Consider the following 136,776-nt stretch of genomic DNA (forward strand, 5'->3'; position numbering starts at 1 on the left):
CTTCATAAGTATAGGTATATATCAGTATAGGTATATTGTCCGCTGTACATTATACACACGACACATACCTACCTATGACACATATTTTAATAGGTAGTATGCGGTATAATCTATACTGTATCTATTATATATATGTTTGATTTCTAGTACTGTTATAAATTATAATGATACAATAAATAACAAAATAGATTAAAAAAAAAAAAATTGGGAACTCATTTTGCTATAAAGTTTTAGTATAAAGTAGATTTTGACTATTTTGAGTGTGCTCCGTAAGCCACTGTAATGGGCGTGTTAAATTTGATTCAATGTTGAATCATTGTAGGAAGGAAACTGCAGGTGGATCTACAACTAATATTTAAACTAATTCTTAGGATGGTTTATGTTATATTATTAAATAAATGCGTTTTATTAATTCGGTATGAATAAGCGTTTAAAGTTTTTTTTGTTAAAAAACATTATTGCTTATAACTTATTCACTAATACAATATAATAGTAAAATAAAATTGTAATCGCAATTTAGACAAGTTTAGAACAAATTTTATCAAAATGCACATTATTACATATATACGATACCTATACAAAGTTTTTTTTTGTCACAAACCACTCATTATTTCAAAAAGTATTAGTGTTTTTGAAAATATTTTTTTACATGATTTCAAGTTCTTATACAAATAACGTGTTTTTTAAAAAAATATATTTTTAAATATTTTTTATTCTTTTAACTTTTTAAGTGTTTTACTTTTTTGAATGACAAAATATAGGTACAGTTTACATTTTATCTTCGAAAGCAGAGTATTTTTCTGAGTATTTCGATACATAATATTGAATTTAGGGCGAGTAGCTCATGATTTATAACTTATAAGTACCTACCTACCTATTTTAAGTTTAGATAAGCTGGTCGGAGTTGTACATGCGGTCGTGCTTCGCAAAATGTTGGCCCAAAACTACGATCATCTATAGTTTATAAACTGTAAAATTTAAAAACATATAACTCATATGTCATATTATGTCATAATTAAGCTACAATCGACATAAATTCGATTTTTATGTATCGAAATACATACTTAGAAAAATGTTCTGCTTATGAATATGAAATTAAAACTGTATGTTGTCGTTCAAAAAAGTAAAAACCTAAAAAAGGACAAAGATAAAAAATATAGGCACATTAGGTATGTATCATCATTGAAGGACTATCATATATATATTATAGGCACATCGCACAAATGCGTATCATCATTGAAGGACTATCATTAATATTATATTCATTTATGCGCTCGTTGGTTTTTACAATCATTTAAACCTATACCTTTAATATCGTGTATACCTAATATATAAAATAGGTACACGGCAAATAAAAAGTCGTAGAGTACAATCTAATTTTTTCTACACGTAGGTACCTACCTATAAAAATTACAAAAAGTATGTAGGTACCGTGTTGTGTGTAAACAATAATTATAAAAAGTTACTGACAAGAGAGGCTATATATATTATATAATTTGTACAATAAATATACCTATATATAGTTATTTAAAACTGAGGAACAATTACTTTGTTTTTTCTCTCTCTTCTCTATACATTATCTGACTCACCTTTTAGCGTTATAAGCATTAAGCGGTATAATTTTAAGTTTAATAACCGTAGTATACTATATGTATATCAGGGCAACGATTATTGTATAATGTATTCACATACAGGATGGTTACCAACCATGTTCACCCCCATTTTTCATTTAATAATGTATTTATTCAGATTCTGATTTTTTGAATTTTTAAATACTATACCCAAACATACTTCTAACCTAACCATAATATACTAAAAATGTTGATATTTTTCGTACTTTAGGTCCTTATTAGGAGTGTCCTGTGGGCGGTGGTGACACAAACTTTAGTTTTTCAAATACGAACCCTTTTTTTACTGTAAATTATTTAGTATAAATAATTTTTTTTTAATTTTGACGTAGGTGCCAAATTCAAAATTTGAACGGTAAATAATCTTTAAATATAGTTTAACAAAAATATAAATTAGATGTAACATTGGATCTATATTCTATATATTCTTCCTATTCTATTTAAGTAGGTACCTACTTGGCGCATTTTTACAAATTATAAGTATTGATAGATCAATATTATAATAATTATAATTTTCAAATCGCCATGCTCCCTAAATTATCTTCCATTACCATGGACCTATATTATCCTTAGTGCACAAAGTTAAATAACCAAAAAAATACTCGTTCAAATTTTGATTTTGATACATATTTTAAGAAAAACTACCTGCTAAATAATTTACTGTAGAAAAGAGGGATTGTTATTTGAAAAACAGGAGTTTACATCTCCACAGGACATTCCTTAAGTTGTCACAATATGTCACAAGAATTGCGGTATTTATAAAAGTATATTTAAAAATTCCAAAAAAAACAGATTTTGATTAATTGCATTATATTTAAGAATAAAAGGGGAATGAGCATATGCTTGGTGAATCACCCTGTATAATATATACATATATAATATTATGCATAATTATGTAACAACTGTGAACTGTGTGAAAATTCAAACGACACGACAACTTAATGGTGCGAAGTATAGATATTAGGTAGGCGTACCTCCTACGCCGTGGAACAAGTGTTCGTGTTTACAAAATTATTGTGATTATAATAACGACATTAACGCCTATATATTATTTATAATATTTCGTAGGAAATGGCGTAGACAACCACCTCGTGCCTTACCGAGTTACCTAGATAAACGCATAATCGTAAATCGTCTGCAGGATAGGATCTGGTATTATCTTATGGGGATTGCTATATAATTATTATTATTTCACACATTTACCAGACACAAGAATGGGCCAAGGAAGGTTTCATAGAACTCTATCACCCCTCACCCCGTGTTGATTTGATTTAATCGTATAATGCGACAATAATGTGCAGGATAAATACGCCTGAGTATTTTTTAAGGTGGGAGTCAAAGTCAAATAAGTTAAAAAGAAGGGCCTTGCAAAAATCTCCCGTCTGTTTCATAACTAAAATTTATATATTAACATTGTTTACGATATTATGCCGATATGATATACAATTCTTTTTTAAATTATTATTATTATTAAATTATTTGATATAATATTTCAATGATATTAAAATTAAAAAGCATAATATGGATACCCTAAATTCAGGCGGTCGGTAGTTGGGTCACATTTTATTTATCTGCTCCGTATACAATATTTGTTTACATTTGATTAACCGGGTATTGAGCCTCGAATTTTTAAAATTTTTTTCTTTTGAATAAATATAAAATATAAAACTACATGTACCTAAACCTTAGACTTAAGTACATACAATTAGTCAAATAATTATAAATTTTTTTACACACAAAAATATACTTATACTTATAGAACATTTATTAATTACAATATCTTATATCAGTATAGTTTTGTAAAATTTTGTTCCCTTTTTCATATTTTTTAATTTCATTAAGATTTTTTTCGAACTAAAGTTCAACTTCTGGCTTTCAAGTTTCAATGTTCCTACGACAATTCTAATTTTAATATAAACTTCTGCTTGAAGTTCTCCTGCACATCGGATTTAATAATAAACAAATTGCTTAAAATAGTATAATCCCAATCACCAGGTCGGTCTACCTGTTTAAGATGTAAAATTTTGGAGGCCCAATTACCGTATTTCGGGAAAAGGTTTATTGTGGCCCAATTCCCGGTAACCCATAAACTTTTTTTTTTTTGATGCTATAATTGGCTATCTAAATATTATTCATAGAACATCAGAACATAGAAATCCCTATTTTTGGCAGGTGGGTCCTTAATGTATTTATCGTCTAAAGTTTAAAAATTTTTCAGCACGCCACTCTACACTTGTACAATATACACATCAATGTATTCGTGACATTTCGTGTAATCGTGTCATCATAATATAATACACTGCTGTGCGACAACAATACACAACAAGTAGAGTGAAGTACCTATTAAATATTATAATTTAAAAACACGGAACGACACTATGACGTTGACAATGTCGTTCGTATTAAAGTATACAACAATAATTATTATAATATATCATATTATTATTAAATCGGAACAATAACAATAATATTACTATAATGTTTTAGCGAGAGCATATTATAATATTATACATTAATTATTATACGTAGCATTTCGTACACGACGACACTCGAACGACGTCATCGCGGGCGGCGTTCGCGTAAACGGTAAAAGGCGGTGCTCGCGAGTTATAACTCATAATATTACAGTCATCGCCGTTATAATGAATCACTACAATTATTATTAATATTATTTCCCGCGTCCGGATTTTCGAGTTGTCCCGTCGCGACGAAATGTGATTCCCGTGCGTAGTAGCCGGCCGGTCCCGACGTCATTCGTCGCGACGCGGCAGAATGCGTCGGTCGTTTGAGCACAGTGATCTCGGTTTGGTGCGGTGGGAAGTGGGTAGAAGCGGAGCGTGTCGTGAGTGGGGGTGGGGAGGCCGCCGGCGCTAAAGTTCGCTTTTTATTCCGCTGGTCCGCCTCACGACGATACGATCACTGCTTTGCGCATGGTTCTTCTGGCGCGGTGCATGTTGCAATCGTTCCGTATTCCGTCGAGAGCGCTCGTCCGCACTTCACGCACAAGCGACACACGCCGCACAATCAGTATCCGCGTAGTGGGCGCGTCGATCGCACGGTAGAATCGTTCTTCGATAATAATAATTAATAATATAATACAAAATATTATCATATCTACGGACGTAGCTGCACTATCGCGTGGTCGACGACATCACCGCCGTCGTCTGGGCGTGTCGAAAAAGAGTCGGACGACGACGACGACTGTAACGCACACCAACGACCCTTACGGTGGCGACATTCCGTCATCGGAAGTACGACCAGAAGAAGTGGCGACAGTTGTTGTAGTAGTAACAGTCGTCCACCGGTGCTCGGGCTGCAGCTGCAGTCTTCCACAGACCAATTGCAGTCCGACGTTCGTCATCTGCACCACCACCGTCACCGCCGACATCAGTTGCAGCGACCGTCGCCGCTGGTGTGCCGCCGCCGTTTGATGCCCAGGCCCGTGTTTCCCATCGTCCGGCTGCCGTACGACCAACCGGACCGGGTGGCGCGCGTCTTGGACGCGGTCAGGCGCGAGCTCAGAGCTTCCCCTCGGCGGCAATCGGCCGCGGCCACCACCGTCGCCAGAAACGAGGAACCGGACCACGACCGACCGGTGCTGCGGCCGGACACCGTCACGATGACCGCGCGGGTGCAGAAACAGCACGCCGCCAGGGAACCCGAAAAGATAACCGATGCGGGCACGGACGCCGGAACCTCGGCCGTCGAACAGGTGACAGTGGGCGTGCGGGACTGCACGTTGACCCCGAAAGCGAAGCCCGAAATCATGGTGACCACCAACCTGCAGGACAACGATGAAAGACAGCGGACGGCCCAGTCGGGTGCCGGTGTCGGACCCTACTTGCTCGTGCCACCCGTTAATATCACCGCCGAGATAAGCAGACCGCCGCTGACGCCGTTCCAACATCAGTATCATCATGCCGCCACATCGTAAACATTGCACGGTCTTTCTCTCGAAGGCGTATTTGAGTATTTGACCTTAATGGGGTGGGTAGGACTGTTTTTTTATTTTATATTATAATTCATTAGGCGTATTTCGATTGATATTGGTGGTATTACCTGCAGCTATTCTGTATTACATTATAATAACACAAGTCACAATTTGTGACTCACAAATCATATTTTTCTTCTATGAAAAAGTAAATTTTTTTACAATTTGATTACCTATATGTTCGCGCGGATTACCTTATACGTAAGTCCGTCATTTATATTGATTGATAATGACCTTTATTGTGTTTTCTATTTATAAAAAAATATAGGTAAGAATAAACCGGGGGCGTCATTTCAACTTTTTTTTGTTGGTGCCAAAATGTTTACAGACCATTTAGATCATTGCCACATAGGAAACTTTTTTTTGAGAGGGGAGGGTCAAGTGGATACAACAACTGTAGAATATTTGTATAAATTATTTAATTTGTCACTTATATTAATATGAAAACATCACAATATTGTTAGGTACTTTTTTTTACAAACTATGTGTAGGTACTTTTAATGTATTTATTTTATATTGTGGATACCAGTGTACAGTGGTATTTACACTTAGTAAGTAAATGTATGGGTATAAATCACCTTTGTAATAAAATACCTAACCGAACCTAATCTACACATTGTTTCTCCCTGCATACTCATAATATATAATATAGCTTAATAAAACCAGAGATTTATTTTATGGGTATCCTTCTTCACAACGTTTGTGTTATAATTTTATCAATTACCTATAATATTGTGGGACGACAAAACCACATCAATCATTCTTGGAAATTAAACATTAGTACAATACGTTTTTATTTTAATACTGAAAAAATATAAAATATATATTATATATAATATAAAACACTTAGGTACCTAGGTATATCGGCGCTTATATTTATTGTTGGCAGGCCAAAGAAGGTGTTTAAAAAACAAATTTGGTGCAAATGTATACCCCCCCCCCCCCCAAATGACGCCCCTGGAATAAACGCCACACTCATAACGATATCATTTTCAAATAAAGTTTGTGGAAAATAATAATAATATTATTATGTACCTTCGCTCTGGTTCATTCATCGCGCATGTTTAGTAAATATGATTTTTCACTTGCTACTCAATTTCAACTTTCAAACAAAAAGTACCCTAAACATGTTTATGTCATACAATTTATGTAAGGTTATACACATTTACTATGAATTGTGAAGGAAGGCGAATGTGCCCCATCGACACCCCTTGCTCAAATACGCCCACGCTCTATCATCTTCGTCTATAAAATATATAAGTATCATAACAAATCATGCTGATATGGTACTATTATTTCTCGTATTCCATTTTTATTGTTATTGTTATTATTATTATTATAACTACTATACTATCGTTGTCTTAAATTTTTTTTTTTATTTGTTTGTACAATATAACATAATATATTGTTTGTTAAATTTACTATATTATATATTATATACCTAATATGTGTGTGTACACTGTACATAATATAATGCATATTATTATATTTTAAAACAAGAGAACTATACATTTTAAAATTGTATTATTATTAAAATCGTACATATAGGTACGAGGTACCTAATATATTATGGTAATATATAATATAATATGTATATAACAGGTATACCTGAATTTCTAGGCCACTATCACTATGTTACTGTTGCATTATAATAAGTAAAATGTTAAGAATATTTGCTTTGAATTTTGATGGCCCCCGAAAATTTTCAAAATTCCCAATGTGGCACTCCAAAAATATTAATTGGTGACCCCTGGTCTATAGTATAATCATTAGTCGCCCGATGTATCTACAGAAGATAACTATTCTCTACATCGTATGATAATATAACAAGAATAATATAGGGTGAGGTTTTCTGAAAATTTTGAATCGTTCAAATAATTATCTATGGGCTAGCGGTATTTTTGGTATACCGGTAATTACCAGTATTTAAAAAATACCTATATCCGGTATTTCCGGTGTTTTAGAATACCGGTAAGGCGGTATACTTTGAATCGATAATTAGTAATTACCGTTGTTACTGAAAATACCATGCCATGGCAATACCGAAATTACCGTACATCTACTTTTATTATTTATTATTTTTATATAATCGTAATGACATAATGTAATAGCCCTATCCTAGGATTGAAACTTGGAAACACTAACAAATTTGCCGAGGTACGATATTTTCGGTAATTACCAAGGTACGATATTTATCATATTTTCGATAATTACCGAAAATACCGTATAACCGATAATATTGTAGATACCGGTAATAAACAAATACCGGATACCGGTATCAAAAATTGAAGTACCGCCAGGCCTAGTTTCAGTGACTGGCCCAGTTTTGGAGCTGAGTGGTAACACCCCCCACCCGAAATGTCGGAAAGTTTTAAATTATATATTTGAACTTAATAACAATTTTATAGTCATGTTAGGTAGGTCGCGGGTCGTAGGTATTATCCCTATTATGTAACTGCGACCAAACAAATTTCTGGACACGCCACTGTATTTGTTTGATATGCGGTTGCATCATGTAAATGCACGATAACAATTTTATTTGGCTATTTTTTTCAATTAACATAAAAGGTGAAAATTTTACAAATTTTAAATTAAATTAAAAACACAAGGGAATAGTCACTCTGCTGTACAGACGAATAGGTACAGTACCTACTACTTACCTATATATATGCGTCGAGTGTACATCGTCATTTAATAAAGTAGATTACTATATAATATATAGTCTGTACTCTGTAATATGTAATGTGTTAGGTTTGAATTCAATGATAACTAGGGTCTGGATTTATATGCATTTCAGCATTTGCATGTTTTTTTGTAACAGTCCAAAAAGTAGGTAGATAAGCTACAAGTTTGGATTATAGTCAATAGATCTGGAATACAAAGTTTTATTTTGCATATTTTGTAATTTTTTTATGTGTGCCTCCTACTAAGTGGCCACTCACACACTTTTTTACCCATTTGCTTTATTATTGTTCGTTCGTTTTTCCGGACTATTCCGGACGGGATCAACATTAATTAATGTTTTAAGGAAAAACTATTACTTCAATGTATACGAACATACCGTTGCAAAAATCCGTGATTTTGTTTCATATCAAAAAATATGGATAAAATACAATCTGTATAGATAACATATTATGTAATATAAATTATAATACAACTATTACAACTAGGTACACGTCACGTATTTCTGCTGCTCTTAATTTAATTATTAATTAAAATGCATTTTTGTTTGCATATTTTTGCATATTTTATGTGCAAAAATAATAATTGAATGATAATAAATAAAGAATCTAATATCTAAGTTAATAATACGTACAGCGTAAAGTTTCAAGTTCCAGTAAACAATATTATTTAAATGACAAATGAGTAAATAACAACAAAATAATAACAAAAATCATTATTTTTCATTTAAATACCAAATTTCGTATTAATATGAACTTCTTCAAATGTCTATAAAAAAAATTTGCATAATTATGTACTTTCGATAGTTTGATGGTAAGAAGAAATTTTTGATTTAAAACGGTTAATATATTATATATTTATCAGTGGCGTGTCTAGGAATTTAAAACGGTGGGTCAGAGACATTTTGTAGAGGCCATCCTTTTTTAGAGGTCACGCAACTTTTTTAAAAGTAAGTTATATTTATTTAAACAAAAATGTCCTCATACCTCTTTAACTCGAATCATGACTTAGTGCTTTAAATAAAAAATATGTTATACCTACTCATACGTGTTTTTTTGTGAAAAACAATATAAATAAATGATACAAAAGGTTATCAATTTTAAAATGTAAATAATTCTACGTCTTCTATAATTCTAACTACCTTAAAATGGTAATTATTTAAAGACCTTCATAATAAATTATGAAATTTTTAAAACCATTAATAATATATTAAAGCATTAACTACTGATAACACTTTTTTTTTAAAGAAATAACAGTTGAACAAATAAATCGGTACCTTTATTTTCTTCTATAGAATACGTTTTTTACAAATTTTAATTCAGAGCATCTAAAAAGTTTTTCTTCTTTTCTTCATTTTGGCAAATGTTTCAATAACATTGTTGTAATCCATATCTTCAGCAACATTTCTTTCTATGCTTAAAACCGCCAAGTTAGACAACCTATCCTCAGCAATTGTAGAACGGAGGTATGTTTTTATAAGCTTCAACCTACTAAATGACCTTTCTGCAGTTGCACTACTTATAGGCAGAGTATAATATATTTTATACAATGTTGATAAATTTGGATATGAAGAAATCATATCATTTTCTATCATGAATTTTAACATATTGTTGTCAAATACTTTTTATTTTTTATTTCTGCAATTAATTGGTTATAAATAGAACAAAACGACTTGTACTCCAAAATAAGATTTTCTTGTTCAACATCTACTTGATAAAATGTAGAAAGTTCTATAAGGGGTTCAACTAAAATTTCATTACTGGGTCTACCTTCAAAAGATTTTTTTGGATCAAGGATTTCAAATTTTCTTACAATACTAGAAAAATCTTCAAAGCGATATTTTAAAACATTGGTAAATGCATCTAAAATGACAAAATAAGTATTGATCCTAAATCGCTCATCAACTGAACTTATTGACTGAACTTCTGTACTTTCACCAAAATTGGTTTTTATTTTTTTACATCTAGGTTCATCAAACTGCTTTCTACCGTCAAATCCATTGTACCACAGTCCACAATATTACTTAAAATAATATTATAATTTATATTTATACTATTATTATGCACTACATAATATTATTTACGAGTCGTAAAGCATAATATTATGACATTAATCCAGGAAGAATTAGATTACCTACTAGGTTTGGGATTTTTAATTTTGAGAGGCCAGTCGATTACTAATTCAAATGAGCGGAGGGTCAATTGACCTCCCAAACCTCCTACTAAACACGCCACTGATATTTATATTACGTTTTGTCGATTAGATGGCAGGTGGCATCAATAGATGTTAGCGGAGATAGAGTCGAGGTCCCGATTTTCACTTTCTTGATCTCTGGGTTCCTATAAGTGCGTTCGGTGAAAATATAATATTTAATGTCGATATTAACGCCGCAGGAAGTGCATATTGGAGCGCCTTCTTTTGCCAGTAAGAAGCTGTGCGTGATATTTTTATGCTGCCAATTATGAGTCAGCTGCTTATGATAACTACTTTAAACTTCCTTGACAACTCGAGGGAAAAAGACCAATAATTTCATGAAGTTTAGTGGAATGAGAGTATGAGAAACGAGACAATGATTATAATTGTGTTACCATTTAACTGTGCATATATGATTTGTATTAGGCTAGTGTATCTCCAAATGTCATTATTTGACAAAGAGGCTGATCGTCGCGTTCGTATTAATTTATGTTAGTGACGTCGGAGAATCCAGAGTATTTTACTTTTGAAGTTATTATTTTGAAAAAATAAGTTATGAGGAATTTTTTTTAAACATTTGTGACTGCTCGGACATATTGCTCATGTTACCGAGAGTCATGTGGCCGCCTTGAACATTTTTACGGTCACCAACCACGGACCGAGACCCGAAAGCCGGAGTGCCGTGGATTTTTTAATAATAATAATGATGAGAACAGGATACATTTGGACCAGTAATATGAAGGGTGATCATCAATGAAATAAGAAAAACCTCAATTTGCGGAAAAATTATTTATATATATGTTTATTTCATTAATCATTTAAGTTGGTGCCGAGAAAGCCGACTGGCATAAAACTCGGACAGAAGGTAATAATAATAAAGGTATGAATTTATCAATAGTAATAATAATAATAATAATAATAATAATATACAAATACCTTTTAACAATAAGTATAAAATAATGCTCATCGCACGGTTCCGACTGAGCGGTTCACCGGCAGGAGAAATAGGCAAAAGAAACCATATATTCAATAATAATAATAAGAAACAATAATCAACTAAAGTACCGGCCACGGTGAGAATAATAATAATATACAAAACATTTACCAGTGAATAATGTGGTACTGTGCAAAAACGGCTGCTACTCGCTCATGCTTTTGTTTTCGCCGAGACGGGAAAAAATGTAGTGCCGATACCCGGCGATCTTAGGTGGCACGAACAGACGACATGTGACATGTGACAGGGGTGGGGGGGGGCACATGTGCGCAGACAGCGAATGAGTGGCCGATACTCAAGGTATTTGGTTAAAGGTATGGCGATCATTGGCGATTATAAGAACTTTATAATTATATCCAAGCCATGAGTACTAAGAGTGGAGCGTGTGTGCGACTGCCGTACAGGTGGTGCGGTCATCGATCGGCGAAGACCTGAGGTCCGCGGGATAGCATGTGTGTTATCTCGTCGCATATCGCGCTCATAATGTGTACCTGCTGTATTATGTCGATCCTAGAATAATAATAATAATACACTGATTTGCGTTGGACGTCACACATTTAAACTTAAATAAGCCTGACCTTGTGATTTTGATGAATAGGTATTGTCAAAATTCAAAATTCAAACGATTATAAAAAATAATTGTGCTCATCATGTGTTTTCGACTGACAGTCGAAAGTTTCAATTTTCTACGATTAATATTTTGTATTTGTTTTTAATTTTTATATCACAACAATACAACAGATAGAGAATTTTTATGTAAATATGTAATCGATGAATATTTAAACTATGTACGGTTAGGTATTCGTTTTTGAACTACAATAAAATAACAAAATCGATTTTGTCGAAAATTGGTATTGAGTAAATAGGTTACTAATAACTAATAAGTAACCAAATATACCAATAGGTAACTAATAGATTACTATTATTACCATTTTTCAATTTTCCATGGTTGTTTTTATAACTTTTTTCGTTTATTAAAACTATAAAGTAAAATGTATCAGTAATTCTATAAGGTAAAAATCCTCTAAATACCAACTAGATCCAATTTGCTAAAAAAAATAGAAGGTCAATACAATTTTTCCAGTGGCGAAGCTCAGGTTCGGGATTAGGGTAGACAAATTTAAAATAATATTTTTTAGAAAGAAACTTTTAAAATTTCACTAATTATATCTGAACACTCCATATTAATAAATCCGATGTCGCGGCGACGTCGATAATAACTAATAAGTAGGTATAGACTATAGACTATTGAGGTAATTACGAACGGTGAGACGCGTCTCATAGCGTACATAGTAAACACTAAACCCCACTCTGATTAACATTCCCCCTGTACCCGCGCCAATATTTGCGAGACGTTGCGTCGCAACTTCTATTAGATAATATAATACCATATTTGGAATGACCCGTATCGCCAGCTCGTACGCACGGCCGTATCTCGCGCTTCTAATCTATTTCAAGAATTCTATAATTATACAACACTAGGTACAACGAAAAACCGATTCTAACAAATACAGTGAAATACTGAAACATACATAATATATATTTTATAATATAAAAAAAAATTCACATTTTTAAATATTATCTTATAAAACAAAATAATAATTATTTATTTGTCCCGTGTTCTAATTTCTAAGTGGGGAGACGTTGTCTCTTTGTCTCCTATGACGCTTCGCCACTGAATTTTTCTACTTAAAAAGTCAATAGATACAAACAATTTTTTTTAAATTTAAAAACATATATCATTGTAAAATAAATGTCCTATAACAGCGTTTCTCAAACTGTGGGTCGTCAGTCAATTTTTGGTGCATCTGCCAGTGGTTGATTCTCCCGTAAACAGTGACTCATTATTTCATTAACTATTACTACAATACTACGGAGTGAAATACGATGTACCTATTAAATACAGTTTTATTTTAATTTAATCCTACAAAAAATATGATAATAAAAATATAAATAAAAATCCTATCTTTTCAAAATCCCAAAAGGTCCACGAAATATGTTAATTATTTTTAATAACCCCTTACGAATCTTAATTCTTAACCACCGGAAGCTCTGCAGTTACCCGTTAATTTTCATGAAAGCGATTATACGTTATGTTTATGTCATAGAATCACTGTTGCGGAAAGACTCATCTTGTCGAAAATCGTTACCCTATTACCTATTGGTTATTTAAAATGTGATTTCGACGGATTTGAACTTAAAATAACTATAAAAACTGTGTTTATTTATATTTTTAGGTTTTTTGGTTCCAGTACTTATTTTCTTTGGTTACGTTGAACCTTATTTAATATTTTCAATCCTTATTCTTTAGCTATATAAGTTGAATATCTTATACATTTTAAACTACAAAATCGTTTTTTTAATTTTATATTTGATACATTTTGTCAAAATCCGAACTTTTAATACTTATACAAAAAATTATAATAAATAATAAAATACCACTGTCATCATTTCAACTACCATTGTTACAATATATCAGGAGCCTTGTATTAAATTTTCAATCTTTTTGACCAAACGAATAAAATCGTAATGGCTTCTATAAAAAAAAAACCTAAAAAAATTGAAAACTGAAATTCCCGTAAACAGCTCAAATTAAGTCAAAATATTTTAAATATTATATAGTGTAAGTATAGCAAATTCTAATACGGCCTAGTCGCGATAACTCGAAGTTGGGGGACACAAATTCACTTCGAGATATCTAACTAATTTATAGATGAAAAATGTCCAAGGGGAATAAAACGCAATTTGAGTTGTCAAGTTTTTTGAGTTATCCGCGAGGTTCGAGTGATCGCTACTCGACTGTATAAATGTTCACTGAAAATTCATGTATCTACCATCTACGATCATTTCTTTTAGGGTTACGCCATAAACAAAATCGATTTTGTCGAAAACCAATGTTGCGTAAAAATTCCAGTTTTTTCCTTAATTTTTTTTTTCCCGGTGCATTTGATAACTACTGGTAATTTTAAATTTTGACCTACCCAATGCATTAATTATATAGATTCACTTTCCCATTGAACGAGATACTAAAGTTGAAAATCGAAGGATTATTTCTACTACGTATCATGTTGGTACACACCATAGGCGCAACTAGGATTAAAATTCTGGGGGGGCTAACAAAACTATTTATTTAAAATAACCCATAGGGGTCTTATATCTAAATTCAATAAGGGGTATTTGTGGGGGGCTAAATCTTAGTCAGGGGGCTAAGCCCCCGCCTAGTTGCGCCAATGGACTACCCACTACACAGACACAAATAAAAAAAATAAAAAAAGGGGAAAAAGTCCAAAATTGGCTAAACACAGTGAAAAACAAAGGAAAACTACGGCGATTGGTGGGGGAAAATGCTCCTTTTTCCTTCCCCTGGATCAGTCACTGTTTGCGGGGTATTTGTTTTTTGTACGAAACGGTTTTTACAAATAATGAATGGGTGTTTTGCTTGGTTGCGTCCTCCTCTGCAAACAAAATATTATTCGATGTAATTATTATTAATTATTTTACAAATTAAGCTGATAAGCCTGGAACATAACAATTTTTATGCGGACTACTGCTTACAACTTAGAACGGCCATATTATTACGTATATTATGGATAGAGTTATAGGGTTGACGGGTTTTTCGATATCTATTGGCTACTATCTAGTATCTACACCAGTAATTTATGATTAGGTCTAGGATTTATATGCAATAACAAATTGTAAAATATGCATTTGATTTACCAAAATATGCAAAAACAAATTTTTATTATTTCTAGATATATATTTTTATCATAATTCATAATTTATTATTATTACATTAAATATAAGTTTATATAATTACATTAAATATTAGTTTATATTATTACACGCTACTATGATATTATGTTGTTAGATATATATTTTTATCATAATTCATAATTTATTATTATTATTTATTACATTACATATAAGTTTATATAATTACATTAAATATTAGTTTATATTATTACACGCTACTATGATAATATTATGTTGTTTCAAATTTTCAAATATGAACGACCGGCGATTTGAACGTAGAATAGATTTATACTGACTAAAACTCCTTTCCACATCACACGAGGTTATTGGTGCATATTTGAATGACGCGATTTTCCCTGGAGTTAGATTAATATTAATATCTTCTTCTTAATTTTCATATTCACCGTTTATAATTCTATGAATTTTTAATAGTGTTTTAAATCCCTTATTTTTTTTTAGTATAAAATTCATTTTAGTTTTTACCAATTCTGCTGCTCTCCCGTTACATTTATTCAGTTTATCTTTCACATTTAAAATAATGTTTAAACCTTCGTCAAGGGATAGTGTACTTTTTTTTAGGTTAGTAATAGCTTGGATGAGAAAACAAAAATTACTTTTTAAATAAGCTAAATCATTTTGTAAATGTTTGTCTTCAAACAATTCTTTTGATTTTTTAATTGATTCTGCTTCGTCGTCTAAATGTGATATTACAAATTTTTTTGAATCAAAATTATTTGAATAGTATTCTACTGCATTTAACCATGTACCCCATCTAGTGATAATTGGTTGAGGTGGTAAAGGTAAATTTGGGAATAGTTCACGTAGTTTGATAATTCGGCTGGGAGCTTTCAAAAATACTTTTTTAATTGTCGCTATTAATTTATCAACAGTAGAATATTCATTTCGTAAACATTCGCTAATTCTATGAATCCCATGTGCCAAACATGTTAAATGAATTAAATTAGGGTATAACATAGTCAAGGAATGAGCTGATTTAACCATATATGGCGCGGCGTCAGAAACAAAAAGTAAAACTTCTTCGTACTTCACTCCTGATGGCCATAATAAGTGCATTGCATCATTAAATATTTTGCCAATAGTTTGGAAATTACATTTTTCTAGTTCTTCACACATTAATAGATACGGCTTTGAATAATTGTCTTCGTGGAGGAGACCAACTATGACGTTACAAATATATCGACCGTCAACGTCCGTGGTCTCATCTATTGAAACCCAAATTGGCCCATCACCAATTTCCGAACGAATACGAGAAATAGTATTTTCATAAATTGCAGAAACATAGTTTTTGCGAATTGTAGACTGGTCATGAGCACATTTACCAGTATATTTTTCTAAAAAATGTTTAAATGATGGATGATTTAACTTCCATAAAGGTATATCCGATTCTAACATTGCTTGACATAAATCAAGAGGAAAATTCGCTTGTTTATTTTGGTTATCTAATGTATTTTTAATGAACAACTGTTTAGATTTGGCTTTTAAATTTATATTTTTGTTATGCTTGCCTGTATTTAAATGCTGTACCACCTGAAAACGTTTTGTTACGGGCACAGCTTGATCACAAATAATACAATATAATATTTTACCATCTGTTTTAAAAACGTCACTTGAAAATTCTTCTACAAATTGACGTAACTTGGCACTTTTACTTTGGACTTTCGGCATTATATAATATTGTTAACTGATACTGTTATTAAAACCACTCAAATTTTAAGTATAAGTGTCCGCACATTTACGCAACACACGTCGTACTAATGAAATTAAATACGTCGTTAAATAATGTGTAGGTAATGCTATCGGTCGTAGATAAGATAAGATAAGATGGGTAATATTTATACTATAAACCTAACCTACTATAAAAAAAAATACTACTTGTAGTAGTAGTGTAGTAGTCCGTGCTATATATTTACAATTCGACGGGTAAACCAAAAACTATCGGTATTATGAAATAAACGCCATTTAAAATTAACAATAATTTATAAAAATTTTAAAATTTAAGTTAAAAAAAATAAAAAACCTTAAAATCTATAAATATGCAATTATATGCATTGTGTTCAAAATATGCAAAAATATGCAAAAAAAAAATTGATTTTATTTAAACGAGAGTAAGCAAAATCGTGGACAAATCTGACAAACAATCGATTTGGACTTGAGGAAAAAAACATGCAAATGCATATAAATCCTAGCCCTATTTATAATATACCGCTTGAATGGATATATCGAAGTCCGAAATGCCATGATATGGGTAATATTATCGTCATACGACATACTACGTCATCGTTGAATGCGTCAAGAAGCCATTTATACTAATTATACTTAACATTATAATATTATTTACTCGGCCAATGGACTGCTTGAACCTTGAAATATTCGTTTTGAAATGTAAATTATATTTTCCACAAAATTGTCATTACGTGTGAAATGTGAAATGTAACGTAGGTAGTGTTCACAATTATTTACATTTAGTTGTTCCGTAAAAGCTATGAAACATTACGGTGACTGGTGAGTTACATTATTCCATTATGTACCTTCCTACATAATGCCTATACTAATTTATAATATATTATACACGCATCGCCACTGATGCGTTACACGCCTTACACATACCGCAATCTGTCTAAGTTGTATGTTGGCGAACACCTGTAGATTATGCTGTTATAAACATGTTTTCACCATATTTGTACTATTGTACTTATTTTTAATAAATACGGATAATGATATGATTATGGGAGTCAGAATTTCGATCTATGATTGTCTATAATCCAGTTGATGTTTCAACCTTATTAACAAAGTCACTATACGCTTTTTTAGATTCATATTTGAATCTGGCACGGAGTAGGGAACATCTTTATAAGAGTGCGCATTTGGTCTTAATTTAAACTTTTTATGCGCTAGTTTCTTGAGTGATAAAGTTTATTTTTATATTAGATTCTTTGAATACCACTGTGGGAATGAGGTTTTAATGTGGCAGTAAGGTACAAATTCAATGACTGATTTATGCAATGCATCATAGTAAGCGTGTACCATGGAGTCAAGATCGAGTGGCATAAATGTAGAGGTCCAATCAAATAATGCAATAGGGGATTTGATATTTGCGAAGTTAGCTTTACGAAAATTGAAAAATTAGTCTCCACGTTCACAGCAGGTTACACTGTTACAGGCGTGTTAAAATGGACAGAGACATAGCGCTGGGTGGTATAAATCAATGGGTACAATTGGTACATCAGACTTTTCAACTACTAAAGATCTGTTACGAAAGACCAGATCTAAGAGAGAACCGACGCTGTTAAAAATATTATTTCTTTGGAAAAAGAGTGAGATGCAAAAGTTTCAGGAACACAGTGAGCACTTAGCTTACAGGCGTTTAAAAAGAGTAAACTAACCCGTTTACATCATTATCCCAAGTGATCCCCGGCAAATTGTAGTCTCCACAAAAAACATAAGTGTGATTCGAGAATTGATGGATAACTATACTGATTCTACGGACTGTATATATGACTTTTAGATGAGTGAAGGAGCAGAAGGAGGAATATAAACTCCACTAATTATAAACTTTAATAGATACACCCATAAAAAGTGGTTCGACATTTAATTCTAAAATAGAAATTAGATGTGTGGTTAAATCTTTACGTACGCCAATGAGAATGTTGTTCTGAATATTGTTAGTGACATTCGATGTACCTATCAAATAAGATATTGTAAGCCACGCCGTTGCCGTGTGGCGTGCTTAATATAAATTATATAAATTATATAATACATATTATAATAATATGTCCTTTGCTATAGGCTAACATATTAAGAGGACGTCGCACCCCCATATTATATTGTCTCCGTCTTACACACGTACGGCATAGAAAAAACCGAAAACGCTAGTCATAACTAAGAAACGAATTTTCACCACATAAAGGAGGACTTCGGCTGTGCAATATCGTTTTTATTTTTTTGATACTTATACGAAAAAAGTTTTTATTGTTTCAAAATCCATTATTTTTGTGTTTTTCAAACTATAATAACTTCTTTTGAAATATTGATAACGAAAATTTAAGAACAATATTGCACAGCCAAAGTTCTTTTTATCTGGTGAAAATTTCGTTTCTTAGTTATATGACTGTAACGTTCTGGGTTCTTTCCTGCGCAAAACAGTTTTTGCTATGTTGTACATTTGTAAGACAGAAAGACACATGCGGGTTAACCGTTTTCGATAATTATAATAATTATACCTCGTATAGTATTTTTTGGGGCCATAGCCACTGCAGGATTGGACAGGACAACTGTGCTATTTTGCAATTGCAGAGTGGACTGGTGTCATATATTCATATTATGTCCCCCGGGCTGGTACCAAATAATTTACATGGTGGCTGGCATACTATTATAATTGTTGATGATTTTTTTAGGACATCTTCTATTTATAACATTTATACACCTATCGGGCCAACATGATCCACTACGCTTAACTAAACTTTAAATAGGTACCTTACTTATAACGCAAAAAGTACACATCCAAAATTAGGAATCTTAGGAAAAAATGTTTGGTCAAATAGATTTTGAAACACATTTATTATAAAATATTATAATATTAAACTTTGCTTTAGAAAGTAAGAAATAAAATGGTAATTTTCTATTCAAATCCTAAAAAGATAAATTATAATGAAAGGAAAACATGTTGTATCATGTTTAAAGAGGAAAACAACAAATATTTTATATAATATACATATATAGATATATAAACACATAACTTTTTTTTTGTACACAGATATAATTATAATATATGTGTAATGTGTATATGTTTAACTAGCCTATAGTTTAATATTACATTATGTATCCCAAAAATATTTTTTGAATACAATGATAAATATAAATGTAATATTTTTTATAGGATCTTTAAAATAATATATTATTAAAATATAAATACGAACAATTAAAAACACATAATTCGATAGTATATAAATAATTATATTTTTTCATCCGTACATTTCATATGAATGCAATATTTATAATAATATAACAATTTCTTTAACAGAATAGATATTAAAGAAACCCTAAGCCGTAGTAGTAAAAGTGTAATAACATATCGCTAAAAAATTTTTTTTAAAAAAAGACGAAGTACTTGTATTATATATTTTGAATGTAAAAAATAACGTGAAAAAAGACATTTTTGTTCCAATAATGAAACCATACAAAATAATGCATTATAATTTTGTTATTTTTAATAATTGTTTGCATTCTTTTTTTTTTTTAACTTTAAGACCAGAAACCATATTCAGATTTTAAATTAGAGAAACAAAAAATATATGTCTGCGTTTCAGCTATTTAGGCAGTATATTTTGGATCCTGTAAACAAAAAAAAATAAAAAAAAATTATTAAAAACAAAGAACATTTTAATCAGCTGATATAACTTAATATCTTAAGGATAAATGTATTTCATAGATTGAATATTTGTTGGTACTTTAACAATTTACATTCATTATTAACAGTAAAAAAGTAACCAATATTTTTTAGAATTTTAGAGCTATTATTTTCATATGGAATTCCATATCTTTATCATGTTTCCATTGGTGTGGGTTACCAACAATGTTATAAACAACCTAGGTTTTTCATACCTTCAATTTTCAACGATTAACAAAATATGATGTAGTATGCACCTGTATTTTACCAATGTATTTCCAAACTTCAAAAAGTCCAGATTCAGTAGTTCTTAACTTTTGCTTATTTTGATCAAAAATTAATTTACTACATTTCTATCACACTTATGACAAATAATAATTTTCATTTACGCCTTTGTATAAGATTAATTTAATTCTTAACAATAACTTCTCCACCTCTCATTTAACAAGATTTTAACTTGTGAACTTAGTGGTGGGCATATCCCGATTTCGAAAATCCCAATTATTCGTATTTATCAAATACAAATTTTATGGATTATTTGAATAATCCGGATTTTTGAAATTCAAATATGCTGATCAATAACTCATTTTTACATTCTAATAAATTTAATTCTATAACATATTTTCATTACAATAAAATAAAAAAATTTATATTACGATATATTAAAAGTAATTATAAGTCATATAAAATTAAATCCATAAATCCGGATAAGAATTTGATTCAAATCCAGATATTCGGATTTCATGCCAATTCCTTTGTGAACATCATTATTAATTATTAATACTGTATTTATATTTGTATGCAATTTTGTATATATAAATATTTTTAAATTAAACTAAACAACAGTATGTAAAGGTAAAACAACATTTATATTAAAAAATATAATTAATGGGATGTATGTTTTGTTTATTTATATTAATCGGTAGACTAACAAAATATATTAAAATCAATGTATCAAAACCAAAGAACTAATATACCACAATATCATACGATAATAATTTAGACATTATGAGATTATTTATGATTTTATGTTGACTCAATGAACTATACAAGTCTATTAAAAAGTTTTTTTTAAATTACTCACAGTATTTATTGTAATAAACCAATGCATAAAAGCTTAAACACCTTAAGACCATACACCTTAATTGTTATTAAAATAGTAGGACAGATATAAAACAATTTTCCCTTGAATACATAAAAGTAACAATTACTTACGCCGTGCAATTAAAAAATGAACGGAAATGGTGTGTTCATAGGAGCTTGCTGCTGAGACTGTTGTTGGGCTTGCTGTTGTTGACTTCTAGATTGGTCCCATTCTAATTTTGGGTCAAATGCCATTTGACCAGGACCGTGATGATTTGATGCTAAAAGGTGATGGGATTGTTGTTCTAAGTGACCATTTGCCGCAAACAATGGCATTGTTTGCATCATATGGTGATTCATATTAGCACTCGTTAGATGTTCAGTGGACTGAGGAAAAATATATAATTATAGCATAGTTCATATTAACTATGTACTCATGTATTAAAGCTGTTACCACAAAAAGCAAGAGGTGACCTCATTGGTAATGACGTGATCCAAGTGGTAAAAATAATTGTATTAATTTTAAAAAACAAATGTTAATATAATTGTATTATGTAATTATTATATGTACATATAAGTTTACAAACATAAAACATGTTTATTTTTTTTAAATTATTACCATTAATTCTACAGTCATTGCTCACTTTTTAAGGCCCCAACTTATGTTCAAATATACAAGGAACCATGATTTTATTTTAAACAAATTTGTATTTACCTGGTAGGTATCAAATAAATTATGTTCGTCCATCATAGGTCTAGGTCCAAGTGGAAAATTAACAGGTGGTGGAGGAGGGGTACGGAAAAGGTCGTGATGAGCCCAATGCATTTTCATGTCTGACCAATTTGCGTGTTGTTGCTGATGAGGATTTTCTCCTATTAGATTTTGCTTCCATGCTCTTTCTGTACCAATTGGTTTAGGAGGAGCTTTTCGTTCATCAAGATTAGGTGACATATTTGGTGGGCTAGCAGTTGCTTCCATTCCTGCAAACATTTCTGCATTGCCATTAACTGGATGTAAGGCAGGTCGTCCAAACGGAGGAGGAGGTTGATTAATAAAATGAGTCCAACGATTAGGATTGTTGGGTGCAACTCTTAAATTTGGTAATTGTTGATGAAACTTTTGTTGAAATGGCATAACATTGGGTACCATAGGAGGTTGAAGGAAATTTTGTGGTACTTGATTATTGTAGACTTGTTGAGGTTGAACCATATTTTGGTTAGATTTAATAGTAGCAAAGTCTGGTGCTCGTGGGTTTAATCTTGAACGCTCAACATTTATTTGTGCTGACTGATGAGTTTGATCAGAGATGTATGGATGTTGAGATTGTGTATGGTAAGGTTCTGGTTGAGGTTGTTGAACGGTAGGTTGGATGCCTGTATTATTGTTGTATTGTGTGACAGGTGAACTACTCATAGGAGGTGTTGTGGTACGACTACCATTTGTACTTCCAGTATTTCCACCTCCAGTTTTGGAAGAAATTGGAGATGATAGGCCAGCTCCTCGATAACCTGGTGCTTTTGATGCGTCAGCCATTGGTGTGTCTGTTTCCAAATATTTTTTAGGTTGACCAATTGTTCCAATTGATGGGGTAACAGCTGGAATATGATTACCCCCGGTAAATGTAACACTTGGTTTTTGTCCTCCACATTCCCCATCTCTACCCCACATTGTTTGAACAGATATCTAAAACATGTAATAATGCAAATTAATACTTATATACATTACATAAAAATGTATTATTTATTATATATACTTTAGAAAATGAATCAAATAATGAATACTCTGAAGCATCCACAACTTGAGGCTTGATTTGTGGTTGAGGTGGTAATGGAGCACTGCTCACCATCGGTGACACAATAGCAACTGGATGATGAGTAGTAACAGATGATGATTCTTGTTGTGGTTTAGGTTGAGCAAGAGGTAACGCATTGGTAGATTTGGTCACAACAGTTAATGCAGAAGCGGACACACTTCCTGTTGTAATAGGTGTTACAGATACAGTAACAGTAGCAGTAGTTGATGGAGTTACAGAAACAGATTGAACAACTTTAGAAGGAGCAGGTGGTTGAGGTTGTTGTGAAGGTTTAGATATTGAATCTGAAGAGGATATTATGGCATTTGTATAGGACATTGTTGGTTTGACAGTACTTGTTGTAATCTTCTTTTCGCCTATAAGAAAATAATACTATACATTAGAAATCACATAATTTATTGATATATATTGTGACATTTTTTTTTTAGAAAAATTATAATCATGGCTATCTAGTTCAAAATATATAACAAATTCAAATGTATAAATAATACAATTAGATTACATTTTGTCAATTTGACTAACAACCGGTACAATACTATTATTAATTCACATTGTCACTGATTTTAACTTTCATGCTATTTTAACGACTGAAAAAATATTTTATTTACTTTTCATATATGTAAAAACTAATAAGTATAACTGACATTGCAAATTAAATTGTTTCTAGATTTTAAGATTGAAAAGAAATTGAGTTATTACATTTTGTGAAAAATATTTTTTGATGAATCATAAAGCTGTAATAATAGGTATAAATACATGCTGGAAATATGGAAATAGCCATACCAAAAAATTGGATAAAAAAATTAGGGAGCAGGGACTAAGGAAAATTTGATGAATATGAAATAGTGAGTATTATTTTCAATTGAGTAATATTCAAGTAAAAAGTGAATATTATTTTTATTTTTTAAGCATAATCAGCCTATTATTAAAATTTAAAATTCTGACTTTTGTAATTTTTGAATACTACACTTAAAAACAGGGCATGAAACCGCTTATAAAAAATTTGGTTACCGGGTCCAATTGGACCCAAAATTTTTTTCCTAAGTGGTTACCGGTTCTAGGGTTTTTAGAATTGGTGGAAATTGATTACCGGTTACCAAAATTATCTCTAAAAATGTGGTTACCAGTTAACGGTTTGGATGTGGTTTTAATTCTTCAAGATTACACTTTGGAAACGGTTTTTTCCATTTATGTTTTTTTTCGGAAAATTTTAGTTTTACTTTAATTTACACGAAACAAATATCCACTTCCACTTTATAAAATGGTTCAGGTACTGGTGGTACCTATATGGCTATGTTTTATCATTTGAAGATATGGATAAATATGAATTTAAATTAAATTAGTAAATTACCCATAACCATCGATTGAAAAATAGTTCACGGCAAAGTGTTAATCAATGGCTACAATATTACGCAATAAAATAAAATTAATAATAATCATCTAATATGTTCTATAATATGTGAATATGTCTATGAACTAATGAATCGTACTTAGTATCTAAAGTTGATGCTTATTACTTATTATCACAGCTATAGATAGTATACCATCTTTAATTGTACTTATTATTACATTACATTATTTATTATTACATTTATTATCTTGTTAATAAAATTATTAATCAAAAAAATTGAATACAATTTCCAAAAAAAAAAATTATAAAATATAAAAATTAAATACAACATTAATTTTGTTGAATTGACCGGTTTTTTAAAAAAAAGGTTACCGTTACACGTTACCCCTTAATTGAACTTGGTAGTTACCGGTAATTGTTAATCGCTTCTCAAAATTCAATCTTAAAACCCGGGAAGCGGTGACCAGACCCAAAATTGGTCATGGTAACCGGTTTCCATTAAAAACCAGTAACCGGTTTCAAGCCCTGCTTAAAAACCATATTTTCGAATACTTGAGTTTTTTTGTACCACTTAAAGATGATCCTGTGACAATATAAACTTCTGTTTTTCAAATAAGAACACTCCTTTTACTTTTAATAATTTTTCAACAGATATTTTTTTTGAGAATTTTGATGTATTTAAATCAAAATTTGAAAGAGCAATTTTGAGTTAACTTTGTGTAGCTACCAAGGATATAAATATCAATATTATGGTAATAGAGTAATTAGAATTTGGGGCTTAGATGTTAGCAATTACTAATTACTATTGATATATCAGTATAAATAATTTGTAAAAATGATCTAAGTATAATCTAAATACATGTTTAAATACATTTTTGATTTTCTGATATCAGCTTACTTTAAATGTGTTACTGTGATACAAATATAAATGCACAAACCTAATGCTAAATTCAGGTCGAATCATAGTATAATATAACAGAAAAGTACCCAAAATTGTACAAAAATATATTATAGATTACTACAAAGGGGAGACAGATCCATTAATTCAAATTTAATAAATCTAATCAGGAATTAAGGTTATCACTATTCTCCGTAACGATTAAAGATACATTTAGTAAAGCCTCCTTATAATGAAATCACTCGGTACCAACTGATTTTTCAGTTATAAAAGATATAGGGACCTAACCTTATAGGGAGGGTTTACTGTACTAGATTTAATTTGTTAATACATAAATAATAAATAAGTATATTACCTGCAGCTACAGCGGCAACAGTAGGTCGAGGTCCATTGACAGTGATTGTAGGCTTTATGGTCATAGAAGCAACAATCGCTAAAAAGAAATAAACATTAGATTCTAAAAATGTGTTACTATTTTTAACTAGACTTACATGGTGTAAACGTTAATTTAGAAGTAGCTACAACTGTAATTGGTTGAGTAACAACAGGTTTTTGTGGTAATGCGGCAGCTGCTGCAGTTTTGGCTTTAGCATTATTCTTAGTAAAAAAATGAAATACAATTATTATAAATAACTATTTAAATGCAATTTTAAGCTTAATTACCACAGATTTATCCCAAGCACTAGTAACTTTAGGATTTTTTGCAATAACGCTCATAATATTCACTTCTGGATCTTTAATTAGCATAGCAATTAAATCATGAGCTTGTTTAGTGACATCTGTTGATCCTCTATACAAAAAATTTTAATTATTATTACATTTACAATTTATTAACATTTAGTATTTTGATTATTTTACTAACTTTATAGTAATTATTCTTTCTCCTTGTCCTTTACTTTGATTATCCACCTCAATTAATGCTCCAGTTGAAGCTCTTATGGCATTTATGTTACTCCCACCACGTCCAATTACACGGCTGATTGCATTTAATGGCACAGATACTTTTTTACTTCTGTAAGGAGAGGCAAGGTACCGAGTTCGAACAACTTCTTTCCATCCTTCTTCACGCCCACGAGTTTGCTTCACAGGACTAACATTAGAAGTTTTAGCACCAACATGAATATATTCTTCAGTTCTAGAAAATAATAGAATAAATGATAAAATATATAACCAAAGAATACATAGAATTAAATTTGATGAATATCATACGGATGTTGTTTTTTATGCTTAACAAGAAAGTTTTCACTTCCTGTAGCTTCAAAATCTTCACGAGCAGCTGGATTCTGTGTTGATTCAAAAACCATATTATTGACAACCTTGTTGTTTCCTTTATAATTATTCACTTTAACAGATTCTTTACGGGTGGTATTTGTAACATTGTTATTTGGCTGTTGAACTTTAGTTTTTAGTTGTGCGTTTTTAGTTACTATTGGAGGAATAATCTCAGTTTTGGTGAGAGGTACTGCACTAGTAACAATTTTACTCTGAGTTGAATTGACTTGATTTTTCTTCTCCTAAAAATAAGATCCAACATTAAATTGTTATAATTTTGTTTAATATACTTAAAATATTTTATTAAGACCTACCTTATTTGATTTAGTTTGAGAAGAATTTACTTTGGCTGCATTTGTTTGAGTAGCAGCTGAATTAGTAGTTAATTTAGAATTTGTAGTAGATGAAGTGGGTTTGACTTCTACTGCAACTTCCTTCCCTTTTTTCTTTTTATCTTTTTTATTGGAAGATGCAATTTGGGTTTGGGCTACTACTCGAGCAGCAGCAGCAGCAGCAGCAGCAGCATTTTTAGCATCTGTACTACTACAACTTCCTTGGCTGTTGGCATCAATTCCACTATCACCCTCTTCAACATCTGCTGACATCACATTACTCAGTACAGTAACTTTGCCCTTCTTTTTTAAATCAACTTTTTTCTTCATTTCAACCAATACTAAATAAATATACATTTGAAAATTAAATTTCTAATACCAAATCAATAAATTTATATATATATTATTATTTATTGTACCTATAACGGGGATTTCTTCTTCGTCTTCTTCTTCTTCTTCATCATCAATTTCTTGTTCATCATTCTTTTCTTCTGTTTCTTCCTCCAATTTTTTACCACTTTTGGCTTGTTTTTTCTTTTTCTTTTTCATTTTTCGACGAGCAGCAGAAGCCTTTTTTAATTCTTCTTTAGTCTTTTCCATATCAAGTTCTTCAAGCAATATAGAAGCATTTTTATTGGCTCTAGCTGCTTGCTGGTCTTTTGATATCCGAATAGCAATCATACAATCATGGCATTTATCAATAGACTCCTTGAATATAATAACAAGATTATTTAAATTTCAAGTATTTTATAAGAATAATAAATAACTACATACTTTATCACTCAATGTAGTAAGGAATCGTGTCATTTCTTGATCACTTGGAAACTGTGATACATGGTTTACCATCCACCTCACTACTTTGACATGGCCTTTACGAAATGCAGCCATTAAACAGGTAACTTTTCTATTATCTTGGGAATCTATATTGGCACCAACTTTGTAGAGTAATTCAATTACACCTAAATGACCACCATTGGCAGCTAACCATAAAGGAGAATTTCCTTTTTTATTTTTTACTTCCACATATGCATTTCTACAACAATCATGTTCAAATTAAGAATTAATATTTATTAGTTTAGTTTAATGTTAATACTGTACATACTTTTCTAGTAGTAGTTCTACAAATCGTACATGACCCTTGTCTGCTGCTATTGTGAGAGCAGTATCACGAGAAGATGGCACTGGATTAGCATTTACATCAGCTCCTTTATCAATTAATACTCTACCAACTTCAACATAGCCACCACTAGCTGCTTCCATTAAAGGTGTTAATCCAGTCTGAACAAAATATATTTGTGTTAATTAAATAAGCAAAAATAAATTAAATAAGTAGACATATTTACTTTAGCTCTATGTTCTACATTAGCTTTTCGGTCTAATAATAATGAGACTACTTCATGTCTGCCTTGGAAACAAGCTAATGTGAGCGCAGTATTACGGTTCGTTTCAATTTGAGCATTTATATCACTGCCCATATCTAATAGTAACTTGACAGCAGCTAAAAAAAGTTTAACATTTAATATTTAAGCCATAATTTCAAGGAATACTAAATTTACTAACCTGTATGTCCATTCATAGCAGCTAACATTAAAGGAGAAATTCCCAACTTGGAACCAGTTCGAGAATTTATTTCTGCTCCGTTACTCAATAATAATTTTATAATGTTCACATAACCACCAGAAGCTGCTAAACTCAATGGGGTATAATCCGAAACATTTCTATGCTCTTTGTTTGCTCCTCTTTGAAGCAATAGATCACAAACCTAAATCAAGTTGAGTTAGTTTCACAAAACTTAAAATAACATTTAATTAAGTCTTTCCTTACCTCATAACGGCCACCAGAACATGCTAAAGATAAAGGTGTATCTTTTGTCCGTTCAGACTGTGCTTCCATATTAGCTACATTACTCAGGAGAATTTCAACAATTTTATCAAAACCTCCTGTAGCTGCTAATATTAATGGAGTAAATCCTTTTTTATCTCTGTGTTCAATATTTGCACCTCGGACTAATAAAAGTTTAACTAACTCTTCATGACCACCAGCACATGCAACTGTTAAAGCTGTATCATGGTTGCTCTCTGTTTGTGAATCTACATTGATGCCATATGATATGTCAGCATCACTGCCATATGACTCTCCAGTAGTAGTGGAGAATCCTGGAAATACAAAAATTTAATAATTAGTTTAATCTATAAATTAAGTAATAATATATTTGCAACAATATTCTCAGATATTCTCTTACTGGAGCTAGCGACATCCGATTGGGCAACAGAATTTGATGCTGGGGTGTTATTTGATCCAGATTGGGGGGCTGAACTTGGTGGCTGGGGCCGAACTTGATAGCGCGCCTTTTTACCTTTATTTGTAGTAGTTGTCATAGCAGTAGTTGTTGATGTAGTTGTCGCTGAACGCTTATTTGATGACACTGACTCTGATGGTGTTTGAGTAGCGGCAGCCACTTGCGTAGGAACACAGTTGATCAATGTAGGTATTGTTGCAGTAGTAGGTTGTTGTGCTGTCGTTTCATCTACAATTGTTTTAAATTTTAATAATTGAGTTTATATTACATTTGAATACCACACTAATATATTATATATTTTGTAATTCATTAAGAGAAGTATATACAAAAATTAAAATCTTGAGTAATATTTTAATCAATACTTTAAAATCTATTTTATTTTATCAAATATAAGAAACAAATTGTTTTAAAAATATCTAATATAATGATATACATTAACTAAATTCACATAAGAGTAGCCTCAAAGTAGTAAAAAGACTAGAAGTATTTTTATAACTAAAATTTAAAGAAGAATAGATTTTTATAATCTCAAATAGCTAAGCTTTATACCACAAAATAGGTATAGCAATCACAAACTGTTGTGCCTTAGCGCGGTGGTTACAATCAGTCACATAGCGTGATTGAGTACGCACCGCCTACAGCCACTAGTTCCCAGATGGGTGACCACCCGGAATCTTGGTGGCAAAACCCTTGCCACACATACAAGTGTTGCAAACCAACCATACCAACCTTACCCCCTACAACAGCTAATGGCTAGTGATGGGCACTACCGAATAGTTTGTACAATCGATTGTCATTTGATAGTTTAAAAAACAAACAAATGATTTTTCGATTGAATAGATATTATTAACCATCACATTTTTAGAAAAATTATCGAGTAACACACTTGATAGTTATTTTTCGGTAGTAAATAGTAATACACTACCAACTAGTTTTGACTATCGAGTTTAAAAAAAAACAATCGAGCGATTTTTCAATATTATTGACAGAATTCAATAGTTTATAAAATAATTGAATAATTAGATAGTTTAAAACTATCGGATAGTTCAATAGTGCCCATCACTACTAATGGCCATAGTTCCCGCGCTCAGGACCAATAAAAAAATAAAAAATCAAATGGCGCAAGTTTCTGTCATACTATTTTAGTTTATTTTTAAAATTAATTATCAAAGATGTGAAAACTAATAAAAAGAACTGTAGGTTAATTACATATTATTTTATGTAACAAAAATGAATAACTCACCCAAACTAAGCTGGGACACTGCACCCGCAAAATTAGCTATATCCATTGATGATAAATTTTTAATTCTAAAATCAATAGATGTTTGATTTTGAACATAATTCTGGAACAAAAATACATATATTGGGATAAACTCAAATATATTAAATTAAAAATAATTTACTTTGAATGATTGAGAAGAAAAAGTACTGCTTAATCCAGAATCAGAAGAATTGATATTGCAACGGTGGTTTTGAATTTCTTTTTGAAGTCGTTCATCTATATTTGGTACTTTAAAGTTTAAATTATGAATGACAAAATGTATAATATAAGGTATTTTTTAATACTTACAGTTTGATATATCTTCAAGTGTGAGCGGGGATTCCCTAACTAAATTTTCTAGAAGTTCTGCATCAATACAATTTAAAGCTTTAAAGTCAATTCGTGTATTAAGATCACCGGGTAATGGCAACAAACCAGTTGTACCATGAGGTAAACTGTCATGTAAGGCTCCAGACAGTGGCAATAAATTCTTCACCATATTATCTGGAATTTGTAGGTCCTTACGAACTTTTAATAGGTGTTCACTCATTAGAGAACTAATCATTAATTCTTTAAGGTTGGCATGTCCACCATCATTTGCTTCTCGTTTAGCAGTTTGCTCTTCACAAAATTTGATCATACGAGCTGCTAATTCTTTATCACAGCCATCACCTGAGTGTCTTTCAATAAACTAAAATTTAAAATTAAATATATGGTTAATATAAAACTAAGTAGTTTCTATATTTTACATTTAGAAAAGGTTGCAAGACCAAGATTTAACCAAATAATCAAAAATACATATTTTACATACTTCAGCTTTAAATTGTGGTTTCATTGCTGCAACTCCTGCCATTACGCCTCTAGCATAATTGGCATCTAATGTTGCTTGAGTTGCTTCATTAAGACTCGTCATTCCTGCTAGTGGCTGGGCTGGTTTCTTTTTAAATTTGGCTTTGATTTTAGGTCTATCACTAATCGCAGTTGTTTGAACTACATCAGAACTAGCAGTCACAGGTTGGCTAAGATTATTTTTTGATGCTTCTCCTACTTTATTTGAACCCACAGATGTGTTACTTGCTGACGATTCTGTTGAAGTATTTTTAAAATATAATAAAGAAAATTATTGAATATTCTTAAGCAGTTCTGGAAAAATTTATGTTATCATAACATATCAAATAGTTTAAAATTTGTAATTACCTGCAATTGAACCATTAGATGAAGTGCTGGAATCTAAAACACCGGGTGATGACGCTGATAACGGAGGAGGTGTTGTCATCAACGTAACCATTGAAAGACTTCCATTTTCTTTTAACTCTTGTTCGACTCTCTGTAAAATAAGAATAAGAATAATAAAGAATAAGTATATTATTTTCTTCAAAATATAAGCCATCTATACTCCGCGCCACGAGAAGGAACCCGTGTCCCGACCGAAACACGTTCGATTCCATGCATCGACGTGTATTTGACATACTCTAAATGGCACACAGCAGGGGAATGCCTAGTCTGTATGCGCAAAACAGTTCCTTTTCTCGTGCCCCGGATAAAGTTCTATATTTCTCAGATCATTTTTATGATTTTGAAAGAAAATTTTTTAAATAGTTAATGTTCTTATCTTATTATATTTAATTTTCTTTAGGTTTCTATTAATTATTAATTTCTGAAGCTGAATAATTTTCAGAAAATTATTGTGTCTAAATAGGTAGTATTTTTTTTTTATACTTCTAATGAAACAAAAATGGTACTTTTGTATGTACTATATAACTTACTTTAAGATCTTCAGCAATTTGTTGCCTTTTAAATAATTGTTGCTCGATTGCAGCTGTATTAATAAGTGGTTTGGAAGTAGGAGTATTAGCTTTGACATTGTTTTCTTTGGGTAATTGAATTTTAAACTAAAGATGTAACAAAAATATTTATAGTTTTTAGTTAAAATTATATTTAGAAATAAATACTATTAATAAGATAGTAAAATTTACCTGAACATCACTAAACGAACTATTGGGTGCGTTAAGTTGTGCTTTCCTTATCATAGCTTTTTGTATGCAAGAATTTGCATTATGTTTGGCATTAGGCCCATAACTTTCTACTATTCTACCAGCAATTGCATGAGCCTTGGACATAACCTGCACTTCAGATAAGGCAGATTCATCAACAACTGGCACATCTTCAGCAGGAGTAGTAGGTACAGGTGATACAGGAGGTGTTAACATAACTGAATGTGGATAATCTAATAACAATTTAACGACATTCGTATGACCACCTTTGGCTGCTTCTATAACCATGGTTGAGTTGTCTTTTAGTTTATGAAAAGGATCAGCTGAATGAGCGAGCAGTAGTTCAACAACTGAAAGGTGACCTCCAGCACAGGAAAGTGACAAAGGTGTATGGTCATTATTGGCAGTGACTCTATTTATATCAGCGGCTTTAGATATTAGAAATTGAACAGTACATAAGTGGCCAGCCCTACATGCTTTCATTAAAGGTGTACGACCACCTTCAGATTCGTGTTCCTAAATAAAATAATAATAATATTAATATAATTAAAATTATGTTTAAATATTAAAAAGTACTCACAAGATTAGCACCAAACTGAAGTAACAAATCAGCAACATCTGTATGGCCATTTTCACAAGCATAGGTCAGTGCTGTATCAGCTGATGTAGTTTGAGCATGAACATCTGCACCACATTCTAAAAGGTATCGAACCAGGTCTATATGTCCTTCTTGAGCTGCTTCCATAAGGGGTGTTGATGCACCAAGCTCCAAAATTGCACCATTTTTTATTAGGAAATCAGCCACATCCAAAAATCCTCCACAACATGCTAAGGTCAGAGCAGTCTCTTGAGTCTCTTCAGTCTGTGCATTAATATTTGCTCCTGTATAACAAACTCTCAATTAATATTTCTAAAAACAAGAATAATAGTATTCTTAATTAGTCCTTAATAATACATATTAATTACAAACTAATTTAAAACTCAATAAAATCATCATTCTATAAAATGTGCTTGAATTAAGCTAAGGTACTCCCTCATTGACATGAACTTCACAGGTCTACGTAATAACTTGTTCAAATGAAAAAATAATTGAGTTAACCGATACACGCTTAACACAAATTTGTTTATGTTAACAGAGGAAGTTAAATGCACTACCAAATACCAATACATAATTCAAAATATAATAATTTCATTATGCATATAAGAAAAATATTATGTAGGTACATTGATACCAAATAAATTAACTTTAAAAAAATTTAAAAAACTGCGTTTATATATTTTTTACATTTGCTTCCTTTTCAAACTCATTTTGGTTGAGACTTTAACTGTACACAACAAATCACTAACAAAATGAACTGTAAACTAAATATCAAAAGATAAAATCATATAATAAATCGAAAATCGAAAATATTATAGAACATAATTGCTTAGCTGTAATACTGAAAGTTTAGGGTATAGCTTGAGCTCTAAACAGTTTCTATTATCCAATAATTTGTGCCAACGAGAGGAATACTACCGTATGAAGAGCATTGGTTTAAGGGACAAATAGTAAGTGATAAAAAAAAAAAATAGCCAAAAATTTTTAATCGGAGGAATGCAAATGTACTTTCAGCCCATTAAATCTTATATTAAGAGGGGGCTTGGCTTCTTTAGTTGATAAAAAAAAGTGACTATTAGACCATAAACCAGACAAAACTGGAGGAATTTGGTTTGATGGATTTTAATTTTGAAAACGGATTATGATTGATTAACAAGTTTACTAGGTTTGACCAGTGGCAATTTTTAATATTCCAATTATTGTTAGTGTCATAATGAATAGTATAAATACAAAAATATCATAGTATTCATGGATATAACAGCTGAAAAAATAGATATTCAAAATCGCCTCGACCGAAACCTTGTAATCGATGAAAATCTATCGATGAAAATCAGTCAAACCAAATTCCTTCAGTTTTATCTGGTTTTTTGGTCTAAAAACCACTTTTCTTAGAAAAAGTTAGGTTAGGATAGAAAGGTAAGTTTATCTAATTTGAGGCCCCTGCAAACCCTATTAATTTTTCATCAAAACAACCTAATAAGCTACTGACAAAAATTTAAGAACTACTAGTGGTTTGATTTAAAATATGTTAAGATGTTTTAATTGGTCGATAAGTCTGCTTTGCATCGGTCGGAGCATATTTTTTATATTTTAGATATTTTTTAATATATTCAATATCAAAAATTTATAAATTTATAAAATGTAAAATATTTATTCTTATCAAGAATTTGCTAAAATTGAAAAAGTGCTCCAACCGATGCAAAGTAAACTTGTTTACCAACACAAACATCTTTACATTTTTTAAATCAAACCACTAGAAGTACCTTAATTTTTGTCAGTGCGACGGCTATTTTACGTCCATAAATTGGTTTTCTAATGACTTTAAATGACTTGTGCATGAACCAGATAAGAAATGACAAGGAAGTGTAAATTGATGCGGGTTGCGAGTGATGGTAGGGGAGTATACACATACTAATGATCATTTACTACACACACAAAGATGATCAGTAATCACAGGAACGAAATAATTGCCTAAACATAACTCCTTAAAAATGACACATTTGCAGGGGCCTTAATATCATTGCTATTGCATACGTAAGGTAATTAAAGACGAAAATAAATAACAACCGACCTACTTGGCCGTATAATACGGGACTACTGTATAAATTCAGGAAACTTCTAGGAAATATTGACCGAAAACGATTACAGATTAAACTCACACATACTAATGTTTGTTTACTTTGCAATCACTTACAAATGCCATCATGTTAAATTGTCTATATCAATTTCCTTAAAACACGGCCGACTAGAAATTACCCCTTAAATTAAAAATAAATGCCGATATCCATCTTACTCTGTAGAATATCATGACTAAGATATATAATAAAAGTTTATTTAATCAAAAGGATATAAATTATATATTACATTAGATGGAATTTCTTTTATATAGTGAAAATTTGTTGTTATTTATTGTTTTTGATATTGATACTGTATAACCATCAATTCATTAATGAACTTATGAAGAAAATATTGGAGGTTAATAATTTAAATTAATATATCAACTATAAGGTAAAAAATATTTAGTTACCTTTACTCAACAAAACGGACACCATATCTTCATGACCTTCTCGAGCAGCTTCCATGAGAGGAGTATAGCCTTCATCATTAACTTCTTCAATATTGGCCCCACGGTCAATCAACAATAATGCAAGCTCAACGTGGCCACCGCATGCAGCTAATGTGAGAGGCGACTCAAAACTGTCAGTTGGCATATTAACTTGAGCACCAGAATCTAATAAAAGTCTCGCAACCTCGACATGACCATCCATCGATGCCTCCATTAAAGCAGTATGCATTTCATCTGTTTTATGTTCCTTCAACAGAAAAATAACTGAATAAATATACAGAGTACTTCAAAAAAATTATTTACTTTAAAATTAAATTAAAATATATCATTAAAAATGATTTGAAATTACTTGATCAGCTCCAGCAGCTAACAAAAAACGAACCATTTCTAGATGGCCTTTATAACATGCTAATGTTAAAGCACTTTCCTTAAATTCATTGGAATGAGTATTAATACCAGCTCCATGTTCGAGTAGAATCTATTTGATGAAATATTAATAAATAATTATAATAAAATGTATAGTCTTCAAATAAAAAGGTATTATTTTAGTAACTCATACTTTTGCCACTGGAACATGCCCAGCACTTGCAGCTTCCATGAGGGGTGTATGTCCATTTTCATTATGATCTTCAACATTAGCTCCATAATTTAAAAGTTCTTTAACAGTATCAACATGGCCTCCAGCACATGCATACATTAATGGTGTATTTCCTGTAAAATAAACATATTTAAATTTATTATAATTACAGTTTATATAATAAAATAACATTATATAAATATTTAAATACAAATACTTAATTAGATTATATATTTTATTATACCAACCTGTGGATGATAAAGCGTTTACAACAGCTCCATGAGCAAGTAAGAGCCTAACAATCTCCACAAATCCAGAAGACGCAGCTTCCATAAGTGGTGTACAATCTCCTTTAATACCCCTATCTTCGACATTGGCTTGCATTGCTAATAAGACCTAAAATATTTTTATTCATATTTTGAAATATGTCAAATAATTGAATGTTATTAAAATTGTTATCTTCACAATTGTTCACTGAGTTAAGCGAGAGCATTTAAAATATATGAAAGTATATAATATTTATAAGTTTTTTAAAATAATAACTAACCTGAGCTAATTCGTAATAACCTGCTGAACAGGCAAGGGACAACAAACTTTCTCCCTCTTCAGATGTCTCATGAACTGATCGACCTTCTGTTAGCAGTTTACGAACAGCTCCAACGTCACCATCATGACATGCTTCGACTAGGGTCCTGAAATTTGATTTGATAATTTTTCGGCTTGTACTAACTGTGGCCATAATATCCAACATACTTATTATCATTTTTGGTTTCTGCTCTCATCCGTGTCAAAGCTGCTGCCGCCTCGTCTAAAGCACAAGAAACACTATTCGTTAATTTTCGCAGCACTTCAGGGTCTGTGGTCGTCTCAATTGGAACGCCCAGTTTAGTCAGACCTAAACCGCATACGTTTGCACCTGTTAGTTCATTCAAAATAAATCAGTTTTTTTTTAAGGAGGAACCTAAAATTACCTTATTTTTTTTAAAAATTACTTACTTGGCCTAAGCATAGATCCTGCTGCTTGAAGAAGTGCTTCTAATTGGCGATGGGTGTCAGGATCTCCTTCTATACTTTGTTCAGTATCTGTATCGTCTGCTGCTATTAGAAAGGTTGAATTTAAATGGTTATTAGGATCTCGACATAATTTCTCTCGATTTATACCAAACCTACCAACCTATAACACAAATTAAAAGTTGATATAAATGCATTGTTTAAATATATAAATATTTAGAAATTAGAATAAATTCAAGTTTTAAAAGTAACTTTAATACAAAAATTAAAAATATATTATATTTATTATTCATTGTAACGCCTAATTTAAAATATATATTAAAACATTAGTCAGTCATTTATTATTAATAATATTATTTACTTATTGTAAAGATTGGTTGTAGACTAATTTTGTCAAGAGTAGGTACTTGTATCTATGTTGATTATTAAAAACCTTGCAAGATCATTTAACTTAGATTTTTTAATAATAATAATAATAATAATAATAAATTTAACTGATAAGAAAATAATAATTCACATCAATTTAATATGGAAAACATAATTTATTTACCTACTAATGTATGATTATTGAATGGTAACAAATTATTTAATTCCACGTCTACTTTAAACAAAATCTTAAATAGAAAATGTCGGTATAGTATGATCTATATATATAAAAATAAATAAATAATAGCTACCTACATTACCTAAATACCTTAATCATTTATACTACAACAATATTTAAAAATGCATGTTAGAAAATTCTATTTCTTTAAAAGTTAAAGGTACTAAAAACAGACATTTTTTAGTTTAATCCAAAATAAAATAAAGTAGGTAATTATTTTCAATAAAAATATTTGACAAAGGTCTGTGTGCTTGATAGTTAATTAAGTTGTACTAAACAATTCACTTATTTATGTAGTTAAATTAATATATATATCAAATAATTACTAATATTTAGTTAAGGATTTATTATCTTTATTTTAAAAAGTTGTATACCTATCACATTACTTACTTATTTGGACAAAAATATATCATTGATAAATTTAAAACTAATGACAAAATTTACAAGCATGACACCTAACTTTATGAAGTCATGCAAAATAATTTAATAAATATCAGCATTATTTCAAACTTGTTCCACAATATTTATGTAAATAGGGAGTACTTAAGTTTTCTATATTTGTTTATACGTTATTAATATAACTATACTTAGGGCTGTTCTTACAATGTCCATTCAAGTGTCCGTTAACATTAAGCCCTAATTCTACTGACTCGAGTATAAAAAATTAAAGGTAGTTTAAAAATAATTTTTTTGAATAAAACTAAATAATATAAATTCTTATGGCATAAACAAAAATAAAATATATTAAATCAGACAACTAGAACATAAAAATACAGAACTGGAGAATTCAAAAATATATGTTATTAAAGACCAGAAGTGAAAGATAAGTACGTCAGATAAATTAAATGCGCCAAAAGTGGGGAGGGGACATTACTAAATACAATTTTGAGTCAAATGTTGGGCGAGAATAAAATTGAACGCCCATCAAATCTTTGATATACAGACCACAGCAGTAATCGTACTGGACGCATGTATCACAACAATATCGTGATAATTATCAATTACCGTACGATTAATTGCAAAATGTTTTTATATTATCAAAGTCTGTAGTGGAAAACGTTTGGAAAACCTATCTTCGTTTCAAAAACACGTACACACACACACAAACTGACGGTCGCGAAGGATAACGTCGGTTTTGGTACACACGTCGATTGTGCAGAAAATCACCGACAGACAAACATGTCAATCGCGCAATAATTCTTTGACAGGGACACACAAACACGACTGCATTAGAACGTGGTGACGTACGTAAGCGGAGTCGCCGAGAACAATACGCCATACGGCGAGGGAGTGGAAGCGGTAGTGGCGGTGCTGGCGGCGGCGGTATGCGCCGCGTACATTAGAAAATCTCGATGCGATTGACCCCGGGCTGGAGGAAAACAAAATAATGAAAATACCAATAGTGGGCAAGAAATAAAATCACAAACACTCGACAGACTTCCCCATACTCATAATAATAATAATAATTAATATCATCACAATCGTAGTTACTACATATAGTTATTATCATTATTGTTGTCACTTGTCGTACGTACACAGTCAATAGCAAAATACGTACAACGCCATTGTTATCGGTCGGAGAGACCGGAGAAGTGTGTATAGAAAATTAGAAACAAAATGAAAACAGACTGGGCTAAACTACGATAATAACAGCGGACGGAATACGCGTTACTATTATTATTATTATTATAATAGGTATAGACGTCGTATAGTAATGTTTTAATTGACGAGAGAAAATAATTTTGAAATAAGGTACTCTCGACACTCGTACGATATATATATTTTTTTTTTTTAGGTTAGGTTGTCATGCACACACACTCCTCCCCCCTCACCAGGTCCGACTGGGCGGAAACCAGTTGTGACAAAGGGTGCCCCACGGCTGCGGAATGTTGGGGGGGATCGGATTTTCATGAAAACTCCCGAAAGGTCACGGTGACGTCACGTCGCACTAAAAACCGAAAATATAGTTGTGTTACTCACGGAACTGTAGACGAGGAGAGCGGCGGGGATCATGAAAGCGATCGAGAGAAAAATTATAACTTAAAAAAATATTAAATGCCTATCGCGATACGAATAATATACGTTTTATTCGTTCCCGTACGTCGGCGGCCTATGTACTAATAATAATTTATCATTATCACTACTACAGTATGAGATATTACATTATATTATACTAATATTAATGTGTATACGATGCGTGCGTACATAACAATATGCGATATATATTATTATGATATATGCGTACTTCTGATAATTCTCCTTCGGAACCGGACGACCCGGACAAGTACATTTGGTGATCAGGTTCGTCGTACTCGTCGTCTTGGTATTCCGACTCGGAGACAGACTGCAATCTTTTGTCGATGCAATTGTTGTCCGAGGGCTGGACGGGTGTCGGGGGCGTGAACGAGGGGCCGGCTGACGACGGTGCAGCCGTGGCGTTTCCGCCGCTCGATGTCGTGGGTATTTGTTCCATGACGACGACGTTTATCCGGCTCCCTTTGGTGGAAGGCCGACGGTCGCCTTTTTTCTTTAATTTACCGATTTTTGCGCGGGCGGTCTCAGACACGGCACACGATACCGCAGACGGCGCACACTAACTACTATAGTTACTACTCCAGCAATTACAACTACACGACTGCGACGCGGCTCCCCAGCGCACCACTCGCGCGGCGATGACCCGTGCGCGACCGCGATATCAATGATCCATCACGCGCAACACAGTCGCGGTGGTATCACGGGATGCCCGATAGCGAACAATAATGTGATATTATTTATACGGCCACTGGGCCGCGGCTGAATATTGTAACGTCTACAGCACGAGACACTCGCGGAATGAACGGTGGGCCGGGCGTGCGTGCGTACGGTCGTTTTGTCGAGGGGTTTACTGGCGATTATTCCGTGTCGGCGTTTTTTTTACGACGAATTATCAAAAACGAGTGCGGGATTGCGGAAAATCAGTTCGCCATGTCTACGACGGTGCCCCCTCCTCGACCAGAAATTTACTACTACTGCTGCTGCAGGCTGTTACTACTACTATAATACTACTACTACTACTACTACTACTACTACTACTACTACTACTACTACTACTACTACTACTACTACTACTACTACTACTACTACTACTACTACTACTACTACTACTACTACTACTACTACTACTACTACTACTACTTCTACTATTACTACTAGTTACTACTTCCACTGTACAGAGATACGTCATTTTGTATACACGGCGGTAGCTCCATCTATCTAACAATAATTAAACTATCATCGTCGTTATGGAAGGAACGTGTTATTGGGGAAACTGATTAACAAAACGCGCTCTGGTGGAAACAATTTGTACCTTCCAATTCGGGATGAATAGATATATTATTTATATTGGTGGTTATTTTACTTTTTATAATAAATTAATTTTGGTATCGAAACCTTATACGCTTTTATAGCTAACTGTATACGTTGGTAAGTACATTTTCTACTTAAATTATCAAGTACATTCAAATACACTTCACTAAAAGGAAAATATATGCGAAATGTCGGGAAAATACATACAATCTCCCGACTCTACGTAGGGGGGAACCCGCCTAACCATCAGTACGATAGTCGTCGACAGCTTTCCCAGTGTTAATCTGTCTTCCCGATAGCTATACTATATAGACGTAGGTAATCACTAATCATTAATCATGATTCCGTCCCTGTGACCCATAGAGTATTACTCTATGCTGTGACCCTGCTCTTATCCTTCATTCGGCATCCCACTCTTTTTTCCTCCAAGAGTCAATGCATAATGCATATTGCTTCGCAGAATTCGCTAATCTTAATTGATTCATTATTTCATATTTTCATTGTTCATTCATCATCTGCGTTTTACGTAGTTACTAATAAATTCGACTATTCAACATTCCTGAATCATTGAATCCTTAATTAACTCGCATAATAATATTATTAATTATTATATTAATATATTACCATTTACTACCATGATTTAAAACATATTTTCTATTAATAATCATTCATTACTCATTACCAAATACCACTCACCATTTTTAAACAGATCTCATTATCAAATATCAGTAATCATTCAAACCATGAAAAAATTGAAAATACATCTAATTTATGATGATTTAAACATTTCAAAAATTTGAACCGCTGTAGTTGTACGACAGACGTTAAGCTCAGTTAACGCTTAAGCGGCCCTCACACGATCGTTGTAATTGAATATTCTGTATATTTCTTAAATAGTTAGTACCTACAGACTCATGATCAATTTCTTGTGTTTGTACTATACAACTGCTTAAGCCAAGGGTTCGGAGTCAATACTGGAGTAATGTCATTATCCACCTCAATCCAACAATTTAATCATCGGTAAGCAAATACTGGAGACTCAATATCCGGTTTTTCCATCAGTCATCTGTATGACAGTATCATTTTTCAATACTGTCTACTGATAGAATGTCAATAATTATTAATCACACTACAGAATCTTTAATACATTTAAGAGGTCTTGTCCACTTACATTCTCTCTTTCTTACCAACGTAAAAAACATATCAAATTGTAAGCTCAGCAGGTATGAGTTTGTTAGGCAGAGAGAACACAAGCAGATGTAGCTCCCTATTAACCATGGTTTAACGCTATATGGTCAGGAATCAGGATCTGAAATACTATCAATAATATTCATTATGTGAAGCCTGCTTTATGTATATTAATACATTATATTTTGTTTCATTACATAATTTGCATTCAAAGTACAAACATTGAAACATTTATATTCTGTAAGCAAATTACAAATTATTTACAAGACACTTCTGCTACCACTCGGAAATAGAAAAAATTCAAATAAATTTAGAAGAATTTCATCAGTTACCTTGTTGATTAATTAATCAAAATGTGATATCTTATTAGTACATAAATAGTAAACAGAACACCTCAATAAATCAATGATGGAAATGAAACTGAACACTTAGCCGCTATAATCAATAAAAAGAAAAAGAAATTTTTTCAGTTACATTTGAGATTTCAAATTTACAAACAATATGTTTATTGACCATAATTTGATATTTCATAGGTGATCAGTGAATCACTGAACAGAAATTAGTTATCCTTATCAATAAACATCAAAATTAACTCCAAACACAACACTGTATATTTATAAAAATCTTATTTTAAATAATAAAAAACCTGGCTTGTTAAAAAGCAAGTATACAAAAATAAATATTTAAAAACAAAATTACTCCCCGTAAAAAAACTATAACAACATTAACATATACTTTAAAAATGTATCATATTATATTATGCACACCATTAACCATACATAATCTTCCGTCCTCAACTAAATAACAAAAGTTTAAAATTTAAAAACTTGCAATGGAACTGGCTTATATTTTTTTAATACTCTTTCAAGTGATTCACTTGATTTGAGACCAAACGTTTCTAAACAATGTCGATCAATTAATCCTATAGATCCTCCAGATACTGACTGTAGAAATTTCCAATATGATGGTCTTAAGTTATGTGGTTCAAGTATAGCTGCATGAAATAAAATAGCTGTAGAAAAACAATGAAAGAATACATTTGCTTGTGGTAAATCAGGAAATAGTCCATTGCTAGAACCTTTAATATACATTATCTGAAAATAAAATATAGTTGAGCAATTAAATTAATCAATACAGTGTTTAATTATATTAATTTGATAAAATAGTACCTGCAATGTTTTCAACATAACATATAAAGCAATTGTGTTATTACGATACAAACAAAAAGTGAGACTAGCCAATGATCCTGCAGGAATGCATATGTATTTTGAATCTTTACCTAGTAATCTTCTCATTACACATGATACAATCTAAAATATAACAAAAACAATTTAAAGAAAACATATCTAATAACATCAATATTTAAAAAAAAAAAAAATAGGTACTCTATAAATGGAAGAAAATCCTCCAAGAAACGCTCCTAAACTAAATGTATCTGGCGATATCATTAGTTTAAAAATATAACTTGGTTTACGTAAAATTCGATTGGCTTGTAACAATGACTTCAGACTTAATTGTAGTGTATAACCAACTAAAAATAATCTTGTTCCTGACTAAAATTTAAAAAACAATATGTATAGAGAAACAATATACATTTTAAGAACTAATTTTTTACTCACACTAAGAATATAATGTAAACAACCATAAGCGTGTGGACAAACCTCACTGGTCCAAATTATTTTTAATTCACTGTCTATAGTACAGTAAGCTTGACGTATATCAGTAATTGCTTGTCGAATAGTATCTTGATTTGATTTCTCCAACTGAGGAGTTTGAGGAGATAACAATGGTTTTGCATAATCATTTTCTTCAGAAGGACCAACAACAAACCTTCAAAATATATGCAATTAATTTAAGTACCTACAACAACGATTCCCAAAGTGTACACCACAGTGTCTTTATAGGGACACGATGCTGCTGTAGAATTTTATATGGCCCAAAAATAAATTTGAAAACAATTATGTAAATAAAAGTGTATAAATTATGTATAATTTTAATTAAATACATATTTTAAATACCGGAGAGCGGATTTCGTTGTTTGGGGTCTTGTTAGATTCACATTGGTTAGGAGAAATGCAGAGAAGATTTTCAGAACTTTATCTTTAATAGTTAATTCATTACAGAACATTAAAAAATATTAAAACAAATTTTAATGGGCGTTTTTTTATGTTTTTCAGGTTTACAGCTTTGTAGTGAATTAACAATTGGGGATAAAGTTATGAAAATCTTCACTGCACTTCTCCTAGCCAATGTGAATCTAACAAGACCCCAAACAACAAAATCCGTTCTACAGTTTCAGAAATCTACCTCGCTAAATGAAAATCTAACGAAAAATAACTTTTTTTTATCTGTGAAAAATTAAATAATTTTTTTTTAAAAATTTTAATTCCACATTTAGTATCTACTTGATAATCCTTTTTTAGTAAGTTATCAACCAACTTTCTAGAAATCTTAAAAATCAAGAAAGTAAAATGAAAACTTGATAATTTATTGAATTACAATAACACAATAGAAATTTTATAATACAACATATTTTATTATGTTGTATTAAATGTGTTGGTTTAATTTAGAAATAAGAAAGCACCGCTTAACACAAGTTATTTTAAATTTTCAAGAGAGATACTGTTGATGAAAATCTTGAGTTTTAACCTAGATTAATATTTCAATGTACAGTCATATGGATTTAATATTATAGTAAAAAATTTGAATACAGTTTAATATTAATTAATACATGATAATTAAATGGGTATTGTTAATAATTATATTAGGTAATTTATACTGAAAATACCCACACTTATTTTTAGGTATAATTTATTTATTTAAAATTCATTAATGAACATTAATGCTAAAATTGTTTACTAACTATTAAAAGGATGTCATCATACTATTTGTTTCATCCCTCTTACCCATACATAACATGGCAAATTTGAGTTCTGCAGAACCAATCTTGTGTTGTTAGCTTTAGTATTATAGTGAATTGACTTTAATCATTATCTGTACTTCAACGTTAACTGTTTACAATATTTCAATTTTAAAGCGAGTTATGATCATTTTTAAATTATAATATTTCAAATACTCATAACTTGCGTTAAAATATTGTAAAAAAGCCAATTTACAAACAAAGATAATGTTCTGAACCTTAAGTTTGATAATGGATCAATCAATTTGCTCTAGTACTAAATCTAACAACTAATAGAAGGCTGGTTCTGCTGAACATAAATTTGCTATGTTGGGTGAAAAAACAAATAGTATGCTGACATTCTCTTAATTATGCACATTATATATAATTGATAAATTTTAAAACGTTTAAAAGCATTACACAAATGGTGTTAACCATCGGTTCAATCAACTCGCTACTTTTAAATAGTTAAGTTTTGAAGAACACTATAAACTAGTATATTAAATAGTTTTAAGTTTCATAGATTAAAAAAATTGTATTTACCTTAAAAGAGAATATATTGAATCTGTTTTATTATGCTGTCCTCTAAAAAAATAAAGCAGTAGTGTAATCGATGACCCAAAAATAAACAAATCTCCATAAGGAATCGGTTTTATAATGCCTCTATTAACCATCATATTATAGAATGTTTCCGAGGCCTTAAAATAGAATATTACTTTTATATACATTTGGCTTCAACTAAATTATTATAATTTAAATAAACACTATTGTGTGATTAACTTGGGTATTAAACATAAGTTATTAAAATTACTTACAACATTTGTTACATAGAGACTTAATAATCCTCGTCTGGATGGCCTTTCAATTAATATAGCAACTAGACTGGATAGAAAACATGGAAGAAATGCTACACTTAGCACATTGAATTTCCCAAATAACCTTCTGAAATTATATAATAATACTATTAACAGACAATATACATTAAATACTACTTCTTTTACATTTTATTTGAGACAACCAATAATTATTTTGATATAAAAAATTAAATAACTATAGATTTCAGTGGATTAAAATACAGCTAGGCTGACAGGAATGTCGGGTAATCATTAAATTCACCTGATAGCTGTAAAATCTCCAAGGCTCCAAACATGTAATTACTTATACAAAATATCAAGTACAATATTATACAATGTATTTTATATATTATAATTATCATTCATCATATTACTCATGCAAATGAGATGTCACACAATTATATAGTTTCTGAGAGTACCTTAATAAGCACACAGCAGATGAAAAACCGAATGCATGGCACGACAGGAAAGCAGTTGACTGTAAAATACTCAAAAGGGTTCGTTTGAGTTCCTTCTTGGTCGGCTTTCGACCTTTCATCAGTAAAGTCAACTGCCAATTAAAATAAATAAATTACACATGAGTAGTTTAAAAATTAATACAATAGACATAAGAATTCAATATAATACCATGTAAGTGGTAACATAAATTCGAAACGAAGCTTGGATCGAATGAATGAGTACACCGGCACTTGCATCGCAACATGAAGACACCCATGGGTGCATGAATTCATGACAAGATGTATCTATTGTTTTTAATATTTTACTAGCCACCACCATGTTATATAAAGGTACGAAATACCAATTATAATAATATGATTGTGTATGTTTGAAAAACACAGCGTCGACAGAGATTCAAACTGTCTTACAAGAACTTGCGACAATACCTACATCATTTTTAATTATATATTTAAATGAAAAATATTTGTAAAAATTTAGTTAAAAACAACCTATAATATACTTATCAGTTGTCAGTTACTCACTAGTAATCACAATATCAATATTAGTTGAAATGTATAATAACGATTTCATTACTATTAAATGTCGAATACACAGAATAGTGAATACTGAATACTGATCGACTAATCTTTGACCTGGACGTCTTCTATAATTCTAATAGTTCTATATCCCGTTGTGATTTGCGATTCTGAAATATGAATTTTATAGTTATTAGTTTCTAACTTTCACGAATTCTTATCTCCGTACCTTTTATCTATGTCGTGCATGATAATATTTTGATAACAGTTATAACCACGATTAAAGCATAGATAATATAAGAATGGATAGAACCACGATTTAAGATATTATATTATTATGTTTTACTATTTGGCAGGACGTAGAAGTATACTTAAATAAATACAATTAAGTAACCACTACAGTATTTACAGTAATTAATAATGTATCAACAATATGTTGACTAAGTATTTAACATTACAATTGATCTTATTTGTCATCATAGGTATTTGTAATATTATAAAATGGCATTTTACTTAATTTTCATATTATATCACGTATTTTAAAGATTTAATCATTACTAATTTTTTTTTTTTTTTAACTTAACCATAGACATAATATATAGACAAGTTGTTTATATATGTCTATGAACTTAACTTTTTTTTACACGGAGTTATAACGAAGTGTTTTTGGTGTGATATCAACTATTTTTAATGTTGATGTGTTAATTATCTGGTATTCTATAATAATAATAATAATAATAATAATCTTTAATAACCGCTGGCCTCCTAATAGTATTATAGAAGGAAATAATAATAAAAGTATAAACACGTCGCAAACAATCGAGTGCAAGTCACGAAAATGGTTTGTTTTTGCAATAGTCAGTTGTCACTTGTCAGTTGTCAGTTGTCACCATAGAGTAATAATATCGTCCGTGCGTCGTCGTAGTACATCGTCGCTGCCACCGCCGCGAAGAGAGTAGTGTGAATCGATAAGCGGCGGGTCGGGGGATATATACGATATTTTCGTTCCCCGACCCACCGCTTATCAATCCCCACTGTTCCGTACGCAAAATCGGTCTTAAAAGTACTTGAACATTTTTGCTTATAACTTACAAACTACCAAACCAATCTGCTAGCGAATTCCTCTATTCCCACCTGCACAATATTTCTGATCGATTGATACCTCATACTACTTTATATGTTCAGCCGTTTGCCCTGTAGAGCTTGGCAAAGAATTGACATAAATTAGGACGATTTTTCAATGTTAAAACTCGGTGTCCTCTTATTATACGTTAGTGGCTACTCCGCTATTTTTTTTTACTTAGCTTCGCGCCACTACCGTCGCGCTGGATATTAGTGGATACTGACAAAAAATAATAATAAAAATCAACAAACATGCCCGATTAACCAATAGCAACCAATAATATATTACACAATATTATTATTTTAATCTGTGACAGTAAACTAAATTTTTATTTTATTATTTAGTTCTGTATTTTTTTCTGGACAGATGGCGCCACTATTGTATTTTTGACATCCCAATTTCCTACTTTTCCTAAAATGTTCCTAAAACTTTCTTTCATCTAAACTTTCTCCGTAAAATACTCTTTCGTTAAAAAAAATATCAAGAACATCTGATAAGTAGTTCTAGAGTTTAGCCTGTTGAAAGATTTTAATTTCACATTTAATATAGTTAGATAACAACTTTATTAAGTGGACTGTCCACCTTGTAGGTTGCCAAAAGACAGAGCATATACATATTCAATATTGATATATATAGCCATATAGGAGTATAGGACTGTTACAAAAATTATAAAATGATCGTAAAAAGTTATATAAATATAAAATATAAATACAATTATTATAAAAAGATAAAATATCTACTAGGTAGAATTAATAGATTTAAAAAAAAATACAGATTTTATATAAAATGGAAAAATTTTTAAAGTATTATGTAATCTTTTTGGAAATTTTTTACAAATAAAATACAATTTTGTTACCCCCTCCCACCACCCCACCAAATCCAATGGTCCAATCGTAGTTACAAATTATAGAGGAATATCATTATTAGACACAGAATATAAAGTATTTACAACACTGTTAATGGAACGAATCAACCCATATGCAATAGAGATTGTGGCGGAATACCAATGTGTATTTAAAAAGGAAAATTAACTGTCGATCATATCCATACCATCAGACAACTAGCGGAGAAACATTATGAATATAATAATAAGGATCTTCGTCTGGTATTCATAGATTTCAAACACGCCTATGATTTTGTCATAGACAAGAGTTATGGAAAATTTTGAGTTATTTTGGAATTCCTCAAAAGTAGGTATATTGGTATATAGACTTAATAAATATGTGTGTTGTGCGGCTGTCATATAGTATGCGGTCTATTGGCAAACGCGTTCTACCGGCCGCTGTAGGATGAGGTCTACCGGTGACCGGCCGGTTTCTACATAGGCCTAAGTTAATCTTACACTTTTTTTCGGTCAACACTTTATCTTTATTGCCTTGCACACAGATAACAATACTTCGACATTTTGTAAAAGTATGGGCTCAATAGCTCAGTACGTCATTTATTGCGCGACACCCAGGGCTTGCAAACGTTATAATAACGTTATGATTATAACGTTATGTTTGATAAAAAACGATTGAAATTTGTAAACGTAATTATAACGAAAAACGATAAACATAAATAAATAAATAACACAAAACAAAACGTAACGTTTAACAAAATATATGATATATCATTAAACAAAACATAACGCAAAACGGTATATATTGTATTCCATTAAACAAAATAATTAATTTCCAATTATTTAATAATACTTAGTATTATTCAATTATTTATTCGATCCAAGAATTAATTTTATCCCGTATCCGGCCTATCCGGGAGATCCCGTATTAGATTTATTTTAAAATTTAATAAGAAGGTATTAATAGAATAATTTAATTACCAATAGCTAATAATAGTGATACTCTGATAATATTGTACTGTACTATCTGTACTACGGTCGGAATTTATACCATTCAAGTTATTGAACTATTGTGTTCGGTGATCATTGGTATTTATTTTGTTATTTGTGAATGTTCTATTTAATAATGGTAATATGGTAATAAGTATAATTTAGATAGTATAAATTATACTATGTTGTCTACACTCTATAGTATATTAGCTATGTACACACTTTTATATTGCCAATACATATTATTTAACTTTTAACAACATAAATTATAGATTCTGATTATTTTGTCAATTGTAGGAAGGTATAAAATAAATGTTGACAAAGTATGTCAAAACAATCAGAGTAAAATATGTTTGAAACATAGATTCCTGCTTAAATGATATTCTCAAGCACAATATTGTAAAACTTACTAAATAATTTTAACATTTAAAAACCTAATAATACGTTCAAAATTTCAAAATAATGATCATGATTTTTTTTTTTTATATTTATTATTTTATAATAAAGTCCTTAGAGCCTAGGCAATTTATTAAATTCAATAATACATTATCACTTATAACTTAAGATTAATTATCATCATACTGTTTTATCATTTATTTTGTTTCCATTTCTTTACGAACTATGTATATTGTAATTTAATCTGTATCACTGTACTCTATATTTTGTAAATAATATGTAATTGGGTTATCTAACCCATTTAATTAAATAAATAAAATTACACAATACCTACTTAAAACTCAGAATAGGGAAATTATGTCCCCAAAAAAGGTCATAGTCATATACTTTTAAATTGCGGCCTGTGTACTTTTAAAACAGGTATCTAAATACTTTTAAATATTAAATAACGATAAACGCAAAAATTGTATAACGTTTTAATTATGAATAACGTTAAACGCAAAAATTGTATAACGTTTTAATTCTGAATAACGATAAACACAAAAGTTGAATAACGTTTAAATTTTGGGCGATTGTAAGCTCGGCCCGGGGAAAAAAAATAACGTTTTGATTGTAAATAACGTAAAACAATATTTTTTTTTCAAATGCAAGCCCTGGCGACACCACAATTTATAGTTCATATACACTCAAAATGTTGGCAAAAGATTTTTATTTAATTATTAGTATTGACAAATCAACCACAATTTTTTTAATTGGCCAAAATGTTTTGGTAAATAATGAAAATTCCCAATGTCTTAAGGGGTGGCCAGCGTATAATGGGATCGCCCAATATGGTTATACGCAGGGGCGGATTGGCCTATCGGGAAATCAGGAATCTTCTGGATGGGCCGTTATAATTATTATAATATAATCACCCAAAAAAATTATATTTTTATAAATTAAGTATACAGCTTTTTGAAAAATCAAATACCTACGAAGGTATTATTTTTAATATCTTAAACTATTGAAATTCATATCGTAGGAATTTTGGTATTTACACTATTTTTCCACCGATTCATGCTAATGTTTTATTTAGAAATCTGTGGTATTGGTATTTTAGTATTAATATTATATACTCAATTGTAGAATTTAGTTGGTTGCGTGATAACATTGATAACCTTATCTTATCGTTTTTTGTTTAGTGTAAAAATTCAATTGAACTGTGCAATTTAGATTATGCGTGATGGTGCTGGTGAAAATCGAAGGAAACGTGGAACCTTGTTTTAAATTTTCAATCCTTAGCTATAAAAGTTGAACATTTTATAAATTTTAAAATACAAAATAATTATTAAATTTTAAATTTTATTAATTATATCAAAATTCGACTTTAAATGTTAATAAAAAAAATGTGTGCCTTTGTATTTTTAATATTTTTCAATCGCTGATATAAAAATATATCAGGAGCCTTATATTAAATTTTCACGCTTTTTTACCAACAAATAAAATTTTATTGATATTTATAGAAAAAAAAACTAAAAAAATTGAAAACTGGCAATGCCCGTAAACAGCTCAAAAAGAGTCAAATTATTTTTAAAATTGTAGGTATGGTGTATAAACATTCAGTGAAATTTTCAAGTATCTACAGTCATTCGTTTTTTAATTACAACAAGATAAGAAAATCATTACATGAGAAATAATGGAGTGAATATCAAATGTTGTAAAAATATGAATTTAAAACACTCGTAAAAATTTAATTTGACTTTCTTGTAGACATTTTTTTTTTGATAAAGGTAGGAAAACTTATGAGGAATCTTGTTTTACATTTTAAAGTCTTAGATTTAAAAAGAACATTTTTATGAATTGCTAACTCAAAATAATTTGCAAATTTTCGTAATTTTTACTTATTTTGTCAATATTTGAACTTAAAATGATTATAAAAAAAAATGTGACTGTGGATTTTAAATTGTTTTCATTTGGCTTTAAAAACAATATACTAAGAGCCTTCTATAAAACTTTCAAGCTTATAGAAAAAAAAACTAAAAAAAAAGGAAACTGAAAATGTTTGTTAACAGCTCAAAATAAATTTAAATATGTGGACAATGTTACGGTTGTATAAAAAATGCTAATATTAATTTTCAGTCAAATTTTCATGTAACTACGGTCATTTGTTTTAGAGTTGCACCAAAAACCAAAATCGATTTTCTCGCAAACAGATTTTGCGTGAAAATTCCCGTTATTCCTTAATTTTTCTTATGTTTTTCACAGCGCTTTTGAAAACTACTTGGAAATTACTTTTGACCCAATGTACCAACTAGATTTACTTTCCTATCAGAAAAGATACTGTTCATAAAACCCTAAGTATTTTTACTGTCCTAAAAGGTGATGAAAGACACAAAAAAAAACAATTTGAATAAAAATTAAAAAGAAGAATTAAAAATTAAAAAAAAAAAACACTTATCATTGTAAGGGCCAGTTGTACCGTTCTGTGTTTAAACATTGATTAGCTAATCGGCGATCAAATGTTAATCCTTGATTAAATCTCCGAGTGTTGTACCATTGATTAAATATATTTAAAAACCGACCGCCGCCGCCGCTGCGAAGGTACGCGATTGGTCGCGCTATAGGGAATAGACTGGATCGGTCTGGTTGACTGGGGAAACGGAGCGGTGTTTAGTTTTTTCCACCATGAGATCCTCCATGAATTCCCTATAGATCAGCTGTTTTTCTTGCGATTTTATAGTATTAGACGGTCGGTTTTTAAACGTTTTCGAAAAATGTTACGCTTTTTACGCTGTTTTTCGACTCTTAGACATTTTCACATATAGTTCGTTTGTTTTAAAAGCCGCGTGGTTTGTACGCGATATCGGTCCGTAGCCATCGCAATCGACGCCAGCGTAGGTCGTTATTATCGCTTTTCGTTTCGTCTTTTCAATTGCCGTTTGTGCTCTATTTGTTAAGTTTATTTCTTTTGAACCCCGTGAATATGCTTAAAAATTCGCGTTCACGAAATGTCAGTCGGTCTTCGTTCCAACGCACAAGTGCACAATTAATGTATACTGTTTTTTTTGTTTTGTTTTTGATAAAATAAATATTGCATTATGTGATTGTACACGTATTGTTTGGTCCTTAATAACGTAGCTGGTATATTGCTTAACGTAAACACAATTAAATGTATTATTAAACACAAATAAATGTATTATTCAAGCATACATAATAACGGTCAGATAAGTGAATAAAATACAATTAAAGTTTAAACAGTGTGTAGAATTATGATACATAGAATTATATACGATTACATCGATGTATATCGAATATATTGGTTTACGTCGCTCCGTAGACACACAGCTTAATTGTTGAAGTTTTGACCGTGATTTGCATCACAAACTGTGGCTCGATAGGTTAGGCGTATGTTTCCTAAACGTAGGATGATGATAGGTCGGTCCGGGTTCGAAACCGACGCGACGTAGCTCTGTTCGGGCGGCAACCGACTGTACCGTGTATTTAAAGGCACGGCCGCCCGTAAATCGACTTTTTTGCATTTTTTTTCACGTCATATTTCATAAATAATATAATAATATACATGTTAATTTTATATTATATGACTGTTTATTATATATTATGTACCTATATGTTATTTAAATTATTAGGAATTTAACACATATTATTTTCTTTAAATTGTCATTGTTATTATATCATACTAATTTGTTTTATTTTTCGTAAGTCATTTCGAATGTTGAGTGATTGGGTTTTTGGAAAATACTATTTTTTCTCTTCACTTATAGCAGCTATACATACTAGACTTATTTTCTGCAGCACATTGTGCATACCTAGCTGACGAACTTTAAAGTTAATAGATTTTGACTTGATATGACTGACTTTCTAGACACTCCAACACGGTTTTCGATTTTACACTTTTTACATAAGAAAAAGTACCGGACATTTGACGGCACATACCTACCATTCAATTTGGTTTCGTCTTAGACGGTGATGACTGACTTCCTTAACACTTAAACATGCAGTTTTTTGCATTTTTTTTTTTTTTGATATAATTATATATACATTACAGGTACATGTTTATATGTATTGTATTGGTTAATATAATATTATGTATCTATATGTTATTTTTTTATGAATTATAATAAATAGGTACAATATATTATAGTTATAGTTTGTATTTTTCGCAAATTATTTCGTAAGTTGTGTGATAGAGTTTTCACTTATAGACGCCCTTCGTCGGGTCTGCAATCCACCGCAGGTGGATTGCCTACTTGATATGCTGTAGCACATTGTCCGCGATCCGACGAATTCTGATTGCCTACCTAGGTGGCTAATTGGATGTTAATCGATTTTGACTTGAGATTTATTTATTTATTTTATTTTACAATACGGGACGAACCCTTTAATACATGAATATAAAAGTATAATAATAATAGTTTTAGTAGTTTATGGAAACGTGGCTCAATATCAGAGAGAGAATGAAGGGTCAGTGTTGGCAATGCGCATAAGACGGATGATTGGTGAGTTAAGATAGTAGTTTGAGGAAGAGAAAGGTATATGAAATGGAACAGATGATCGTGTACGGCGAGAGGGGACATTAAATGAGACATGAGATAGTAATTCAGGACTGTCAATTTTAGATGAAAGGAGATTGGATAGAAATGTCAGGTTAGCTGAATGACGACGATCGGTGAGGCTTTCTAAGGAAAAGAGGTGTTGGATTGGTGTGTAATCGTGGGGTGGACAGACTATCTTTAGTTTGTAAGCAGCTTGACGGAGGAATTTTCTTTGAACCCTTTCTATCATGCTACGTGCGGAAGCGGTGGACGGGTCCCAGAGGACGGAACCATACTCAAGGATGGGACGAACTAAGGAGCAGAAAAGAGTTTTTAAAGGGGAGAGCAAGTGGAAATCAGAAGAGACACGGTTTATGAAACCAAGCAGTTTAAGAGCCTTACAACATATTATCTGAATATGCATATTAGGGCACAAGTTCCGTGTGAGAGTAAATCCTAAATCCTTTACATAATTATTACAGGTTTTTAAGGCGGTATTGTTTACGGTGTAAATATGCTCGATTACAGCATTAATACGACTAAAAGTCATAACTGAACATTTAGCTATATTGAGAGCTAGCCCCAAAGATTCACCCCACGCAACTAATCGTTGAACGTCGTTTTGAAGAAGGTGACAGTCAGAGATGGATTTTATAAGGAAAAAGATTTTCATATCATCAGCAAAGATAAGGAGTTTGGCATGCTGGAGGACGGAGACCGCTGAGTTTACGAATAGGGCAAACAGGAGAGGAGAAAGAACAGCACCTTGTGGTACACCTGAGGAGGGGGTAAAGCGGTCCGAAGAGGTGGAATCAACAGTTACCCATTGGATCCTATTTGAAATGTATGAGCGAAACCAGGAAAGTAATGGTTCGCCGATTCCTATGGAGTCTAGAGTCAACATAAGATGATTGTGATCAACACGGAGATGACTGACTTGCTAGACAATCCAACTCGGGTTTTGACTTTACACTTTTTACATAAGAAAGAGCACCGGACATGCGACGGCACATACCACTCTATATCCGCCGCAGGTGGATTGCTTATTTTTGTTTTGTCTTAGATGGGTAATGACTGATTTGCTGGACACTCTAACATGCAGATTTTCGAATTAACATTTTCTTACACGTACAAAAAAAGCACCATACATACTCTGGGGGATAGTATTATCATTGAATTGCCGGTTTTCATGGGCCATGAGAGATTTCTAGACACTGAATCTTGACTGTCAAACGTTCCCACCTTCGAAACGAGACCGCCGAAGAGCCAGGCCATATCAGAAATTCTTATCACCTTCTAATGTATAAGTGCGACATTTATAATTCGAATGTGTCTCCAAAATCGGTACTCACTTACAAATAACACGGTCAAGGGGTCCAACTATTTTTTCGATTATTCACCTATCTACGCAACTAACGGGATCCGCAATCCACCGCAGGTGGATTGCATACCTGGTGATATACGCTTCGCATATAGTCCGCGATCCGACGCAGTCGGATCGCCTACCTATGTGATTTTATGACTGATAGCTAGACAATCAAATAAACCTATTGACTCTACACTTTTTAACAATTTTAACAACCAAAAGCAGCGGAGAAACGGGAGATGATCCTGGAGATCGTATCCAGCCTATCCATTTACAACGTTCGTGACTGATTGCTAGACGCTCAAACTTTTAAACATTCCCGCCAAAGCGCCAAGCCTTATCTCCAATCCATATCACTAATCCTTATCACAAATCCTAAACCTTCGTCCTACAGCCTTTGTGACTTTTATAATTCCAACGACATTGTCTCCAAAATTGGTACCCACTCTCAGCGAGTCCAACTCTCCCAGAGTTTCACTTAGAGCTAGTAGTATTAGATTATTTAAAATTTATATTCATATTATAACGTACATTACGAATATAAAATGGACACTTCAAGTAAACTGAAACGTTCAGCTAACTTTTCGGCATCTGAAACTGATTTTTTAGTATCGCTTGTGAAGAAGCACAAATCAGTAATAGAATGTATGAAAACCGATACCGTAAATGCAAAGTAAGAGGATACAATTATTTATTAAAATACTACTTTGTTAATTTATCTTTCAATATTCTAATCTAATTATTGCATAATATTCAAACTGCTATTACCTTATTTTATTTTAATTTTGAAAAGAATGAAAAAAGAAGCATGGATCATTATTCAAGATGAGTATAATAGCCAGTCCATTGAAAATCCCCGTACGGCACTAATCTTGAAAAATAAATATAACAACGTCAAGCAAGTAGTAAAAAAGCATTATGCCGATGAAAGGGTATTCCGTCGGGGCACTGGAGGTGGACCAACTAGATTGTTTCCTGAATCACATGTAACGTCACAGCATTTTTTGCATTAATAATATTATATCACAAACATACCTGTACCCATATTGCCACTAATGAGCGTACCTTAGTTATATATTATTATGATTATCGCGCGCTAATGCAGAAGTGACCGCAGTATTATGTAATAATTGTCCCCTGGCCCCCACAAACCCGCAGTGTACGGTGTCCACATGTCGCCACACACGGCCGCCGTTGCTGTCGGCGCTTTCGTCGCGTCCGGCGGCACCGCACCGGCGGAACAATACTGTACACCCCGAAAATCTGATGTATTCCCGCAATATGACGACACTGACCTGCCCCACTCAACACAAAAAAGCTCCGCCGCCGGCATAAGACCACCGTCGTCGCCGGGTCTCCGTTTCAAAACACTTTTTCACCTACGCTCTACCTGGCTGGTTCTCACGGCTCCACACCTGCCCGGTCGAGACCATCCACCCGTCTGTTCGACGACCATCACACAACCACCCAGGAACCACGCGGCACACAGGCCTTTTCGACTCACCAACAGACTTCGTTGAATACACACCAACTGCCGTCAACATTTGTCGACGCCTGTAGTCAACCACGATGATGGGCTAAGTCCACCATGAGGGCCCGGGCGGCGGCCGACAGCTCCTATCAACATCGACCATGCATGCTGCATGCTCATCACGTCAAAGTCGTAATATACCTAATTTCCCCTGTCCCCCCTTTACCAGCACGTTTTCCCGGTAACCCTGCGAGGACACACCATGAGTGATATGGTGTGTCGCCTCCCGTGGGCCGGAAAAGCATGCGACAAATTATATGATTTTGTATTTGCCATGTGTCAATATATCTTGTTCATAACCTTAATGTCATTCTTATTATTATTTTAATGTTATTTCCCCTAACTAAATAAATCCTCGGAATTCAATTGTCGTTGCGTGTACAAAGCCTGTGAGCTCCACCGACTTGGCCCTCGGGTCATCACGCGGTGCGGCTCACAGGTCGCGACAAAAGTGTTCCCCTTTTGTCGTGGGTGGTTTACGGAGCCCTAAAAAGCTCCGGATTCTCTCACACAGAATATATGAAATCAGAATGGACACTTCTGCTGCCTGAAAAACAGTCCGCCATATTGAATGCAAGCACCAGATTGACCACAAACTCAATATTAATGTTTTTTCAATTTTATGTTGCTTACGGTGACACTGTTGTAACGATGTTTACAATATACTTTCCAATCTCCTAACCAAACATTTTACATTTTACCGCCGTTGTTGTTGTTTGTATGTCGCGGTTTTTTGTACCTTATTATATGGTTTTGAAAATTTTTGACTAATTTTCAAGTTTACTGAATTGTTCACTTGCATTGCTGTGTAACTTTTTTAATTTATTCACAATGGAGTTTATTGTTAATAAACGGGCCAAACAGTATTCAAAATGTTGTTTGATCAATTGTAAAAGCCATATTTTGAATAAGGAAACCATAAGTTTTTTACTTTCCCAAAAGTAAACGATTCCAAATTGCACGATTTTAATAACAGTATTCATAATTACAAATATGAATAAATAAAAATAAAACTTATAGCTGAACTATTGTATAGCAAGAGGTAAATTTAAGATTTTTTTTTGGGCAACACTGACGTATGCATTCAATATGGCGGACCTTCTTATCAGCTTCCCATAAGAATAATGTAATTTTTTGAGATTTGACCATTCTGATTTCATATATTCTGTGCCTGAATCATCAACTGCTACGACAGTAGGAGAAATGTTGCAAACTAAGATGACAGGTGAACCTGCAGTTTTTGATTCAGACTATGTTAATGATACGTGGGAAACTAATCTGATGGAAAATGAAAACAATGACTGTTTTAATGATGAACAAATTATAACTGTCAATTTTGAAGGTATGTTAAATAACACTAGTGTTATTAAAACATTTACCTTTGGTTAATAACTCATAAGATTAACAAAATATATTTATTTGAATAATATTATGTGTATACAATTATTGTGGTATTCATTATATTGTAATATTATTATTTATAAATAGACCCAGAGGAAAGTGAATCAGTATGCACACCGCATATATCAGCATATATAAAATCTACACCACCTTTAATAGCCACTAGTACTTCTGCAGCTTCAGGAGGTATGCATTTTTTTAATAAATTATACATTAAAACATGTTAGGTAACACTAGAACTGTTAAAAAATTAACAATTGGTATATAATTCATAAGAATACCAAATATAGATCATAATAAATTTGTCTGCATTATTTTGAAATATTGTTCTTTTGTAATAGAACCATATAACAGTGAAGAAGTAAACAATAAATCCATATCTACGAAAAAAGATTGGAAAACCTACACACCAGCAGACTTAAAATCTAAGTCATCTTTAACAGCCAGTAGTGCTTCAGCAGCTGGTATGAACTTTTTTATTATATAATGATATCGTCTAGCAAAAGGTTAGGTTTATTATTTTAGATTATTTTTATTATTTTAGATTCTGAGTGGAGCAATTAATATATTGATTTTACAATGATGTGTTTTTATTTTATTTTAATTTGTGTCTATGTACACAACAAGTATTCAAAATAATAATTTGATTTTTAACTTCAGTGACTTTTTCTGGTGGGAATCCAAATTTAGGTGATTTGAGAATTCAAAATTGAATAACAAATAGTTTGAACATTAATTGAGAAAAAATGTTTTCTGTTTCTATAGGCTTCTGCATTATCTCCTCCAGGTGATCGAATCTTAACATGTGTACAATCCATTGCACCAATAACCATAGGGAATTTGGCGATATTATAAAAATCTTGTTTTGTCTTTTTAATATCATTTTCATTGCGAGGAAAGTGAATAAATTGTGGACGCAATGTAGTAATAACACAAGATACAAGCTTCACTGTACAACTTGCAGTAGATTTGTGTATTCCGATGAAGTCTCCACACACCACCAACATAGATCCAGTAGCATAGTATCTTAATGTGAGTAATACTTTATGTTCTGGACTTACGGCATGATTCCTAAATAAATTTAAAACTATAATAGTAGGCTAACAGTTAATTAATAATATAAGATAACTTACCAATCAGTACGAGAACAGATACGATCTTCTATTAAATGCACTATGAAACGAACTGTATCTTTAGATAAACGAAACCTATCGAAAAACTCGTCATGCCTCCGCCAAGTGAAATGATCTGTACGTTGCCTGAATATTTTTTGCCGTCTAGGATATGCTATCAACAATGCCAAGTTTTCAAACTCCTCGTCCTCAAAATCAGAGTCATCTTCATATTCAAAATTCATTTTGGTTTTGACGATAGTTTGAAATCAAATGTAGAAAGTAGAAACTGAAAATCAAAATCAAACAGAAACACAATTTCTCATAGTTCATATTTTCAGAAGTTTGAATTTGGATATGATAACAATGATAAATGATAACGAACTTTATGCCCCACCCCAAAAATTAACTAATCATAGTTTAATCGAGCACAATCGGCTAATTAACTTATTGGATAAATAATCAATGATTAGAAGGTTAACTGGCACTGTACAACGACCCAACAAGGTTAATCGTAGATTAAGTCTTAATCACTGTTTAATCATAGACGGTACAACTGGCCCTAGTGAATACATTCATTGCTCCGCTCAGAACCTAAAATATAATAAGATTAAACTTCAAGTTCAAGTTAGGACAGTCTGAATAGGTTAACCTTATCTAACTAACCCAAAACTGTTATAGCTTTAATTATAGGTACCTATTATATATTTTACTAATTTAGGGGTGTAACTAAACAAATATTGAAATTTGAGTAACATTATGACTTTTTTTTTGGGGGGGGGGGGTTACATTTTTGGTGCAGGACCGGTTTGATCCATATTTCCCCCCGGACCGAAAAAATTCGCCAATCCGCCCCTGGTTATACGCATAATATAGTTAACCACAGTGAACATTTTGTTGATCCACTTACATAAGCGCACACTCAACGGATCGAAAGTTTATGGAGACCATTACGCTTAAAAGTAGTTAAAAATATGTGGGTATATCCTCTTTAAAGAGGATGATTCGTTCGTAAATTTTGGATAGGGAGGAGAGTAAAGCGATTGGTCGGTAACTTTCAGGTAGTTTGTGGTCTTTGCCTGGCTTGGGAATGGAAATTATTATTGCTTTTTTCCAAGCACGTGGAAAGTAACAAATTCTGAGGGAGCAGTTGATAATTTGTGTTAGGGATAGTAGAATGTTATTGGGTAGAAATTTGACCAGGGGCTTTCTTTTGTGGAGGTTGTTGATGATATTTTGGATTGTGCCAGGAGTGGTAAATAGTTTGGATTTAGTGATTTTAATGTTTTGTAGTGAGTTGAAGTGTGCAGTTACTTCAGGGAGGTCGGGGCCAGGGTTTGGTTGGAATTGAAGTTCGAGAGAGTCGCCTATTAACTCGGCTCGATCGGTGGCCGAGAAAACTAGACCATTTGGACCAGACAGAGGGTGGGATGCTGGGCGTTTGTGAAGGAGACATTTGTTTAGTTCGTATATGGAACCGTCTTGGTGGTCAAGTGAGTTAAGAAAAATGTCCCACTGGTCAGTTTTGTAAGTTTCGAGTAAGATTCTGATTAGCGAGATTTTGGCGTTAAGTTGACGTTTGGTAGTCGGGTCACGGTTTCTCTGCCATTGACGACGTAGTTGATTTTTTTCCGTTATTACTAGTTTTATGTAGTCGGGTAATTGGAAGGATGAGTTTTTATGTCTAGGGGTAAATACGCTAGCTGCGATCGCGTGTTGTAGGTTTTTAGTTAGACTGTCGATTGACTGACTGTTTTTGGTCGGACGTTCGGTTAGGTTAGGCAAGTTTGAGAGGATTGTTTTGTATTTTGTCCAGTTTATGAAGCGGTTAGTAATTGGAGGGGACGATGATACCGGAGTACACATGGTCTCCAGAAGAATAGGGTTGTGGTCAGAAGATAGTTCGTTGAGGTTGTCGATTTGGGTAGGGTATGGTAAACGAACGAGAGCAATGTCGATTATGTCGGGTCTGTATCGAGAGTTTGTCGGGAAGTGTGTGGGGGATGAGGGAGCTGTAATGGTATAGTCCGATTGTTGAACGTGGTCAAAGAGGACGCGGCCGGCAGCGTTTGTTGAGTGGCTAAACCACAGAGGGCGTTTGGCGTTGAAATCACCTGCCGAAATTTGCCATTCAGCACTTTTGGTTAGCAAGTCTAAGTCGCGAGTCGTGAGTGTGGCGCCGGGTGGTTTGTATACCGCTGATATAAGTACTTCGAGGCCATTTATTTGGATAAGGACGGAAGAGGTTTGAATGAGTGTGTTAAAGGTGGTAGGTTGGTGAACGATGCGTCGGTGAATTAGAACTGCCGTGCCACCGTGGGCAGGCGAGCCGCGGATGGGTGGCAGATCGTTCCTGTAAGTGAAATAGTTAGGAATATGAAGTTTGGTAGAAGGGGATAGACGGGTTTCGTTAAGTAAGATTATATCGGATTTAAGTAGAAGTGCGAGGGAACGTAGTTCGTTGAGTTTGTGTTTAATACCGTTGGAGTTCCAAAATAGTATTTTTAAGTTATTCATTTTGGGGTGAGAGTATGGACAGGAATGTTTTAATTGTAGTTTCTATGAGTGTTTTCGGATCTTGATTGTTAGATAGTGCAGTCAGTAGGTTGGTGAGCAGGTTGAGAATCATTGGTAAGTTAAATTGTGGGACTGGAGAAACTAGAGAAGTGTGCGCTGATTTAGATGTTGCTGCGGAGTAATTGATTGCAGAGTTTTGTTGATGGGGAGGTAGGGGTCGGGATTGGTTGTGAGGCTTGTTGTTGGACGGAGTTTTGGTTCGGTGATGGAGATACCTGCTGTTTTTGGGCCAAGAATTGTGGGCAGCCTCGAAAGTTTGTCGTGTGTGGACCGCCACAGTTGCAGCAAGTCGGAGCTTGTTCAGGGGTTTTGGGGCAGACGTTGGCAGTGTGGTTTCCAGCGCATTTTAATTTTCATATATTCATTTCCGCTCTGGGTGCTGTTCTCATTGGCGGAGGGCTTTGTTTTGACGAGTGAATATGACATCAATCCTATAACCTATTATGAGTCGTTGATGTCATTTTCACTTGTCATACTCGTCGACAATACTTCTTGAAAAACTTATTGTTTTTACCTTATTGTACGTTTGTTCGTGTTATGTTACATTGTAATACGTATCGGATTAGTGGCCGTGAGAACGGCCGTTCAAGTGTGGTTGTTTGTGCCGTATCAAACGATTATGTGATAAAGCAACTGTCATGATAGTGTGATACTGAAAACTCCTTCTACAAAAACTCCTTCTCTGTTCATGCCCACATCCGACTCTTAGGTAAAACTCACCCCCTCCAACCACTAAAAACAGGATCAAAACTTACCCACTATCATGGGTAGGCCAACAATTTTAAAATAATCACCCCCACCAATTTTCATCCACTAGTAGAGGCAAAAGCCTGGTATAGTTAACGGCATAGCCGCCCCTTCAAAGCAAAGCAAGCAAGTGTGATACTGATAATAATAGTAATGCGGCCCTCGCCTGTGGCCCAGGGTGTCACACTTTCCACCTTGGCCTCACAATATACTATATTGTAGTTAAAAATTTATAAAATGTTCAACTTTTAAAGCTAAGGATTGAAAATTTAAAATAATAGGTTCTACGTAAATGGGGTGTTTTTAAAAACACCCTGTATATAAATTACTTTATTCAGAATAAGTCTTGCTGTTGTACACAAATATGACAATTACATATTAATCGAAAAATTAATAAAGTAAAAACAAATTTATAAAAATAAGCTCATTTCGTTGCGGGATTAACCCGCATAGTTTTCAATCTCTAACTGATAGACTCGTTGAATTTGATGTTATCTTTATTTACAAATACTGCATAGTACCAAGCCACCGGACCTGGTAGGAGAAGGGATCTATTTGCGGAAATTAAAAATTTTTTCAATTTTTTTTTTCTATAACTGTCAATAAAATACGCGTGCACCGAAAATTTAGTTTTCAATGACTGTTGAAGCTTTGGAAAACGACGTTTTTCTGTCCAGCGGGCGGTAAAGTGGAAATCCCCAAGAGTACTGAGCTCAGATATCACGCGTATTCTCTGAACAAACAGACACTAAAATCTATACTACGGTCTTCATAAAACATTAACTTTTGGTTACATCTTATATTCATATTATAACCTCCATGCATGACACTTAAAATAAATAAAATCGTATCGTTTCTTTCATGAAATATTGTTTTCGTAGAATAGTCTGGTAGTTGCATAGATCCTAGCTGTGAACATAATATACAAGGCTCCTAATATATTGTTACTATAGCAGTTGAAATAGTATATTGTGTGGCAAGGGCGGGATGTGTGCTAATTCAGTCGCGGGCGACGTATGCGTCACGAGTTGCAGGTGAGCGACGCATTTCGCCCAAGACTGAAATTGCCTTTCTGCCCGAGCCACACATACTATTTTTTGTCACGCCTCTGCATTCATCGATCACGGCAAAGATAATACAGGGATCTATGCAACAACTAGACTATAATTCTTCGACACCAATATTTCATGTAAAAAAATCATTTGGTTTTATTTATTTTCAGCGTGACGCATGGAGGTTATTATAGCACAATTTTTTTTAAAAATTTCTAAATTTTAAATTTTACAAAATGCGTAAAAATTATTTTGAGTAAGAAATTCATAAAAATGTTTCATTTTAAATCTAAGGTTTGGATAACATATATGTTTTATATATAAATATGTGTAGATAATTTAATGTGGTCACACTGATGTAAAAAAGGAAGCTAGATAATAAGAATTTAATAGTAATGTAATTAAGTTTTTGTTTTTGTCGTTGTTAGTTTGTTTTTCTTACATATTATAAAATATACGTTTTCATATACTATAACACACAGTTATTCCTAATTCTATTAAGTAAGGACACAAAACCTTACATATTATGTACCGTGATAATTATAAACAATCTATAGATGATAGATAACACAACATGATATTAATTAGTCAAAAGAATCAACAGGTATATTTCAAACAAAATAAAATATAAAATATGAAAACATAAAAAATGTACTAACTACTAAGTGTCTAAGTAGATAATGGTATTGGTAATAATAACAATGGGTGGTATTAAAAGTGACGTATGATTTGTGTTTTTTAAATGTCATCGCTCAAAAATTCTGGCATTTTTATAGCCTTGGTTTTTTGCGACTTGTAAGTTTGTTATGTAACATTTGTTGCAATTTAGCAGGTGTAACATTGTCTGGGCTTCTCACCATACACAGTATCTGTCTTCCTTCCAAAAGCTTATTCCCCATTTTTTCAGGTTCTTCCTCAAACTGTGCGTAATTAATTTAGTGTCCTCCAAAACATCCACGGGGTACTTGTACGATGACATTAAACGGTAGTAATTTGTATCAAAAGGACGCCACACGGGTAAACGAAACTGTGAAATGGCCAAGAGAATGCGCTGTTAGGTGTTTTTGCGATCCGCAAGCACGCGACGTTTAAGCCGCGCCCACTACTCATAGCTGTGTACCGAGTACCGATCACGATTTAAGATATAGGAGCCTAATATTAAATTCTTACGTTTTTTTACCCAACAAATAAAATTTTATTGATATTTATAGAAAAAAAACTAAAAAATTTAAAACTGACAATATCCGTAAACAGCTCAAAAAGAGTCAAAATATTTTCAAAATTTTATCGTGTATAGAAAATGCTAATATAAACATACAGTGAAATTTTCAAGTATCTACAGTCATTCGTTTTTTAATTACAATAAAATAAGAAAATTGTTACATGAGAAATCGAGTGAATATCAAATGTTGTAAAAATATCTATTTCAAACGCTCATAAAAATTTAATTTGTCTTTCTTGTAGACATTTTTTTTTTTGATAAAAGTAGACAAACTTATGGACAATCTTGTATCACATTTTCAAATCTTAGATTTTAAAAGAAAAATTTTTATGAATTCTCAACTCAAAATATTTTGCTAATTTTCGCGATTTTTCCGTATTTTGTCAAAATTTGAACTTTAAATGCTTATAAATAAAAACTGTGACTAAGGATTTTTAATTTTTTTCATCTGCCTTTGAAACAATAACCTAGGAGCCTTCTATTAAATTTTCAAGCTTTTTTACTCAACAAATAAAATTGTATAGATATTTATAGAAAAAAAAAATTTAAAAAAATGGAAATTGACAATGTCTGTAAACAGTTCAAAATAAGTCAAAATATTTTGAAAATGTTATGGTGTATAGGAAATGCAATTATAAACATTCAGTCAAAATTTCATGTTCCTACGATCTTTTGTTTTAGAGTTACCCCAAAAACCAAAATCGATTTTCTCAAAAACAGATTTTGCGTAAAGGTTCCCTTAATTTTTCTTTTGTTTTTCAAATCGCTTTTGAAAACTACTGGGACATTTTTACTTTTGACACCTCAAAGTATTAACCAAGATTCAGTTTCCTATCATAAAAGTTACTATTGAAGAAAATGCAAGCACTTTTACTGTCCTAAGAGGTGATGAGTGATGACATACACAAAAATAAAATACCCATAAAGAGCTTTGTCCTACAAATATTAAATAAATATTAAAATATATTTTTCAGTTTAACACTTTTATGATTGATTACAATTATTTACTGTACGAAAATAAATAAATACGTTGCACCAAAAACATCTAAAACAACATAATATTCGCTATAAATTTCATGGTATAAAACAAATGTTTAATGTTATACAATTTATTATTTAGTTTCTTGCTCGAATGAACAATTGTAGACAAGTAAAAATTTAAAATTTGTTTATTTTTTCATTGTAAATGTCAAAACAATAGTAAATCATCATAAAAATAAAAAAATTGGAAATCTTTGTGTACCTACTTACTCGCTTTAATTGCACGGTATACAACTGAGCAGTGAGCACGCAGTAGCCAGTAATTAAATTTATTACTATTAACATTACTTTTTTATTACTATCATCTAGGTACTAAATTAATTATCTACTAATTTTTACTTTAAATAAACAGTTTAAGTATCTATTACTCAAAACAAATAGGTGAAATGTATCTCATAAATAATCCCGAATTAATTTTTTTAATTTTATTTACATTGGCGTATGTGAACTGATACTCCCGGACCGTATAATTAATTAATTTGTCACCGACCACCCGTGACAATCACACGCACACAAAAACATATATATATTTTATCACCTATTTTATATTTTTTAAATTTTTTGTTTTATTATTATTGCATTTTAGTGTTTATTAATTATACATTATACAATTTACAAGAGCAAAATTTTTAGGTATTGTACCTTATTAATAATTTCATATAATTTATATAATAACCTAACTATAGTGCTCCGAGGCGTAATATAAAGCAACGACTAATCGTCCTACAGGCTACTACATAGAACGAATATGCTATAGAAATATAAAATGCCTATTCAGCGTCTGCTGTACTACAGTATGAATAATTTGCTTATAATCTACATAATACAGGGTGTGTTGTTAACATTCAACAAATGATTTCATATATATACTTTAATATAGGTTTATATTATCTGGTTAGACCCACCCAGCCATCGGCCATCGACACACTAGCACTCACAGAACTTGCTCAGCGAACCTGCCTATACTTTCTACTGAGTGATATTTACAATAGGACAATGACATAGGCACATGAAATGACGAAACACATTGGTCGGTCGGTATGTCATTGGTGAGCTTAAAGCTCAAAACTTCGGCGTCAGTTAAACTCTTAATCAACCATGACTGATGCATCAAATTAAACAAGTTCTGAATGTGTGTACACTTGTTTCAGCATAACTTATAAATCAAAATGTGTTATCGGTCATTTAGAAACCGTTTCTACATTGTGCAATACTAATTTCTAATGATCAGTATCGCGTCATGAAAGGCAACTGAATCTTGTGAAACAGATTATTTTAGTATATTTATTACATTTTCTAAACCTGAGTTATAATATGTTTATAATTTTAACTTGAACTGTAACTTTACTATAATATAACGTCCATAAATGTATTGTTAAAAAGGTTTATAAATGACGCAGTGATTATATTGAACCATTTTTGGATCAATATTTAGAGTGTAGACAACACTAGTGTTTATGAAACATAATAAAAAGTAGCGACAGTTATAAAAACCAAAAAAACGCGAGACAAAGCGTATGAAAACATGTATTCTGCTTTGAATTTACCTTTTCATTTATCCTTTTTCTTCCCCGTGGCATCATTACACGGGGGCCGAACTGTTTTTACACGTGGCTCAACCCCCCGCAGCATCGTTTATTAAAATCAATAATTTGTCGAACTTTGATATGCCCTATAGACCAGAAAGTCATGAGAGCTTGCATGCATTAACAATGGCATTGGTCCACAATAAGGAGATGGGCGGGACTTGTTCCGCCCTATCTCTCCTCGGCTGGTGCCGAGTTGATTCCCGTTTAAAAAAGGTATTTTATTAAGTTGAGCCGAATTGGTTCCCGTTTAATTACGCACATTTTCCTTCTCGATTTTATACAGGCTTAGGAGTTAGGACTGTCAACTTTAAAGTATAGGCTTGGTTAAAAATGTGCGTTAATGTAGGTATGTTAAAAAAAGATAAAATATATAAAATTTAAAATCTTGAGCATATTCTGTGCCAATATGAATTAACGATAATTGATAAATTAATTGTTATTTAATATTTAACCATTTATACGAAAAAAAAAAGACTGCAATTAAATAAGAGAGCGACGAGCATGCTGCTAACGAAATAACGTGCACACATCGCGGTATATGGATTTTGGAACCAAACTGATGTAAAATGTTATGTACCTATTTTATTTTATTTTATTCATATAGAAAACGGGTTTTAATACCTAAAATAATAACAAAAATACAAGTAAATATATTGTTGTTAAAATTTGAACTTCAAACGCTCATAAAAATTGAATTAACAGAATAACAGAAAAACACTATACCCGCCACACTATTTTGGAACAATGATAAGGTTGATACTCCTCTTGGTTCGGCTAACCTATTCTCTAAGTACTTTTATTCTATGTATAACAACTCTATTTCTCCACCCGTCAATATTTCTAATATTAATACTATTCCATATGAACTTCCTTCTAATTGTCACTTCTCCCTCAACGATGTACAACTTGCACTCAACTCTTTAAAAAACACCAATTCTAATGGCCCTGACGGGATTTCAGCACGTTTACTTTTTAATTGTCAAGATTCTATTGTTATCCTTTATTCCTACTCTTTAGGCTATCTCTTGATGAGGGTATCTTTCCAGCTGCTTGGAAAACATGTTCTGTCACCCCTGTTTTTAAATCTGGAGATCCCTCGCTCGTTTCTAATTACAGACCTATTTCCATCCTACCACACATTTCTAAACTATTTGAGTCCATCGTCTACTCCTCAATCAAAAGAAGTCTTAACCATATTCTAATGGATGAGCTGCATGGTTTCCGTAGTGGGAAATCTACTGTTACTTGCAGCCTATCTTTCACATCATATATTTTAAAAAGCTTTGAATCTGATTGTCAAGTTGATGCTGTGTTCACGGACTTTAATAAAGCCTTCGACACTGTCATTCATAGCCGCCTTATCTCTGAATTGGATTCACTTGGTGTCGGTAATCCTTTACTCTCATGGCTCCAATCTTATTTAAGTCAAAGAAAGCAATTCGTAAGAGTTCACGGCGTTGACTCTGACTTATTTATTACTCCCTCTGGGGTCCCCCAAGGAGGGCATCTCAGTCCTCTTCTGTTCATCCTTTTCGTTAACTCAATTAACAGGTACATTTCATCCTCTAAAGTTCTTCTGTTTGCCGACGATATTAAATTTTTCTCAAAAATTACATCTCCGTCTGACAGTCTTCAACTTCAATCAGATCTCAATACTTTCTCTCTCTGGGCCCAGCGTATTGGCCTAACGCCCAACCTCAACAAGTGTCATGTTATGTCTTTTCATAGAAAACGTACTTGCATAATACATCCTTATTCCCTTAATGGCTCTACTCTCAAACGTGTATCCACTGTCAAAGATCTTGGGTTCTATCTCACTCCTTCTCTTTCCTTTTGAACACCATATTGATGTTACGGTTGGTAGAGCGTTAAAGACTCTGGGGTTCTTAAAGCGCAACACTAGCCTTTTCACGTCCGCTACTTGTCTTCGCTCCCTCTATTTTTCCCTTGTCTGCTCTGTCTTAGAATATGGCTCAGTTGTATGGTACCCATATCTAGCCAAGGACCAATTACGTTTAGAGCGTGTCCAAAACCGCTTCCTTTCCTACGCCGCCTTTATACTCAATATTGCTCACCCACCCCATGATTACCTACCAGTTAGAACTTCCTTAAATATCCCTACTCTCGCATCTCGCCGTGTCGATGCTGACCTCTCATTCATCACCTCCCTCCTCAACGGCTCAATAGATGCCCCTAACCTTCTGTCCTCAATCTCTTTCCGCGTTCCTGTGCATTTCACTAGAAATCACTCTTTATACCTTGTCTCCTCTCACCGTACTAACTACTCCTCTAATAATCCATTAGATAGAATGCTCCGCCTACTTAATAGCTCCTGATCTTTGGCTGACTATATTATTGTTTATCTCTACTGAATGTTTTTATCTTTAGTTTATTTCACCTTAGCATGTACTCTTCTAGCTGAACGCTGTTTAGTATAAGTTTAAACTTAAGTCTATAATTATAACTATATTTTCCATGTATTTTATTTCATTATTATCACTTCATGTTAATCTACTAATTTTACAATGTATCTATAAATTGCCGCTTGGCGTTAAATAAATAAATAAATAAATAAATAAATAAATTGATATCTATCGTATCTAAGTATCTTATCGTATACTTATCGTACCGTAATTATTTCATATTGGTAGGTATTAAATCGATTCTTTTCACTCACAAAGTCACTCGTGGTTTCCCATCGATTGTCGGTAAAATTAAATTAAAAACAATTGTTCATATATCATTCATTTTTTTTCATAAAAGTTTTGACTACCTTGAGGATCGTACCAGTATTCCGCACAGGGCCTAAAATACATCTGACTTCAGGGGACACACCACACACCTATTAATTGAACTGTTACTTTTGGGCTTTGACAGTATTCTATAGCAAAAATTAACCTGTGGTGGCCATAGGCGTAGTTATATAATCAGTAATAATCGGTTTAGTACTTTCATTTTTTTTTAATATTTTAACTTATTTTAGACTTAAAATAAACAACAATACATATTTATAAAATTAAATAGTACCTATACCTAATTATATAATATTATGACAATATTCTATAAATTACGATGATCTTACTAGTTAATTTTTCAGTAGATATTAAAGTAAAAAATATTGTCTTTCAAGTTTCAATAGACACAGCATAGAATAATTTAAATATTTTATGTACCTTCTTGTTTAGTTATTTTATACTAAGGCAGATACCTAATTACTTTAAATTGACCCATTAGCATTTCTTCTTTTTTTTTATAACAAACTTGTCCATAATATAGAAATAAAATAAGTAGGTAAACTTAAGTCAACAGAATAGGTAACTAGTAAATTAAAATATTAAACGTTTAATGTTTGTTATTGTTAAAAATACTAAAAACACGTTTTATAACTTGGGACATACATTTGTCATTCAGGGGACACACTTTGATTTTCAGGGGACACGGTATTTTAGCCCCTGATTCCGCATGTATAAACTATAAACACCGTAGGTACCAGTTTTCCGTTTACCGTATTTTTGTATTTTGCTGTTTTTAAATGGTATGGAACCACTTATGAGAAGCGAGGACCCTTGTATTAAATTGTTGAACATTTATTATTATAATTGATAATTTTATGATTTTACAACTAGGTTATACAATAATTCGTCTTTTTGATGAAATGAACCTAGACAACGATATTATTAAAATTTACAACTATTATAATTTATTAAAATACCTATAAAAGAGCTTTGTCCTACAAATATTAAATAAATATTAAAATATATTTTTCAGTTTAACACTTTTATGATTGATTACAATTATTTACTGTACGAAAATAAATAAATACGTTGCACCAAAAACATCTAAAACAACATAATATTCGCTATAAATGTCATGACATAAAACAAATGTTATACAATTTATTATTTAATTTCTTGCTCGAATGAACAATAAATACCTATTATTATAGACCAATAAAATGTAAAAATTTGTTTATTTTTTCATTGTAATTGTCAAAACAATAGTAAATCATCATAAAAATAAAAAATTTGGGAATCTTTGTGTACTTACTCACTTTAATTGAACGGTATAAAACTGAGCACGCAGTAGCCAGTCATTATATTCATTACTATTAACAGTACATATGGTTTTTTAATACTATTATCTAGGTACTAAATTAATTATCTACTAATTTTTATTTAAAATAAAACAGTTTAAGTATCTATTACTCAAAACAAATAAGTGAAATGTATCTCATAAATAATCCCGAATTAATTTTTTTAATTTTATTTACGTTGGCGTATGTGAATTGCACTGATACTCCCGGACCGTATAATTCTCGTGATGACAGTAGAGACAAAAAATGCACGATTCCCTGGGTTAAGGCTTCAGATGGAGATGGCGATATCGCTACTTGCAAACTTAAGTGTCAAACGAAATGCAGGTTTTTTCAACAAACGGACCAATGGCGTTGTAGAATATCTAGTACAGGTTTAACCAAAAAATGCGAATGTTGTAGAGGTGAGTTTTAAAAACTACTGTTGTATTAAAGTTTATACTATCTTAGAAATTTTAAAAATCAAAAATATATATGTTCATTTTCAATATCTACAGATAATGTTCCTCCACCCTAATGAGAAAATGCACCTGCATATCTGCTACGCATGGCTGAATACCGAATCTGTAATATAAACCAAAAATGGTATGAATTGTACCAAAAATGGAAATATTCAACTCAATAGATCGTCATGTACTCATATTTTGTAATAATATTATATAATTTGTATTTGTTGAAATTAAATAAACACGAATAATAATACTCAATATATTTCAAGCATAAAATGATTTTAAATGAATAATGTTGATCGAGCCAGATCAATATTATACTATATACCTACACTGTAATACATTGATGTATGATAAGGCATATTAAGTGAACTCTTTTTCGAGGTCTATATAAATTCCAGAGATTTTAATTACGTCCTCAATGCCCCGCACGCCATTAGAAAATATGGCAAACACTAGCACTCACAGAACTTGCTCAGCGAACCTGCCTATACTTTCTACTGAGTAATATTTACAATAGGACAATGACATAGGCACATGAAATGACGAAACACATTGGTCGGTCAGTATGTCATTGGTGAGCTTAAAGCTCAAAACTTCGGCGTCAGTTAAACTCTTAATCAACCATGACTGATGCATCAAATTAAACAAGTTCTGAATGTGTGTACACTTGTTTCAGCATAACTTATAAATCAAAATGTGTTATCGGTCATTTAGAAACCGTTTCTACTTTGTGCAATACTAATTTCTAATGATCAGTATCGCGTCATGAAAGGCAACTGAATCTTGTGAAACAGATTATTTTAGTATATTTATTACATTTTCTAAACCTGAGTTATAATATGTTTATAATATTAACTTGAACTGTAACTTTACTATAATATTACGTCCATAAATGTATTGTTAAAAAGGTTTATAAATGACGCGGTGATTATATTGAATCATTTTTGGATCAATATTTAGAGTGTAGACAATACTAGTGTTTATGAAACATAATAAAAAGTAGCGACAGTTATAAAAACCAAAAAAACGCGAGACAAAGCGTATGAAAACATGTATTCTGCTTTGAATTTACCTTTTCATTTATCCTTTTTCTTCCCCGTGGCATCATTACACGGGAGCCGAACTGTTTTTACACGTGGCTCAACCCCCCGCAGCATCGTTTATTAAAATCAATAATTTGTCGAACTTTGATATGCCCTATAGACCAGAAAGTCATGAGAGCTTGCATTCATTAACAATGGCATTGGTCCACAATAAGGAGATGGGCGGGACTTGTTCCGCCTTATCTCTCCTCGGCTGGTGCCGAGTTGATTCCCGTTTAAAAAAGGTATTTTATTAAGTTGAGCCGAATTGGTTCCCGTTTAATTACGCACATTTTCCTTCTCGATTTTATACAGGCTTAGGAGTTAGGACTGTCAACTTTAAAGTATAGGCTTGGTTAAAAATGTGCGTTAATGTAGGTATGTTAAAAAAAGATAAAATTTATAAAATTTAAAATCTTACGCATATTCTGTGCCAATATGAATTAACGATAATTGATAAATTAATTGTTATTTAATATTTAACCATTTATACGAAAAAAAAAAGACTGCAATTAAATAAGAGAGCGACGAGCATGCTGCTAACGAAATAACGTGCACACATCGCGGTATATGGATTTTGGAACCAAACTGATGTAAAATGTTATGTACCTATTTTATTTTATTTTATTCATATAGAAAACGGGTTTTAATACCTAAAATAATAACAAAAATACAAGTCAATATATTGTTGTTAAAATTTGAACTTCAAACGCTCATAAAAATTGAATTTGACTTTCTTAGACATTTTTTTTTTTTGATAAAGGTAGATAACCTTATAAGGAATCTTGTATTACATTTTAATATCATAGATTTAAGAAGAAAAAAATTTATAATTTTCTAACTCAAAACAATTTGCACATGTTCGAGATTTTTACGCATTATGTCAAGATTTGAACTTTAAATATGTACTTATAAAAAGAAACTGTGACAATTGATTTTCAATATCCAAAAAAAAATGTATTTGAATGTTTTTTACAAGATGTAAAAAAATAAAAAATATGTGAACAACTGTTAACAAACAGGCTATTTAAAATAGGACAACTGTGAACCAACAGGCATTGAACAGGTTAGTAACTTAAGTTTGTAGATTTTTATATATGATTTATTTGGTAGATAGCATACGATACGTATGCTTAGATTTTTGTAGATATGATTTTATTGGTAGACAGCATATACGACACGAGTACCAGCATTTTAAATGTTGACCTCCTTATTGCACCAATTTGATTCACTTTCCTATCAAAAAAGATGCTGTTGAAGAAAATCTTAGCATTTTCACAGTCCTAATAGATGACGATAGACACAAATGAAAATAATAAAAATAAAAAACACACATCATTGTAAAATCAATACATTCATTGCTCCGCTCAGAATCAAAAAACTAAAAAAATTGAATATTGATAATGTCCGTAAACAGCTTAAAACTAGTCAAATTATGTTGAAAAAGTTATCCAGTATATAAAGTGATATAATAAACATGGTGTAAATTTAGTATCTACGGTTATAGTAGTTTTTGAATAACAACAAAATAAAATAATCGTTGTGCGAGAGTTTGTTCATTTATACAGGTGAATTCATCCTATAATGTATAACTTCAAACCCTCGTAAAAATTAAATTTTACTATTGGCTTTCTAGCAGTCTTTTAGATTCTGAGCGAAGCGATAGCCCGATTAGATGCAATTTGTCAACGTTTTAACTTTAAATGGTTGTAAATAAAAATCGTGCACATGTATTTTTAATATTCTTCAACTGTTACTGTAACAAAATACCAGGAGCCTGGTATTACATTATCAATCCCTTTTACCCTACCTACGAATAAAATGTCATTGACATTTATTGAATTTTCTAATGTAATTTGTTTGGCAAAAATTAATTTAACCTACTGTTGTACTAATGACTATAATACCTAGTAAAATAAATTACTCATTATTAGTCCACTGACTTAAAAGTTGTTTTTGTAAGGTACCAACTTTACGATAGATTAATATATTAATGAGTATAACGACCATAAAATGTGTTATACTCCTGTTTTCATATAAATTATTATTTTGTTGGAATTTCAACTTACTGAAGGTCTTACTGCGTAAAATAAACAAATAAAAAATATGGTGACTACCTATCTATTTTTGGAATGTCGAAATAATGGTATGGTTCATAGAGTTTATAACAAAAGAGATAAAAAAAACACGGAATACTGGTACTTTTCAAAATTTTACTTAACAACAATTATCTCCTCTATTTTGTTGTTAACTGTGTTATATGGAATTTAATTTGAATAATTTATGTACTGGAATTTAAGTGAGTTCCGAAAATGCATAAATAAAAATGTATGATAATAAAATAGCATTTTAACGTACCAGTTTTATCAAATTAGTTGTTACTTTTCCCGGAAATTTAAAATGTATGTGTTGTGTGCGTTTCCGAATTATACAATTTTCATTCTTCCTCAAAACCATATAAGAATATTTCTTATGTATTATTAACTCACTGTCTCTTTGACTTTTAAAATTGTCCATTATATGACACGTATTGGGTATAATTTTTGTTAGTGAAAAATAGTAAGTACTCAATCCACTATTGCGAATGAATGTGAAATAATGTGAAGTATAGTGAGAACTTAATATTGGTATATAATAGTTCATGACATTTATTGATTAATTGATATCTATCGTATCTAACTATCTTATCGTATACTTATCGTACCGTAATTATTTCATATTGGTAGGTATTAAATCGATTCTTTTCACTCACAAAGTCACTCGTGGTTTCCCATCGATTGTCGGTAAAATTAAATTAAAAACAATTGTTCATATATCATTCATTTTTTTTCATAAAAGTTTTGACTACCTTGAGGATCGTACCAGTATTCCGCACAGGGCCTAAAATACATCTGACTTCAGGGGACACACCACACACCTATTAATTGAACTGTTACTTTTGGGCTTTGACAGTATTCTATAGCAAAAATTAACCTGTGGTGGCCATAGGCGTAGTTATATAATCAGTAATAATCGGTTTAGTACTTTCATTTTTTTTTAATATTTTAACTTATTTTAGACTTAAAATAAACAACAATACATATTTATAAAATTAAATAGTACCTATACCTAATTATATAATATTATGACAATATTCTATAAATTACGATGATCTTACTAGTTAATTTTTCAGTAGATATTAAAGTAAAAAATATTGTCTTTCAAGTTTCAATAGACACAGCATAGAATAATTTAAATATTTTATGTACCTTCTTGTTTAGTTATTTTATACTAAGGCAGATACCTAATTACTTTGAATTGACCCATTAGCATTTCTTCTTTTTTTTTATAACAAACTTGTCCATAGTATAGAAATAAAATAAGTAGGTAAACTTAAGTCAACAGAATAGGTAACTAGTAAATTAAAATATTAAACGTTTAATGTTTGTTATTGTTAAAAATACTAAAAACACGTTTTATAACTTGGGACATACATTTGTCATTCAGGGGACACACTTTGATTTTCAGGGGACACGGTATTTTAGCCCCTGATTCCGCATGTATAAACTATAAACACCGTAGGTACCAGTTTTCCGTTTACCGTATTTTTGTATTTTGCTGTTTTTAAATGGTATGGAACCACTTATGAGAAGCGAGGACCCTTGTATTAAATTGTTGAACATTTATTATTATAATTGATAATTTTATGATTTTACAACTAGGTTATACAATAATTCGTCTTTTTGATGAAATGAACCTAGACAACGATATTATTAAAATTTACAACTATTATAATTTATTAAAATACCTATAAAAGAGCTTTGTCCTACAAATATTAAATAAATATTAAAATATATTTTTCAGTTTAACACTTTTATGATTGATTACAATTATTTACTGTACGAAAATAAATAAATACGTTGCACCAAAAACATCTAAAACAACATAATATTCGCTATAAATGTCATGACATAAAACAAATGTTATACAATTTATTATTTAATTTCTTGCTCGAATGAACAATAAATACCTATTATTATAGACCAATAAAATGTAAAAATTTGTTTATTTTTTCATTGTAATTGTCAAAACAATAGTAAATCATCATAAAAATAAAAAATTTGGGAATCTTTGTGTACTTACTCACTTTAATTGAACGGTATAAAACTGAGCACGCAGTAGCCAGTAATTATATTCATTACTATTAACAGTACATATGGTTTTTTAATACTATTATCTAGGTACTAAATTAATTATCTACTAATTTTTATTTAAAATAAAACAGTTTAAGTATCTATTACTCAAAACAAATAAGTGAAATGTATCTCATAAATAATCCCGAATTAATTTTTTTAATTTTATTTACGTTGGCGTATGTGAATTGCAAAGATACTCCCGGACCGTATAATTCTCGTGATGACAGTAGAGACAAACAATGCACGATTCCCTGGGTTAAGGCTTCAGATGGAGATGGCGATATCGCTACTTGCAAACTTAAGTGTCAAACGAAATGCAGATTTTTTCAACAAACGGACCAATGGCGTTGTAGATTATCTAGTACAGGTTTAACCAAAAAATGCGAATGTTGTAGAGGTGAGTTTTAAAAACTACTGTTGTATTAAAGTTTATACTATCTTAGAAATTTTAAAAATCAAAAATATATATGTTCATTTTCAATATCTACAGATAATGTTCCTCCACCCTAATGAGAAAATGCACCTGCATATCTGCTACGCATGGCTGAATACCGAATCTGTAATATAAACCAAAAATGGTATGAATTGTACCAAAAATGGAAATATTCAACTCAATAGATCGTCATGTACTCATATTTTGTAATAATATTATATAATTTGTATTTGTTGAAATTAAATAAACACGAATAATAATACTCAATATATTTCAAGCATAAAATGATTTTAAATGAATAATGTTGATCGAGCCAGATCAATATTATACTATATACCTACACTGTAATACATTGATGTATGATAAGGCATATTAAGTGAACTCTTTTTCGAGGTCTATATAAATTCCAGAGATTTTAATTACGTCCTCAATGCCCCGCACGCCGTTAGAATATATGGGTTAGTGTTTTACGTTCATATTATATTAATTTGTCACCGACCACCCGTGACAATCACACGCACACAAATACATATATATATATTTATAATCACCTATTTTATATTTTTTAAATTTTTTGTTTTATTATTATTTCATTTTAGTGTTTATACTTTATACAATATACAAGAGCACAATTTACAGGTTGTAACCACTTATTTATTAGTATGCATGTACCTTATTAATAATGTTGAAGTGTACAGATATACAGAAGCTAAAGGTAAATAAAAATAAGCTCGGATATATGTAATAATATATAATTATAATAATATATAAATTGTATATTGATATGAATAACTATAGTGTTCCTAGGCGTAATATAAAGCAACGACTAATCGTCCTACAGGCTACTACATAGAACGAATATGCTATAGAAATATAAAATGCCTATTCAGCGTCTGCTGTACTACAGTATGAATAATTTGCTTATAATCTACATAATACAGGGTGTGTTGTTTACATTCAACACTTCCCCTTAAACAATATACCCTAACTTAGAATTAATATATCTAATTCCTAACATCTCCCTGAGTTCTTCGAATCTTGGTCGTGGAGTTGGCTTAGTCAATATGTCAGCTAACTGCTCCTTGCTTGGCACTTACTCTAGAGAAAACATCCCTTCACTGAACTTCTCGTAAATGTAGTGATAGCGAACATCAATGTGTTTTGTTCGCTTATGGTATTCTGGATTTTTCACTAGTTTGATGGCGCTTTGGTTGTCTGCATACAGAACCGGTGTATCTCCCTGTGTCTCCAGAAGATCACTGATAAGTAGCGTCAACCAAGTAAGTTCCTGTATCGATTGGCTCAGCGCTATGTATTCTGCCTCAGTAGTCGAAAGTGCTACCGATTTTTGCCTTTGTGAACACCATGCCACGATTCCATCTCCCATCATGAAAATGAATCCTGATGTTGATCGTCTCGTTGTTGTGTCACTGGCATAGTCTGCGTCACTATATCCACGCAACTTTGGTGTTACACTAGAATCATAAATTAAACCATAATTAAATGTCCCCTTTAAATATTTAAATATACGTTTCACCGCATTCCAATGAATTGTCAGAGGCTTTTCTAAATAACGACTGACGAGATTTACTGCAAAAGTTATATCAGGCCTTGTTATTTGGCTTAGATACAATAAACTTCCAACTGATTCTCTGTATGGAACTTCCCCTGCTTCCAATGATCCTGAAAAATTTGGATCTAATGAGTGTTGTAGATCTGTGGGAATATGCAGGACGTTGGCTTCTTCCATATTGAACCTCTCTAGAATTCGCTTGCAATATGAAGATTGGTGTACGAAAATTGAACCATCAGGTCTCTGATCAATTACAATACCCAAGAAATGATCAAGTTCACCTTCCTTCGTCTCGAAGTTGTCCTTCAGGTAGTTCACCATTGTGTCCACCAGATCGTTGTTTGTTGCTGCGATTAGCCCATCGTCTACAAAAATAGCGACAATTAATAATTGATTATTTTTATTGCTTACGAATATACAATGGTCCGCTTTTATTTCCTTTAGGTCAAAGTTCATTAACACATTTTTGAACTTTTTGTTCCAGCACCTGGGTGCCTGTTTCAGCCCATATAGGCTCCGTTGAAGTTTGCATACTAATTGTGTTTCATCTTCGTAATCTTTTGACTGCTTCATATATATGTCTTCTTCAAGATCTCCATATAAGAACGCTGTTTTAATGTCAAATTGTCTGAGCATTAATTTTCTGGCTGCTGCTATCGCAAGTATTACTCGAATTGAATCGTATTTCACTACTGGACTGAACGTTTCTTGAAAATCTATCCCATGAACTTGCGCACAGCCTTTTACAACTAGCCTAGCTTTATATCGATCTATATTTCTCCATTTGTTTTGTACTTAGTTTTATATATCCACCCATTATTTATTGGATTTTTATTTATTGTTAAATCTACTAATTGCCAAGTTTCATTTTTCTGCAATGATAACATCTCGTCGTCCATTGCTGCCTTCCAATTGTCTACATTGTTACCTATCATAGCTTCTTTATATGTAAGTGGGTCATTACATGCTGATAAAAATGCAGCTCTATACCTAATAGGTTTATTGAGTTTTCCTCTGTCTCTGAGTATCATCTGTTGTTGATCCTCTACTGCTACTGGCATCTGATTATCATCGTCCAGTTTTTTTTCGTCGTCGCTGTTGACTTCCTCATCTTCAGCTTCACCTTCTGAATTTACTTCTTCCTCTTCTTCTTCATTTCTGATTTTTTTTTTTTTTTTTTATTGATCTTATAAACAACCCGGCATCTATGGCCATTAGTTACAGCTATGGTGGCACAAAAGTTAATAACAATAGGGGTTCATTATGCTATCGTATTCTAATAACTATAAACTGTGGAAAAAAAAAAAGAACATAATATTTAGATTGAGTTATATAAATTAGTTGATTTTAGGAAGTTTATTATCTTGTTGTTGTCCTCGGATTCTGGTCCCAGTGCGGAGCCGAGTGTCGCGTCGATTCCGATCTTTTGTCTATCTTGTTCGTACTTGAAACATTCCATAATTATGTGTTTCACGGACAATCTTAAACCACAAGCATCTCATAAAGGAGCTTCTTCCTTGGCCATTAAGTATCCGTGGGTAAGTCTAGTATGTCCGATGCGCAGGCGGTTTAATATTATTTCTTCTTTCCTTTTTAAAGAACTGTTAATCCATCGGTTGATGGAACTTTTAATTGTGTTCAGTTTGGTAGTTTGTTGCTTCCATACCCGAAGCCATTTGTCGTTGGACATCTCACTAATATGGGATTTTAAGTCATCGTATGTTAGCCCTGGTAATACTGTTACTCCCGAGTTTGAGGTGGCAATTTTAGCCTGATTTCTGATTTTTACTTCTGTAGCTGTTGATGGGTTTACTGACTCTACTTTGAATATGACATCTCTCCTTATTGAAACTTCTTTTCCATCAAAGCATATACGATATCCTTTCGTCTCCTCTGAGTATCCAACGAAAATACCTTTTCTTCCCTTCTGATCCCATTTTCTTCGTTTTTCTTTTGGTATATGTGCAAAGACTTCACTACCAAATATTTTTAAATTATTTATTTAAAAGATAAAAAAAATAAAATTGAAATCGTCAACTAGATAACCTTATAAGGAATCTTGTATTACATTCTAATATCATAGATTTAAGAAGAAAAATTTTTGCAAGCTCTCATGACTTTCTGGTCTATATAGGGCATATCAAAGTTCGACAAATTATTGATTTTAATAAACGATGCTGCGGGGGGTTGAGCCACGTGTAAAAACAGTTCGGCCCCCGTGTAATGATGCCACGGGGAAGAAAAAGGATAAATGAAAAGGTAAATTCAAAGCAGAATACATGTTTTCATACGCTTTGTCTCGCGTTTTTTTGGTTTTTATAACTGTCGCTACTTTTTATTATGTTTCATAAACACTAGTGTTGTCTACACTCTAAATATTGATCCAAAAATGATTCAATATAATCACCGCGTCATTTATAAACCTTTTTAACAATACATTTATGGACGTAATATTATAGTAAAGTTACAGTTCAAGTTAATATTATAAACATATTATAACTCAGGTTTAGAAAATGTAATAAATATACTAAAATAATCTGTTTCACAAGATTCAGTTGCCTTTCATGACGCGATACTGATCATTAGAAATTAGTATTGCACAAAGTAGAAACGGTTTCTAAATGACCGATAACACATTTTGATTTATAAGTTATGCTGAAACAAGTGTACACACATTCAGAACTTGTTTAATTTGATGCATCAGTCATGGTTGATTAAGAGTTTAACTGACGCCGAAGTTTTGAGCTTTAAGCTCACCAATGACATACTGACCGACCAATGTGTTTCGTCATTTCATGTGCCTATGTCATTGTCCTATTGTAAATATTACTCAGTAGAAAGTATAGGCAGGTTCGCTGAGCAAGTTCTGTGAGTGCTAGTGTTTGCCATATTTTCTAACGGCGTGCGGGGCATTGAGGACGTAATTAAAATCTCTGGAATTTATATAGACCTCGAAAAAGAGTTCACTTAATATGCCTTATCATACATCAATGTATTACAGTGTAGGTATATAGTATAATATTGATCTGGCTCGATCAACATTATTCATTTAAAATCATTTTATGCTTGAAATATATTGAGTATTATTATTCGTGTTTATTTAATTTCAACAAATACAAATTATATAATATTATTACAAAATATGAGTACATGACGATCTATTGAGTTGAATATTTCCATTTTTGGTACAATTCATACCATTTTTGGTTTATATTACAGATTCGGTATTCAGCCATGCGTAGCAGATATGCAGGTGCATTTTCTCATTAGGGTGGAGGAACATTATCTGTAGATATTGAAAATGAACATATATATTTTTGATTTTTAAAATTTCTAAGATAGTATAAACTTTAATACAACAGTAGTTTTTAAAACTCACCTCTACAACATTCGCATTTTTTGGTTAAACCTGTACTAGATATTCTACAACGCCATTGGTCCGTTTGTTGAAAAAACCTGCATTTCGTTTGACACTTAAGTTTGCAAGTAGCGATATCGCCATCTCCATCTGAAGCCTTAACCCAGGGAATCGTGCATTTTTTGTCTCTACTGTCATCACGAGAATTATACGGTCCGGGAGTATCAGTGCAATTCACATACGCCAACGTAAATAAAATTAAAAAAATTAATTCGGGATTATTTATGAGATACATTTCACTTATTTGTTTTGAGTAATAGATACTTAAACTGTTTTATTTTAAATAAAAATTAGTAGATAATTAATTTAGTACCTAGATAATAGTATTAAAAAACCATATGTACTGTTAATAGTAATGAATATAATGACTGGCTACTGCGTGCTCAGTTTTATACCGTTCAATTAAAGTGAGTAAGTACACAAAGATTCCCAAATTTTTTATTTTTATGATGATTTACTATTGTTTTGACAATTACAATGAAAAAATAAACAAATTTTTACATTTTATTGGTCTATAATAATAGGTATTTATTGTTCATTCGAGCAAGAAATTAAATAATAAATTGTATAACATTTGTTTTATGTCATGACATTTATAGCGAATATTATGTTGTTTTAGATGTTTTTGGTGCAACGTATTTATTTATTTTCGTACAGTAAATAATTGTAATCAATCATAAAAGTGTTAAACTGAAAAATATATTTTAATATTTATTTAATATTTGTAGGACAAAGCTCTTTTATAGGTATTTTAATAAATTATAATAGTTGTAAATTTTAATAATATCGTTGTCTAGGTTCATTTCATCAAAAAGATGAATTATTGTATAACCTAGTTGTAAAATCATAAAATTATCAATTATAATAATAAATGTTCAACAATTTAATACAAGGGTCCTCGCTTCTCATAAGTGGTTCCATACCATTTAAAAACAGCAAAATACAAAAATACGGTAAACGGAAAACTGGTACGGTGTTTATAGTTTATACAGGCGGAATCAGGGGCTAAAATACCGTGTCCCCTGAAAATCAAAGTGTGTCCCCTGAATGACAAATGTATGTCCCAAGTTATAAAACGTGTTTTTAGTATTTTTAACAATAACAAACATTAAACGTTTAATATTTTAATTTACTAGTTACCTATTCTGTTGACTTAAGTTTACCTACTTATTTTATTTCTATACTATGGACAAGTTTGTTATAAAAAAAAAAGAAGAAATGCTAATGGGTCAATTCAAAGTAATTAGGTATCTGCCTTAGTATAAAATAACTAAACAAGAAGGTACATAAAATATTTAAATTATTCTATGCTGTGTCTATTGAAACTTGAAAGACAATATTTTTTACTTTAATATCTACTGAAAAGTTAACTAGTAAGATCATCGTAATTTATAGAATATTGTCATAATATTATATAATTAGGTATAGGTACTATTTAATTTTATAAATATGTATTGTTGTTTATTTTAAGTCTAAAATAAGTTAAAATATTAAAAAAAAATGAAAGTACTAAACCGATTATTACTGATTATATAACTACGCCTATGGCCACCACAGGTTAATTTTTGCTATAGAATACTGTCAAAGCCCAAAAGTAACAGTTCAATTAATAGGTGTGTGGTGTGTCCCCTGAAGTCAGATGTATTTTAGGCCCTGTGCGGAATACTGGTACGATCCTCAAGGTAGTCAAAACTTTTATGAAAAAAAATGAATGATATATGAACAATTGTTTTTAATTTAATTTTACCGACAATCGATGGGAAACCACGAGTGACTTTGTGAGTGAAAAGAATCGATTTAATACCTACCAATATGAAATAATTACGGTACGATAAGTATACGATAAGATAGTTAGATACGATAGATATCAATTAATCAATAAATGTCATGAACTATTATATACCAATATTAAGTTCTCACTATACTTCACATTATTTCACATTCATTCGCAATAGTGGATTGAGTACTTACTATTTTTCACTAACAAAAATTATACCCAATACGTGTCATATAATGGACAATTTTAAAAGTCAAAGAGACAGTGAGTTAATAATACATAAGAAATATTCTTATATGGTTTTGAGGAAGAATGAAAATTGTATAATTCGGAAACGCACACAACACATACATTTTAAATTTCCGGGAAAAGTAACAACTAATTTGATAAAACTGGTACGTTAAAATGCTATTTTATTATCATACATTTTTATTTATGCATTTTCGGAACTCACTTAAATTCCAGTACATAAATTATTCAAATTAAATTCCATATAACACAGTTAACAACAAAATAGAGGAGATAATTGTTGTTAAGTAAAATTTTGAAAAGTACCAGTATTCCGTGTTTTTTTTATCTCTTTTGTTATAAACTCTATGAACCATACCATTATTTCGACATTCCAAAAATAGATAGGTAGTCACCATATTTTTTATTTGTTTATTTTACGCAGTAAGACCTTCAGTAAGTTGAAATTCCAACAAAATAATAATTTATATGAAAACAGGAGTATAACACATTTTATGGTCGTTATACTCATTAATATATTAATCTATCGTAAAGTTGGTACCTTACAAAAACAACTTTTAAGTCAGTGGACTAATAATGAGTAATTTATTTTACTAGGTATTATAGTCATTAGTACAACAGTAGGTTAAATTAATTTTTGCCAAACAAATTACATTAGAAAATTCAATAAATGTCAATGACATTTTATTCGTAGGTAGGGTAAAAGGGATTGATAATGTAATACCAGGCTCCTGGTATTTTGTTACAGTAACAGTTGAAGAATATTAAAAATACATGTGCACGATTTTTATTTACAACCATTTAAAGTTAAAACGTTGACAAATTGCATCTAATCGGGCTATCGCTTCGCTCAGAATCTAAAAGACTGCTAGAAAGCCAATAGTAAAATTTAATTTTTACGAGGGTTTGAAGTTATACATTATAGGATGAATTCACCTGTATAAATGAACAAACTCTCGCACAACGATTATTTTATTTTGTTGTTATTCAAAAACTACTATAACCGTAGATACTAAATTTACACCATGTTTATTATATCACTTTATATACTGGATAACTTTTTCAACATAATTTGACTAGTTTTAAGCTGTTTACGGACATTATCAATATTCAATTTTTTTAGTTTTTTGATTCTGAGCGGAGCAATGAATGTATTGATTTTACAATGATGTGTGTTTTTTATTTTTATTATTTTCATTTGTGTCTATCGTCATCTATTAGGACTGTGAAAATGCTAAGATTTTCTTCAACAGCATCTTTTTTGATAGGAAAGTGAATCAAATTGGTGCAATAAGGAGGTCAACATTTAAAATGCTGGTACTCGTGTCGTATATGCTGTCTACCAATAAAATCATATCTACAAAAATCTAAGCATACGTATCGTATGCTATCTACCAAATAAATCATATATAAAAATCTACAAACTTAAGTTACTAACCTGTTCAATGCCTGTTGGTTCACAGTTGTCCTATTTTAAATAGCCTGTTTGTTAACAGTTGTTCACATATTTTTTATTTTTTTACATCTTGTAAAAAACATTCAAATACATTTTTTTTTGGATATTGAAAATCAATTGTCACAGTTTCTTTTTATAAGTACATATTTAAAGTTCAAATCTTGACATAATGCGTAAAAATCTCGAACATGTGCAAATTGTTTTGAGTTAGAAAATTATAAATTTTTTTCTTCTTAAATCTATGATATTAAAATGTAATACAAGATTCCTTATAAGGTTATCTACCTTTATCAAAAAAAAAAAATGTCTAAGAAAGTCAAATTCAATTTTTATGAGCGTTTGAAGTTCAAATTTTAACAACAATATATTGACTTGTATTTTTGTTATTATTTTAGGTATTAAAACCCGTTTTCTATATGAATAAAATAAAATAAAATAGGTACATAACATTTTACATCAGTTTGGTTCCAAAATCCATATACCGCGATGTGTGCACGTTATTTCGTTAGCAGCATGCTCGTCGCTCTCTTATTTAATTGCAGTCTTTTTTTTTTCGTATAAATGGTTAAATATTAAATAACAATTAATTTATCAATTATCGTTAATTCATATTGGCACAGAATATGCGTAAGATTTTAAATTTTATAAATTTTATCTTTTTTTAACATACCTACATTAACGCACATTTTTAACCAAGCCTATACTTTAAAGTTGACAGTCCTAACTCCTAAGCCTGTATAAAATCGAGAAGGAAAATGTGCGTAATTAAACGGGAACCAATTCGGCTCAACTTAATAAAATACCTTTTTTAAACGGGAATCAACTCGGCACCAGCCGAGGAGAGATAGGGCGGAACAAGTCCCGCCCATCTCCTTATTGTGGACCAATGCCATTGTTAATGAATGCAAGCTCTCATGACTTTCTGGTCTATAGGGCATATCAAAGTTCGACAAATTATTGATTTTAATAAACGATGCTGCGGGGGGTTGAGCCACGTGTAAAAACAGTTCGGCCCCCGTGTATTGATGCCACGGGGAAGAAAAAGGATAAATGAAAAGGTAAATTCAAAGCAGAATACATGTTTTCATACGCTTTGTCTCGCGTTTTTTTGGTTTTTATAACTGTCGCTACTTTTTATTATGTTTCATAAACACTAGTGTTGTCTACACTCTAAATATTGATCCAAAAATGATTCAATATAATCACCGCGTCATTTATAAACCTTTTTAACAATACATTTATGGACGTAATATTATAGTAAAGTTACAGTTCAAGTTAATATTATAAACATATTATAACTCAGGTTTAGAAAATGTAATAAATATACTAAAATAATCTGTTTCACAAGATTCAGTTGCCTTTCATGACGCGATACTGATCATTAGAAATTAGTATTGCACAAAGTAGAAACGGTTTCTAAATGACCGATAACACATTTTGATTTATAAGTTATGCTGAAACAAGTGTACACACATTCAGAACTTGTTTAATTTGATGCATCAGTCATGGTTGATTAAGAGTTTAACTGACGCCGAAGTTTTGAGCTTTAAGCTCACCAATGACATACTGACCGACCAATGTGTTTCGTCATTTCATGTGCCTATGTCATTGTCCTATTGTAAATATTACTCAGTAGAAAGTATAGGCAGGTTCGCTGAGCAAGTTCTGTGAGTGCTAGTGTTTGCCATATTTTCTAACGGCGTGCGGGGCATTGAGGACGTAATTAAAATCTCTGGAATTTATATAGACCTCGAAAAAGAGTTCACTTAATATGCCTTATCATACATCAATGTATTACAGTGTAGGTATATAGTATAATATTGATCTGGCTCGATCAACATTATTCATTTAAAATCATTTTATGCTTGAAATATATTGAGTATTATTATTCGTGTTTATTTAATTTCAACAAATACAAATTATATAATATTATTACAAAATATGAGTACATGACGATCTATTGAGTTGAATATTTCCATTTTTGGTACAATTCATACCATTTTTGGTTTATATTACAGATTCGGTATTCAGCCATGCGTAGCAGATATGCAGGTGCATTTTCTCATTAGGGTGGAGGAACATTATCTGTAGATATTGAAAATGAACATATATATTTTTGATTTTTAAAATTTCTAAGATAGAATAAACTTTAATACAACAGTAGTTTTTAAAACTCACCTCTACAACATTCGCATTTTTTGGTTAAACCTGTACTAGATAATCTACAACGCCATTGGTCCGTTTGTTGAAAAAATCTGCATTTCGTTTGACACTTAAGTTTGCAAGTAGCGATATCGCCATCTCCATCTGAAGCCTTAACCCAGGGAATCGTGCATTGTTTGTCTCTACTGTCATCACGAGAATTATACGGTCCGGGAGTATCTTTGCAATTCACATACGCCAACGTAAATAAAATTAAAAAAATTAATTCGGGATTATTTATGAGATACATTTCACTTATTTGTTTTGAGTAATAGATACTTAAACTGTTTTATTTTAAATAAAAATTAGTAGATAATTAATTTAGTACCTAGATAATAGTATTAAAAAACCATATGTACTGTTAATAGTAATGAATATAATTACTGGCTACTGCGTGCTCAGTTTTATACCGTTCAATTAAAGTGAGTAAGTACACAAAGATTCCCAAATTTTTTATTTTTATGATGATTTACTATTGTTTTGACAATTACAATGAAAAAATAAACAAATTTTTACATTTTATTGGTCTATAATAATAGGTATTTATTGTTCATTCGAGCAAGAAATTAAATAATAAATTGTATAACATTTGTTTTATGTCATGACATTTATAGCGAATATTATGTTGTTTTAGATGTTTTTGGTGCAACGTATTTATTTATTTTCGTACAGTAAATAATTGTAATCAATCATAAAAGTGTTAAACTGAAAAATATATTTTAATATTTATTTAATATTTGTAGGACAAAGCTCTTTTATAGGTATTTTAATAAATTATAATAGTTGTAAATTTTAATAATATCGTTGTCTAGGTTCATTTCATCAAAAAGACGAATTATTGTATAACCTAGTTGTAAAATCATAAAATTATCAATTATAATAATAAATGTTCAACAATTTAATACAAGGGTCCTCGCTTCTCATAAGTGGTTCCATACCATTTAAAAACAGCAAAATACAAAAATACGGTAAACGGAAAACTGGTACCTACGGTGTTTATAGTTTATACATGCGGAATCAGGGGCTAAAATACCGTGTCCCCTGAAAATCAAAGTGTGTCCCCTGAATGACAAATGTATGTCCCAAGTTATAAAACGTGTTTTTAGTATTTTTAACAATAACAAACATTAAACGTTTAATATTTTAATTTACTAGTTACCTATTCTGTTGACTTAAGTTTACCTACTTATTTTATTTCTATACTATGGACAAGTTTGTTATAAAAAAAAAGAAGAAATGCTAATGGGTCAATTCAAAGTAATTAGGTATCTGCCTTAGTATAAAATAACTAAACAAGAAGGTACATAAAATATTTAAATTATTCTATGCTGTGTCTATTGAAACTTGAAAGACAATATTTTTTACTTTAATATCTACTGAAAAATTAACTAGTAAGATCATCGTAATTTATAGAATATTGTCATAATATTATATAATTAGGTATAGGTACTATTTAATTTTATAAATATGTATTGTTGTTTATTTTAAGTCTAAAATAAGTTAAAATATTAAAAAAAAATGAAAGTACTAAACCGATTATTACTGATTATATAACTACGCCTATGGCCACCACAGGTTAATTTTTGCTATAGAATACTGTCAAAGCCCAAAAGTAACAGTTCAATTAATAGGTGTGTGGTGTGTCCCCTGAAGTCAGATGTATTTTAGGCCCTGTGCGGAATACTGGTACGATCCTCAAGGTAGTCAAAACTTTTATGAAAAAAAATGAATGATATATGAACAATTGTTTTTAATTTAATTTTACCGACAATCGATGGGAAACCACGAGTGACTTTGTGAGTGAAAAGAATCGATTTAATACCTACCAATATGAAATAATTACGGTACGATAAGTATACGATAAGATAGTTAGATACGATAGATATCAATTAATCAATAAATGTCATGAACTATTATATACCAATATTAAGTTCTCACTATACTTCACATTATTTCACATTCATTCGCAATAGTGGATTGAGTACTTACTATTTTTCACTAACAAAAATTATACCCAATACGTGTCATATAATGGACAATTTTAAAAGTCAAAGAGACAGTGAGTTAATAATACATAAGAAATATTCTTATATGGTTTTGAGGAAGAATGAAAATTGTATAATTCGGAAACGCACACAACACATACATTTTAAATTTCCGGGAAAAGTAACAACTAATTTGATAAAACTGGTACGTTAAAATGCTATTTTATTATCATACATTTTTATTTATGCATTTTCGGAACTCACTTAAATTCCAGTACATAAATTATTCAAATTAAATTCCATATAACACAGTTAACAACAAAATAGAGGAGATAATTGTTGTTAAGTAAAATTTTGAAAAGTACCAGTATTCCGTGTTTTTTTTATCTCTTTTGTTATAAACTCTATGAACCATACCATTATTTCGACATTCCAAAAATAGATAGGTAGTCACCATATTTTTTATTTGTTTATTTTACGCAGTAAGACCTTCAGTAAGTTGAAATTCCAACAAAATAATAATTTATATGAAAACAGGAGTATAACACATTTTATGGTCGTTATACTCATTAATATATTAATCTATCGTAAAGTTGGTACCTTACAAAAACAACTTTTAAGTCAGTGGACTAATAATGAGTAATTTATTTTACTAGGTATTATAGTCATTAGTACAACAGTAGGTTAAATTAATTTTTGCCAAACAAATTACATTAGAAAATTCAATAAATGTCAATGACATTTTATTCGTAGGTAGGGTAAAAGGGATTGATAATGTAATACCAGGCTCCTGGTATTTTGTTACAGTAACAGTTGAAGAATATTAAAAATACATGTGCACGATTTTTATTTACAACCATTTAAAGTTAAAACGTTGACAAATTGCATCTAATCGGGCTATCGCTTCGCTCAGAATCTAAAAGACTGCTAGAAAGCCAATAGTAAAATTTAATTTTTACGAGGGTTTGAAGTTATACATTATAGGATGAATTCACCTGTATAAATGAACAAACTCTCGCACAACGATTATTTTATTTTGTTGTTATTCAAAAACTACTATAACCGTAGATACTAAATTTACACCATGTTTATTATATCACTTTATATACTGGATAACTTTTTCAACATAATTTGACTAGTTTTAAGCTGTTTACGGACATTATCAATATTCAATTTTTTTAGTTTTTTGATTCTGAGCGGAGCAATGAATGTATTGATTTTACAATGATGTGTGTTTTTTATTTTTATTATTTTCATTTGTGTCTATCGTCATCTATTAGGACTGTGAAAATGCTAAGATTTTCTTCAACAGCATCTTTTTTGATAGGAAAGTGAATCAAATTGGTGCAATAAGGAGGTCAACATTTAAAATGCTGGTACTCGTGTCGTATATGCTGTCTACCAATAAAATCATATCTACAAAAATCTAAGCATACGTATCGTATGCTATCTACCAAATAAATCATATATAAAAATCTACAAACTTAAGTTACTAACCTGTTCAATGCCTGTTGGTTCACAGTTGTCCTATTTTAAATAGCCTGTTTGTTAACAGTTGTTCACATATTTTTTATTTTTTTACATCTTGTAAAAAACATTCAAATACATTTTTTTTTGGATATTGAAAATCAATTGTCACAGTTTCTTTTTATAAGTACATATTTAAAGTTCAAATCTTGACATAATGCGTAAAAATCTCGAACATGTGCAAATTGTTTTGAGTTAGAAAATTATAAATTTTTTTCTTCTTAAATCTATGATATTAAAATGTAATACAAGATTCCTTATAAGGTTATCTACCTTTATCAAAAAAAAAAAATGTCTAAGAAAGTCAAATTCAATTTTTATGAGCGTTTGAAGTTCAAATTTTAACAACAATATATTGACTTGTATTTTTGTTATTATTTTAGGTATTAAAACCCGTTTTCTATATGAATAAAATAAAATAAAATAGGTACATAACATTTTACATCAGTTTGGTTCCAAAATCCATATACCGCGATGTGTGCACGTTATTTCGTTAGCAGCATGCTCGTCGCTCTCTTATTTAATTGCAGTCTTTTTTTTTTCGTATAAATGGTTAAATATTAAATAACAATTAATTTATCAATTATCGTTAATTCATATTGGCACAGAATATGCGTAAGATTTTAAATTTTATAAATTTTATCTTTTTTTAACATACCTACATTAACGCACATTTTTAACCAAGCCTATACTTTAAAGTTGACAGTCCTAACTCCTAAGCCTGTATAAAATCGAGAAGGAAAATGTGCGTAATTAAACGGGAACCAATTCGGCTCAACTTAATAAAATACCTTTTTTAAACGGGAATCAACTCGGCACCAGCCGAGGAGAGATAGGGCGGAACAAGTCCCGCCCATCTCCTTATTGTGGACCAATGCCATTGTTAATGAATGCAAGCTCTCATGACTTTCTGGTCTATAGGGCATATCAAAGTTCGACAAATTATTGATTTTAATAAACGATGCTGCGGGGGGTTGAGCCACGTGTAAAAACAGTTCGGCCCCCGTGTAATGATGCCACGGGGAAGAAAAAGGATAAATGAAAAGGTAAATTCAAAGCAGAATACATGTTTTCATACGCTTTGTCTCGCGTTTTTTTGGTTTTTATAACTGTCGCTACTTTTTATTATGTTTCATAAACACTAGTGTTGTCTACACTCTAAATATTGATCCAAAAATGATTCAATATAATCACCGCGTCATTTATAAACCTTTTTAACAATACATTTATGGACGTAATATTATAGTAAAGTTACAGTTCAAGTTAATATTATAAACATATTATAACTCAGGTTTAGAAAATGTAATAAATATACTAAAATAATCTGTTTCACAAGATTCAGTTGCCTTTCATGACGCGATACTGATCATTAGAAATTAGTATTGCACAAAGTAGAAACGGTTTCTAAATGACCGATAACACATTTTGATTTATAAGTTATGCTGAAACAAGTGTACACACATTCAGAACTTGTTTAATTTGATGCATCAGTCATGGTTGATTAAGAGTTTAACTGACGCCGAAGTTTTGAGCTTTAAGCTCACCAATGACATACTGACCGACCAATGTGTTTCGTCATTTCATGTGCCTATGTCATTGTCCTATTGTAAATATTACTCAGTAGAAAGTATAGGCAGGTTCGCTGAGCAAGTTCTGTGAGTGCTAGTGTTTGCCATATTTTCTAACGGCGTGCGGGGCATTGAGGACGTAATTAAAATCTCTGGAATTTATATAGACCTCGAAAAAGAGTTCACTTAATATGCCTTATCATACATCAATGTATTACAGTGTAGGTATATAGTATAATATTGATCTGGCTCGATCAACATTATTCATTTAAAATCATTTTATGCTTGAAATATATTGAGTATTATTATTCGTGTTTATTTAATTTCAACAAATACAAATTATATAATATTATTACAAAATATGAGTACATGACGATCTATTGAGTTGAATATTTCCATTTTTGGTACAATTCATACCATTTTTGGTTTATATTACAGATTCGGTATTCAGCCATGCGTAGCAGATATGCAGGTGCATTTTCTCATTAGGGTGGAGGAACATTATCTGTAGATATTGAAAATGAACATATATATTTTTGATTTTTAAAATTTCTAAGATAGTATAAACTTTAATACAACAGTAGTTTTTAAAACTCACCTCTACAACATTCGCATTTTTTGGTTAAACCTGTACTAGATATTCTACAACGCCATTGGTCCGTTTGTTGAAAAAACCTGCATTTCGTTTGACACTTAAGTTTGCAAGTAGCGATATCGCCATCTCCATCTGAAGCCTTAACCCAGGGAATCGTGCATTTTTTGTCTCTACTGTCATCACGAGAATTATACGGTCCGGGAGTATCAGTGCAATTCACATACGCCAACGTAAATAAAATTAAAAAAATTAATTCGGGATTATTTATGAGATACATTTCACTTATTTGTTTTGAGTAATAGATACTTAAACTGTTTTATTTTAAATAAAAATTAGTAGATAATTAATTTAGTACCTAGATAATAGTATTAAAAAACCATATGTACTGTTAATAGTAATGAATATAATGACTGGCTACTGCGTGCTCAGTTTTATACCGTTCAATTAAAGTGAGTAAGTACACAAAGATTCCCAAATTTTTTATTTTTATGATGATTTACTATTGTTTTGACAATTACAATGAAAAAATAAACAAATTTTTACATTTTATTGGTCTATAATAATAGGTATTTATTGTTCATTCGAGCAAGAAATTAAATAATAAATTGTATAACATTTGTTTTATGTCATGACATTTATAGCGAATATTATGTTGTTTTAGATGTTTTTGGTGCAACGTATTTATTTATTTTCGTACAGTAAATAATTGTAATCAATCATAAAAGTGTTAAACTGAAAAATATATTTTAATATTTATTTAATATTTGTAGGACAAAGCTCTTTTATAGGTATTTTAATAAATTATAATAGTTGTAAATTTTAATAATATCGTTGTCTAGGTTCATTTCATCAAAAAGACGAATTATTGTATAACCTAGTTGTAAAATCATAAAATTATCAATTATAATAATAAATGTTCAACAATTTAATACAAGGGTCCTCGCTTCTCATAAGTGGTTCCATACCATTTAAAAACAGCAAAATACAAAAATACGGTAAACGGAAAACTGGTACCTACGGTGTTTATAGTTTATACATGCGGAATCAGGGGCTAAAATACCGTGTCCCCTGAAAATCAAAGTGTGTCCCCTGAATGACAAATGTATGTCCCAAGTTATAAAACGTGTTTTTAGTATTTTTAACAATAACAAACATTAAACGTTTAATATTTTAATTTACTAGTTACCTATTCTGTTGACTTAAGTTTACCTACTTATTTTATTTCTATATTATGGACAAGTTTGTTATAAAAAAAAAGAAGAAATGCTAATGGGTCAATTCAAAGTAATTAGGTATCTGCCTTAGTATAAAATAACTAAACAAGAAGGTACATAAAATATTTAAATTATTCTATGCTGTGTCTATTGAAACTTGAAAGACAATATTTTTTACTTTAATATCTACTGAAAAATTAACTAGTAAGATCATCGTAATTTATAGAATATTGTCATAATATTATATAATTAGGTATAGGTACTATTTAATTTTATAAATATGTATTGTTGTTTATTTTAAGTCTAAAATAAGTTAAAATATTAAAAAAAAATGAAAGTACTAAACCGATTATTACTGATTATATAACTACGCCTATGGCCACCACAGGTTAATTTTTGCTATAGAATACTGTCAAAGCCCAAAAGTAACAGTTCAATTAATAGGTGTGTGGTGTGTCCCCTGAAGTCAGATGTATTTTAGGCCCTGTGCGGAATACTGGTACGATCCTCAAGGTAGTCAAAACTTTTATGAAAAAAAATGAATGATATATGAACAATTGTTTTTAATTTAATTTTACCGACAATCGATGGGAAACCACGAGTGACTTTGTGAGTGAAAAGAATCGATTTAATACCTACCAATATGAAATAATTACGGTACGATAAGTATACGATAAGATAGTTAGATACGATAGATATCAATTAATCAATAAATGTCATGAACTATTATATACCAATATTAAGTTCTCACTATACTTCACATTATTTCACATTCATTCGCAATAGTGGATTGAGTACTTACTATTTTTCACTAACAAAAATTATACCCAATACGTGTCATATAATGGACAATTTTAAAAGTCAAAGAGACAGTGAGTTAATAATACATAAGAAATATTCTTATATGGTTTTGAGGAAGAATGAAAATTGTATAATTCGGAAACGCACACAACACATACATTTTAAATTTCCGGGAAAAGTAACAACTAATTTGATAAAACTGGTACGTTAAAATGCTATTTTATTATCATACATTTTTATTTATGCATTTTCGGAACTCACTTAAATTCCAGTACATAAATTATTCAAATTAAATTCCATATAACACAGTTAACAACAAAATAGAGGAGATAATTGTTGTTAAGTAAAATTTTGAAAAGTACCAGTATTCCGTGTTTTTTTTATCTCTTTTGTTATAAACTCTATGAACCATACCATTATTTCGACATTCCAAAAATAGATAGGTAGTCACCATATTTTTTATTTGTTTATTTTACGCAGTAAGACCTTCAGTAAGTTGAAATTCCAACAAAATAATAATTTATATGAAAACAGGAGTATAACACATTTTATGGTCGTTATACTCATTAATATATTAATCTATCGTAAAGTTGGTACCTTACAAAAACAACTTTTAAGTCAGTGGACTAATAATGAGTAATTTATTTTACTAGGTATTATAGTCATTAGTACAACAGTAGGTTAAATTAATTTTTGCCAAACAAATTACATTAGAAAATTCAATAAATGTCAATGACATTTTATTCGTAGGTAGGGTAAAAGGGATTGATAATGTAATACCAGGCTCCTGGTATTTTGTTACAGTAACAGTTGAAGAATATTAAAAATACATGTGCACGATTTTTATTTACAACCATTTAAAGTTAAAACGTTGACAAATTGCATCTAATCGGGCTATCGCTTCGCTCAGAATCTAAAAGACTGCTAGAAAGCCAATAGTAAAATTTAATTTTTACGAGGGTTTGAAGTTATACATTATAGGATGAATTCACCTGTATAAATGAACAAACTCTCGCACAACGATTATTTTATTTTGTTGTTATTCAAAAACTACTATAACCGTAGATACTAAATTTACACCATGTTTATTATATCACTTTATATACTGGATAACTTTTTCAACATAATTTGACTAGTTTTAAGCTGTTTACGGACATTATCAATATTCAATTTTTTTAGTTTTTTGATTCTGAGCGGAGCAATGAATGTATTGATTTTACAATGATGTGTGTTTTTTATTTTTATTATTTTCATTTGTGTCTATCGTCATCTATTAGGACTGTGAAAATGCTAAGATTTTCTTCAACAGCATCTTTTTTGATAGGAAAGTGAATCAAATTGGTGCAATAAGGAGGTCAACATTTAAAATGCTGGTACTCGTGTCGTATATGCTGTCTACCAATAAAATCATATCTACAAAAATCTAAGCATACGTATCGTATGCTATCTACCAAATAAATCATATATAAAAATCTACAAACTTAAGTTACTAACCTGTTCAATGCCTGTTGGTTCACAGTTGTCCTATTTTAAATAGCCTGTTTGTTAACAGTTGTTCACATATTTTTTATTTTTTTACATCTTGTAAAAAACATTCAAATACATTTTTTTTTGGATATTGAAAATCAATTGTCACAGTTTCTTTTTATAAGTACATATTTAAAGTTCAAATCTTGACATAATGCGTAAAAATCTCGAACATGTGCAAATTGTTTTGAGTTAGAAAATTATAAATTTTTTTCTTCTTAAATCTATGATATTAAAATGTAATACAAGATTCCTTATAAGGTTATCTACCTTTATCAAAAAAAAAAAAATGTCTAAGAAAGTCAAATTCAATTTTTATGAGCGTTTGAAGTTCAAATTTTAACAACAATATATTGACTTGTATTTTTGTTATTATTTTAGGTATTAAAACCCGTTTTCTATATGAATAAAATAAAATAAAATAGGTACATAACATTTTACATCAGTTTGGTTCCAAAATCCATATACCGCGATGTGTGCACGTTATTTCGTTAGCAGCATGCTCGTCGCTCTCTTATTTAATTGCAGTCTTTTTTTTTTCGTATAAATGGTTAAATATTAAATAACAATTAATTTATCAATTATCGTTAATTCATATTGGCACAGAATATGCGTAAGATTTTAAATTTTATAAATTTTATCTTTTTTTAACATACCTACATTAACGCACATTTTTAACCAAGCCTATACTTTAAAGTTGACAGTCCTAACTCCTAAGCCTGTATAAAATCGAGAAGGAAAATGTGCGTAATTAAACGGGAACCAATTCGGCTCAACTTAATAAAATACCTTTTTTAAACGGGAATCAACTCGGCACCAGCCGAGGAGAGATAGGGCGGAACAAGTCCCGCCCATCTCCTTATTGTGGACCAATGCCATTGTTAATGAATGCAAGCTCTCATGACTTTCTGGTCTATAGGGCATATCAAAGTTCGACAAATTATTGATTTTAATAAACGATGCTGCGGGGGGTTGAGCCACGTGTAAAAACAGTTCGGCCCCCGTGTAATGATGCCACGGGGAAGAAAAAGGATAAATGAAAAGGTAAATTCAAAGCAGAATACATGTTTTCATACGCTTTGTCTCGCGTTTTTTTGGTTTTTATAACTGTCGCTACTTTTTATTATGTTTCATAAACACTAGTGTTGTCTACACTCTAAATATTGATCCAAAAATGATTCAATATAATCACCGCGTCATTTATAAACCTTTTTAACAATACATTTATGGACGTAATATTATAGTAAAGTTACAGTTCAAGTTAATATTATAAACATATTATAACTCAGGTTTAGAAAATGTAATAAATATACTAAAATAATCTGTTTCACAAGATTCAGTTGCCTTTCATGACGCGATACTGATCATTAGAAATTAGTATTGCACAAAGTAGAAACGGTTTCTAAATGACCGATAACACATTTTGATTTATAAGTTATGCTGAAACAAGTGTACACACATTCAGAACTTGTTTAATTTGATGCATCAGTCATGGTTGATTAAGAGTTTAACTGACGCCGAAGTTTTGAGCTTTAAGCTCACCAATGACATACTGACCGACCAATGTGTTTCGTCATTTCATGTGCCTATGTCATTGTCCTATTGTAAATATTACTCAGTAGAAAGTATAGGCAGGTTCGCTGAGCAAGTTCTGTGAGTGCTAGTGTTTGCCATATTTTCTAACGGCGTGCGGGGCATTGAGGACGTAATTAAAATCTCTGGAATTTATATAGACCTCGAAAAAGAGTTCACTTAATATGCCTTATCATACATCAATGTATTACAGTGTAGGTATATAGTATAATATTGATCTGGCTCGATCAACATTATTCATTTAAAATCATTTTATGCTTGAAATATATTGAGTATTATTATTCGTGTTTATTTAATTTCAACAAATACAAATTATATAATATTATTACAAAATATGAGTACATGACGATCTATTGAGTTGAATATTTCCATTTTTGGTACAATTCATACCATTTTTGGTTTATATTACAGATTCGGTATTCAGCCATGCGTAGCAGATATGCAGGTGCATTTTCTCATTAGGGTGGAGGAACATTATCTGTAGATATTGAAAATGAACATATATATTTTTGATTTTTAAAATTTCTAAGATAGTATAAACTTTAATACAACAGTAGTTTTTAAAACTCACCTCTACAACATTCGCATTTTTTGGTTAAACCTGTACTAGATATTCTACAACGCCATTGGTCCGTTTGTTGAAAAAACCTGCATTTCGTTTGACACTTAAGTTTGCAAGTAGCGATATCGCCATCTCCATCTGAAGCCTTAACCCAGGGAATCGTGCATTTTTTGTCTCTACTGTCATCACGAGAATTATACGGTCCGGGAGTATCAGTGCAATTCACATACGCCAACGTAAATAAAATTAAAAAAATTAATTCGGGATTATTTATGAGATACATTTCACTTATTTGTTTTGAGTAATAGATACTTAAACTGTTTTATTTTAAATAAAAATTAGTAGATAATTAATTTAGTACCTAGATAATAGTATTAAAAAACCATATGTACTGTTAATAGTAATGAATATAATGACTGGCTACTGCGTGCTCAGTTTTATACCGTTCAATTAAAGTGAGTAAGTACACAAAGATTCCCAAATTTTTTATTTTTATGATGATTTACTATTGTTTTGACAATTACAATGAAAAAATAAACAAATTTTTACATTTTATTGGTCTATAATAATAGGTATTTATTGTTCATTCGAGCAAGAAATTAAATAATAAATTGTATAACATTTGTTTTATGTCATGACATTTATAGCGAATATTATGTTGTTTTAGATGTTTTTGGTGCAACGTATTTATTTATTTTCGTACAGTAAATAATTGTAATCAATCATAAAAGTGTTAAACTGAAAAATATATTTTAATATTTATTTAATATTTGTAGGACAAAGCTCTTTTATAGGTATTTTAATAAATTATAATAGTTGTAAATTTTAATAATATCGTTGTCTAGGTTCATTTCATCAAAAAGACGAATTATTGTATAACCTAGTTGTAAAATCATAAAATTATCAATTATAATAATAAATGTTCAACAATTTAATACAAGGGTCCTCGCTTCTCATAAGTGGTTCCATACCATTTAAAAACAGCAAAATACAAAAATACGGTAAACGGAAAACTGGTACCTACGGTGTTTATAGTTTATACATGCGGAATCAGGGGCTAAAATACCGTGTCCCCTGAAAATCAAAGTGTGTCCCCTGAATGACAAATGTATGTCCCAAGTTATAAAACGTGTTTTTAGTATTTTTAACAATAACAAACATTAAACGTTTAATATTTTAATTTACTAGTTACCTATTCTGTTGACTTAAGTTTACCTACTTATTTTATTTCTATATTATGGACAAGTTTGTTATAAAAAAAAAGAAGAAATGCTAATGGGTCAATTCAAAGTAATTAGGTATCTGCCTTAGTATAAAATAACTAAACAAGAAGGTACATAAAATATTTAAATTATTCTATGCTGTGTCTATTGAAACTTGAAAGACAATATTTTTTACTTTAATATCTACTGAAAAATTAACTAGTAAGATCATCGTAATTTATAGAATATTGTCATAATATTATATAATTAGGTATAGGTACTATTTAATTTTATAAATATGTATTGTTGTTTATTTTAAGTCTAAAATAAGTTAAAATATTAAAAAAAAATGAAAGTACTAAACCGATTATTACTGATTATATAACTACGCCTATGGCCACCACAGGTTAATTTTTGCTATAGAATACTGTCAAAGCCCAAAAGTAACAGTTCAATTAATAGGTGTGTGGTGTGTCCCCTGAAGTCAGATGTATTTTAGGCCCTGTGCGGAATACTGGTACGATCCTCAAGGTAGTCAAAACTTTTATGAAAAAAAATGAATGATATATGAACAATTGTTTTTAATTTAATTTTACCGACAATCGATGGGAAACCACGAGTGACTTTGTGAGTGAAAAGAATCGATTTAATACCTACCAATATGAAATAATTACGGTACGATAAGTATACGATAAGATAGTTAGATACGATAGATATCAATTAATCAATAAATGTCATGAACTATTATATACCAATATTAAGTTCTCACTATACTTCACATTATTTCACATTCATTCGCAATAGTGGATTGAGTACTTACTATTTTTCACTAACAAAAATTATACCCAATACGTGTCATATAATGGACAATTTTAAAAGTCAAAGAGACAGTGAGTTAATAATACATAAGAAATATTCTTATATGGTTTTGAGGAAGAATGAAAATTGTATAATTCGGAAACGCACACAACACATACATTTTAAATTTCCGGGAAAAGTAACAACTAATTTGATAAAACTGGTACGTTAAAATGCTATTTTATTATCATACATTTTTATTTATGCATTTTCGGAACTCACTTAAATTCCAGTACATAAATTATTCAAATTAAATTCCATATAACACAGTTAACAACAAAATAGAGGAGATAATTGTTGTTAAGTAAAATTTTGAAAAGTACCAGTATTCCGTGTTTTTTTTATCTCTTTTGTTATAAACTCTATGAACCATACCATTATTTCGACATTCCAAAAATAGATAGGTAGTCACCATATTTTTTATTTGTTTATTTTACGCAGTAAGACCTTCAGTAAGTTGAAATTCCAACAAAATAATAATTTATATGAAAACAGGAGTATAACACATTTTATGGTCGTTATACTCATTAATATATTAATCTATCGTAAAGTTGGTACCTTACAAAAACAACTTTTAAGTCAGTGGACTAATAATGAGTAATTTATTTTACTAGGTATTATAGTCATTAGTACAACAGTAGGTTAAATTAATTTTTGCCAAACAAATTACATTAGAAAATTCAATAAATGTCAATGACATTTTATTCGTAGGTAGGGTAAAAGGGATTGATAATGTAATACCAGGCTCCTGGTATTTTGTTACAGTAACAGTTGAAGAATATTAAAAATACATGTGCACGATTTTTATTTACAACCATTTAAAGTTAAAACGTTGACAAATTGCATCTAATCGGGCTATCGCTTCGCTCAGAATCTAAAAGACTGCTAGAAAGCCAATAGTAAAATTTAATTTTTACGAGGGTTTGAAGTTATACATTATAGGATGAATTCACCTGTATAAATGAACAAACTCTCGCACAACGATTATTTTATTTTGTTGTTATTCAAAAACTACTATAACCGTAGATACTAAATTTACACCATGTTTATTATATCACTTTATATACTGGATAACTTTTTCAACATAATTTGACTAGTTTTAAGCTGTTTACGGACATTATCAATATTCAATTTTTTTAGTTTTTTGATTCTGAGCGGAGCAATGAATGTATTGATTTTACAATGATGTGTGTTTTTTATTTTTATTATTTTCATTTGTGTCTATCGTCATCTATTAGGACTGTGAAAATGCTAAGATTTTCTTCAACAGCATCTTTTTTGATAGGAAAGTGAATCAAATTGGTGCAATAAGGAGGTCAACATTTAAAATGCTGGTACTCGTGTCGTATATGCTGTCTACCAATAAAATCATATCTACAAAAATCTAAGCATACGTATCGTATGCTATCTACCAAATAAATCATATATAAAAATCTACAAACTTAAGTTACTAACCTGTTCAATGCCTGTTGGTTCACAGTTGTCCTATTTTAAATAGCCTGTTTGTTAACAGTTGTTCACATATTTTTTATTTTTTTACATCTTGTAAAAAACATTCAAATACATTTTTTTTTGGATATTGAAAATCAATTGTCACAGTTTCTTTTTATAAGTACATATTTAAAGTTCAAATCTTGACATAATGCGTAAAAATCTCGAACATGTGCAAATTGTTTTGAGTTAGAAAATTATAAATTTTTTTCTTCTTAAATCTATGATATTAAAATGTAATACAAGATTCCTTATAAGGTTATCTACCTTTATCAAAAAAAAAAAATGTCTAAGAAAGTCAAATTCAATTTTTATGAGCGTTTGAAGTTCAAATTTTAACAACAATATATTGACTTGTATTTTTGTTATTATTTTAGGTATTAAAACCCGTTTTCTATATGAATAAAATAAAATAAAATAGGTACATAACATTTTACATCAGTTTGGTTCCAAAATCCATATACCGCGATGTGTGCACGTTATTTCGTTAGCAGCATGCTCGTCGCTCTCTTATTTAATTGCAGTCTTTTTTTTTTCGTATAAATGGTTAAATATTAAATAACAATTAATTTATCAATTATCGTTAATTCATATTGGCACAGAATATGCGTAAGATTTTAAATTTTATAAATTTTATCTTTTTTTAACATACCTACATTAACGCACATTTTTAACCAAGCCTATACTTTAAAGTTGACAGTCCTAACTCCTAAGCCTGTATAAAATCGAGAAGGAAAATGTGCGTAATTAAACGGGAACCAATTCGGCTCAACTTAATAAAATACCTTTTTTAAACGGGAATCAACTCGGCACCAGCCGAGGAGAGATAGGGCGGAACAAGTCCCGCCCATCTCCTTATTGTGGACCAATGCCATTGTTAATGAATGCAAGCTCTCATGACTTTCTGGTCTATAGGGCATATCAAAGTTCGACAAATTATTGATTTTAATAAACGATGCTGCGGGGGGTTGAGCCACGTGTAAAAACAGTTCGGCCCCCGTGTAATGATGCCACGGGGAAGAAAAAGGATAAATGAAAAGGTAAATTCAAAGCAGAATACATGTTTTCATACGCTTTGTCTCGCGTTTTTTTGGTTTTTATAACTGTCGCTACTTTTTATTATGTTTCATAAACACTAGTGTTGTCTACACTCTAAATATTGATCCAAAAATGATTCAATATAATCACCGCGTCATTTATAAACCTTTTTAACAATACATTTATGGACGTAATATTATAGTAAAGTTACAGTTCAAGTTAATATTATAAACATATTATAACTCAGGTTTAGAAAATGTAATAAATATACTAAAATAATCTGTTTCACAAGATTCAGTTGCCTTTCATGACGCGATACTGATCATTAGAAATTAGTATTGCACAAAGTAGAAACGGTTTCTAAATGACCGATAACACATTTTGATTTATAAGTTATGCTGAAACAAGTGTACACACATTCAGAACTTGTTTAATTTGATGCATCAGTCATGGTTGATTAAGAGTTTAACTGACGCCGAAGTTTTGAGCTTTAAGCTCACCAATGACATACTGACCGACCAATGTGTTTCGTCATTTCATGTGCCTATGTCATTGTCCTATTGTAAATATTACTCAGTAGAAAGTATAGGCAGGTTCGCTGAGCAAGTTCTGTGAGTGCTAGTGTTTGCCATATTTTCTAATGGCGTGCGGGGCATTGAGGACGTAATTAAAATCTCTGGAATTTATATAGACCTCGAAAAAGAGTTCACTTAATATGCCTTATCATACATCAATGTATTACAGTGTAGGTATATAGTATAATATTGATCTGGCTCGATCAACATTATTCATTTAAAATCATTTTATGCTTGAAATATATTGAGTATTATTATTCGTGTTTATTTAATTTCAACAAATACAAATTATATAATATTATTACAAAATATGAGTACATGACGATCTATTGAGTTGAATATTTCCATTTTTGGTACAATTCATACCATTTTTGGTTTATATTACAGATTCGGTATTCAGCCATGCGTAGCAGATATGCAGGTGCATTTTCTCATTAGGGTGGAGGAACATTATCTGTAGATATTGAAAATGAACATATATATTTTTGATTTTTAAAATTTCTAAGATAGTATAAACTTTAATACAACAGTAGTTTTTAAAACTCACCTCTACAACATTCGCATTTTTTGGTTAAACCTGTACTAGATATTCTACAACGCCATTGGTCCGTTTGTTGAAAAAACCTGCATTTCGTTTGACACTTAAGTTTGCAAGTAGCGATATCGCCATCTCCATCTGAAGCCTTAACCCAGGGAATCGTGCATTTTTTGTCTCTACTGTCATCACGAGAATTATACGGTCCAGGAGTATCAGTGCAATTCACATACGCCAACGTAAATAAAATTAAAAAAATTAATTCGGGATTATTTATGAGATACATTTCACTTATTTGTTTTGAGTAATAGATACTTAAACTGTTTTATTTTAAATAAAAATTAGTAGATAATTAATTTAGTACCTAGATAATAGTATTAAAAAACCATATGTACTGTTAATAGTAATGAATATAATGACTGGCTACTGCGTGCTCAGTTTTATACCGTTCAATTAAAGTGAGTAAGTACACAAAGATTCCCAAATTTTTTATTTTTATGATGATTTACTATTGTTTTGACAATTACAATGAAAAAATAAACAAATTTTTACATTTTATTGGTCTATAATAATAGGTATTTATTGTTCATTCGAGCAAGAAATTAAATAATAAATTGTATAACATTTGTTTTATGTCATGACATTTATAGCGAATATTATGTTGTTTTAGATGTTTTTGGTGCAACGTATTTATTTATTTTCGTACAGTAAATAATTGTAATCAATCATAAAAGTGTTAAACTGAAAAATATATTTTAATATTTATTTAATATTTGTAGGACAAAGCTCTTTTATAGGTATTTTAATAAATTATAATAGTTGTAAATTTTAATAATATCGTTGTCTAGGTTCATTTCATCAAAAAGATGAATTATTGTATAACCTAGTTGTAAAATCATAAAATTATCAATTATAATAATAAATGTTCAACAATTTAATACAAGGGTCCTCGCTTCTCATAAGTGGTTCCATACCATTTAAAAACAGCAAAATACAAAAATACGGTAAACGGAAAACTGGTACGGTGTTTATAGTTTATACAGGCGGAATCAGGGGCTAAAATACCGTGTCCCCTGAAAATCAAAGTGTGTCCCCTGAATGACAAATGTATGTCCCAAGTTATAAAACGTGTTTTTAGTATTTTTAACAATAACAAACATTAAACGTTTAATATTTTAATTTACTAGTTACCTATTCTGTTGACTTAAGTTTACCTACTTATTTTATTTCTATACTATGGACAAGTTTGTTATAAAAAAAAAAGAAGAAATGCTAATGGGTCAATTCAAAGTAATTAGGTATCTGCCTTAGTATAAAATAACTAAACAAGAAGGTACATAAAATATTTAAATTATTCTATGCTGTGTCTATTGAAACTTGAAAGACAATATTTTTTACTTTAATATCTACTGAAAAGTTAACTAGTAAGATCATCGTAATTTATAGAATATTGTCATAATATTATATAATTAGGTATAGGTACTATTTAATTTTATAAATATGTATTGTTGTTTATTTTAAGTCTAAAATAAGTTAAAATATTAAAAAAAAATGAAAGTACTAAACCGATTATTACTGATTATATAACTACGCCTATGGCCACCACAGGTTTAATTTTTGCTATAGTATACTGTCAAAGCCCAAAAGTAACAGTTCAATTAATAGGTGTGTGGTGTGTCCCCTGAAGTCAGATGTATTTTAGGCCCTGTGCGGAATACTGGTACGATCCTCAAGGTAGTCAAAACTTTTATGAAAAAAAATGAATGATATATGAACAATTGTTTTTAATTTAATTTTACCGACAATCGATGGGAAACCACGATTGACTTTGTGAGTGAAAAGAATCGATTAAATACCTACCAATATGAAATAATTACGGTACGATAAGTATACGATAAGATAGTTAGATACGATAGATATCAATTAATCAATAAATGTCATGAACTATTATATACCAATATTAAGTTCTCACTATACTTCACATTATTTCACATTCATTCGCAATAGTGGATTGAGTACTTACTATTTTTCACTAACAAAAATTATACCCAATACGTGTCATATAATGGACAATTTTAAAAGTCAAAGAGACAGTGAGTTAATAATACATAAGAAATATTCTTATATGGTTTTGAGGAAGAATGAAAATTGTATAATTCGGAAACGCACACAACACATACATTTTAAATTTCCGGGAAAAGTAACAACTAATTTGATAAAACTGGTACGTTAAAATGCTATTTTATTATCATACATTTTTATTTATGCATTTTCGGAACTCACTTAAATTCCAGTACATAAATTATTCAAATTAAATTCCATATAACACAGTTAACAACAAAATAGAGGAGATAATTGTTGTTAAGTAAAATTTTGAAAAGTACCAGTATTCCGTGTTTTTTTTATCTCTTTTGTTATAAACTCTATGAACCATACCATTATTTCGACATTCCAAAAATAGATAGGTAGTCACCATATTTTTTATTTGTTTATTTTACGCAGTAAGACCTTCAGTAAGTTGAAATTCCAACAAAATAATAATTTATATGAAAACAGGAGTATAACACATTTTATGGTCGTTATACTCATTAATATATTAATCTATCGTAAAGTTGGTACCTTACAAAAACAACTTTTAAGTCAGTGGACTAATAATGAGTAATTTATTTTACTAGGTATTATAGTCATTAGTACAACAGTAGGTTAAATTAATTTTTGCCAAACAAATTACATTAGAAAATTCAATAAATGTCAATGACATTTTATTCGTAGGTAGGGTAAAAGGGATTGATAATGTAATACCAGGCTCCTGGTATTTTGTTACAGTAACAGTTGAAGAATATTAAAAATACATGTGCACGATTTTTATTTACAACCATTTAAAGTTAAAACGTTGACAAATTGCATCTAATCGGGCTATCGCTTCGCTCAGAATCTAAAAGACTGCTAGAAAGCCAATAGTAAAATTTAATTTTTACGAGGGTTTGAAGTTATACATTATAGGATGAATTCACCTGTATAAATGAACAAACTCTCGCACAACGATTATTTTATTTTGTTGTTATTCAAAAACTACTATAACCGTAGATACTAAATTTACACCATGTTTATTATATCACTTTATATACTGGATAACTTTTTCAACATAATTTGACTAGTTTTAAGCTGTTTACGGACATTATCAATATTCAATTTTTTTAGTTTTTTGATTCTGAGCGGAGCAATGAATGTATTGATTTTACAATGATGTGTGTTTTTTATTTTTATTATTTTCATTTGTGTCTATCGTCATCTATTAGGACTGTGAAAATGCTAAGATTTTCTTCAACAGCATCTTTTTTGATAGGAAAGTGAATCAAATTGGTGCAATAAGGAGGTCAACATTTAAAATGCTGGTACTCGTGTCGTATATGCTGTCTACCAATAAAATCATATCTACAAAAATCTAAGCATACGTATCGTATGCTATCTACCAAATAAATCATATATAAAAATCTACAAACTTAAGTTACTAACCTGTTCAATGCCTGTTGGTTCACAGTTGTCCTATTTTAAATAGCCTGTTTGTTAACAGTTGTTCACATATTTTTTATTTTTTTACATCTTGTAAAAAACATTCAAATACATTTTTTTTTGGATATTGAAAATCAATTGTCACAGTTTCTTTTTATAAGTACATATTTAAAGTTCAAATCTTGACATAATGCGTAAAAACCTCGAACATGTGCAAATTGTTTTGAGTTAGAAAATTATAAATTTTTTTCTTCTTAAATCTATGATATTAAAATGTAATACAAGATTCCTTATAAGATTATCTACCTTTATCAAAAAAAAAAAATGTCTAAGAAAGTCAAATTCAATTTTTATGAGCGTTTGAAGTTCAAATTTTAACAACAATATATTTACTTGTATTTTTGTTATTATTTTAGGTATTAAAACCCGTTTTCTATATGAATAAAATAAAAATAAAATAGGTACATAACATTTTACATCAGTTTGGTTCCAAAATCCATATACCGCGATGTGTGCACGTTATTTCGTTAGCAGCATGCTCGTCGCTCTCTTATTTAATTGCAGTCTTTTTTTTTTCGTATAAATGGTTAAATATTAAATAACAATTAATTTATCAATTATCGTTAATTCATATTGGCACAGAATATGCGTAAGATTTTAAATTTTATATATTTTATCTTTTTTTAACATACCTACATTAACGCACATTTTTAACCAAGCCTATACTTTAAAGTTGACAGTCCTAACTCCTAAGCCTGTATAAAATCGAGAAGGAAAATGTGCGTAATTAAACGGGAACCAATTTGGCTCAACTTAATAAAATACCTTTTTTAAACGGGAATCAACTCGGCACCAGCCGAGGAGAGATAGGGCGGAACAAGTCCCGCCCATCCCCTTATTGTGGACCAATGCCATTGTTAATGAATGCAAGCTCTCATGACTTTCTGGTCTATAGGGCATATCAAAGTTCGACAAATTATTGATTTTAATAAACGATGCTGCGGGGGGTTGAGCCACGTGTAAAAACAGTTCGGCCCCCGTGTAATGATGCCACGGGGAAGAAAAAGGATAAATGAAAAGGTAAATTCAAAGCAGAATACATGTTTTCATACGCTTTGTCTCGCGTTTTTTTGGTTTTTATAACTGTCGCTACTTTTTATTATGTTTCATAAACACTAGTGTTGTCTACACTCTAAATATTGATCCAAAAATGATTCAATATAATCACCGCGTCATTTATAAACCTTTTTAACAATACATTTATGGACGTAATATTATAGTAAAGTTACAGTTCAAGTTAATATTATAAACATATTATAACTCAGGTTTAGAAAATGTAATAAATATACTAAAATAATCTGTTTCACAAGATTCAGTTGCCTTTCATGACGCGATACTGATCATTAGAAATTAGTATTGCACAAAGTAGAAACGGTTTCTAAATGACCGATAACACATTTTGATTTATAAGTTATGCTGAAACAAGTGTACACACATTCAGAACTTGTTTAATTTGATGCATCAGTCATGGTTGATTAAGAGTTTAACTGACGCCGAAGTTTTGAGCTTTAAGCTCACCAATGACATACTGACCGACCAATGTGTTTCGTCATTTCATGTGCCTATGTCATTGTCCTATTGTAAATATCACTCAGTAGAAAGTATAGGCAGGTTCGCTGAGCAAGTTCTGCGAGTGCTAGTGTGTCGATGGCCGATGGCTGGGTGGGTCTAACCAGATAATATATACCTATATTAAAGTATATATATGAAATTATTAATAAGGTACATACCTACTAATAAATAAGTGGTTACAACCTAAAAATTGTGCTCTTGTAAATTGTATAATGTATAGAACACTAACCCATATTTTCTAATGGCGTGCGGGGCATTGAGGACGTAATTAAAATCTCTGGAATTTATATAGACCTCGAAAAAGAGTTCACTTAATATGCCTTATCATACATCAATGTATTACAGTGTAGGTATATAGTATAATATTGATCTGGCTCGATCAACATTATTCATTTAAAATCATTTTATGCTTGAAATATATTGAGTATTATTATTCGTGTTTATTTAATTTCAACAAATACAAATTATATAATATTATTACAAAATATGAGTACATGACGATCTATTGAGTTGAATATTTCCATTTTTGGTACAATTCATACCATTTTTGGTTTATATTACAGATTCGGTATTCAGCCATGCGTAGCAGATATGCAGGTGCATTTTCTCATTAGGGTGGAGGAACATTATCTGTAGATATTGAAAATGAACATATATATTTTTGATTTTTAAAATTTCTAAGATAGTATAAACTTTAATACAACAGTAGTTTTTAAAACTCACCTCTACAACATTCGCATTTTTTGGTTAAACCTGTACTAGATATTCTACAACGCCATTGGTCCGTTTGTTGAAAAAACCTGCATTTCGTTTGACACTTAAGTTTGCAAGTAGCGATATCGCCATCTCCATCTGAAGCCTTAACCCAGGGAATCGTGCATTTTTTGTCTCTACTGTCATCACGAGAATTATACGGTCCGGGAGTATCAGTGCAATTCACATACGCCAACGTAAATAAAATTAAAAAAATTAATTCGGGATTATTTATGAGATACATTTCACTTATTTGTTTTGAGTAATAGATACTTAAACTGTTTTATTTTAAATAAAAATTAGTAGATAATTAATTTAGTACCTAGATAATAGTATTAAAAAACCATATGTACTGTTAATAGTAATGAATATAATGACTGGCTACTGCGTGCTCAGTTTTATACCGTTCAATTAAAGTGAGTAAGTACACAAAGATTCCCAAATTTTTTATTTTTATGATGATTTACTATTGTTTTGACAATTACAATGAAAAAATAAACAAATTTTTACATTTTATTGGTCTATAATAATAGGTATTTATTGTTCATTCGAGCAAGAAATTAAATAATAAATTGTATAACATTTGTTTTATGTCATGACATTTATAGCGAATATTATGTTGTTTTAGATGTTTTTGGTGCAACGTATTTATTTATTTTCGTACAGTAAATAATTGTAATCAATCATAAAAGTGTTAAACTGAAAAATATATTTTAATATTTATTTAATATTTGTAGGACAAAGCTCTTTTATAGGTATTTTAATAAATTATAATAGTTGTAAATTTTAATAATATCGTTGTCTAGGTTCATTTCATCAAAAAGACGAATTATTGTATAACCTAGTTGTAAAATCATAAAATTATCAATTATAATAATAAATGTTCAACAATTTAATACAAGGGTCCTCGCTTCTCATAAGTGGTTCCATACCATTTAAAAACAGCAAAATACAAAAATACGGTAAACGGAAAACTGGTACCTACGGTGTTTATAGTTTATACATGCGGAATCAGGGGCTAAAATACCGTGTCCCCTGAAAATCAAAGTGTGTCCCCTGAATGACAAATGTATGTCCCAAGTTATAAAACGTGTTTTTAGTATTTTTAACAATAACAAACATTAAACGTTTAATATTTTAATTTACTAGTTACCTATTCTGTTGACTTAAGTTTACCTACTTATTTTATTTCTATATTATGGACAAGTTTGTTATAAAAAAAAAGAAGAAATGCTAATGGGTCAATTCAAAGTAATTAGGTATCTGCCTTAGTATAAAATAACTAAACAAGAAGGTACATAAAATATTTAAATTATTCTATGCTGTGTCTATTGAAACTTGAAAGACAATATTTTTTACTTTAATATCTACTGAAAAATTAACTAGTAAGATCATCGTAATTTATAGAATATTGTCATAATATTATATAATTAGGTATAGGTACTATTTAATTTTATAAATATGTATTGTTGTTTATTTTAAGTCTAAAATAAGTTAAAATATTAAAAAAAAATGAAAGTACTAAACCGATTATTACTGATTATATAACTACGCCTATGGCCACCACAGGTTAATTTTTGCTATAGAATACTGTCAAAGCCCAAAAGTAACAGTTCAATTAATAGGTGTGTGGTGTGTCCCCTGAAGTCAGATGTATTTTAGGCCCTGTGCGGAATACTGGTACGATCCTCAAGGTAGTCAAAACTTTTATGAAAAAAAATGAATGATATATGAACAATTGTTTTTAATTTAATTTTACCGACAATCGATGGGAAACCACGAGTGACTTTGTGAGTGAAAAGAATCGATTAAATACCTACCAATATGAAATAATTACGGTACGATAAGTATACGATAAGATACTTAGATACGATAGATATCAATTAATCAATAAATGTCATGAACTATTATATACCAATATTAAGTTCTCACTATACTTCACATTATTTCACATTCATTCGCAATAGTGGATTGAGTACTTACTATTTTTCACTAACAAAAATTATACCCAATACGTGTCATATAATGGACAATTTTAAAAGTCAAAGAGACAGTGAGTTAATAATACATAAGAAATATTCTTATATGGTTTTGAGGAAGAATGAAAATTGTATAATTCGGAAACGCACACAACACATACATTTTAAATTTCCGGGAAAAATAACAACTAATTTGATAAAACTGGTACGTTTAAATGCTATTTTATTATCATACATTTTTATTTATGCATTTACGGAACTCACTTTAATTCCAGAACATAAATTATTGAAATATGCTTTTGTGGTATCACCCGTATTAGACAATACGCGGTAAACCAACTATAGGCCTTACCCTTGTATTCTCTAGTTAATGACACTCTCTAATGTTAATTAGTATGGCACTGATAACTCGTTGAGGTATGCGCTTGTCAATTCTTAGTTCGTTCCTATCTAGTTGAAATGACTCAAAGATTACATATACCTTGGCACTATTCAGTTTAATAAAACTTCATTGAAACATAGTACGTATATCCCGGTGCTGTTCCTATAAAAGGTAAGAACGTAAGAATGACTAAAATAATGTTTAACTCGGGTTTTCAGGTCGGAAACACTTTTATTGTATTGAAACTAACATAAATAAAACACTTAGCAAATTCAGATCACCTACCACGTACTACGATCGGCATTTCAAACGCACGCCGTAACTACGTCCTCGCCGAATCACTCAGCGACAACGGGGCCCCTGTGCCTGCGAGTACGTCGCGCGTCGGTGTTATATAGAAAATATTATTACCGCCCCAGCACATATTGCTTCGCTGGCCTGACCTATGTCAATAATTTACAATTTAAAATACTCCCACCTATATTACAAATATATTAAATAATATTATTTTGATGACTGTCGGCAATATATGACAGTCCCCGTTGTTTTTTGGAAAAAATGCCCTCATTTTTAATGCTATGGCTACATAAAAATGTCTTATTACTACATTAAATACCAAACTTATTTTATTACTATGTTACTGTCTCGGCTTATTCGCGTCGTTGAATATAAAATTATGCTTAAATGTTAATTTAACCTTACTACTTTAATAATTAATTATATAATACGTGCCTAAAAAAAAATATGAATATAAGGTTATAAAAATGTATTGATTGGTCCTTTTGTGGAAAAATGTTTTCTTAGAGATTTTTTTTATTTATTGATCTTGAGCCCGGCAGCTGAGGCCATTAGCTATTTTTGATTGGGCACCCGTAGGTATCTGCCATGCCTGGGTGGGGGATGGCGACACTTGTTCTCCGGACACCGTGACTTGTCCGAAGAAAAAAGCCGCCCATGGCCTAGGAATCGAACTCAGGTCGACTGCGTCGCAGCCGACGCCTTAGTCCGCTCGGCCACTCCGTCCCCCTTTCTTAGAGATTGTTCACAGTTTGAAGTATAATATTTTTATTTCGACAAATTGCAATAAATTTTTGTTGTTTTTCTATGGTATTTTATTCTTTGATTCTGTGGTAGTTAATTCTTCTTCTCTTCTCGTATTTCATAAGGTAAGTATTTGAATATTATCTTGCTTGTTTTCGTTTTGTCGAATTTGATTTGTAATTTTTATTCTTATATCTTTCGGCCATCAGTGGCCCATGGCGGTGCCCTCATCATATAGTCGTACACAACAACCGAAACGAAATATCAGTGTCGTGAAAACGGATAAAAGATGACACCGAACACGAGGTTGGTGTGGTTGCGTGAAAAATTTTCGTCGTGGACAGTGTTGCAATTTGCAGGTCCGGGACGTAATGGAGAATGATGGTTGATGATGAATCAGTAGAAATATCGAATGAAAGAACGTTGGCGGTCGGAGCGGTCTGCTGGTCTCCGACGGTGGCTTGTTGAGTGGTAGGTAAAAGGTATTACATGTTATAAAATCTTGAAGAAAGTTAAATTTGTACAGTTATATTAAATCTTGTGTTTTTTGTTTTAAGTAATATTCAGAAAAAATATTCAAGGGACTTGATAAAATTTATAAGATTTTCGAAACCTTCCCGGTTTTCTTTAATTAATTACAGTGGTTGAAATGTCGATTTGTCTGTTTTAAATTTAATTTCACACGGTTCTACGTGTGCGCATCCTATGTCTAAAGGGTCTGAGGTGAATAAACGCATGAATTTGTTTATTGGTGTTTGTGTCTTTATACGTGTTCATAGCTAAATTCGTTAGGTATTTTTATTATTGTACCTTATTTATCCGTTACTTCTGTTATTTTTGTTACTATTATTTTTTCTTTATTAATAATTTTATTGTGTGAATTAATATTTTTATTTCGTATTTATCGCGTTTAATCGTATTTAATTCAGTGGCAATTGCTATAACAATTTTTCTTGGTATATTACTATAGGTATTGGAGAGATTGTATAATATGACTTCGTCATCACTATTTAATAATGTTGTTTCTAGAGTTATATTTTTATTATTTTGTAGGCGCTCAGTTGGTTTTATTATATATTGTATTTGCTTGTCTTGCATTTTTTTTTTTTTTTTTTTTATTAATGATAAGGCTTCAACAACTAAGGATATTAGCCTGCAGAAGGTTATAACAATGAAAAATTATAAATATTTACAACTTATTGTTTAAATGTGTATAATAAAAAAATTTGTATATAGCTTCTGTGTTTTCTTCGCTGAGGGCAAGTCGGAGAGAAGATGAATTTTTGAATATTTTCCGAGCTACGGCGTATTTTGGACATCTAGTGACAATGTGGTCGATCGACAGGTCCACGTTGCATGCGTCACATTGTGGAGCAGGTTCCTTGGTGATGAGGAATGAGTGGGTGAGATGAGTGTGGCCTATTCTGGCGCGGGTTATAATGACCTCATCCCTTCTTTTGAGGTTACAGGAGAAGTTCCATTTTTTTATAGAGGGCTTGATATTTCTCAGTTTATTTGAAAGAGGGACGCTGGTCCATTTTGTTTGCCATGTGTCAGAGATTTTGGTGTTAATAATGTCGAGCAACTCTGAGGATGTAGTTAGGTTTATTTTTAAGGCATTATGAGGAAGTGTGGCTTCATTTGCGGATTTATCTGCTCTTTCATTGCCAGAAATGCCGACGTGAGAGGGGACCCACATGAAAGAGAAAGTTTTGTTAGAGATAGATATCAGTTTTTGGATGTGTTGTACTAGTTCATTCTTGGAGTATGGATTCGAGATAGATATTAAAGCACTCAGAGAGTCACCTATGATGGTGAAAGAATCCGAACTTGAGGAGGAGGCGATTTTCAGTGCTTCAAAGATGGCGTAAGTTTCTGCTGTGTAGATATTAGTGCTAGGAGGGAGAGAGAATTTATGATTTTCATGACCTATGATTGTTGCAAAGCCCACTCCATTAGAATTTTTGGATGCATCAGTGTATATGTGTGTGCTGCTGGAGTATTGTTGGGACATTATTTCCGAGAAGAGATTGCGGATGATAGTGCTGTCAGTGGAGTGTTTGCAGTAGTTGGTGAGTTGAGTGTTGATATTCGGAGACCACAGCCAAGGGGGCGACGGATGTTGTACTTTGCTCAATGTTTGAGTTTGAAGGCCGAGGTTATCACTGATAATTTTGAAATATTCAAAAATAGTTTTCCTGTTGTTGGCTGAGTTGTGGGAGAGAGGATTATGGAGTATCTTACTGGCTATATGATTGGGCATACTTTTGATTCTTGACATGAATTTAAGTATCTGGGTATGACGTCTAAGTTCAAGAGGCAGTTCACCAGCATTACACAAGATACTATCTACCGGGCTAGTCCTAAAAGCACCAGTTGCCAGATGTATACCTTGATTGTGTATAGGGTTAATGGTGTTGAGAGCATTACTTTTTGCGGAATTGTAGATTATAGCACCGTAGTCGATTACCGAGAGAATAAGAGACTTGTAGATTCTGAGAAGGCTTTTTGTCTCAGATCCCCTGTATTGTTTCCGAGTGTTTTTATAATTTTCATTCTTGATAAACAGTCTGCTTTGAGTTTTTTCAAGTGCGGGCGCCAGCTTAGTTTATCATCAAACGTGAGACCCAGAATTCGAATATTGCTGGTAAATGTCAGAGGGGTATTCATGAAAGTGATAAGAGGTAGAGGGTCTTTTCTCCTTATATTGAAGATGATGCATTGAGTTTTAGAGGGAGAAAACGAAAAACCTGATTCTGTTGACCATTTGGTGAGGGCGTTCAGTGACAGTTGAAGGAAATGTGAGGTTGTTTCGATGTGAGACCCACTGCAGTAAATATTGCAATCGTCGGCGAAAAGAGTGTATTTCACGGGTTTAGGGAGACTCTTACAGATGTCATTTTTGGCGACTAAGAAAAGAGTCACGCTAAGCGCAGATCCTTGAGGCAGTCCATTAACAATATCATGAGAGGAAGATAGGTGGTTATTGATTTTTACACAAAACTTACGATTGGCTAGAAAATTTTTTATAAATTCTAGGAGGTTTCCGTTGAGGTCCCAACTGTGAAGTAATGATAGCACTCTGTTTTTCCATACCGTATCATATGCTTTTTTTATGTCAAGGGCTATTGTAATAAGGTGCTGGTTGCTCCTAAAGGAGGAGCAGATATCTGTGTGTATTAAGGATAGCGCATCAAGTGTCGAGTGGTTACGTCTAAAGCCACATTGCTCTTTGGCGAGGTGGTTTTCTGATTCTAGGACCCAAATTAAACGTTTATTTATCATTTTTTCAAGGAGTTTGCTTAAAGTGCTAATCAGCGATATTGGTCTGTAATTTTCAATTTCAAATTTGGTTTTACCCGGTTTAGGGATGGGTATTACATTAGCGTTTCGCCATTGATTAGGAAAGAAACCTTTTGTCCATATGGTGTTGTATATATGAAGAAGTGTTTGAGTTCCTATTGCAGGTAAGTTTTTGAGGAAAATGTACGGTATATTGTCAGGCCCGGGGCTCTTGCTGGTGCAAGATTGTAGTGTTGAGGTAAATTCTGACATATCGAAGCAAAGGTTGTAGTGTGCATTTGTTTGACTAAGTTCTGGAACCTTATTGTTGGCGTTTCTGTATGAAATGAAGTCGAGGTCGTAGTTTTCGTCGCTATTGTTCTTTTGAAAGAAATGTGCAAAAGATTCAGAGGCCTTGGGGGTAGAGACAATTTTATCTTGGTTGTAGTATAATATGTCAGGAATTGTTTTGAACTTGTTTCCTTTTAAGGAGTTGATTTTGTTCCATATTATTTTTGGTGGTGTTTTTTGATTTATGGTGGAAGTGAACTCTCGCCATGAAAGAGTTTTGCTATTCTTGGTAATAAAGCGAGATCTGGCTCTAGCATTTTTCAAGAGTATATGGTCTTGGGATGATTTGGTTTTTTTATAGCGGTTAAGTTTCTTTTTGTAATTTAGTATGGCCTCATGACAATCTTTATTCCACCAAGGAACATTTTTCTTTTTAGAAGAAAGGTTGGTTTTTAGTCCGATTGATTTATTGGCTGCTTCTATGATGATGTCCGTGAAAAGTTTAACTATTGAGTCAATTTCAGCCTGATTATCAGAACAATTGAAATCTATTGGATTGTTGATTAGGTCATGTTCAATTAATTCAGAGTAGAGTTCCCAGTTGGGGTTCTGGAGGTTCCAATGGGTACTTAATTGGGAGGGGGGAGAATGGTCAAGGAATTGGATTCCGATTGGCCAGTGGTCGCTGCTGTTATACGATGTTAGTACTTGCCATTCAAATAGTGATGCAGAATTTAAGTCTGTGATAGAAAGGTCGATTGCAGAGAAGGTTCCGTTGGCAATGTTGTGTCTGGTAGGCTCATTATTGTTGAGGAGAAAGAGGTTCTCGTCGTCGAGCAACTTTTCGACCACTTTTCCACGGTCGTCGGTGTGGGAGCATCCCCAGGAAATATTTCGGCTGTTAAAATCGCCTAAAAGTAAGAAGGGTTTGGGAAGTTGCCGTATGATATCTATGAGATTCTGTTTTGTGAATATCTTACTGTCAGGAATATAAATATTGCATATACATAAGTGTTTTTGGAATTTAACAAGTGTAGCAACTACTTCAAGATCAGAGATAATGGGGATGTTTTCGCTTTCAAGAGAATTACTAATGAAAGTAGCGACACCTCCGCTTGCCCTGTTGGCAACAGATCTGTTTTTAAAAAAGGCCGAGTAATTTTTGATGTGAGCAATATGTGTATCCTTGAGGTTGGTTTCTTGGAAGCAAAGAATTAGGGGTTGAAAGTTGTAGACAATTCGGTTAATGTCAACTGAACGTTTGTAGAAGCCATTGATGTTCCATTGAATAAATGTGCTCATATTTAAGTAAGTATTATTTGCAAGCATATTAGTGATGTAGAAAATTGGAAATGTTTATATTGATTTGGTTTAATTATATGGGAGGAAGGGTCTTAAACAATAGGTTGGTTAAAATTTTTATTTTGGACTTCATTGCACGGTCTGTAATTAGAGGGTATATTTTTTCCGTTAATTCCAACATGTCCGAAATGTTGGAATTAATTTCGTTGCATAATGTGTATATATTAATATTAGGGTTTCTAATATTTTCCAAAAAGTATTTAAATTGGTCCAGGGTGATTGAGGTATTATCACTGTCGCTGAAGAAGGCGGCTGTAGGTTCAAGCGAGGTGTTGATTTTGTTGTCGTCGGTGGAGGTGAGAGAGTTGGATCTGGAGCGGCTGGTTTTGGCTTTTTTTTTTTCAGGTTGAATGAAAGGCATAGGGCTGCCTGGTGCTGTAGGGGAGGTGGGAGATTTCATTGTATTTGTGTCCGATAGAGGTCTTTTAGCTTGAGTGGTGATTGGTGTTTTCATTGTTACATGGAGTGTTTTAGTATTTGCTACGGGTTGGGATGAAGTTATAACATTGTTTTCCTGATTCCAGTCCATGGTACTTTGAGGTTGGGTTGTGTCTATTGAAGGTAATTCGGGAGGCTGAATATCTTCTAATTGTTCTGTAGTATGATCATCGATGGTTACAATAGGGCTGTTATGAAAGGTTTGTTTTTTACATGACGCAGAAGTGTGACCCACATCTTTGCATAGGAAACAAGTGATTCTGTCATCAGTAAAAAAAATTCTAAATGAGGTTTGGTTAAAGTTAATAACTAACGACCCGGGTAATTTGGTGATATCTTCTTGATTTATAAACATTTGGCGGCGGAAACTCAGGATATGTTCGTATCCCGCGATATTGATGCCGGCTTCTATATGGTTTAGTTGTGAGACTGGAGATATATTAATGTTTTTTAATGCGTTGAGAATTATTATGTTAGGTATGGATGGACACACATTTGATATCGTGATCTTTTTGGCTGGATTAATCAGTCTGCGAATAGGGATAGAGTGTTCGTTTATTAATATCGTTTTGGATTTTTCAAGAAGTGTATCGAGTACTTCTTTGCTTGAAAAAAAAATACAGAAACGATTGTTGGATATCCTTGAAGTGAATATTATGTCCCGAGGGGAGATAAGTTTTCCTATTGCAAGTATATATTCTATTTGTCTGATGCCGTCTATAGAGTTGAAAACAATTGCTTGTTCCCTGGATGGAGTTTTTTCGTTTGCCGTAATCGTAGCAAAAATGATAGGTGATTCTGAGCTGCATACTGAGTGGGGTTGGGCGTTGTCGTCGTTGGAAACGATAACGTTTTGTTTATCAGAAGTGGAGAGGTTATCGTGTTGATTAGCTGCAGCGGCAATTAAGAGAGCAGCGGAAGAGGCAGAGGTAGGAGTAGGGCGTGGGGGTGGCGGTAATGTATCAATATTATCTACAGAGACATTTGAGTTTGACTTGTTCGAGCTAAGATTTGTTTTTGAACTGCTTGATTTGGTGTAGGTGGGAATTTGTTTAATAGAGCTTGTGGGTATGTTTTTTACAGAAGGTGTTTTAGAGTGGATGTTTGTGATATTTTTGTTTAATGTTTTAGTAAAAGGCGGTTTGCCTGTTGTATTTTTGTCGCTCATTACGGCGAGTGTTCCACGTCAGATAATAAAAATAATGATTATATTACCTGTACGTTGGTCGCCGGCATAATTAACGGAGTGCTATCGGAAGCTATAAAAGCGCACGGTCGCGGAAGATGTACACGTGCTGTTCGGTTGGAGGTCGAACACGTACTGTCTTGCATTTTTGTGGACACCTTTAATTTTGACCTAGTCTTAGGAACTATGGTAATATTTTCGTTAGATATAATTTTAATTTTATTTTTGTTAATGTTGGTTGCACTTGTTATGCTTTCAGTTGTATAAATGTTTAAGTTGTGATTTACATTATGTTCGTACCATATTTCGTCCATTTTTATAGAATTATTATCTATTTGTATGTTTTTATTTTTAAAATCGACTATTAGGTTGTATCTAATATTAAAATCGTTTCCTAATAGTAATTTACAATTTAGTCCTTTAACGACTTTATTGTCTTACAATTTTTCCTGTGTTGAGTATCTTTCTTTGCTGTTGTCCCTACTGTGCTGTTTTCTATCTGCGTCATTTCCACGATTTCTGTTATTATATCTATTTCTGCTTGTATCTCTGGACCTGTCGTAGGAGTTTTTCCTATCCCTTGAATAAGACCTATCTCTATTATTGCTCATTTCTCTGCTGTTATCTTTGTATTTATGGTTATTATAAATGGTCATTTATGGTTACCTAAGATAGATCTTTATTACTTTCTCTGAACTTATAGTTGTTATACCTATCGGGATAAGGACCTTTTTCCCTATAATTGTTCCTGCCTTTGTAATCTGATTTGCCTGGATATGGACTTTTGTCTCTGTTGCGTGATCTATCTTCAGAATTTATTGTCTTTTCGTATTTTTTTAAATTGTTCATTTCGGTACATAGGTAGTTGATCAATTTTATTTTTATAATAACTGTCTATTCCTTCTAATTTTGTATTTAAACGTTTAATTTCTTGGTTGTTATCCTTTGTTTCGGTATTTAATTGCATTACTTGTTTGTTCAAAAGCTTCTTGAATTAATTCTAAATTGTATCAGTTCATATTTTTTTAAATTTTCTTTTAACTTTTAGATTCTGAGCGAAGCGAAGAATGTATTGATTTTACAATGATGTGTGTTTTTTTTTTTGTGTGTGTCTGTCATCACAAAATATATTATTATTTTGAGCTGTTTACGGACATTGTCAATAGGATAAAAAAGAGAGTTCTGGAACCTCAACCGCTGGCTCAACCCTATACCTAAAAAAACAAATAAAAAAACCGAAAAAAAAAAATTAAAGGTCATGATCTATTATGACTCATTACTTCATCCTTCACAGAGTGTAGATGAAGTAATCTTTAATCGTATTAAAGGTCATGATCCATTATGACTCATTACTTCATCGTTCACAGAGTGGAGATGAAGTAATCTTTAATTTTTTTTTGTATTAGATTCTGAGTGAAACGATGAATGTATTGATTTTACAATGATGTGTGTTTTTTTTTTTATTTTTTTTTTTATTTTTGTGTCTGTGTACACGATAAGTAGTCGAAATAATGCTTCGATTTTCGACTTCAGTATCTTGTTCGATGGGAAAGTGAATATCGTTGGTGCATTGGGGAGGTCAAAATTTTAATTTCCCAGTAGTTTTCAAAAGCGATGTGAAAAACAAAAGAAAAATTAAGGAAAAACGGGAATTTTTACGCAAAATCGATTTTGGTTATTGGTGTAACTCTAAAACAAATGACCGTAGATGCATGAAATTTTCACTGGTTGTTTATATTTGCATTTTCTATACACAATACAATTTTGAAAATAATTTGACTTTTTTTGAACTGTTTACGGACATTGTCAGTTTTCAGTTTTTTTAAATTTTTTTTCTATAAATATCAATAAAATTTTATTTGTTGGGTAAAAAAGCTTGAAAATTTAATAGAAGGCTCCTAGGTTATTGTTTCAAAGACAGATGAAAAAAATTAAAAATCCTTAGTCACAGTTTTTTTTTATACACGTTTAAAGTTCAAATCTTGAAAAAATACGGAAAAATCACGAAAATTTGCAAATTATTTTGAGTTAGAAATTCATAAAAAATTTTCTTTTTAAATCTAAGATTTTAAAATCTAATACAAGATTCCTCATAAGTTTGTCTAATTTTATCAAAAAAAAAAATTTCTACAAGAAAGTCAAATTACATTTTTATGAGCGTTTTAAATTCATATTTTTACAACATTAGATATTCACTCGATTTCTCATGTACCGATTTCCTTATTTTCTTGTAATTCAAAAACGAATAACTGTAGATACACGAAAATTTCACTGAATGTTTATATTAGCATTTCCTATACACCATACAATTTTGAAAATATTTTGACACTTTTTGAGCTGTTTACGGGCATTTTCAGTTTTCAATTTTTTTAGTTTTTTTTCTATAAATATCAATAAAGTTTTATCTGTTGGGCCAAAAAGTGTAAAAATTTAATACAAGACTCCTGATATATTTTTACAATAGCAGTTGAAAAATATTGAAAATACATAGGCACAGTTTTTTTTTATAAGCATTTAAAGATCAAATTTGGACAGAATTTATCAAAATCTCGAAAATTATCAACCATTGTAATTAATAAATTATAAAATGTTCAGTTTTTATAGCTAAGGATTGAAAATTTAAAACAAGATTCCATGTAAATAGATAATTCGGTTACCAAAAAATCTAAAAAATACACAAGCACAGTTTATTTGTATAGTCATTTTAAGTTCAAATTTGGACGAAATTACATAAAAACCTAGAATAACTATTTTAGTTATTTTGTTGTGATTGTATAATATTATTCGTGGGCACTTGAAACTTCTAATTTGTAATATTTTCATCGATATATTATGATGATAGTATCACGGTTTGTTGTTGATGTATAACGCGTTATATGTACCTAATGGATATTGTGATATGATTAATTTGGAATTTATTATAGGTCAATTTTTTTTTTAATACCATAGATAAGTGTATAATATGTCTTATACCTAGACTGACATATCGTCTCCACTCAGAATCGTTTTTCTTATACAATGATATATCATTGAATTCAAATTTAATACCATCCATTATACAGTGACCCACTTGTAACCTACAGTACAGCAGAGCGACATCCACTTGCCCACCTTTTTTTTTTTTTAAGTCTAACCTACAGGAAACTAACCTAACCTAGTGGTGGGGTGGAGGGGGAAATATAGTCGTGCACGTATGCAAGTGTTTTTGGTGATGGTGGAGGGTTTAGATGGGTAAAATATAGTCGTGCACGTACGCGAGTGATTGTGATTTCTGAATTCGAACCGTATGGATGTTAATTATGAATTGGATGATCTTTAATGTATCTTGAGTTAAACAGTTAACGTATGAAATCATCATATTATGTATAACGGTTTATGATGATAATGATAATAATTATATGTGTTTTTAATAAAATTACGATATTTGTATATGGATTTAGAATGAAAATAGTTTATATTTGAGGTATAAATATGCTGATGTTTATGAGAACTACAGAAATATAATATTTTCATTGAAAATATGATATTATTATACAAATATGTGTACCTATCAATTATTTAGAGTAAAGTCGAATACAATAAAAGCTATATTTATATCAGCATTGTAGACTGTTGAAATTATACATTTTTGCGAGATTTTTAATATTTACGTATCGTCTTATTCAGATAGTTTTATCAAGATCTGAATAGTGCCTATATGTGTTGGAGTATAAATATGTTTATATTTATGATCAGTATGTATATTTACGATCGAATATAAAAATATAATATAATATTATTATTTTATACCTATATAAAACCAAACTATGACTAATTATTTAATATCTACTAGAGATGCTAAGATATAACCTAACTTGTGATGGTAATATACATGTGTTTTACATTATTTGTGAAGTAAATAGGTGAACGGGTATGGTTTCAGCATAAATACTCTCATGTATTTAGCGATAATTGGAGACAAATATATGATTTCTATGTTACATTGATGGAAAATCATAAAAATATAGTGGTCTTGACCGACGTGTTATAGATTTGTGTATTTCGAGACAGGTATAGTGATGAAAATCAGTGAAGATTGTAATGAGAGTATAGGTATATTATATTATATAGCCGACGAGTGAGGCTCTATGAATACAGTTTTTATGATGTTTAATTAAAAATAATAATAATAACTTATTACACCCGGGTGGCGACTATTTTTGTTGTGCGCTTCACCTTGATACGTCGCCTGTACTGACGAAGCGAGGTATCCTCTCACTAGTGGCGCGCATCTTCGACCCACTAGGTTTTTTCGGACCGGCCGTTTTTATGGCCAAAACCATCATGCAGCGGACTTGGCGACAAGAGTTGTCGTGGGATGAACCCCTACCACCGGACATTCGTGACGAATGGGTCGCCTTCGTGTCGGATTTGCCGTCGTTAAAACTCATTAAAGTACCGCGTTATATTAACTCGATCCAAAATGCCCCGTGTTACCTGTTAGGTTTCTGCGACGCGTCGCTGCACGGGTATGCCGCAGTTGCGTACGTGCGAATGAGAGACGCGCCGGCGCACCAATCAGTTTTTTTAATCGGTACAAAAACAAAGTTAGCGCCACTAAAATCATTAACTGTTCCGCGGTTGGAATTGAATGCTGCGTTATTGTTGGCCCGGTGGTTAGGACGTCTCCGCCGTATTTTGGAGTCGCAGCTCAATATAGTTGGAATACACGCTTGGTCGGATTCTATGATCGTTCTTTCATGGTTAACCGTACCCCACGAATCGGTAAAGGTGTATATATCCAATCGCGTACACCAAATCCAATCACTGTTGCCGGGTTGTGAATGGCGCTACGTCGAGTCGCTCGTCAATCCCGCCGACTGTGCATCACGCGGAGTAACGCCCTCCGCTTTAGCACAACTTGATTTATATTGGTGTGGACCACCCATTGTTTACACGGACCCTGTTGTGTGGGCCGCCTGTCCGCCTTCGTTACCACTAAGCGATTTACCCGAGGTCCGACCCGTTTCGTGTACGGCTCGCGTGGAGGAGGTACCGCGCGAATGGTTTGATAGGTTTTCGTCCTACGACCGCATGTTACGAGTGGTGGCTAAAATGTATCGTTTCATTGACGCATGTCGCAGAAAGGGGACATGTGTGATGACGCATTTGCAAAAATTCGAACTTGACCGAGTCACTCGGGCCTTGGTCACCGAGTCTCAACGCATCCACTTCGCTGTGTTGCACCGGGAGTTGTCAGGTGGTCGACCGGTTTCGTCTCGACCGTTGGCACGGTTAGCCCCGTTCATTGATCCCGATGGTGTTATGCGTGTAGGCGGTCGGTTACGTCATTCGCTGCTAGATTACGATTGTAAGCACCCGATGTTATTGGCAAAAAGGTCAGTCTTCGCTGTATTGTTATGTCACCGATGGCACTTGTTGACGGGCCACGCGGGCCCACGCGTGCTGGCTGCACTTATCGCGCGACAGTTTTGGGTAGTTTCATTGCGGTCGGTGTTGCATCACGTAGTGACGTCGTGCGCGCGATGTATTAGATTCGACGCAAAACCACCGACTCCCCTTATGGCTGATTTGCCGGCCACACGCGTGCGATCCCAACGGCCGTTCATGTGTGTAGGCGTCGATTACGCGGGGCCACTGCAAATGCGCGAACATCGACTCCGAAAGTCGCGTGAATACAAAATATACATCGCGGTATTTGTATGTTTTGCCGTAAAGGCTGTGCACTTGGAAGTTGTATCTGACCTATCCACCGACGCGTTCCTGGCTGCGTTTGACCGCTTCGTCGCCCGTCGTGGTCTCCCGAGTGATATCTATTCAGATTGTGGGACGAATTTCGTGGGGGCGGACAAGCAGTTACGGTCACTCATTCTTAGCCCCGAAGGTCAGGCCGCGGTAGGTAACGCGCGTGCTCTTTGTACTTGGCATTTTAACCCGCCGAGCGCGCCCCACTTCGGTGGCTTGTGGGAGGCGGCCGTACGGTCAACGAAATGACTACTAATTCGGGTCATTGGGAATCACACCTTTACATATGAAGAGTTTACAACGGTTCTGTGCCGTATAGAGGCCGTTCTTAATTCCCGGCCGTTGACACCGGCGTCTACTGACCCCCAAACAGCGGCGGCACGCAAAACAACGGCAATGCCAGCGGCGGCACACAAGGTAACAGCGGCGGCACGCAAAACAACGGCAATGCCAGCGGCGGCACACAAGGTAATAGCGGCGGCACGCAAAACAACGGCAACGATATTAGGGCGCCCTTAATTACTTAAATATGCTATTCATATAATAATATATTGTTTTGTTAGGCCTCTCGTACGCCGCTAGTATGTACATATAGCATTATATTTTATTCGCCAGTATTATCCACCGGTGGGTCACCCTTTCCATCCTTTACCTACTAAGCTCTGTACACTGCGAGTCGACATCGCCAACCGCCTAACTCGTAGGAGCGTATCGGCGACAAACATATAATATATTCAGGGAGAATCGTAGGATCCTATAGATATAAATACCATAGGTTAGGGGCAGATATGTAGATATCAGAATCTTAAATAATATATTTAAATTACTAGGATTCCATTTCAGTTATAATTATGGTTTATTGTCTACTAGACACTGACAAATAATAATACTCGCAAATATAATATTCCTAAGCTATGTTATATTATACTATGTGATTGTATCGTAGTCGTACATAGTCGTAGTGTGTATTGAGATATGAGGTGTATAGTGAACTGCTTTACTAATCCATGGTGTGTGTTGGTCATATCCCTTGTAATTATGTGTGTGTTTTAATATTAATATATCGATCAGCAGTTACATAAGGTACATAAGGTAGAGTTCGTATTATATACATAAGTGTTATGAAACATATAAATATGTTATATTATTATATTTATAACTGTTTTTTTTTTTTTTTTTATTAAAAGAATAATTACAATCTATACAAACATTTTATACAATAAGTAATTTTTTTGATGGAGAATAGCGTTGATATAACAGAGAGGGAAGGTACTCAGTAGTACCACCCGACAGATCAAGCAAGGAAATCTCTAGGCCAAGATCGTTTCAGTCTTCTTCTAGGATTATCGGGAATTGTACAAGAAGACAGGCGTTTAATTAATGGATTAGTATGGTGATTTAGCTTTGAATGGAATGAGAGGAAGTGGGATTTGGTTAGCTGAGAAAGTGTGGGAACGTTTAAGTCTTTGTGAAGATTGGCGTTTTTTATACACCAAGGGGCAGAAACGATTTGACGGAGACATATTGATTGGAAGGCTTGTATAGTTCGCAGGTTTGAGGGTTTCGCGGAGCCCCATATCTGGATGCCGTATGCCCATACTGGTCTTAAAATAGCTTTGTAGATTAACAATTTATTGCTGATATTTAGTTTGGAGCGGAGAAGTGGACGGAGCAAGTGAAGTCTAGAGTTTACAGATTTCCTTTTGTTTGAGGTGTTGAGCCCAGGTGAGTCGTTTATCAAACGTTAGGCCCAAGTATTTGACTACAGGGGTTGTTGGAATTAAGTTATTATTGAATGAAACTGGAGGGCAGTCTCCAGGTCTTAGTGAAAAGGTAATAAAGGAGGATTTGGAGTCATTTATTTTTATTTTCCATTTTTTTGACCAGATCTGAATCATGTTTAGATGATTTTGTAACCTATCAGACACAGTTTGAGGGTTGTCATTTGAGGCCAGGATTATTGTATCGTCGGCGTATGTGCCTAATGATGTATGTAAAGTTTTCGGAGTGTCATGTGCAAATATGGTGTAAAGGAAAGGTGCTATGTCGCTTCCTTGGGGGACGCCAGCCAAAATAGGAAAGCTAGCCGAGTAGCTGTTGTTCACTCTAACTGAGAAGGTTCGATTTTCAAGATAAGACTTGATAATAAGGTAATATGGAGCAGTGAGACATTTTTTTAAGTTTATAGAATAGGCCATCGTGCCACACTCTGTCGAAGGCTTGGGCCACGTCTAGCTGGACGGCAGCACAGTGGATTCCATACTAGTAGATATTAAGTCGACAGTACGAAGGAGTTGGTGGGTGGTTGAGTGTTTAGCCCTGAACCCGAATTGGTGATGTGGAATGATGTTAGCATTGTCTGACAGTGGGAGAAGTCTTTTCAGAAGTATTTTTTCAAATATTTTTGAGAAGGTAGGAAAGAGGCTTATTGGTCTATAAGAGGTGGGAAGTTGCGGTGGCTTGTCGGGCTTAGAGATAAGAATTATATTTGAATGTTTCCAGATACTAGGGAAGTAAGATAGGCGAAGTAATGAGTTGAATATGAGGGTGAGAAAGAGGACAGCTTTGTTAGGGAGATTTTTGACTATGAAGTTATTGATCAAGTCATGGCCTGGGGATTTTCTAGTTGGAAGTTTTTTTATAATGTACATGACTTCACCTGGGCTAGTGTGCTTATCAGGGAGAGCCATAGGAAGGGGGGAATTTAGTGATTGCTCAATACGTGTGAGTTGAGTTTGGTTTGGACAAATATCATGTGGCTTGAAAACATTAGCGAGGTGGGATGCAAAAACGTTTGCTTTTTCGGTGTCTGAGGTGGCCCATGTATTGTCGGAATTGCGAATTGGGGGAGGTGGTTGCTTGTGATTCAATAATTTTTTTGTAGCCTTCCACAATGACGAATCTTTGGTTGAGAGGTTTTGAATGTAGGAATGATAACTTTCATTTTTGTGATTTTGTCGGAGACTATGTTTCTATATTTAGTCCAATTTGATCAGCCAGGGGTGAGAGATGATCTAGTTAATTTAATGGCGCCGAGCTCCATAAAAATCGGGGTGTGATCAGATAAGAGATCGTCTAGGTTTGTTACATTTGTGTTTAGGTGGTTTGGGATTTTTGCGATGAATATGTCGAGGATATCGGGTAGTCTATAACTATGAGAAGGCCAGTAAGTAGGACCGGGGGGGGGGGGGATAGTACTGAGTAATTTTTTGAAGTTAAGACATGATTGAGTGTTCGACCTCTTGTACAAGCTGATCTATTTCCCCAGGTGGGGTGTTTAGAGTTGAGATCACCTCCTGCTATAAATTGTTGCCCTAGGCTGGTAAAGTAGTTTTTAAAATTTTCAGTAGTTATTTTTGCACCTGGGGGACAGTATATGGAAGATATGGTAATTGAGTTATGGTTTTCAAGGTTGATTGATATATTAGTGGCTTGAAGATAGTTTTCAGAGTAGGGTGTTAGTGGGTGATGGGATAAGTTGTTTTTTATATAAATGGCGGATCCAGCATGAGCTGTACCATCAGGGTGGCCGGCGTGGTAAACTTGGTATCCAGGTATTATTACAAAAGCTTTTGGAGTGAAGTGGGTCTCGGAAATTAACGCGACGTCTATATTTTTTTCTTCGACTGTTAATTGAAATTCGTTTTTATGATTATGCAGTCCGTTTGCATTCCATGATAGTATTGACAGGGCGGGACAAAGGCTACAGTACGCATCACGAAAACGTGCGGATGACCGCCGCGCGCCCAGTGGCAATTTCTCGTTGGTGGTGGCCAAACTGTTTCGCGCCAAATATAAAATTTAAAACTCGTATTTTTATATTAATAAATTATGTGTATGTATTTAATGATATTAAAGTCAACAAAAGACAGGGACATTTTTAAAGGTGCAGGTTAGTTGTTTTTTTCAAAACGTATAGTACCCGTCGCGCCAGTGGCGCGCACCTGTGATGGATCAAATATTGAGGCCCACTGGTTTACTGAAAAAACGACACACAGCGCGCTGCGGTCATCCGCACGTTTTCGTGATGCGTACTGTAGTATTGGGTATCATTATTATAGTCGGGGACACGAAAAATGAGCGTTGGCACCCGCGACCCGTTGTTCGTACCTACTCATGTGGCCATTGGTTCTCAACTTTGTACCGTCACGTTGCCGTATATTCACGGGCACGAATAATGAGCGGTAACCGGTTTTTTAGGGTAGGCCAGCAGTAGTTCTTTCAATTCTTTTGTATTCCTTATATCCCTTATACAAAAATAGACATTAAATATTGGAGGGGAACTGCAGGCACAGTTGTACAGTCGTACAATGTTTTGTCTGTTCTGTCGTTTGTACACTGTGCTGTAGTAAACATATATTTTGTGCGTGCCACGTTTTTATAAATTGTGAATATTTTTATTTGATAAACCGTTTTTTTATATATAAAATGTCGTTTAAAGATCGTGACACTCATAGCCAGAGCAAAAAAATAATTTATAATGTTTATAATTTTATTAAAATGCTGTCGGAGAAAAAAGATTTGACACCAGACTTCTTCAAAAGTAGCCAAAAAGTCGCTGCTGAAGCTTGTGGCGTTTCATATATAACGCTGAGGCGTATATGTGTAGAAGCCAAAAAATCTATAGAGCAGGATGTTGAGGAAGGACCATCTTTTAAATCACCACGAAAATTATATAAGCGTCAAAAGAAATGTACAGAAATGGATGATTTTGATGCTGACGTAGTTCGTCGAACGGTACATTCGTTTTACGATAAAGGTGAGTATCCAACTGCTTTATTAATCTTAAACGAACTTAAAAAAAAAATGCCAAATTATGAGGGATCCGTTAGGTCAGTCAGAAGGCTATTAAAAAACTTGAATTTTTCATTTAAAAAATGTAATGATGGTCGAAAATGCTATTGGAACGAAATGATATTGTTGCTTTACGTTGTAAATTTTTACGTAACATTTGTACACTTCGACAAATGAAAGATTGTCGACCAGTGATTTACCTAGATGAAACCTGGGTAAATCAGAATCATTCACGATCTCATATTTGGAAAAATAACGAAGGAACAGAAGGGTTAAAAGTACCAATCGGTAAAGGAGGTCGTCTAATTATTATACACGCTGGGTCATCTCGATACGGGTTCATAGAAGGGTCAAAATTAGTTTTTAAATGTCAAGCGAAAAATTCTATTGACTATCATTCGTCAATGAACGCCGATGTTTTTAAAGTATGGTTTGTAGATATGTTAAAGCTACTTCCCGAACCATGCGTTATTATTATGGATAACGCACCATATCATTCCACGTATATTAACAACTACCCAAAATGTAATGCTCGGAAAGCTGATGTACAGAATTGGCTGAAAAATCAGGGCGTTAATTTTTCACCACTAGAAACATTAGCTGAATTGCGTGAACGACTTAAATTGTTAATACCGTCGTTTAAAAGGTACGAGTTAGACGAAATCGCGAGTTCGATGGGCCATGAAGTAATTCAGCTACCACCGAATCACTGCCAGTATAACCCTATCGAACTCATATGGGCGCAAGTCAAAAGTGAAGTGGCAAAAAAAAATCACACTTTTAAAATGGTGGACGTCGAAAGACTTACAAACGAGGCGTTGGATTCGGTATCAAAAAGTGACTGGGAGAAATGTGTTGAACATGCTGAGAAGATTCAAGATGAAGATAACGAAAAGGAAATATTGAGAGACAGTTTGACGGAGCCAATGATTTTAACATTTGCATCTGATGACAGTGATTTCGGTACTGACGGAGACAGCGAAAACGACGTTGAAGAACTAGAATAAAAATTATTATTTCATTATTATGTTATACTTATATTTTATTTATTATTAACTGTTAAAAATATTGTACTTTTTTACATTATGTACATTATTTATTTGTTCATATCTTATTAAAAAATTAACTATAACAAAATAACCATGTTATTAAATTCTGATAAATATGTATGAATATATTTCAAAAAAAAGCGGGCTTTTAGTTTGGTAATTTGATAACCACTTTAGAAAAACAGCCGCTTGGCGCGTGACGGGCAGCGATCATTTTTCGTGTCCCCGACTATAGTGATAAGTTTATTAATGAGTGAGGTAAGGAGAGTTAAAAGAGGGGTTATGAGTGACTGGAGCTCATTGAGAAATGATGATAAATGTTTGGAGATGGACGTTTCAGGAGGCGGATTGTGGTCTGAGAAATGATTTTTTTTTTTTGAGTTACCTTTGATTGAGTCGGCGTACGAGAACTGTCGGTTGGTAGAACTGGTTGGGGTCTGGTTTACATTGTCTAGAGAAGTATGGGCCGTGGCGTCAGGAGAGTTTCTATCTTGTGTGGGATTTCTTGAGTGATGGTGGTCCTTCCTTTGGTTGAGGTCATTGAATTTCGAATTTCTTGATCTTTGTAGCAGTTTGTGCTTGGTGCATCCTTTGTAGTTAGCAGGATGAGCTTCCCCACATAGTGCGCAAGTTGCTGGAGTGTCTTTGGGTTTTTCGCAAAGGTCCGAGAGGTGGCAAGCACCGCAGCGGACGCATCTAGGCTCTCGATTACAGTAGGTCTTGGTGTGACCATAGGCCTGGCACCTGTGGCATTGAGGTAGGTCCCTGCGAGAGTGGGGCTCCTCGATTTTTATTTTGGTGTAGCATAGTGAAGACTGGTTGAATATATGTATATTACTAGGGTCTGGGTTCAAATCAACAAAAAATATGGGGAGGGCGGTCTTGGTTATTTTGGACTTAATGTTTGTGATGTTTCTTACCGAAAATCCTATTTGAGACAGTTCATCTTTGATGAGTTTTGTATCGGTTGTTGGATGAAGGTTTCTGATAGCAACACGGTATGGTTTGTCTTCTTTTGCTTGGTAGGTAAAGTATTCAATTTTACTTTCATTAAGTAAGTGGATTATTTGACGATAGGAGCTGATTGAGGTAAGTGTAAGTTTTAAATGTTTCGTAGTAGTTTTGAATTTGAATTCATTTTCGCCAACAAGTAGAGCGATTGATTTTGCGAACTCATTGAAGTCCAGTGGTGAGGATATGAATATTGGTGGTGGAGGAGGAGGTGTATCATTTGTAGGCTCGTGGATCATTTCGTTGTTGTCATCAATTTCCGTGTCATTTAGTGGCTCAAAGTGGTTTGGCGTGGTAAAGGCAGATTTAGTTTCATTTGAAATTTTTGGCTCTTTGGATGTAGGCGAATGGCCAGGCGAAGATAGGCGCTTGCTTTGTTTGGTCTGCCACGGGGTGGCACCAACTTTGTCACCTTCGTTAGTTTTAAGAATGCATAGAGTTGGCTTATCTGGTAGTTTATTATTGGATTTTGCTGCGTTCGAAGTTGTCGGCCGTGATATATTATTGTTCTGGACGGGTGTGCGTAATGAGCTGTTGTTTTTATTAGTGGACGTGGACTTTGATTGCGTCGACATAGTCGACGCCGGTGTAGATAACGACCTGCGGTCTGTAATTTAATTACGCCGATAAGGCCGCTTAGATAACGGACGGGTGGACGTATGGCGCACTGCCACCCGAAATCAGATATAATTAAATTTGTCACCAGCAGTGGTTAAAGTGGGGGGGGGGGGGGGGGGGGTGGAGGGGGACGGCGTTCCCCTTCTTTGCTTAGCTTTAGTTTTGCGTCCCCTTTAGCTTAATTTCCGGCGGGACGGTTAAAATATTCATTTAATCATAAAAATTGAATGTTAATACCTACATTAAAATTTAAAAGTATAAAAAAATTTTTAAATCTGAGTATATATGTATACTTACTATAATATATATACTATACATACTATATAACCTACCTATAGGTAGGTAACGCAAAAAGTGGTAATGAATCATGAATGATGATTATTCATTAGTCATTACATTATACAATACCTATACATAGAGTAAAAATATATTCGTTTGATTATTTTGATTTTTTCTTCTGGGCCCATTTGTGATAACATTACTAATTGAATGGTGTATTTGGTTCTGTGTTTGGTCTAAAAATACATATATTATTTCAATTTTTCCCGAAATAAAGAGACTGAGCAGATTTTATCAGTAATAATACACTGAATATTATCATTTAATAAATTTAATCAAATCTAGAATGTTT

General features: G+C 32.0%; 6 protein-coding genes and 8 long non-coding RNA genes across 21 annotated transcripts; 4 read left to right on the forward strand and 10 right to left on the reverse strand.

Moving 5' to 3' along the window:
• Positions 1-20,194: 20,194 nt before the first annotated feature.
• Positions 20,195-41,304, reverse strand: LOC132951018 (ankyrin repeat and KH domain-containing protein mask-like). 7 transcript variants are annotated; one of them, XM_061022687.1, is made up of 33 exons: positions 40,554-41,304; positions 37,690-37,867; positions 37,447-37,501; positions 37,241-37,385; positions 36,942-37,089; positions 36,676-36,827; positions 36,466-36,594; positions 36,078-36,363; positions 33,533-33,834; positions 32,935-33,468; positions 32,725-32,850; positions 32,156-32,285; positions 31,770-32,044; positions 31,268-31,649; positions 31,101-31,207; positions 30,941-31,040; positions 29,641-29,925; positions 29,223-29,554; positions 28,959-29,160; positions 28,742-28,896; positions 28,501-28,676; positions 28,173-28,431; positions 27,818-28,106; positions 27,381-27,739; positions 27,004-27,308; positions 26,657-26,929; positions 26,458-26,584; positions 26,286-26,391; positions 26,150-26,227; positions 23,486-23,901; positions 22,447-23,415; positions 21,864-22,118; positions 20,195-20,593 (listed from the first exon to the last, which is right to left on the reverse strand). In XM_061022687.1, exons 1-32 carry the CDS (start codon positions 40,779-40,781, stop codon positions 21,873-21,875), a joined length of 7,854 nt encoding a protein of 2,617 aa, XP_060878670.1. In that variant the 5' UTR covers positions 40,782-41,304; the 3' UTR covers positions 20,195-20,593; positions 21,864-21,872. The 7 variants fall into 7 exon arrangements, with proteins under 7 accessions (XP_060878670.1, XP_060878669.1, XP_060878668.1 ...); XM_061022686.1 differs by having other exon boundaries at positions 37,447-37,588; XM_061022685.1 differs by having other exon boundaries at positions 31,101-31,195; positions 37,447-37,609.
• A 2,125-nt stretch (positions 41,305-43,429) lies between these two features.
• Positions 43,430-47,815, reverse strand: LOC132951020 (transmembrane protein 135-like). Of its 2 annotated transcripts, XM_061022692.1 has the most exons (10): positions 47,798-47,815; positions 47,575-47,738; positions 47,222-47,478; positions 47,014-47,144; positions 46,556-46,682; positions 46,284-46,438; positions 44,461-44,671; positions 44,227-44,394; positions 44,011-44,151; positions 43,430-43,935 (listed from the first exon to the last, which is right to left on the reverse strand). In XM_061022692.1, the coding sequence occupies exons 3-10, from the start codon at positions 47,369-47,371 to the stop codon at positions 43,654-43,656; spliced, it is 1,365 nt and encodes a 454-aa protein (XP_060878675.1). In that variant the 5' UTR covers positions 47,372-47,478; positions 47,575-47,738; positions 47,798-47,815; the 3' UTR covers positions 43,430-43,653. The 2 variants fall into 2 exon arrangements, with proteins under 2 accessions (XP_060878675.1, XP_060878674.1); XM_061022691.1 differs by lacking the exon at positions 47,798-47,815 and having other exon boundaries at positions 47,575-47,779.
• Positions 47,816-57,342: 9,527 nt separating this feature from the next.
• LOC132951378 (myb/SANT-like DNA-binding domain-containing protein 3) lies at positions 57,343-57,829 on the forward strand. Its single transcript, XM_061023191.1, has 2 exons — positions 57,343-57,489; positions 57,610-57,829. Exons 1-2 carry the CDS (start codon positions 57,362-57,364, stop codon positions 57,827-57,829), a joined length of 348 nt encoding a protein of 115 aa, XP_060879174.1. The 5' UTR covers positions 57,343-57,361.
• A 2,605-nt stretch (positions 57,830-60,434) lies between these two features.
• Positions 60,435-61,105, reverse strand: LOC132951379 (putative nuclease HARBI1). Its single transcript, XM_061023192.1, has 2 exons — positions 60,882-61,105; positions 60,435-60,819 (listed from the first exon to the last, which is right to left on the reverse strand). Exons 1-2 carry the CDS (start codon positions 61,103-61,105, stop codon positions 60,435-60,437), a joined length of 609 nt encoding a protein of 202 aa, XP_060879175.1.
• An 11,898-nt stretch (positions 61,106-73,003) lies between these two features.
• Positions 73,004-73,890, forward strand: LOC132950518 (uncharacterized). The gene is made up of 2 exons (XR_009665214.1): positions 73,004-73,585; positions 73,679-73,890. It is a non-coding gene; the product is annotated as an uncharacterized LOC132950518 (long non-coding RNA).
• A 4,810-nt stretch (positions 73,891-78,700) lies between these two features.
• LOC132950477 (uncharacterized) lies at positions 78,701-79,590 on the forward strand. The gene is made up of 2 exons (XR_009665209.1): positions 78,701-79,287; positions 79,381-79,590. It is a non-coding gene; the product is annotated as an uncharacterized LOC132950477 (long non-coding RNA).
• Positions 79,591-83,970: 4,380 nt separating this feature from the next.
• Positions 83,971-84,857, reverse strand: LOC132950541 (uncharacterized). The gene is made up of 2 exons (XR_009665217.1): positions 84,276-84,857; positions 83,971-84,182 (listed from the first exon to the last, which is right to left on the reverse strand). It is a non-coding gene; the product is annotated as an uncharacterized LOC132950541 (long non-coding RNA).
• A 4,814-nt stretch (positions 84,858-89,671) lies between these two features.
• LOC132950503 (uncharacterized) lies at positions 89,672-90,561 on the reverse strand. The gene is made up of 2 exons (XR_009665211.1): positions 89,975-90,561; positions 89,672-89,881 (listed from the first exon to the last, which is right to left on the reverse strand). It is a non-coding gene; the product is annotated as an uncharacterized LOC132950503 (long non-coding RNA).
• Positions 90,562-95,371: 4,810 nt separating this feature from the next.
• Positions 95,372-96,258, reverse strand: LOC132950547 (uncharacterized). The gene is made up of 2 exons (XR_009665219.1): positions 95,677-96,258; positions 95,372-95,583 (listed from the first exon to the last, which is right to left on the reverse strand). It is a non-coding gene; the product is annotated as an uncharacterized LOC132950547 (long non-coding RNA).
• Positions 96,259-101,074: 4,816 nt separating this feature from the next.
• LOC132950554 (uncharacterized) lies at positions 101,075-101,961 on the reverse strand. The gene is made up of 2 exons (XR_009665221.1): positions 101,380-101,961; positions 101,075-101,286 (listed from the first exon to the last, which is right to left on the reverse strand). It is a non-coding gene; the product is annotated as an uncharacterized LOC132950554 (long non-coding RNA).
• A 4,815-nt stretch (positions 101,962-106,776) lies between these two features.
• LOC132950619 (uncharacterized) lies at positions 106,777-107,663 on the reverse strand. The gene is made up of 2 exons (XR_009665227.1): positions 107,082-107,663; positions 106,777-106,988 (listed from the first exon to the last, which is right to left on the reverse strand). It is a non-coding gene; the product is annotated as an uncharacterized LOC132950619 (long non-coding RNA).
• A 4,969-nt stretch (positions 107,664-112,632) lies between these two features.
• LOC132950552 (uncharacterized) lies at positions 112,633-113,519 on the reverse strand. Its single transcript, XR_009665220.1, has 2 exons — positions 112,938-113,519; positions 112,633-112,844 (listed from the first exon to the last, which is right to left on the reverse strand). It is a non-coding gene; the product is annotated as an uncharacterized LOC132950552 (long non-coding RNA).
• Positions 113,520-117,146: 3,627 nt separating this feature from the next.
• LOC132951230 (uncharacterized) lies at positions 117,147-118,705 on the reverse strand. The gene has a single exon (XM_061023013.1). It carries the CDS (start codon positions 118,648-118,650, stop codon positions 117,559-117,561), a length of 1,092 nt encoding a protein of 363 aa, XP_060878996.1. The 5' UTR covers positions 118,651-118,705; the 3' UTR covers positions 117,147-117,558.
• A 14,468-nt stretch (positions 118,706-133,173) lies between these two features.
• On the forward strand, positions 133,174-134,474 carry LOC132951380 (uncharacterized). Its single transcript, XM_061023193.1, has 2 exons — positions 133,174-133,432; positions 133,648-134,474. The coding sequence occupies exons 1-2, from the start codon at positions 133,174-133,176 to the stop codon at positions 134,472-134,474; spliced, it is 1,086 nt and encodes a 361-aa protein (XP_060879176.1).
• The last annotated feature ends 2,302 nt before the right edge of the window (positions 134,475-136,776 follow it).

This window comes from Metopolophium dirhodum, chromosome 8 (genome assembly GCF_019925205.1).
Source record: "Metopolophium dirhodum isolate CAU chromosome 8, ASM1992520v1, whole genome shotgun sequence".
Taxonomy (NCBI): Eukaryota; Metazoa; Arthropoda; class Insecta; order Hemiptera; family Aphididae; genus Metopolophium; species Metopolophium dirhodum.

Excerpts from the sequence above, each read along its gene's own strand:
- LOC132951018 (XM_061022684.1), bottom strand. The coding sequence starts at position 40,781 with ATGGAACAAATACCCACGACATCGAGCGGCGGAAACGCCACGGCTGCA. Across the intron at positions 36,364-36,465 it reads TAGCTGCTGGAGCTGATCAA|GAACATAAAACAGATGAAAT; the intron begins GTAATTTCAAAT and ends TTTCTGTTGAAG. Across the intron at positions 23,902-26,149 it reads TGTTGCCGCTGTAGCTGCAG|GCGAAAAGAAGATTACAACA; the intron begins GTAATATACTTA and ends ATTTTCTTATAG.
- LOC132951230 (XM_061023013.1), bottom strand. The coding sequence starts at position 118,650 with ATGTCAAGAATCAAAAGTATGCCCAATCATATAGCCAGTAAGATACTC.
- LOC132951378 (XM_061023191.1), top strand. The coding sequence starts at position 57,362 with ATGGACACTTCAAGTAAACTGAAACGTTCAGCTAACTTTTCGGCATCT. Across the intron at positions 57,490-57,609 it reads ACCGATACCGTAAATGCAAA|AATGAAAAAAGAAGCATGGA; the intron begins GTAAGAGGATAC and ends AATTTTGAAAAG.
- LOC132951379 (XM_061023192.1), bottom strand. The coding sequence starts at position 61,105 with ATGAATTTTGAATATGAAGATGACTCTGATTTTGAGGACGAGGAGTTT. Across the intron at positions 60,820-60,881 it reads ATCTGTTCTCGTACTGATTG|GAATCATGCCGTAAGTCCAG; the intron begins GTAAGTTATCTT and ends AAATTTATTTAG.
- LOC132951020 (XM_061022692.1), bottom strand. The coding sequence starts at position 47,371 with ATGGTGGTGGCTAGTAAAATATTAAAAACAATAGATACATCTTGTCAT. Across the intron at positions 46,439-46,555 it reads GTCTCTATGTAACAAATGTT|GCCTCGGAAACATTCTATAA; the intron begins GTAAGTAATTTT and ends TTCTATTTTAAG. Across the intron at positions 44,152-44,226 it reads GATTTTCTTCCATTTATAGA|ATTGTATCATGTGTAATGAG; the intron begins GTACCTATTTTT and ends GTTATATTTTAG.
- LOC132951380 (XM_061023193.1), top strand. The coding sequence starts at position 133,174 with ATGCTGTCGGAGAAAAAAGATTTGACACCAGACTTCTTCAAAAGTAGC. Across the intron at positions 133,433-133,647 it reads ACATTCGTTTTACGATAAAG|ATTGTCGACCAGTGATTTAC; the intron begins GTGAGTATCCAA and ends GACAAATGAAAG.